This window comes from Stegodyphus dumicola, chromosome 12, assembly GCF_044657685.1.
Source record: "Stegodyphus dumicola isolate Sdum_Otavi_A_Nest chromosome 12, ASM4465768v1".
NCBI classification, from domain to species: Eukaryota; Metazoa; Arthropoda; class Arachnida; order Araneae; family Eresidae; genus Stegodyphus; species Stegodyphus dumicola.
Window position 1 is genome coordinate 31,837,291 of NC_140779.1, and position 144,179 is coordinate 31,981,469.

Sequence of the window (144,179 nt, forward strand, 5' to 3'; positions counted from 1 at the left end):
TTATAAATAAATTCATCTTTTTTTATATTTTGCTGATAATTTTTAATGAAAAATATATTCTAAAAATGTTTAGAAAGAGGAATATCTGTAAATGCATGAGATAACCTCTATTAAAACTCTTTAATTATTTATCAAATTATTTTCTTTCCCGTTTTATTCATTTGATATTCTTTTAGTGAAAATTATATATTGTTTTGCTTCCGTTTATTCTTAAATTGTCGTTAGCATTTTCATGCATTGCGTGCAATCAGTTTTTTTATGTCCATTTATGACGAAAGTTAGTTACATAATATGGCAATATGGGATTTCAAAAACGCATGTGTGCGATGTTATCGTATTACGATGATTTTTAGGTACTTTATTTTTTACGACAATGTTTTTAAACTGCGAAGTATTGGTACCGCTTTATTTTCGACCACGATATTTTGCACCACCATGTTTTAGAACTGCAATGTTTTCTCCCACGATGTTTTGCACCACGACATTTTCGCCTTGCGTTGTTTTCGTCCACGATGTTTTTGGCGCGATGTTTTCGGCTGTAACCCGCTAACCCACTCAGCGCGTATTCTAGAAGTCCAGGTTCGAGTGCCGGCGAAGGCATTGCTCATTTTTCATGTACTCCTGCTTCAAAAATAAGTAATGACTGTACAGTGGCGCCCGAACTAAAATGTAGTGGATGATGATTCTTCACCGCCAGGATTTCGCGATTGGGTCTCCAGTCGCCCTTTAAAAGGGGAAGTATGTAAGGTATTTTCTTCTTCTTTTCTGCATGGTGGTTCTTTTCGTGGTGTAAGGAAAACACACTTGGCGCGTATTTGAGAGGTCAAAGCTCGAGTCCCGGCGAGGACGTTTCTCATTGTTCATGTCTCCTGCTTCAAAATAACATAATGACTCTATTAGTTATAATAATGTTGGAGAAAATGTTTATATTTTTAAACATATTTACGATTCCGAGGTTATAATAGCTGTTTTTCATAGCATAACTATCCCTTCATGATATTCAAGAAACAAAATTTCGGTAATTTTGTTAAATTTAGCACAAAAAATATTTTACCCAAATTATTTGCCTGTTACAATTTGCCCCAGTACTCGGCTACAAACTTAAGGCTAGTGGTAATAGTAAACACGACAAGATTTAAATAGCATTTGGAAATTATTATTACTTGATGAAGAAACAATTAAGTGGTTTATAGTAAACCAAAGATGAAATTAACTAACTTATCAACAACACGGTTAGTCTTCATGAGAATTTCGGTTAACACAAATTACAGATTGTTTTCTCTCATTCATTTAACGTATGTCCCCATTTTGCAAAATAAACAATGCACCCTGTTCATCAGAATTGTTTTAAACATCTTTGTAAAATAAGCAAAAACACTTTTCTGATCCAGAAATCTGTATCTGAGATCAAAATTTTCTTCTTCATTTATTTTATCCCTTCGTTTTCTTTTTGGATTTATTTTGTCTTTAACTTTTCCCTTTCCTTTATTTTTCTCTTCATATTTCGTTCCTTATTAAGTATCTTTTCATAACCTTTTTCCTATGCTTCTTTATCGGGTGTGTCAGATAGGATGGCAGATTTCCTTTTGCATCGGCGTCTGTTGCATTGCTTCCGAGGTGTAGCCATAAGAACTGGTCTAATCTTTAAGGGTATAAAATTGATTTTTATATTTTGGGAAAGAAAATTAAATACAAAAAAGTAATTGGCATGTTAGCATTTAAAGAAGAAAAGCTAATCATAGGAATCAAAATCTCGGGACAAGTTGTAACATGTACACAGCGAAAAAAAAAAAAGAAAAAAAGGGATATCTCCCGTTCTACTGGGTCAATTGACGAAATTCAACCCTCGCTTTTCATGTCTCAAAAGCACGACTTAGAGTATGTATTAGATTTATATACAGCTTTGTTCTAATATAGGTATTTTGACATAAAATCAGACCTTTTCTGAAATGACATGCCAATTGTTTTCCATATTTCGGTTCTACGACTCAAATTACGCCAAACTGCCAAGTTTTGTAAAAATCGCATGAGTAGTTTTAAAAAATTAGCCCACAACATTTTGGTCCTTAATTTTAATTAGTATATATTTATATATGTCTCTTTTTTTATTAAATTTATTTGATTCTTCCTTTCACACTTCGAAATTCGGGTTCATTCCAATTAACATTTGGCCATTTTTTACGATTAATTTTTTAATTTGTATTTTTAAATATTATAAATTTTTCGAAAGACATTTTCGATTATAACGTATAAAATTTTTACAATCACCTTAAAGTAAATGTATTACTAAGCATACCTGCAAAAGATTAAAATTTTTATTCAGAATTTCTGAAGATATTCGTGAATTGGTGCATTTTGAAATTTGGCATATGTGTTGAAAGCAATAATAACATCAAATGGTATTTAGACACTTTGTTAAAATTATTTGAAAGTGGAAACGATGTGACTTTTTTTCCCGCTCATCCACAGTGTAAAAAGGTAGGAATGATATGATGTTTTATCCGCTCCTGCACGAAAGGAAAATAGGTTGCCATACATTAAGAAGTTTGCCAAATGAATTATTTTTGGCGCAAACTGAAAAAAAATGCGCCAAGTTAAATTCTTGAATTTCTTCGTAAATTTCGTCACAAATTTTATAAAATTAAATATTTAGGTATAATTTGCGTCTTAATATAGAAATATGGAAAAATATTGGTATGATTTTTTTCAGAAAAAAAATCCCATTTTGTGTCAAAATACCTATGTTAGAGTAATGCTATATATAAATCTAATATATATCTTAAATTGCTCTTTTGAGACATGAAAACCAGAATTTCGTCAATCGATCCAACAGAGCGGGAAATATAGAACAGTCTTTTTTTGTACCAACTTGCCTTATTATATTTTTATGAATTTTGTATTCCGATAGAAAATTTTAGTAGAATTATAATAAAAATTATTTTATTTATTATATATTATTAATTTTAATTATAATTATAATTATTTTATTTATAATTAAAATTTTTATAATAAATAATTTTATTTTTTATTACTTTATTTATTATTAATTTTATTTTTTGTTTTATTTTATTTATTATTTATTTATTATTAATAAATAATTTTATTTTATTTATTTATATTTATTATTAATAAATAATTTTATTTTATTTATTTATTATACAAATTTTAAGAGAAACCTATGCCGGAAAAGTAAGAATACAGAGGCACGTGCATTTAACATTGGAAAATGGATATCTCGGTAATTTGTATTAAAATTGAACAAATGTAATGGATTACTGTGTTAACTGGAACCGTAATTCCACTCTTATTGCTTTCCAGTAATTTCGAGAAGCAGAAAGTGCTAGAAATATCTCGAGGCCGGTTGAAAAACTATTTAAGGCCGAAAAGAGAGCATCTGCTCTCAGTTGTTTAGTTACTATTTTTGAGAGTTGTTTAGTTCCGCGTGAACTGAGAAATCCGAATTAGTTTTCTCTTTAGATGCGAGTTACATTGCGTTGTATTTAACGTTTTTAGTAGTTTGAAGTGTAACTACTGATTATACTGTGTAGTACTGCAAACACTTGTACGAATATTTCTGTGGGGAATTCCAGGTTCTGAAATATTTCTTTTTATAAAAATTTTTATTAACCCTTTATCGGAATTGTGCATTCAATCTATTACGAACCCGTACCTATGCAATAGTATGTTTTCAGATTTTCTGCTGATTTATAAAAATAACTGCGATATTAAAAGTGTCTTAAAATTTAATGCATAAGTAAAATGACCATTGAAAAGCAAATGATAAATTAACTCAGTTTAAATCAAAATTTACGAAATACTTTTCCACTTTACTTCTTAAGACAGGACACGTCACGCAATCTCTTACCATCCGTTTCGGCGGGGCATTAAGTGCGCTTACGTAATAGGACCCGTCATAAAAATCATGTTTAGTTAAAATTCTGATAAAATATTTTTAAAAAAACCATGGCGTAACGTGCATGTTACTTCAAAAATACTTATCACTAGCCCCTTCTAAATTTGCTATTAAAAAATCTGAATTGTATACCACATGACTTCTTGCACTGAATATTAAATTATAAGCATTTTTTCCTGCATTTCATTTAAACTTATTGAATTGAATGAAATCTACTTTGACGATAGAGCGTAAGCCAGAATAGAATAAATACACTCTTTAAAATTCATTATATTTCTTTAGCGACACTCTGGCGCTAGGTTCACATAACAGCGTTATATCTCATTCATTTTGTAACACAAAATGCTGAAAAATTATATCATCGGAAAGATTATCTAATCTTTTCCACATGTTCTATTCAAATACTATAATAAATCTAAAACGATGTATAAAATAAATAAGACAAATAAAAAAGAAACAGCTGTTGCGAAGCTTAGGTTCTTTACATTGGCAACAAATCCACTGTTCTGCTAAGTTTCAAATGTAAACAAATATCGCTGCTATGGTAAAAAAAATTAGGCTTAGCCGCACTTAAACAACTTTTAAATTGTTGATAATTCTTAAAATATTTGATGCAGATTAACCAAAGGCATAAAAACCTTAACAGGAAGATAAGAACAACATAAATTAATCATTTTTTTAAAGCAAAGAAATGCACAATTTAACATAAGACTAAAAAAATCTGATATGTACACTACATGACTTCCTTGTACAGAATATTAAATTATACGCAATTTTCCTGCATTTCATTTAAACATATTGAATTATCAGTTCACGAATTTTGAATTAAATCTACTTCGTCGATAGCGCATAAACCAGAATAGAATAAATACGCTCTTTAAAGTTCATTATATTTATTTAACACAGCGACACTTCGGCGATAGGTTCACTTAACAGCGTTACATTTCATTCATTTTTTAATTCACACTGCACAAAAATTACATTATCTGAAGAATTACCACAAGTTCTATTCAAATACAATAATAAATCTAACACAATGCATAAAAGAAATTAAACAAATAAAAAAGAAGTAGTTTTCCACAGACGATTCAGCATCGCTTACCTAATGCGCATGCGTTACTGATTAATTCAGTTCTCACTTCGCGGCAAGGCAAAAATACATAAAAATTCAAAATACTTTCATTAAAATTTGAAAGATATAGGAAAACATAAAACACCAAAATACAGATAAAACAATTAAAAAAACAATTTTTGCAATTAAAATTACAGTTTGTACGAGAAAACAAGCTAATAACTTAAATGATAATTCCAGAATGAATGAAGCCTAATTTAATTCGCATTGACATAATAAGACGTTACTTTGTTATTGTGGAGAAAAGCTTCTCTGGATTGGTAACAGATCCATTATTCTGGTAAGTTTCAAATGTAAACAAACATGGCTGCTATCGTAATCAAAAATTAGGCTTAGCAACACTTCAAAAAACTTCTAAAATATTGATAATAACAGAATTATTGCATGCAGGTTAACTAAAAGCATAAAAATCTTAACCGGAAGATAAGAACAACATAATTTAATCATTTTTAAAGCAAAAAATGCGCAATTTACAAACATATAGGAATAAAGAAGCTGAGCTCACTGAGCTGAGTAACAGAGTAGACATATATATACATATAATTTATGAACGTTTGGTGCGCCGATTGCAATTAAAAACAGAGGTACGCAATTACATCCTATAGCTATCCTATATTCAAAATTTCAAGTTCGAAGGCAACTCGTGTTTGAGCTATGCGAGATAATACATACATATGCACGTACGTACGTACGTATAGACGCCACAAAAAAATCTCTTCTGAATCCACTTTAAATCAGACTTATAATTTTCTAGGGGGGAAGTGTCCTTTGTTCTGTCCATACGTACAGATGTCACACAACAACATCGTTAAATTGCATTCGATAGCGGTCAAAATGGATATTTTCGTTGAAACATGGTACCTGTAATTTTCCGTGATTATAACCCTTCCTTTACTTCGTACAATGAAATAAAAACGCTAAAGACTTTGTACGTATATGTGTTTCGTTGTTAAAAGAAATCAGAATTATTTGGAATTTTTTTAAAAAAAATTTCAAAACCCAATCATTCCTTTGAAATGTGTGTTAAACGATTTTAAGACAAATGTAATTTTCTGCTATGTAACTGAATGAAAAAAAAATTTAAATTGTTAGTTTTTCTTCACAAAGACCCAATAAAACTCCCATTTTAATCACACAATTTCATGAAATTATGAAGATTGCTGCAAAATCATAGGATTTTTAAAAACTCAGATTGAAAGGGCTTTGTTAAAGTGAGTAGAAAAAGCAATAAAATTTAAGATTCATTTATATGTCTTAAGCTCTGATGCGTGTACAATTGCTCGGCAGTTAGCTATTAAAGACTCTTGACCAACAGAAAATTTGGACATTAGTCTTAAGCCTAATCTCATGTTACAAATGGGTGGTTTAGCAAGCAAGGTTACTAAATTCACTCGCCGCTTTTGCCTAATATATCTGAGTATTTCGAAGTCGGTTTTATTTTACAGACGACCGCTTTATTTTTAGCTCGCTGCAAGGAAAATAAAGTTTTCTTCCATTTATACTCTGAAAGGGTATACAAGATCTTAATTTTTTATATCAGACTGCGACTTACTTCTGAGGGTAAGTCTATTTATTCTTATTGTCATGCTTTAAATGTTCTTCTAAATTAAATTCGCCTTTTTGACTTCGCATTGATAAGTTAAGGCAGTTAATTTTTGATTTGTTATAAACTTATGTTAATGTATAGTCAGTATTTATGGAAGTTTAATTTGAATTCAAGCTTAATTTAAATTCTCTTTGGGATAATAACTGATTTTGCAACAAATCAGTCATTATCCCAAAGAGCGTTAGCCCAGAAGGGTTATTAATTTCGTTTCAGCATTTTGCGTCGTAAACCTTAAATGTCCGTTTCATTTTGAAATTTTTGCCACCAAATATTATCACCCTATGCTATATTTAAAGAAATTAAATAATGAAGAATCTGCATAAATGTGTGTATGTTTCTCGCATTCCGATAACACAACAGTACCTAGAGCCATGCAATTTTGAATAATGTAAGATTTGGTTTGGTTTATTTAATTACGCCAAAGCACACTAAGACTATCTGCCTAAGGGAAGGGTTACCTTCGTGGAGGACTTTCTAAGGGAAACTATCTCGTATATACGTTACGCATGGGGAAAACTACGAAAACGCCCATGCAGCCAACCCGTTCGGGAGATTCGAAACTCGGACCGAACTACCAGTGTTCAGTGACTTTACCGCTCGACCGATGGTGGGCCTTGAATAACGTAAGTCTCCACCCGAATATGGGCATCTGGATGCCCAAATTTGGAATTTCTTTTATTATCTATTTCTTATTTTATTTGTTTTATTATTATTTTAATAGTATAGTTTGTAAAGCATTTATGAGTTTTTGATTAAGAAACTCAACGATTTCAAAGCGAGTAATGGCAGCATCGTACGGAAGAGGAAAAAAAAACATTTTTATCTCCAGCACGCGAGACTGTGTATCGGAAATTCTTAAAAAAATATGCTCTTTTAAATATTTTCTGATATTGCTTTTGAATTGAATTTTATGTTTTAAGTGCGAAGAACATGATATTAAATAAATAAAGGTAACACACGAAACGTTAAACAAAGCACCTTTTGACGTAAATCTGAAGCTTTCAGAATTTTTTTTATTTATTAAATTGCTTTTTTTTTTCCTAAGTAAAATTAGATATTTATTCAACATACGCCTGATTGCTGAACAAACGTCTGATTTTCAAGGGGACAAATAAAATATTTGTTCAGATTTCATCGACAGAATGAATATAGAGAAATATTATACTGCGACCTTTTTAAAGCCTAAAACTTAATGTACTAGCTTTCTGAATACTATAATATATAAATACATACACGTATGACGTCATCATTTAAATTTAATGTAATATAAAAAGTTTTTCTCAATATCAGTAAATGAATTAACGTGGTAATAACATACTGTGTCAGTTATCCTAACCTGAAACAAAAAACAAAAAAAAAAAAAAAAAAAAAAAAAAAAAAAAAAAAAAATTCCAGCAGCAGCTATTTATTCAAAATGCAGACCTGAACGAAAACTTTTCGACATGCAATGACGTCACATACATTTGCTCATGGACCTTATAAGAGATAGACTAACCCAGTGGGCGAGACGCGCGTCACCGACATGTCGGCAAGAAAGAGTAGGGACGATCTGGTTTACTTTAACACTGACTTTGTATCACAAAGCTCTTTTTAATTATTAAATGTGATACCTTGTATAGTGATGAGATTATGAAATCCACAGTTTATTCCAAATAGGATTTAATATATCTCATTAAAGCACTTTTTACTGCATTTCGCGCATTTTTTTTTCACGCGTAATTCTTGTACAAACATTTTTACTTTGGTAAAACAGTAAAAACTCTAAGCACAAAATTTATGAACTTAATTTTGCGTATAAATAACGTAAAATTAAATAAGATTGATAGTACGTGATGCTTTGAAATAAATAATGTAAAATTAAACAAGATCTGATAATTTTTTTAATTTAATTACCATTTTCAGGCAGTGATTGTCAAAACTATAATAACATTACAAAACATTAAAAATAAAAAAAGATGTAAAAAAATTATATCATTATTAAATCATTAACATTAAAGTGGAATATTTATTTTAGTAATTTATAAAATTCGGAGCATAAATTTTCTGAGTGTAATGAAGGAAAAAAAAAAAGGTAAAATAAAATATAGAAGCACTCAGATTTTATATTACGCCCAAAAGGAACCCTTTTTTAACGTTTTGTGTGTTACCTATATTTATTGAATATCATGTTCTTCGCCCGTAAACCACATACATTTGAAAACAGCATATCTTTAGAATTTCCCCACTGGAGATAAAACTGTTATTTTCCGTACAGTGCTCACTCTGAACTCGTTGAGTTTGTTAATCAAAAATTCGTTAAAGTTTTACGAAATATGAAATAGATTAAAACAAATTCGAAATTCGGCCGTCCAGATGCCCATGCTCGGGTGGAGGTTTACATTATTCAGAATTTGATGGCTCTAGATACTGTCGTTTTTGTCACAGTGAGAGAAACATACATGTATTCATGCAGATTCTTCATTATTTAATTTCTTTAAATATATATAATACAGGGCTATAATATTTGGTAACAACAATTTGCAAGGAGACACGGGCATTTATAGTACAACAGCGTAAAATGCCGCTTCGAAACTGACAGCCTTTCTAGGCTACCTCCCCTTTGGGTTAATAAATTAAATTAACAGTAAATAAAAAAAATCTTGTGCAGAACTAAAAATAAATTTAAAAAAAATCATCACTATAAAACACAAGCAAAATTAATTATTACGGTTAAATACAATTTTAATATTAGAATTAAATGCATAAAAATTTTTAAGGAGTCAAAAGTGTTTATCTCTATGATGCATTATGAAATATAATTGAAATAAATTTCCTTTATAGAAATTGTGCTATAATACTCATCTATAATTTTAAAAAACCAGCACAATTTAGAATTTTAAACAAAACTTTCAAAAATTCGTTTTTAAATATTTTAGTATTTTTTACTTATTTACGCCAATAAAAAGTATAAAAATTGCAAGAGAAAATTGTTTGTTTGAAATTTTCTGTTAGTTCAGATTTAAAATATTATTTTCTAAAAGAAGTAGTTATAAATTTCTTTACAGCATATGAAAAGCTAAAAAAATATTCAGCCCTGAAAGCATGCAATAGCTTTATAATTATTTGGAACGTTAATTATGCTTGATAAATATGTTAAATTTTTAAAAACCAATCTCAATTTCAAAAATAAAAAGATGTAGGAATTCTAATTTGTGAAATGAGGCGCTACAACCAGCTTTATCTTGACAATTATACACGCCGCAATAGGCAACCACTGTTAAATTTCTGCAAGTCGTCCCTACTCCTCCGGATGTGATCAAGGTGACAGCCGGCTACGCCTCAGACGAAGGAGAAAACCCGTTTGGGTTAGTTTATTTCTTATAAGGTCCATGTTCGACATGCAATGACGTCACATGCAATCGCGTGCTTTTTTCAACTTCAGAATATAACCTTATATAATAATAATATATTTAATGTATGGCAATGCTATTTTTATTTCATATTTTGTAAAACTTACAATTTTTTGTTAACAAAGTCTACGATATGAAAACGAGTAGTGGTAATATTTCTCGATATAAAGCAGATTTTTATCTCCAGCGTGTGCGAGACCGTTTCCACTCGGGAAAATGAGCGCGAAAATTAGCGTTTTCAGAGTTTTTAATTAATATCACGATTGATTAAAGTCGGACGAAGATGAGAAGGGTTGAAATGGCTCCTCTCAAATTTTTAGAATCCGGGGGGTACCTCTTTCAAAATTCAACTTCCCGCCATTCCAGATGAGATAATGTCACAAACAAACAAACAGAAGACGCACACTGATTTTAACAGTATAGACTTCTTCTTCTCCTTTTATGAAAGAGATATTTTTCAAGGTATCTTCAGATTGATTGATTATGAGTCTTAAATAGCTATGACTTTCAAGTTTTTAGGTCGATTTTTCATAAATTTTCTTTATTGGATTATTTGCGTGTTTTTAGTCCAAAGGGACTTGAGTCCCGAAGGACTATTGCTTTCGTTTTGGCATTTTGCGTCGGACTCATAAATGTCGGTTCACTCTTCAAACTTTTGCCACAAAATGTTAGAGTCCTGCATTATATTTGAAGAAATTAAATAATGAAAATCCGCGTAAATGTATGTATATTTCTCACATTGTCATAAAATAACGGTACATCGAATTTTGAATAACGTAATCCTCCAACGAATATGAGCATGTGGAAGACCAAATTTGAAATTTGGAATTTGTTTTATGATCGATTTCCTATTTTTTAAAACTTTGACGAATTTTTGATTAACAAACTCAAGGATTTCAAAGCGAGCAATGGCAACGTTGTGCAGAAAAAACATATCTCCAGCGCGTGAGTCTCTGTGTCGGAAATTCTAAAGATATGCTCGTTTTAAAACTATTTTGCGATATTGCTGTTGCACTGGATCTTACGGTTTAAGTGCGAGGAACATGATATTTAATAAAGAAAGGTAACACACAAAATGTTAAAAAACGCCCCTTTGGACGTAATTTAAAATCTGAAACATTTCAGATTTTTTTTTTTTTTTTTTTTTTTTAAGTTTTTTTTCGCACTGCGAATAAATGATAATGTCCATTACAGTTAATTAAATCAATAGTGTCTTTTGCGCTGCAAATTTTATCCAAATGTGCTATTATAATATTACACATAATTAATATCGATATGATAGTGCTCGTTGCCTTTAATTATCGATATAGGTTAAAACTGATTTGAAACAGCCGTTGCTAGGCCTCAGTGCCTTTTCACTTTCACCATTCGCTTTTGTATAAGAATGCGTTTGCAATTTGTCCGAATTTGAATTACTAAATTAATCTTTATTACTAATAGATTTACTAAATTATTTGCGGGCCCAACAGCGGCCGAGTGGTAAGTAGCTGAAAACTGGTAGTTCGGTCGAAGGATCAAATCTCCCGAACGGGTTGGCTTCATTGGCGTTTTCGAGGCTTTTTCCACGTGCAACGAGTATAAGAGGCAGTTTCCCTCGGAAAGCTCCCCACGAAGTCATCCCTTAGGCAGATACCTTAAAGACTTTACCGTATTCACCAAACTTAATCGTAATATGGCATTTAAAATTTTATTCAGTCGAATATCAAAGCTGTCTTCTTATCTGCCTTAGAAATGATACTGTCAGGAAAAACGATTTTTTTAAACGGAAATAGTTTGCATTTACATTACACTTATGGAAAACTTGAAAATGTTTATACAATTCGCTCAGTTTTCTGAGAATGAACCACAGATAAGTAAAACAAGTATTTCTCGCCAGTTGTCCTTTCCTTGGACTGTCTGTATTTCGCACTATTGTAAATCTATTTCTTTCTCAAGATTACCAGATTTTTAAGAATGCAGTCGTATAAAGTCAAGACAGATATAAATTTTCATAATTTTGTCAAAATAAATCCGATTTCCCATTAATCTGAAGCTAAGCCAATTTTTAATATTTTCCCACTTTTTTTTTTGCGCAATGGGCAAATTTTTATTTATACTGAATATACAGGTTATAAGGATTTTAAGTTTTACTAACATTTATTTTATTGTAAACTTTGCTATCCTCTCTTATTTTCCATTTCCGGCCAGAAGAATAAGCGCGAGCAGAATTTTCATGTTAATGAGTTTGCAAACTGTATAGATATTCAAGAAATGGCTTCTAGTCAAGAGAGAGAAGAGCCTTCCTGCTGCCCTGCTACGCGCGTGCTTTTCAGTCAGTTCTGCCTTTAAGTCCAGAACTTTAGTTCCTGTTGGTATATTAGACTTATTGTAGTATTTGCATTTCACTCACTGGATACGTAGTGTCGAAAGGCCAATCTTCGCGTTAATAGTCTTTGTACAGAATTTAAGATTAATTCTTATTTAGTTAGTTAGTTTATTCTTTATTTAATGAATATTTCTTATTTTCAACATTTTAGACCAAAAGTGTTGATCTCTGTATCCCCAAGTGTGGGAAAGCTTATATGTTGTGAGAAATAAAGGGTTAACCTTTTTTACTTGTGTTGTCTATTCCACGCATACACGAACTTAGCTTGAGTAAGCTCCCTGTTCCCATTCAGGATTTCTAGATGTTTCCCAAGGCAATTAGAAGGAATAGCAGTCCTGACAAGGTTATCTTTATTAAAGTTAATTCAAGCATTCTTCTTTAGAAAGAATAAGTTTTTTTAATCCAATGGCCAATGGTGGGCACTCGCTTCTTCAGCATTGACCATTCACAAAGACAGAAGTGGTGGCCATTTTATTGTAGAGGCACCTAATAGGCAGCCAATGATAATATCATTGGACCATTGAAATAAATCAGTTTTTTAATACAGTGGTCCATGGCTCAAATGGTCCAATGCTAGGCTTTTGCCTATTCAGCATTGGCCACTCATAAAGCCAGAAGTGGTGGCCATTTTACTGTAGAGGCACCTAATAGGCAGGGAATGATAATATCATTGGACCATTGAAATAAATATGTTTTTTAATCCAATGGTCCATTGATCAAATGGTCAATTGCTAGGCAGTTGCCTATTCAGCATTGGCCACTCATAAAGCTAGAAGTTGTGGCCATTTTATTGTAGAGGCACCTAATAGGCAGCCAATGATAATATCATTACAGCATTGAAATAAATATGTTTTTTAATCCAATGGTCCATGGATCAAATGATCAATTGCTAGGCAGTTGCCTATTCAGCATTGGCCACTCATAAAGCCAGAAGTGGTGGCCATTTTATTGTAGAGGCACCTAATAGGCAGCCAATGATAATATCATTACAGCATTGAAATAAATATGTTTTTTAATCCAATGATCCATGGATCAAATGATCAATTGCTAGGCAGTTGCCTATTCAGCATTGGCCACTCATAAAGCCAGAAGTGGTGGCCATTTTATTGCAGAGGCACCTAATAGGCAGCCAATGATAATATCATTACAGCATTGAAATAAATATGTTTTTTAATCCAACGGTCCATGGATCAAATGATCAATTGCTAGGCAGTTGCCTATTCAGCATTGGCCACTCATAAAGCCAGAAGTGGTGGCCATTTTATTGTAGAGGCACCTAATAGGTAGCCAATGATAATATCATTGGAGCATTGAAATAAATCAGTTTTTTAATCCAACGGTCCATTGATAAAATGGTCAATTGCTAGGCAGTTGCCTGTTCAGCATTGGCCACTCATAAAACCAGAAATGGTGGCCATTTTATTGTAGAGGCACCTAATAGGCAGCCAATGATAGTATCATTACCGCATTGAAATAAATATGTTTTTTAATCCAATGATCCATGGATCAAATGATCAATTGCTAGGCAGTTGCCTATTCAGCATTGGCCACTCAAAAAGCCAGAAGTGGTGGCCATTTTATTGTAGAGGCACCTAATAGGTAGCCAATGATAATATCATTGGAGCATTGAAATAAATCAGTTTTTTAATCCAACGGTCCATTGATGAAATGGTCAATTGCTAGGCAGTTGCCTCTTCAGCATTGGCCACTCATAAAACCAGAAATGGTGGCCATTTTATTGTAGAGTCACCTAATAGGCAGCCAATGATAATATCATTGGACCATTGAAATAAATCAGTTTTTTAATCCAATGGTCCATGGGTAAAATGGTCCAATGCTATCAATAGGCAGTTGCCTATTCAGCAGTGGCCACTCATAAAGCCAGAAGTGATGGCCATTTTATTATAGAGGCACCTAATAGACGGCCACTGTTGCCCCCTATTAAGTTCCCTAGATACAACCATGCCTTCTCTGGAATTCGAACCCTTTTCCTTCGGTACCGCAGTAGTCTTCCCTAAGGAGAACACCGTCTGGGCGGCTTAAATGAATAAGTGAAATTTCATATACTGAATATGTCTATATGAATATGAAGAATATGAAGTTCATATTCTGAATATGAAGTTTCATTGTCTGCTACTTCTTTTAAACCACTAGTAATTTTTCTACCCTCTACTGTGAAATTTAATTTACGCCTAGTTGGTAATTTCTTACTTTAATTTGGGACTTAAATTATAAAAAGTGTACGTTTACATTCAGTTTACTGACATACCTATAAGGTATTTCTCCCGCCTTCGTGGTGTAGGGGTTCTGCACGCTGGGTCGGTATTCCAGAGGTCTGTGGTTTGATTCCCGGCGAAGGCGGTTGCTTATTTTTCATCTCTCCGTCTTAGAAAAAATCCTAATGTCTCTGCATACCAAGTTGCGTCTTGTTTTATTAGTGTAAACGCACAGTTAAATCTTTAAGCTTTGGATGAAAGTGAATCATTAAATTAAACACTTTCACTTCATGCAAAATTCAAAATGCTTTCTTTTATATGAGGTATTTTCTCAGTTTTTCCAAGATGCCTTCGTGGTGTAACGCTTTGAGCAGTCGGCGCGTATTCGACGGCTCCAAGTTCGAATCCCTGTTCGGGACCCAACGTAGAGTCATTAGGTTTTTTGAAGCAGGAAAAGTGAAAAAAAACGCAATGTCCTCACCAGCACTCGAGCCTGAACCTGTCGAATACGCGCCAAGTGTGCTAACCGCTACACCGCTAATGCATGCTGGAAAAGGGGAGAAAATACCTTACATAGTTCCCCTTTTAAAGGACGACTGGGGTTTAAAAGACCCTGTCGCCAAATCTTGGTGGAGAAGAATCATCATCCACCACATTTTAGTTCAAGAGCCGCTGTAGAGTCATTAGGCTTATTTTTGAAGCATAAGACATGAAAAATAAGCAATGCCATCTGCAGGACTCGAACCTGGACCACTGGAATACGCCCCGAGTGTGCTAACTGTTGCACCAAGAAGGCATGCAGAAAGGAGGGAAAAAATATCTTATAAACTTTTAAAAATTAGTCGATCTGTACCAACTTCAAGATGAAGAAATTTGATCAGGATTGGGATAGTCAGTAGTTGAGAAACTTGTATCTTAAACTAATATACATTCCCCATTATTTAAATGCATTTAAATATAAGTTTGTAGAACAGAAGCAATTTACATTATTTGTAGATAGTTGTTTATCAAGTCTGTTAGTAATAGGCTGAATTTCTGCTAGACGAATATGCGGTTAGGACACAGAGAATAGGATATCCATAATCTAAAACTGACTTCGCGGGCTGATCATTTTCCAGGATTACGGAATGTAACAGCTTTGATCCAAGGATTGTTTTGCATTTGCTTCAATAACTACTAATATTGTTATGTTTTCTCTTCAAAAACCAACTTAAAAAATTTCATGTGGACACCACAGGACTTGTATGGCGTATTACATCAGGTTACAGCCGAAAACATCGCGGCAAAAACATCGCGGACGAAAACGTCGCAGAGAAAACAACGCAAGGCGAAAACGTCGTGCTACAAAACATCGTGGGAGAAAACATAGCAAAGAGAAAACAGCGCAGTCCTAAAACCTCGGTGTACAAAACATCGTCGTCGAAAATAAAGCGGTTCAAAAACTTCGCAGTTTAAATACACCGTCGTCGAAAAGACCGTGGTAAAAAATAAAGTATCTACAAATCATCGCGTGACGATAACATCGCAGACATGCTTTTTTCAGACTTTAATAACTTCAAATGGATATTCCCATAATAATTTGTGAGCGCAAGATAGAAAGAAGGATAATTTTTACTTTCACATTTTTTTATTAACAAATAAATTTTTGCTGAAAAAGTAAGAAGGAAACTTAAGCATAGAAAATTAAATGCAACATATAGATTATACTTTTTATGAAAAATTACCAGTAAAAACTTTATAAAAATGATTTATTAGCGGTCTTTGTTAGTTAACTATGTAGGGTTAAAATTCTATTAAGTGTTATAAGTTGCCTTAATTTTCTATGCTTAAGTTTCCTTCTTATTTTCTCAGCAAAAAATTATTAGTTAATATAAAATATGAAAAACAAATTATCCTCTTTTCTATCTTGTGCTCACAAATTATTATGGGAATATCTATTTGCAGTTATTAAAGTCTGAAAAAAGCATGTCTGCGATGTTATCGTCACGCGATGATTTCTAGATACTTTATTTTTTACCACGATATTTTCGACGACGGTATTTTTAAACTGCGAAGTTTTTGAACCGCTCTTTTTTCGACGACGATGTTTTGTACCACGATGTTTTAGAACTGCGATGTTTTCTCATACGATGTTTTGTAGCACGACGTTTTCGCCTTCGTTGTTTTCTTTGCGACGTTTTCGTCCGCGATGTTATCGGCGGACACCATTAAATCATATACAGTTTTGCCACATTGTTTACAACTTATTCCCTCCAATTATTCTAATTTAAAGAAAAGATCATTCAAGACAAGCTGAAAATAACATCAAAAATTGAAAAATTTGAAATTAAATATCCCGTTCAGATTTTGTCGTACGGGAGTCAAACGTTTTATAATCTTATTTTTTTTTTCATAACCAGTATAAATTTTTCCTAAATATAAGTACAGGAACCTGAGACCGCATTAAAAGTTAAATTTCGTTATTTGTCTAATTTTTTATTTAATTTGACGTTGCGAAAACATTTAAAAGATTTCTTTAATTGGAAGTATATGTGTTGTATTGTGCATTAGCACGTAATGCGTATTAAGTATGCTTCCTGTATTTTGCACAGTTTTAATCAAATAACATAAATCAAAACAACTACGAAATCTTTGTTTAACAAGTATGAAAATTCTGCTTAACGTGAGCACAACACCAATTAAGGTAACATTAAAAATTAAAGTATTGAAAAGAATAACTTACATAGAATCATCATTAGTCCTAAATATCAGGCTTACCTTTTTAGGAAATAAAAAAATAAACATACTTTGACACAGTACCTGAAAGAGAAAGCACTAACTGAATTAGACCTTTGACCCAGGTACTAGTAGCTAAGATGAGAATTGAATGCCCCCGACCTTCGTTTTCTCTCGCCAAGATATATCTTGGCACACGTTCGCTTTCTATGCTTTTGAGTTTCATTATGCAAAAATACCTAAATTTATGCTAACAATATGACTATGAAAATAATATACATATATACATATTAAAATTTATATATATTTTTAATTTTTCACTTAGTTCATTCTTAATTAATTCTCATTCATTTGTACATAAGATTTTGCGTACATTTTATTGCACTGCTTATTAGCCCAAAGGGCGTTAGCTCAGAACGGCTATTAATTTCGAAACGGCATTTTGCGACTATTCACTTTTCAAACTGTTGCCGCCATATATTATCACCATGTATTATATTTAAAGAAACTAAAAAATGAGGAATTTCTGCCTGAATGTATGTATGTTTCTCGCACTGGGAAGAAACGACGTTAGATATAGACATCCAATTTTGAATAACATTGTCCTGTACCTGAATATAAGCACCTGGAAACCCTAATTTGGAACTTCGTGTTTGCATTTTTGTCTATTTCAAATTTTGTATACCTTTAACGAATTTTTGATAAACAAACTCAAGGATTTCAAAGCGAGCAATGGCAACACTGTACGGAAAAAAACATTTTTATCACCAGCGCGGGAGACTGTTTATCGGAAACTCTAAAGATATGCTCATTTAAAAATTATTTTGCGATATTGCTGTTGAAATGAATTTTATGGTTTAAGTGCGAAGAACATGATATTTAATAAATAAAAGTAACACACAAAACGTTAAAAAACGCTCCTTTGGGCTAATATAATATCTGAAAGCTTTCATTTTTTTTTTAATTTTATTTTTATGTTGTCTTTTTCTTGGTTTTATTTTCCTCTTTTTCTACACAATTCTGAATACATCCCACTATCGCGTCGGAGAAATCAGCCATCATTGAACACATATTTAAACTATAAATTATCTTTGTGCTTGTGTTTTTGTGAATGACAAAAGTAATTTATTCCTTTGTATTCAAGGATCGATTGTGATGAAACTCGATAATCCCCAAATTACTGTGCATCTGCTAAAGGAAAATTAGTTCTCCTTGAAAACTTTATTCTCGTTTGGCAAATAAACAATAATTAAACTTGGGTTTTTACGTTTTGTTGTACGTAGATTTTTCGGCGTACAAAACTAAAAGTTTACTTTTGCTCCCACTCGGCATAAACGCATTGAAGGTTCAAAAACTGACTCATTTCACTATTCTACTAAGCTTCAAATGTAAATAAAAGGTAGTTTATTACGGGGACTGATGCACCTTAAAGCCCTTAAGACCTTCGAATATGTTACTGTTGCAAGAATTGGGATAACTTATTTATTTTAAAAGCAATTACCTCCACCTTTTTACAGCTGATTACATAATTTAGCTGCTTTTTGAACTAGTAAGCAGAAAATATGTGCTGCCACAAATATTTTTATAATTTAATCTGCTTTGTGACAAAACTTTTTATGCGTTCATGTCATGTTTCCACCTTGCGCGCACAGTTTAAAACATTCTCTTGCATAATTTAATTACGTATTTAATGTCCAGGTTTTATAACATTTGAAAACTACTGTGAACCAAAACTCCTAAGAATTTTTCGTGTTAAATATTTATTTTATTTGGAGTTGAGTTTATAAAATGTATTTTATTAAAAAAATCCGTAAAATTTTAGTCCATAAAATTGTTTAATATTAAAATACTCATCGGATTTTTGGTGCAGTTAGAAGATAGTACCCACATAAAGAATTCCATCAAATTTCAAGTATGTATCATTAGCTATTTTTAAAATATCATGCACGCAAGGTGGAAACATGACGTGAACGCATAAAATATTCTGTCACAAAGCAGATTAAATTGTAAAATATTTGTGGCAACACAAATTTTCTAGTTACTACTTCCCAAAGCAGCTATATAATGTAGTCAGCTATAAAATGCTAGAAGTAATTGCTTTTAACGTAAATAAAATATCTCAATTCTTGCAGCAGTCGCATATTCGAAGATCTTTAAGTATTTTAAGGCGTGCGAGTCCCCTTAAGCTTAACTTGCAACTTAAACTTTTAAATTGTTGATAATTCTAGAACTATTGCATGCAAGTTAACAAAAGGCATAAAAACCTTAAACGGAACATAAAAACCACATTATTCAATTACTTTTAAAACAAAAAAATGCACTGTTTACCATCATATAAGAATAAAAATCTAAGCTCACCGAGTCAAGCAACAAAGTGGGAATATATATATATATAGAGAGAGAGAGAGAGATATAGATATATATGATATTGTAGATTAGTTCGCAACAATAATTAATCAATTATTTGTTTGCATTAAATTTCATTTAAATTTATTAACTTTAAATTTGCTTTTTACGAATAGAGAATGTTTGTTAAATGTATATATATATATATATATATTTATATCCGATTAGTGCAGCCGATTGCAACAGAGAAAGGAGATACACAACTATATGTTATAGCAGTCCCAAATCTAAAGTTTCAAAGTTCTACGGTTATTCTATCTTGAGTTATGCGAGATACATATGTACGTACATACAGACGTTAAGAAAAAATTCTTTTTTAAATCCATTTTACAATGAGTTTTGGCCACAACAATCCTTTGTTCTGTCCGTACGTTCAGATGTCAAACAAAAACATCGTTCAAATCATTTCGAGAGCGGTGGAAATGGATGTTTTCATTGAAATATGTCACCCGATAGTTTTCGCGATTACAATACAGCCTTTACTTCACACAAAGAAGCAAAAAAAAATTAAAAATATAATATTTTAATATTAGTGACTACTTTTGTTGATGCATATCGGTAATGTAGACCTCATTATGTGTATTTCCGAGGAATATGTGAATATATTATCAGAATATGTGATATAATGCTACAGGAAAGTTGCTTAAGAGACTTCAAATTTCAGAAGTAAAGTATAATTGATATTACACAAATTTTAATACATTCGCTGTCTCGCATTTAAAAGTAAACGATGCGATATTTCTTTAGTCGACAGAATAAAAATCCCCCACTTTTCTTTTCTTTCAGTTGTTTTAATAGTATATTGTTGAAAATTACTGACACAGATGCAGTTATGGCAGCTTGATACAGAACTGAAAGTTTTGAAAATTATTGAAGCATTGATAAAAGATTAAGAATTCGTGTGTTTCGAAATAATTTTTTTTGGAAAAGGTTTGCTCTAGACAATCCTCTTAATGCTACTATAACCGAGTTGAAATTTTCTCCTTTTGAAATTGACATTGGTAGCTTTGAAATACAATTGCTGGATTTAAAAACCAAGGAGATATGGCGCTCTAAATTCGAACGTCTTTGTGTTGAATTGGAAATATTGGAGAAGAAAAAATGTGATCTTAGTTCACAACACAAGTGGTCTGCTTTGAATGACCTGGAGAAGGAAGACATGATCATTTTCAACGCTTGGAATAGTATTCCTGACTGTTACGATCAGCTGAAAAAGCTCGCGTTTGCAGTTCTTTCCGTTTTCGGTTCTACATATATAGGCGAACGATCGTTTTCAAGCATGAACATTATCAAGAGTAAACTGAGAAGTCGTCTTATTGATGAGAACTTGGAATCATGAATAAAATTATAAACAACAATATACAAACCTGACTTACTCAAACTTTCCAAGGAGATGCAAGCACATTGTTCGCATTAATAAATATTTATTAAGTTTAGTTTTATTTTGTGTAATAAAAGTTTGCTAAAGAATCAGATTTGGCTACCAATTTTTTTTTAAATTGTTATAATGTTCATATTTGGCTTTTTGGCTAATACGTTTGCCGACCGCTGCTCTAGAGGAACACATCATTCCTAATTTAGTAAAATTAATTAAGCCTGCGTTATGTCTTCCTCATACATAAGCAGCAACTGAAAAAGTATTTTAAGCAGTTTACGATTAACAAGAAATCCCTTGATAAAAGAATTTCCTCTGGCAAAAAGGTAAAACATTCATCACAAAACACAGGTTTTAGTATTTCTGAATGATAAATGCAGCAAAATCTGTTACAGGTAATGAATACATGTGAAGAAGTTTTATATAATAAAACATCCAATTAAATGTTAAATATTCCATTACCTTAAGCAATAAATGAGGCTTTAACTAAATGCTAAATTAACTCACATTTTATAAGATACCAGAAGTGGGCACAGCCCGACCCACCTAACCAGACAAGTTGGTATTATGATCATAACAGGGTAGGCCCACATGTTATAAGCTATTTCTTCCCTCCTTTCTGCATGCCTTCGTGGTGTAACGGTAGCACACTATCACGCGTATCTAAGAGGTCCAGGTTCGAGTCCCGGTGAGGGCATTGCACATTTTTCGTGTTTCCCACTTCAAAAATAACCTAGTAACTCTACAGTGGCGCCCGAATTACAAAAGCTGGTAGATGATGATTCTTCACATTTTGGCGATTGGGTCCCCTAAACCCCAGCCGTCTTTTAAAAGGGGAAGTATATAAGGTATTTTCTCCCTCTTTTCCTCATGCTTTCGTGGTGTAACGGTAGCACACTCGGCGCGTATTCGAAAGGTCGAGTTTCGAGTCCTGGCGACAAATTCATAGTTAAAATGTCTTCGCGGGAAGTATAAAAATATTTCATGGAGCGGCAGTTTGAGACTACTGACTGCGATAATAACTTTCAGTATTAATCAAGAAAGAGTAATTGGTTGCTGGAAATAACAAATTTGAAACAAATGCCAATGTTTAGGGATACTTCATACTTTCATACGGTCATTTTTGCTCCTAATATAAAACTAAGATGATTAGCATTTTCCTTTCCAATGACAGGCACTAGACATTATAGGCGTTGGGCATTACTAAGGCCAGAAGCAGTGATGACTTTATTGGCCAGAAACGGTGGTCACTTTATCATGAAAGCACCTAATAGGTGAACAGCTGGCCCACTGAATTAGGTGCTTTTCAGCCTGTTGGTCAGACAAGAGGCTGAAAAGCACCTAACCCAGTGGGCCAGCTGTTCCGTCGATGATGAAAAGAAAGAAAAGCCACCGTTGTCCCCTATGAAGGACAGAAAATTTACATCCGTATCTTCTTCGGGACGTTAGTCAGAAGGTGGTTAGTCAGAATTACTAACCACCTTCCCGTCTGGGGGGCTATGATTGTTAATATAATTTTCCCTTTTATTTGTTTAATTTTTGCTTGAAAGAAAGCAAAAAAAAATTAAAGTAAAATAGAACTTTAGAAAAAAATCTGTTAAAGAATTCAGATTTTAAAAGAGTTTATTAAGTTTATTTCGATGCTCTCCCTAACCGCACAGTCTACCATTTTACCGTTGCATTCACTCCTGCTAACCCTTTTTTTTTTTTTTTTTTTTTTCCTCGTCTTTTTAGCTACTTTTTGTTAAACCTCATTTTCTTCTCACTTGCACCATATGCAACTAAAAAGCAAAATAATAAAAATTTTAAACGCTGTGTAGCATCATATGTTTAAAATTCCAGATGCAGTGTTAAGTATATTTTTCTATATTTTTGCACATATTTTTCTAATTTTTTTCTGTTTTTTCTCAGTTTACCATAGCAGTCTTCAGTTTTCTTAGTAAGATGACTAACAAAAATGCTTTTTGTCTTTTTAATATTAAAGTTTTGTGTGTTAAATTTATTAATCAAGTATCATGTTCATAGCACTTATGCCACATAAAATTAAATTCATCAGCAAAAACGCAAAATGTTTTAAAAAATCTACAGTCAAAAGTCGTTAATTCGGACACCGATAATCGGAATGATTTATAATTCGGACCTCAAAGCTACAAACTTTCTGCGCCTGGACGCATGCGCGTAAGACCTTTACGGCTGCGCATATGCGTGTGCGCATGCGCATAATACGTTTATGCATGCGCGTTTAATGTATAACAGACGGTATAAGCTAAAAATATCTAATTATCAATTTCAATTAATGCTGCAGATTGCGTTGCTCCTTAATCTTTGAATTGGATCCGGCTTATTATTTTTTGCAGACTGTTAGAGCAATTTTACAAAAGTAAGCTTGAACTTTCGATTATGTGAAATAGAATTTCCGATGCTGGAGCTCCCAAAGGATCTACAAAGCGAAAGTATGTTTCGATGTCCATCAAACAAAAAGTGGAATTGCTGCAAAAAATGGATAAAGTCATATCCTTTGTTTCTCTAACCATTCCGAAATCTGTTTATCAATTTCACACTGCTCTGCGGCGGGGGGGGTGGGGGTGGAACGCCAAGGCGCACAATGAATTGGAAGTTGATCTGTCAGCACTGTCCTTATCTTCAGGGCACATGTTTTTATTTTATTTGGCTTATAATTCCTTCCTAAATGTACTATTTCATCTCGATATACTCCGTCTTTGATATGATTTAAAACAAATTCCTCGTCATTATAATTCGCTTCCGATAGCGAAGAAAGTGACACAGAGGTTATTGAAAACGAAAAAATTTCGATTGACAAATTAGTCCGTATTCTCGACACAGCAATTATAGGACTTGAACAGCGGAACTTTGTAACTGAACAAGAAATTATGTCTGTTTATAGAATTAAAGAGAAAGTATTATCACATAAAACGAAGCAACTTAAACAACTTACATTGAAAGAATGTTTAATAAAGTAAACAGATAAATATTAAGCTTTTTTTTTTCTTTTTTTTTTTGTAAATTTTGATACCCTTTAGATCATAATTGTTCTTTATTTCATAAATTACGGTTTCATATTTTTAATTTTATAATTTCTGCATACCATCTTACCAGATTTAAACTGATGATCTATAATCCGGAAAAATCGATAATCCGGAATCGCCGAACTCCCGATGAGTCCGGATTAACGACTTTTGACTGTATGTAATTTCCGATCCTCGCGAGCAGGAGATAAAAACGTTTTATTGCCCCTCTGCTCGCTTTCAAACCGTTAAGTTTGTCAATCAGAAATTCATTAAATCTTTTTTAAATATGAAACATAAAATTCGAAATTCAAACTTCGGGCTGCCAGGGGCACATGTTGAGGTGAAGGAAAAATGCGATGACTCTATATACAGTTGTTTTTCCACACTGTGAGGGACATACATACAGATTCTTCATTTTTTAATTTCTTAAAAATAATGCAGGGCGATAATATTCTGTGGCAACGACTGGAAAAGTTATACAGCCGTTTAATAATGTACAACGCAAAATCCCGTTTCGAGACTAATAACCCATTCGGGCTAAGGCCTTTTGGGGCTAATAAATATTACAGAGAACTACCTTGAGTTAAACACTCGAAGAATTAAAAAACAGCTTGTATTTTTTTAAACAGAAGTATTTTCTGCTGGCTTTCCAGAATATAAAAAGAAGTTTTTTAGAAATCGACGAAATGTAAACCGATTTGAATACCTAGATCTTTTTATAGATATGCCAACTGTAGTATTATTGTGGTTAAGTAGATTTATCTAGTCAAACAACTAGCAGTTAAGCAACTCTCTAAACCACTCAAGGTCAACTCAGAGTTAATAGCTCTTTAATCATGTCCTTGATTAAGAGTTTAAAAATAAAATCACATTGAATATATTTACATAAATTTGGAAACTTCGAAATGGTTGAATTAGCGGAAGGAAGATTAGTTTGCATAATGAATGGCAGTTAACAAGAAGACCTTTGATTTTAAATTACGCAATCAGATTTCTAAAGAAGGAAATTTGGAGCAACAGTAGCGTTTAACCTATATATAGAGAGAAGAATGTTTGTGTGATTTTTCGCGATTAACTGAGTCACTATTATAACTGTCGTCCCCAAACTTTCTACGATTCTTTTCTGGGTCCCGGAAAAGGACGGCGTCCACTTTTTTCGAAAAACAAATGGCTAAAATCAGAGATATTAATTAAAAACGCTGAAAACGCTAATTTTCGACCTCATTTTTCCGAGTGGCAACAGTCTTGTACGCTGAAAATAAAAATTTGCTTTATTTCGAGAAGTGTTGCCACTGCTTCCTTTCAAATCATAGAATTTGTTAAAAACTTTCTAAGTTTTACAATGAAATAAAAATACCATTCCCAAACATTAAATATATTATTCCCGATTTTAAAAATTCTTAGGAAGCCATTTCGACTGTTCCAATCTTCGCACGACTTTAATCAGCCGAGATATTAATTAAAAACTCTGAAAACTCTAATTTTCGCATTTATTTATCCGAGTGGCAACAGTCTGGCGCGTTGGAGATAAAAATGCTTTATTTCGGAAAGTGTTGCTACTGCTCACTTTAAAATCGTAGAGTTTGTTAATCAAAAATTTGTAATTTTTACAAAATCTATATATATAAAGAAGAATGCATGTTTGTGTATTTGTTTGTTTGTTCGCGTTATTGATTTCTGATCAATTATGATCAATGTTTTGCCACATTTAATCTACTAAAATTGACTAGAGGTGAAGTATTAGATGGAACTTGAACTTTTACGACCATTTGATTAGAAAGACGAAAATCATTAAAACCTGCGTGACATCGTTGCTGATATAATGACAAAGTATTAATTTATTTTTCTATCGAAATTTTTTATGTGTGTTCCGTATCGCATCTGACTGGAAAATGTATGACTCTGAATCATATTTTTGGCATTGTTTTTAGAGAAGGATTACCAGCAATATCGTTCTCTTTGTTGTTAGGTACATTACTCTAAATCTAACTTAACTGACATTGGTTACTTCCGGTAGTCTCTTTATGAATCCTTCTTGCATCTGATGCTTAAATTTATTCAAATTTTATTTCTTTCTTTGAGATAATTTAATTAAAGTTATCTTCCATGGGTCGCGAAGTCCATCGAGCAGAACTTACACTGAAAATTACTCATACTTCCAATCAGATATGATTCTAGCTTTCAGTTAGAAAGGAATCTCTATGGTTTGGTGTAGTTTACACAGTTATTTTATAAAAGAAGGTTTTCAAAACAAACATAGACGTTATAAACATTTTAAAATTTTGTTTAAAATTATCATAATTTTATTGATAAAGTATCATTAATTACCTCACTAATTATAGAGCTGCATTTAAGAAATCTAATTAAGAGAGGCGTTTTGTTTCAAGCAGATGTAGTATTTATGTATTGCAATAATATCATTATATGTCCAGTGCATTTTCAAATGTATTCAAACAATAACGAAATAAACAGTAAATATATATATAGATCGTTATTTTTAATATAGATGAAATATTGGATGGAATTTGAGCTTTACACAGTTATTTTCATTTGTCAAGTTTGATACAAGTGTCAAAATTATACATGCATCTGAGGAGAGGTGGGTCTTGTTGAAGCTTTTCTGGAAAAAACTGGTCCTATACTCTTCCAAAATTATATATAAATAATTGTATATGTCTGCTGAAAGGTTGGAGCGTAACGAAAGCGGGCATTTGTTATCTCAGTTGTTCGGAAGCGTCATAAATTGTACAACTGTCTTTTTAATAGCTTCATATTTCTTTTGCTTCGTTTCCAAATGGTATATAGGCTCACCAGCGGCCGAGCGGTAAAGACGCTGAACACTGGTAGTTCGGTTCGAGGTTCGAATCCCGCGAACGGGCTGGCTGCATGGGCGTTTTCGTGGTTTTCCCCATGTGTAACGTGTATACGAGCCAGCTTCCCTTAGAAAGTCCTCCACGAAGGCATCCCTCCCTTTAGGCAGATAGCCCTCGTGTGCTTTCCATAATTGAATAACCCATAACCCAAATGGTATATAAAGGTTAAATTAAGTTTATATACACACATACTCCCTCCTGTTCTCTTTACACTTACCTGTCTAAGAAAATAATCATCAAGAAATTATTTTGGATGTAGAATTACCAATTACTGAATAACTTCGAAGTGAAAAACATTAAACCTAAATTTAGATTTCAAATAATGAAAACAAATCATCAAAGTTTTAGTAATTAAATAAACTAATCGTTCTATAATTTCTGGAATGTAAATAAAAGTGTAAGTACTAATACTGTAAAGCGTAAAAAATATCAAGATATTACTAAATTGAGTGCATTTTCAACTCTGTTTGTGTGTGAATGAGTGTGTTTAACCGATGAAGAATGTAATCTGAACAATAAATCTGACATCTTAGAAAACATGAATAAAAATTAGTTAACCATAAAATTCAGCTCAACAACAATATCGCAAAATAATTTTAAAATGAGCCTATCTTTAGAATTTCCGATACACAGTCTCGCTCGTTGGAGATATTTTTTTTTTTTTTTTCCGTACACATTGTTCGCTTTGAAATTGTTGAGTTTGTTAATCAAAAATTTGTTAAGCTGTTAAAAAATATGAATTCGATAATAAAACAAATTCAAAATTCAAAATTAGGGCTTCCAGATGCCCATATTCGGTGAAGGATTACGTTATTCAAAATTTGATGGCTCTAGGTACTGTTGTTTTATCACAATTAAAAAAAAAAAAACATACATATATTCATGCAGATTCTTGATTATTTATTTTCTTTAAATATAATACAGGGCGAAAATATTTGGTGGCGACAATTTAAAATGTGATTCGCCGTTTATGTGTAGTGAATCAACGCAAAATGCTAAAAAGAAATTAATAGCTCTTCTGGACTAACGCTTTTTGAGCTAATAATTATTTATTGAATTAGTAATAAATGGAAATCAATATTATAATTTTTTTGACATTATTTATATTTAAATCATCAAAAGTGTCGAGTTCTAACTGCTATTTGTTAAAAGGAAGGGCTCGGGTTCGAATCTTGGAGAAGGTATGGTTGTAAATTGTCAATCTCTTCACTGAAAACAACGATGGCCCACTTATTAGGTGCCTCCATAATAATGTGACCACCGCTTCCGGCCTTAGTAGAGGCCAAAGCCTATAACAGAAGTGCCTGCATTTAGACATCATCATTACTTATATTTATAAACTACCATAAAATGTCGACCATTTGATGACTCTTCATTGTAAAACATAGTTTCTTTTTGTGTGATTAGATATTCATTAACAGACGTTAACAGACGTATAAATTGAATCAGGATATAATATAAATTCAATGGAAATTCTATCCATCATTTACAAGGAAATTTTTGACAGCGGCCACTCTGTTTCGGTATCAATAGAATTAGTATTAGAATGCCATTTTATCACTTGCAAAGTGAATAAAATCAAATAAGTAATGCTTAAAAGTTATTAATAATAATGGCAATAAATGTTATAAACATTATAGAGTCATTAGGTTTTTTTTTTTTTTTTTTTATCCTGGAGACGCGAAAAATGTGTATTGTCCTCTCCGGGATTCGAACTACGAATCTCCTGAATACGCGTCAAGTGTGCTTCCACTTACACCCCGAAAACATATGGGAATCAAGAAGAAATTACTCCTCCCTTTTAATAGTCGATTGGGAATTCAATTGAAATTCTATCCATCATTTACAAGGAAGATTTTGACAGCGGTCACTCTGTTTCGGTATCAATAGAATTAGTATTAGAATGCCATTTTATCACTTTCAACGCGAATAAAATCAAATAAGTAGTTCTTGAAAGTTATTAACGATAAAGGCAATAAATGTTATAACATTGCAGGGTTTTTTTTTTATCCTCGAGACGCAAAAAATGCCAAATCCTGGTGGTGACGAATTACCGTCTACCACAACCACATTTCAGTTCATGCCCCATTGTAGAGTTATCAGGCATTTTTTTTTTTGTTTGTTTGTTTTTGAAGTAGAGGACGTCACAAATGTGCACATCACCGGGACTCGAACCCTGGACCTCTCGAACGCGCGTCGAGTTATGTTTCCAGTTGCATCTCGAAGGTGTACGGAAAGGAGGGAGAAAATGTAACATTCGAAAATATTTTGCATTATTTACAATAACCCAATGCGCATTATTTCTGCTTAAACTTGTATCACTTAAAATTATATAACGGTCTTTAACGCATCATGCGTAATTACGGTATTAGGCAATAATTTTATAATAATGCATATGTTTACAAATACATCTCAGATGTCAAACGCCCTTCTCACACACGATTTACAACTGAAATAATGCGTCCAAGGTCATTTATCGAAACGGTTTTGCTGTTTTATTTTGATCATTTGTGTACAAAGCTGCACGTGAATATCAAGGTGAGCGTAGCAAAACGGCCTTGTTGCGAGAACGTTCCTCCCAAATCAGAATGTTCTGTTTGAAAAAGTAATTCTCATATTATGATTCTGTACTTGTTAGCATCGTGTATCTATTTATCGCTTTTTTTTAGCTAGAGGAGTTGCATAAATCAAACATGTAAAAATGTAGTAGGATTACTTTATAATCTGAATGTTCATTGAATATGACCTAAGCAACTGATATTAACTTTGCAGTTCTCATAAAATGCAAATAAACTGTAATAAATTCTCTTTATCTAAAAATTCAACTATTCGAGTGAAAGATTAAATTCTTAAAATCTTAATTAAAGAGTAATATAAATAAATACCTTTAATCCTAACTGCTTGCCTTAAAATTTCTTGACCAAATTCTACTTCCCTAGACCAAGTAAAAGGAAGTAATTGTAATCGCGAAAAATTTCGGGTATCGTATTTCAACAAAAATACCCATTTTGATTGCTCTCGATTTCATTTGGACAATGTTTCTGTGTTACATCTGTATATACAGACAGAAGAAAGGACTCTTTTTCCCGAAATGGATTATGATATGGATTTAAAATGGATTCAGAAGAGATTTCTAGTGACGTCTGTACGTACGTATATACTTTGCATAACTCAAAAACGAGTAGCCGCAGAAATTTTATATATGGGACTGGTGAAACATGTAGTTGTGCACCTCCCTTTCTGATTGTAATCGGCCGCATCAAAAGTATATAAAATATATGTAAATATATATATATATATATATATTTATGTATATGTATATCCACGCTGTTTCCAGCTCTCTGAGCCTTTCATTCTTGCATGTTGGTAAATTGTGCATTTTTTGCTTTAAAAGTGATTGAATCATGCTTCGGTTAAGGTTATTATATCTTTATTTAATCTGGATGCAATATTTGTAGAATTATCAACAATTTAAAAGTTGTTTAAGTTCCACTAAGCTAACGACCCCGCTATTTGTTTATGCTTGAAACTTCCTAGCATAGTAAATTCACTTTCTGCACCAACTTCAGTGTCTTTTCGCCTTGTGGGCCAATCATTTTGGGCACCGAAAAATCTCTCTTTCTGCAGAGTTTTAATAAATTGAAATTGTGATTTAAATTGTAAAAATTGTTTTTAACGGTTTTTGATTCTGTTTGGTGTTTTAGGTTTTTCAGTATTTTATTTTACAGTTATTAATGAAGATATTTTTAATTTTACGTACTTTTCCCTTGCCTCGAATTGAGAATTAAACTGATTGAATGAGAAATATATCTCTAATGAAATTTGGGGAAGTATGTTTAAATGAAATGCGGCGAAAAGGTGTATAATTTGATCCGTAGTGTCCACATCAGATTTTTTTTTCCATGTGTGCGTATTTCTGGTTGCTTAAAATATGATTAGTTACTCCTGTTAGTTACTCCTGTTTGCCACTTACTATCATGCTTATAGTAATGTATTTCTTTCGTAAAGTGTTGTCTTTTTTTTTCCATTCCGTTATGGAAGTTTGCCTTAAATTTTCTCAAAGACTTAAATACTTACAGTTAGACAAAATCACTGAATGTTATAAGGTATTTCTCCCGACTTTTTTGCGAGCCTTCGTGGTGTAGTGGTCTGCACACTCAGCGCGTAATTGAGAGGACCGCAGTTCGATTCCCGGCGAAGGCGTTGCTAATTTTTCATCTTTCCTGCTTCCAGAAATACCTAATGTCTCTACAATGTGAAGCATGTTTTTTTTTTTTTTTTTTACAAAAATTTTTTTACGATTATTTGCACAATTACATCTAACGTGCATACTGCAAGCAGACTGGGCCAAGAGAATGTTCTAAAGCACCAAATTTAAATTAAATGTTGGAGGGTAGGTATACTATAACAAACGTGACCATTAGTTTTAATCTCCTCTGCTAACTAAGCCCCCAGCGACCTCGACAGAGGCACCAAGTCATCGATAAATCGATGTTTCAGCAAGCATATTACCTTCTGCAAGACGATACTAAATGTTTACTATGCAATGCGTGCTTTTCATTATGTTGTGGGATTGCAACCTTTTACCTAAAGGCAATTTATTCCAACCTTTTATCTAAGTGTGTAGGAAACTCGTGAACAGGTAAACGAATAATCGCTTCAGCTCAGAAAACAGAAACGTAAAACTCAAGAAGGATTAATTACCCTTTATTTCTCATAATAACAACTTAACAATCGGCTACTTCTCAGAGAGTAAAGCAAAGCCTCCATTAGGGCTTGAACTCAAAGTAATAAGAAATTAAGCTTAACTAATGCTTAACTAAGAGGATATAGCCGAAGCTATGAAGATTTCTAAGTAGTTAGCCCCGCAGATATCAAGTAAACAGGCTGAGCTATCAAGGGCCTAGAATACGGCCGAGCGTAGAAATAGCTTAGAGAGAGAGTAGCCAAAAGGCGAACGCGTGCTGATCAGAAACTCAAATCTCTCTAACGAACTCAGTGGAACTTTGACTTAAATACCGCTGTTACTCATTGCATTAACCGCGATTCTAAAAACGCATTCTGGTAGGAAATTGTAAGCTGAAATTAGGAGGGACAGGAAAGTAACTTTAACTAAAAATAACTACTAAAAACTTAACCTTACAATGCATATCTCTTTATAAAGCAAAAATAGTCTTTGCCTACAGCATCTTTGCTCACTATACGCAGCATGTGTTACATATAACGCTTATTGTTAATCTGTAAAATTATAAGTAATAAAAACTCGAAGGCTTTTACTGAATGTGTAGCATACTTGATAATTGTAAACTTAGATCATTATTAAGGTGGATGTTATTTTATATATATTGTTACAAAACGTACAGGCGCGGTAAGATGGCTTCGCCGCAAAGCAGTTTAAGGGTTGCCATAAAATGGCAAGGGAAGACAGGTTCGCCACATTTTGGCGAGAAATCGCCCATTTGGCGACAGAATTGGCAATATGCCATGGACGGATGGAGAACCTTCTGGAACGAATTTTTACTGGTTAAGCCCAGAATGTTCTCGAACACAAGCCGAAAACTATATAAAACCTGCTGGTCCTCAGTCAGTTAGTGTGTGCCTCGTCTAGACAGCTGATAGTCAGTCATTGAGCGAGTGTCTCGAAGTCTAGTGGTCGTCGAGTGCATCGAGAGAGTCTGTTAGTGCATCGTCGAGTTTTGTCTTAGACTGTGCCGAGTCGAGAGCTATACTCTTGTGTATCGTCGAGTGCATCGCGAGTTGTAGTTTGGAGAGTCTCGAGAGTACGTGGAGTTCCGACAGCGACCAAGCAGAGTCGGGAGCTGTACACCAGTGCTTTGCCGTGAAGCTGTCTCCACAGTGATAGCCTGATAACCTGAAGGCTGTGTCGCTGATTGTTCCAGCGAGTGTACAGTAGATCTTCAACGACTATAAAAACGTGTTTTGGAGCTGTCCTGACAAGACTGGCTAATAAAGTGTGTTTCGATACTTCATCAAGTAGTGTCGTTGTTATTCACTCCAAATGCGCACGAACCCCGTACGAACGCGAAGGAAGAAAATAACGTAACAACTGGTGTCAGGAGAGAAAAACGCAACAATATATATATGTAATTAAATGACTTGATGAAAGTAAGTTGTACGTGATGAACGCTGGTTCTGTACATTATAACTTGAATAGATTTTACTGCATAGTTAGGAAGATGACACTGGAAAACAGACGTGTAATAGAAACATGCTTAGAAGTAATTAACAGCGGGAATTTTGATGGCGTAGAGATGTTGGAACTACAATCCACAATGAATAAGAAATTTGGCAGTCCAGGTATATTTAATTCAATTTTTATTTCAGCAAACATGATGAGGCCACAAGCAAGTTGGCATATGCCTATTTCAAAAGTTTACATTTTTGATAAATTTGGCAGTACGAAAGAAGGGGCAGACAGACTGCAGTCCAGCAAGGCCAAAGCGTAGAAAGCAAGTGTTATGTTCAGGATGAAATCATAATTCATACTTAGTTTTGGTTTACATTGCATTTTGATTGGATAGTTAATACTACTGTAAAATTACTATTGGCTGTTTGAGTTTTAGTTACATATACATCATCAGAATTGTATGTATGAGTCACATTACAAGGATTAATCTCGAAATGAAGCAGTGCAGAGAGGTTACTATTTTTATTACTAAGACACCACTTCGCTCCCTTTGCTTTGTCGTCGTGCTAACTACGCCGTTGTCTAAAATGTGATACTCTGTATAAAGGTGTGATCTGCGCATTACGCCCATGGTCATGCGTTACGAAAAATTTATTTTCGTTAGTTAGTATATGCCCGGCAATAAAAATTATATTCAAATCAACCACGTCGGTCTACATGTCTCTCCATCGAGTGTCAATCTAAAACAAATCAAAATTAAGATAAGAATTCACAGTAGTACAAACTCTAAAAATAAAAATACAAATTCAAAAAGTTAAAATATATGTACAAGATAATAAAAATGTAGACATATAACTTAATCTCCTTTTACTGAATCTCCAATTCAGAACTCGTATATTAATTCAGGAAAGTTACACTGAATTAGTATTTATCCTGAAACTCAGATCATATTCCAAGGGATGAAGTTGCAAGTTTCTGTTTACAAAGTTAGATTCCCGTTATAACGTCTCGCATTTGTAGGTAATATTCTATTATAATGACAGGGGGAAAATTTCCCTACCAATGAGTGTCTTCAATTGATTATTAAACCAAATTTTGTAACAGCGACCACTCGTTTCAGCGTTTTCTTTCTTTTGAAGGCGAGAAGTCATTATATCGACCGTCAACTGTAATACTTTCTGAAATATACTTCAGCAGGGCGGGATTCAATGCATCTGCATATGCGGGGAATTAGATTGGTAATAAATATACCGTAGTGGAAACATTTTAAATAATTATCACTAACGATAAAAGGTAGCTCAAAAAAAGGTTAATTTTTTTCAATATAATAAACGGCAGTCACTACTTTTGTATCCTGTAAACCAGAGTTTCTTAAACTGTGGGTCACGACTCTTGCTGGGGTCATGGGACCTGCAATAGGGGGTCCCAAAACTTTTAGCAATTTTGATATGTCTTTACCTTATTATAATAATTTTACAATTACCAAATATTTTTACATAATATATCTGAAAATAAATAAAGATAAGGCAATACAGACAAAAAAAACGGAAACGATTAGATGCATTTTTACTTCCTTGTACGAAGTAAAAGTAAGTATTGTAATCGCGAAAGTTTTCAGGCAGCATATTTCAACGAAAATATCCATTTTGACCGCTATCGAATACAATTTAACGATGTTTTTGCGTGATATCTGTAAAAAACAATTATAAAACTGCTTTAAAATGAATTCTGAAGAGAATTTTTCGTGGCGTCTGTACGAACGTATGTACGTACGTACGTACGTATCTCGCATAACTATAAAACGAGTAGCCTAAGAACGTTGAAATTTTGCATATAGGACTGCTATAACATGTAGATGTGCACCTCGTATTTTGGTTGCAATCGGCCGCACCAAACGTATATAAATATATTTATATATATATATATATATCCACTCTGTTACCCGTCTCAGTTTCTTTACCCTTATATGTTTGTAAATTGTACATTTTTTGTTTTAAAAATGTTTGAATTATGTTGTTCTTATCTTCCAGTTAAGGATTTTATGCCTTTAGTAATCAACAATTTTAAAGTTGTTTAAGTGCCGCTAAGCCTAATAAATTTTTTCATGGCGGCCATTGCTTGTTTATATTTGAAACAGCAGGATAGTGGATTTGTTGCCAATCTAGACAAACTTAGCTTCGCAACAACAAAGATAACGCCTTCATTTATTACTGCGAATTAAATCATGCTTAATCCTTTCTGGAATTTTTTCGAGGAAATAAGTGTTTAAGATTTACTTCGTAATTTTTAATACAGATATTTTGAGTTTTTATGTATTTTTCCCTTGTCGCGAAGTGAGAACTGAATTAATTGAATGAGAAATACTCAATCGTCTGTGAAAAACTGTTTCTGTTTTGTTTTGTTTGCTTAATTTCTTTTATACATCGTTCTAGCTTTATTATAGTATTTGAATAGAACATGTGGCAACGATTAGATAATTCTATTCTTTAAATGATGTAAATTTTTTGCCTTCTGAGTTATAATATGAACGAAATATAAAACTGTTAAGTGAATCTATGTCATAGCCAGAGTGTCGCTATGGTAAACAAATAGAGTGAGTTTTAAAGAATGCATTTATTCTATTGTGGTTTACGCGCTGTAAGCGAAGTAGATTTAATTGAATCCAATAAGTTTAAATGAAATACAAGAAAAATGCGTATAATTTAATATTCCGTACAAGGAAGTCATGTAGTGTACACATCAGATTTTTTTATAATAGAAACATTCATTTTACTTTAAAAATTTAAAATTAATGACCTAAAACTGCAATAGTATATTACAGTACAAGCGAAAATGCTGACAGTTTCACTCACGCGTGAGTCGGATTTGCGCAATGCTTATAGGATCCCACAAAATTTTCGTAAATATTATGGCGTCCCCAACACCGAAAGGCTTAAGAAACCCTGCTGTAAACTAGAAATATGGAAATCAATCGAATGACGTATTACTCAATACAGAACGATGATATACTCATTTTATAATACATATCTTCAAGCTGCATAAAAATATATTCATCATTGTATTTCATGCTTCTTATAAACACTTCCCTTCTTCCCTTTTTAGGTTTTGATTTTGCTCAAACCTATGAAACGCCAGAAGCATGATCCGCGTAATCATTGATACATTTTCTACTTTGGACAAACAATTGCAAAATGCTAAATCATGTCAATGATATTTCCGTATATGTCATTGCCATATGTTCATTGAAGAACTTATAAATATTAGTTACAGCCTTTAAGATCATAGATTTGCTGATAATATGTTTTTACCTTTACGCTTGACCAGCAAACAAACTTTTTTTTACGCAGTCGAGCGTTACACACTCAGACCTTTAGAGCATAAATTTGACTGACAAGAACTTGAACCTTAGAATATCAGGAATCTCTGCTATTCATGAATGAATTGAAATTGCTACGACTTCGAAAACGGTATATATATATATCCCTACAAGCACAATAGCACTTGATAACTACGCAAAAGCATTTTGCAACAACGTTTATAATCCTCCTTGCATAAACACTTAAGCAAACGCTTTATGCTCAATTTATTCCGAATAAGATTAGTATCAGTTGCTTAAACGTGCTTGGAACATGCTATGAGTATTCATGCTTTAACAAGTACTTTGGTCGGAAATCAGAACATTGGGCATCTCTTTAAGAAAGTCGAAAGTAACAATTTTTGTAAATCAGTATTTTAATTCTTTTATTAACCGGACATACATGTCCCACTAAATGTTTAAAAATTACCGCTGGGTTAAAACGTACTTAGAATCTCCTGAATGTTGGGAATCATCTTCCAATAGTTGGAAAATTAAGCCGCCACTGTACTCGTTGTACAAAAATAAACAAAGAGAAAAGGACAAACATGAGTTGTGCAATGTGTAATGTTGGGTTGTGCAATGTGTTGGTTTGTGCAAAGAATGCTTTACCCTATACTATACGATGCAAAATCTAGTTCATATAATAAAGTTTTCCAGAATAATAGGTCTGCTTATAGTAAGTCGATTATAGTACGTATGGGACATATGTATTTCCCCATTAACTACAGCTGGGACATATGTGTCGCCTTTGATTTGAAAACCGTTTGTCAAAAAATTCCAAAATGCTTTATTTACCTTATTTATGACATATTTTGTTCACTTGGATATACGGGATAAAAGAAAATTTTTTTCGTAGTCAAAGGACCACTGCCAATATTGCACGAGCATATTGTTACGATTTTTGTATTTATTTAGCTATGTTTAGTATAATTAATTAAAATTGTTTTATATCCCCGTGCAATGCAGCACGAGACTTATTTGAAGAGAAAGCTACACCGGGAAAGTTAAAACACGCGCATTTAATAAATAGATATCTCATAATTCTACTCTTTTGCTTTCCAGAAAACTCCAGAAATTACGAGAAGCTTCTCATGACAGATTCAAAAGCTTATAAAAGCTGGAGAAAAACATCTCAATTCAGTTCTTGTTTACTACGTTTTTGTTGTTGATGATTCTAGCGAATTCGCGATGAAATCGGATTAGCTTTCTCAGCTTTGAATTGTGTCCTATTCAACTTTTTAGGAGTTCAAAATATAACTATTGTGAGATATTGCGATATTGTACGAATATCCCTGAGGAAATTTCAGCATTTCGTTTTATTTGTTGCGATAAGAATAAATTTTATTTCCTTTTCATCCGACTTGTGCACTCAATTTATTACGAACCCGTACGCATGCAACAATATTATCTTTTCTCTGGAATCGGTAGAAAAAAGTCAATAAAATTTAAATACATGTGGCATTTTCCCGCTAATCTTGCCTTGACATTCCTAACAAAGGAATGATCGAAGTAAAGACTGCACTGTAATTATTATTTTCAGATCATATTGCCACTTCAGATGAGGCATGTTTCAAATCAATTCAGTGGCCTGAAAGGCAGCATGCATAAAGTTTTATTTCCACTGTGGAACTCAGCAGCTCTTGAAGAACTGGCCTTCCAAGAATAATAAAATATTGAGGTAAAGAAATGAATAACGTCTTTGTTCGATGACCTTTAACCATCAGATAACGAAGATAATCATTTCTTTACCTTGCATATGTTCTACTTTGTACAAGGAAGGTCAGTTAACATGTAAATTCTTTTTCTGGTGTTTTGAGCAAGCAACTGAAGTTCCTTCGATTTTTGATAACAATTGCCAATGAAATAATTATTTAAAAAAAGGAAATTAATTCAGTAAATAAACTTAGGGAAAATCATTTTAATTTTAACTAAGTTAACATTTTTATTTAAACATGTTATTTAACATAAGTTTATTACGATTACCTCAGAAATTTTTTAATTTATGAAAAATAAAAATAAAATAATTTCAAGTACTCTATGCTAAATGAAATGAATAGTTGTTTTATTTGTGTAAGATACGCTTATTACCCTTTTTACTTCCTTGTACAAGTTAAAGGAAGTATTATAATCACGGAAAATTCCTGGTATCATATTTCAACGAAAATGTCCATTTTGACTGCTATCGAATGCAATTTAACAATGCTTTTACATGACATCTGTACGTAAGGACAGAATAAAGGGCACTTTTTTCCCAAACTAATTAAACTGATTTAAATTGGATTCAGAACAGATTTTTTTTTTCGTGGCGTATGTACCATACGTACGTATTGTAATGTATTTTGCAATTTTTATCGAAATAACAGATGAAATTCTTTGACATAATATTTTATTCTTCTTTTACAAATATAGATAATATAAATTCAATCCTATCGGTTACAGCTTCACACTCCAGCTTTCTATTACAGTTTCTTTCTCTATAAAATTTTCATACATATACTAGCTGGTAAAACTTTCAGAATAACAATTTTAAACAATTTTTGACGTTGCTGTGTAACGGTTACGTAATACAAATATGGCGTCGCCACCCCAATATCAAAAGTTAATAAGTATAATTATTTGTTAAATAACAAAATATTACAGTATGTATGTATGTATCTCACATAATGTAAACACGAGTAGCCTCAGAACGTTGAAATTTTGTCTATAGCACTGCTATAGAATGTAGTTGTACACCTCAGTTTTTGGCTGCAATCGTCAGCACCAAAAGTATATATATATATATATAATTTATTTTCTAAAAGTATTGATTAATTGATAATATTATCTCCTAAGTTTAATTAAAGTAGAATTATTTTAAAAGTGTGCATCCATACTGGTAAGTTATATTTTGAAAGAGAATTCCAAGTCCCACCCACTACCATAAATTACTTCACCCAAGTCTTACCGACTGATATTATTCAAAGTCCCTACTGCCGCTAAGAATTTTCGGACACCCTACACTTCTGAGTCAGACACGAAGAGAACACTTTGCCAACTCCCCCACTAGAAAGAATGTAAGTTACTTAATACCTTTCTGGCTTTTATATCTTCATGTACATTCACTGATCTTATTTATATTACTATTATTTTTATATTATTTTTATATTTATATTTTCTTTGATTTGTTTTTACAAAGTTTGCATTATTTATCTTTTTTATAATCTTCTATGTTTATTTCAACTTTACTTTGAATTCGATTTCATAATGACAATTTCCAATGTTTAATTTCTACAAATAATATAATATAGTACTCAAATGCGTAACGATGAAAGTGTCGGGGACGGTTACTCGAGTTTTACAGGATTTCTCTACAGTAATTGATTTTTACTCCAAATTGAATTGACTAAAATGCATCATGAGAATAAGTTCTTTGAGTATCAGCATTGGTTCATAATTCCTACTATTCGCGGAAATATTTGGCCTGACTAGAATTGCCGGTTTGGCTTTAACTCGAGTAAAGACGAAACACTTTCGTATTTACGTATTTTTATCAATTATTGTTCATTGAACGGGAGTTGGTTTGTTCCCCTTGAAAAGTCAACTAATTTCCGATCAATGACAATGATTACATGTTTTAATTTTTCCTTTTACAATTGAAATATTATTCTTCGTGATGATTTAACTCCAGTCCCCGTTAAAACATTATTAACATTTTGCTTTCAAATTACTTCAAAACATCTTTCAAAATATAACTTACCAGTATGGATGCACACTTTTAAAATAATTCTACTTTAATTAAACTTAGGAGATAATATTATCAATTAATCAATACTGTTTAGGAAATAAATTATTATTAACTAACTTTGCAGCAATTGCGCAAGTAATAATAACTTGTATTCGCACTAAATGGATTTAAGATCATACAACATTTGATATATATATATATATATATATATATATATATATATATATATATACCAACTCTCCTACTCAGTGAGCTCAGTTTTTTTTATTCTTACGTGTTGGTAAATTCTGTATTTTTTCTTTAAAAATGATTGAATTATGTTGTTCTTATCTTCCGGTTAAGGTTTTTATTCCTTTAATTAATCTACCTGCAGTAGTTGTAGAATTATCAGCAATTTAAAAGTTGTTTAAGTGCGCTTAGGCCTAATTTTTCTTACCGTAGCAGCCATATTTGTTTACATTTGAAACTTAGCAGATTAGTGAATAAGTTTCTGCACCTTCAGTGTCTTTTTGCAGAGTGGGACTAAAGGTAAACTTTTAGTTTTGTGCACAGAAAAATCTGCCTTCTTGCCGGCTGGCCGATTTGCTTGTATTTGCATAGAAAGTCTCATTTTAAAATGTTTTAACTCTATTTGGTGTTTTATATTTTTCTATATCTTTCAATTGTTAATGAAGATATTTTGAGTTTTTATATAATTTTGTTTTGCCGCAAAGTGAGAACTGAACTAAATGAGAAATATATCTCTAATGAAATTCAAGGAAATAAGTTTAAGAAATGTGGGAGTGAAATGCAGCAAAAATGCATATATATTAATATTCCGTACAAGGAAATCATGTGGTGTACAATCAGATTTCTTACCTAAGGAATACCCCTAACCGATAATAAAAGTTTGCTTTTGCACAGTGATATTTTTCATCTTGTAATAGAGAAATAACGCTTTTGGGTGAGTTAAAAAAAAATAAAGTATTTTCAAAAATTAAGCAAAATGATATTGAAGTGATTTCTATATAAATTTCTGATGTCGTAAACTTTTAGAGCCGTTAATAATAGAAAAAATCTGATGTGTACACCACATGACTTCCTTGTACGGAATATTAAATTATACTCTTTTTTTCTTACATTTCATTTACACTTATTTAATTGAATTAAATCTACTTCGACAACAGCGCATAAACTACAATAGAATAAATACATTCTTAAAAATTCACTCTATTTGTTTACCATAGCTACACTCTGGCGCTATATTCACTTAACAGTATTATATTTCGTTCATAATATAATTCAGAATGCACAAAATTTATATCATTTAAAGAACTATCTAATCGTTGCCACATGTTCTATTCAAATACTCTAATAAAGCTAGAATGTTGTATAAAAGAAATTAAGCAAACAAAACAAATAAGAAACAGTTTCTCAAAGACGATTGAGTATTTCTCATTCAATTAATTCAGTTCTCACTTCCGCGACAAGGCAAAAATACATAAAAAGTCAAAATATTTTCATTAGAAATTCGAATATATAAAAAAAAAAAACATCAAACAGCAAATACTGTTAAAAAAAATTAAATTAAAATTACAGTATATATGTATTAAGAATTACGACGTAAATCTTAAACACTTATTTCCTGGAAAAAATTCCAGAAAGGATTAAGCATGATTTAATTCTCAAGGCGTTTTCTTTGTTGTTGCGAAGCTACGTTTCTCTAGATTGGGAACAAATCCACTAGTCTGCTGTTTCAAATGTAAAAAGCAACGACCGCCATCAAAAAAATTATTAGGCTTAGCGGGGAACTTAAACAGCTTTAAAATTGTTGATAATTCTCTAACTATTGCATACAGATTTACTAAAGGCATAAAACCCTTAACCGGAAGATAAAAGCAACATAATTCAATCATTTTTAAAGCAAAAAATGTACAATTCACAAACATATAAAAGTAAAGAAACTGAGATCACTGAGCCCGGTAACAGAGTGGATATATTTATAAATATATTTATATACGTTTGGCGCGGCCGATTGAAACCAAAATACGAGGTGCACATCTACATGTTATAGCAGTCTTATATACAAAATTTCAACGTTCTGAGGCTACTCGTTTTTGAGTTATGCGAGATACGTACGTACGTTCGTACGCACGCACGTACATACGTTCGTACAGACGCCACGAAAAATTCTCTTCAGAATTCATTTTAAAGCAGTTTTTTAATTTTTTTGGAGGAAAAGAGTCTTTTATTCTGTCCTTACGTACAGATATCAAGCAGAAACATCGTTAAATTGCATTCGAAACGGTCAAAGTGGATATTTTCGTTGAAATATGCTGCCTGAAGCTTTTCGCGATTACAATACTTCCTTTTTACTTCGTACAAGGAAGTAAAAAACATCCGTGTAAATATGTCACTATTGAAAATATTTACGATCACACAGATAATGTCAATGAGGAATTCAAAATAGAGTTGCGCGGGTACGTGTTCGTAATAGATTGAATGCACACAGGTCCGATGATGTGATAGGTTGATTAAGTTCTTTTACCCCCCCCCAAAAAAAAAACTTTAGTGTTCTGGAACTTTCCACAAAAATACTCGTACAGGTGTTCACAGTATCCAGAGTGCAATCAGTAGTCACACTTCAAAAACTACCAAGAACGTTAAACACAAAGCAATGCAAAGTGCATCTAAAGAGGAAGCTAACCCGGAGATATCTCTGTTTTTGAAAGTCACGTTGAACTAAAAACTCAAATCAACAACTCAGGAATTCATGCCCGGTTTTATATAGTTTTTGCCCAGCCGATGAGATATTTCTAGTACTTTAAGCTTCTCAAAATGACTGAAAGACATATGACATATGACATATGAGGAATACAGTTGCACTCAGAGCATCAATCACAGTTATTTAATTACAATATCCATTACAATTACACAGGCACCGAACTTTTGGCAATTTCTGGCAAAATTTGGCGACGAAAATTAGTCGCCAAAATCGTTGGTGATATCTCGCCAATTCAGCGAGATAGCCATTTACTCAATATTAAATAGACTTGCGTGTGTATTCTTATTTGCCGGCAAGCTTTGCTTCTATAAATTTTCATGTTATATTGTACAGAAAAATAGAATTTCACATATAATCACACTAAAATCATCTATCTGTGTACAAAATTCGTAACAATAGCAACATAAAATCAATTTATTTTCATTGTTAATTTAAATTTTAATGTACTTGCCAATTCTAACATTCTTTTGTTTCTTTTGTGTACTTTTAGGTCGAATTATGAATAAATCCTCTGTTACTTTTCATTTATTGTTCATTACTTTGCTCGGGATTTTGCAGAAATGCTACGAAACAGTGTATTCTGCAATACATTTCTTATTAGCTATAGTCTACTGGGGAAGAGGGAAACAGGTTCCGCCGATTGAAAATGAGCTCCTCTTGAAATCTGCCACAAAACTAGCTCAAGAAATAAGAGAAGGGAAGGTAAGTTCACAAAAGTGTTCAATTCTTCTAAATGAAATGTATCAACGAAACTGAAATGAAAGCTGCCCTTAAAAAAACTGCTGTCCGTAATTTCATAATGGACATATTATCACACAGAACTGCTATCGAAAATAGTACGAAGTATTAAAACTGTGCTTTTTATATTAGCATTGGATGACACTTTTGTAGAGTTGTTATTAAGTAATCAGTTATTTATAATTTCAGCTTTATCTATCACTTCCCCTTTCCGTTTCATCGCCAGAATGCAAATCAGTGTAGAAAGTATTTCATGGTTCGGGATTCTAAGTCAGAGCGTGTTTCAACCTGTCGAAAACCACGTTATTCATTTTATCATCTATGATAAGATTATAATTAGTCGGCTTTGCATTATTGCTGCCGACATTTAATTTGTTATGCCGGTTAGAAATTCTGAGCCAACTTCGCGTTAAATCAATTGTGTAGTCTTTTGAATATTAGGCTTAGTTTTAAATTTGAATTTGACTTGTACTTTAGATTACAAATGGTGGTTGTATTTGTAAGCATTATAAAATTTATAGAAGTCTTCAAAAATAATGTGCTTTCAAGCATTAAGCTCTAGTCTGAAATAAATTACCAAGAAATTCTAAATTAAAATGCCTAATAAAGTGAACAGCGTTTGAATTTGCTAATTGAACGAGAGCTCTGCAGACTAGATAAAAGGCAATTATTCCCAACGAAAAGTCAAAGGTTGTATTTCAGATCCGTGGAGATCATTATGTTATTTTAGGTTTCTTTTAACTCTGCCAAAAATTTATTTGTTAGTGTGTTTATAAGAGCAGAAAAAAGCCATATGTAATATAAAAATAAGAAAAAAAAATATTTTTTTAATTTTTAGCCTAAATGGCGTTAGCCCAGAAGGGCTATTAATTTTAAAATGGCATTTTGCGTCGATTCACTTTTCAAACTGTTGCCACCAAACGTTATCGCCATGTATTATATTTAAAAAAACTAAGTAATAAAGAATCTGCATGAATTTCTCGCATTGTGAAGAAACAACGGTACCTAGAGCTACCAAATTTTGAATAAAGTAGTCCTCCAACTGAACATGGGCACTTGGAAGCCCGAATTTTGAATTTCGAATTTCTTTAACTATCCATTTAAAATTCTGTAAAACTTTAACGAATTTTTGATTAAGAAACTCAACTATTTCAAGGCGAGTAATGGCAACACTGTACGCAAAAATAATTTTTATCTCCAGCACGCGAGACTGCGGATTGGAAATTCTAAAGATACATTGTTTTGCTGTTCCTAAATATTTTGTGATATTGCTGTTGAATTTAAATTTATGTGTCTTAAGTGCAAAGAAAGTGATATTTAATCAATGAAGGTAACAAACAAAACATTAAAAAAGGTCCTTTTGGGTGTAATATAAAATCTGAAAGCCTTCAGGTATTCTTTAATATTTATTTTTCCTCTAATGTATCAAGATTTATGTACAAATTTAATTTTGATTACCAGGATCATATTTATTACAAAAACTTTCAAAATAAGATTTTTCTTCTACAACAATTTAAACAACCTATTTCAGTATAAATTATTTTCGCATTTTTATTGTAATTTCGAAAGGAAAACGTACAATTCTTCAGCATTTTGAAACATCTTTGGATATGTAACCCTGAAATGAATCGCGTATATAACCTTTATTCAAAATGAAGAATATTCATAGAATGATAATGTCATAGAATAAACCTTGATGACATTCTTTTAACGCAAATTCTGATTTAGCAAATCGCGGCATAACCACAGCCTTCCACATGAATTTAAATAATACATTAGCTTCTCGGAATATTCAGCGAAGCATCTTTCCTTATTATTGAGACGTGCAGGCGGGCCTTGCAAACGGAAACTTTTAAGAACTTTTGCAATTGTGTGGAGTTCGGTGAAATTGCGGGCAGTTCGGGAATTCAAGGTCATGCGTTTTTCAAGGTCGTGCGTTCAATGCTGCGTTTAAAGATATACATAATCTTTAATTGGCATTGAATGAAACCCAAAAGACTTTAACATCAAATGCTCCTTTTTCACTTTTAAATTTATGTAGGGAAATTCATCATTCATCATTTGACATAAATCAGATCTTCAGCGTTAAGTCAAATGATGAGCGTAAATTCATTGTGATTCAACTCACTCCGCCAAATGAGCTGATGTACCGTCTGGAAGACTCAGCTTTTACTGCTCATTTAGTGGGAAATTTTATCGAAAACATCTTCTATGAGTTGAATATTTTGATGCAGAGTATGATATAGATGTTACGGAGTTACAGAAAATGTTACATGTTACAGTATTTTCTGCAAAAATTCATGGTGACTTTCTTTCTTTCTTTCCACCAACATCGTGGCAGCCGATCCACTGGGGCAGTTAGCATATCGGCCAGGTAGCCTCGCTCACGGATTTAACTTGGTTCACGTAACATACTTCGGTGCGTATTGTGCCATGGATTCCTGTAGGATTCCTGTAGGTGGCCATGATTTTTCTCAAGACGAGTGCTGGGGAGATGGAAACAAATGCTGGGCGAGTCAGTGGTGCAGTGATGGAAGAAGTGTGCATGTGGGTGAGGAAAACAATTTCACTTTCACATTTAACAGAGTTATACATAAATGATTACAACTTAAGTGCTGTCAATAGGCATCCATAACTTAAACAATAAATGGATAGTTAAAATACACGTATAACTGAGCTAAAATCAGCTGAATAGTGCATTAGTTATGAATACTATGAGCAATAACAGTGTGACTGAAAAAAAATTTAAAATAGTATATAAAATAAAAAGTGATAACACATTGGATAAAAAATCAAAAAGAATACATTAAATGAAGCTAAATACATAATTCAAGGCTCACAATTCAAGGGAATAAGTAGAAACAGAAAAAGCTAACTTAAAATAAAATGAATTAACGACAAGTACAGAATATACGGGGGCTGTGCTGGTGACGAGGATGGCAGCTGAATATTACTCCAGCCTGTCTGAGGTGTTACGTGCGACATTAACGCAATCGCGTTTGCGTTTAAAAGAATAGCAAATTTTCGAAGTAGCTTCGGCTCATGCATGATATGGTCCGCTAATGGCTGTCTAAGATGATGCTCTCCATTCTGTCTGCAAACGAACACATAGTGGTCCAGATGACCTGCCATCCCGCACGAGCACTGGTCATTTTCACGTCGTCTGAAGCGATGCAGGTAAGGCATGAAGGCACCATGCCCTGTTAGGAACTGCGTAAAGTGAGGCGAGCCACTTTTTAGAAGACTTTGGGGAAAAATCTGTAGACTCATCTGCCAGTAGTCTCTGTCTCCCGCAGATGTTGCCAACGCTTCAATAATTATCTCTCGAGCTCGGCTTTTACGAACGATCCCGGGAGAGATACATCAAGATTACGTGATTATCACACATTATGTGATTAAATTGCTATATTATTTTCACAGAAATTTCAGCAGTTGCTAATTTTAAAAAAGAGTGTAGGTTCTTACTTTGAAACTCCAAGGCACAAGTGATCACTAATACCTCAAATATTTCACAGTCCATGAATATTCCATTTCGCTAGATTAACAAAAATACATCTGAAAGAAATGGGCGATGATATACAGAGATATAAATTAAAACTCTAGTTTTATTTTTGAAGGAAAACTTTAATTTCAATTGTAGAGTTATTAGGGTTTTTTTTTTTTTTTTTTTAAAGCCAAAGGGGCCTTGTCCCTGAAGGACTGTTGTTTCCGTTTTGCCATGTCCGTTTCACTTTTCAAACTGTTACCACAAATGTTAGAGCCCTGCATTATATTTGAATAGATTAAATAATGAAAAATCTGCATAAATATATGTACATTTTTTGCATTCTGATAAAACAACGGTACATAAAGCGATCGAATTTTGAATGACGTAATCTTACTGCGAATATTGGCATTAGGAAGCCCAAATTTGAAATTTGGAATTTGTTTCAGTTTTGATTTCATATTTTGTAAAACTTGAACGAATTTTTTGATTAACAAACTCAAGGATTTCAAAGATAGCCATGGCAACGTTTTTTATGTCCAGCGCGCGAGACTCTATCTGAAATTCCAAAGATAGGCTCAATTTAAAACTATTTCGCGATATTGCTCTTGAACTGAATTTTATGGTTAAAGTGCAAAGAACATGATATTTAATAATTAAAGGTAACACACAAAATTTTAAAAAAACGGCCCTTTGGTCTTAATTTAAAATCTAAAACCTTTCATATTTTTTTAAACCAAGAGAAGTGAAGAATATGCAATGCATTCGCAGGGATTCGAACTCCGGACCTTCGGAATACGCTTCGAGTATGCTTCCAGTTACACCACGAACGCATCCGGACGTACAAACAAAACAAACACATACATGCAAAACGGTGTACATATTTTAAAAAAAACTTGTGCATCATATTTATCAGACTACGACACGAGAATCGCCAGTTTTTATTGCAAATATGGACAGAATCCGTACAGAGAAGCTGTTCTGTCACTTAAGTGACAAAGTAATTTATTTATTGGACATCAGATGAGCGTCCATGAGAAGTAAAGAAATTTTTGTTAAATATTATGAGCATTTTGTACCTCTTTTAACTAATCTTTATGAGTACTTTAAGAAATAAAAGCACTTTTTAAACTTCATTTATTAGTTTTATGAGTAATGAAAAAAGCATTTTTAGTCTTATATAACAGCCTTATGCACTATTGTGTAACTGAGTGAGGAATAAGAGTGAATGACATACTGCAGACGTTCGATTTCACCTTGAAATCCGGGCGGGGAAAAAAGAAAATATACATAAATGAAGTGATCGAATCAATTGCTTCTTAACCGCAATTACACCAGATCTTGTTTTCGAACTTACTTCTTTATTAGGATTTCTCAAGGAGAGTAAGCAAGTTATTCCGCTTGGAAGAGAATGTTTAACAGATGAGGTTACTTACCAAGGTCTTTTTATTGCGTAAGACTGTTTTCAGCCATGTATTCTGTTCATGTATTCTGCAAATTTTTCTAAAATGCATGGATGTTTGTTTAGAAGATGTAAATAAAATTTAGTAAATAAAGTAACTTTTGAGGTTTATTTTCCCTACATAATTTCACAAAAACATGTTCAGTAGCTGTTCACATCTTTTACGTTTTCATGAAATGCAAGTGTAGAGGAGGAAAATTATTTTAGGATTTAAAACAGATAAATTCTAAAGGTTTAACATTAAATAATTTTGATTAAACTCTCTAAAAATTGATTTTTCTGAATTAAATTCTTAATTAAGTAATTTTTATCCCAGAGAATTAAGAAATCTCAAAAGCGTTTTTTTTTTTTTTTTTTTTTTTTAATGTACGCTGCTAATATACTATGTCGAGAAGACTAACCTTTCTAAAGTTTAGTACTTAGAAAGCTAACAACAGTTTTGTAGAATTTACAAGATTCCGATGGGACAAAATTCGCAAAGATTACACTTTCTTAATCTTATTTAAGATTTGTAGTATTCGAGGATTGGGTAAATCTAGTCCTAGTTACAGTTCATCAGCAAATGGAAAAAGGCCATTTCCACCAAATTTAATTGTGCTAAACTAGAAATTTCATTAGCTAAGAATTGCTACAATTTGTTACTTTTGTTTAGAGTTAAACTAGTAAATTATAAAATCTTTATATATCGTAAATGTAACCTTAAAAAAATGATAATCAAAAAGGTATTAAACAAATTGTTTTATGAATGTATATATGTTTATTCCAGTATATATATATATATGGAGGGGGGGATTTTCGAAATTAAGAACATTTTAAAATTGAAAGACGAATTTTAAGAGTATTTAGGTGAATGCTGAAAATGAGATTAATTCACATTTAATAAATATTCGAGATTTGTGAACAACCATTTAAAGCCGTGAGTTCCTGATTAACATATGCACACTTCCCAAGTTACTTTATCGGTTTATGAATTACCAAATGTTTTTCTTTTCTTTCATGTTTCATTTTTAATGATCCTTCAAAAATTATCTTTTAAAAATGATTGACAAGAAATAATTACAAAAACAGTGATATCTATAGTCTTCTCTAAAAATGTGATTAAAGTAAAGTAGAAGATTCTTAATGGAATGTCCGACTGATCATTATTTTTATGATTGTAAGGCTAATCTTATAACGCAAGTAAAGCAAATCAGCTCTCTTTAAATTAAATTTCTTAAATCATAAGTTTCTGAAAATTAAATGAAATTTATAGCATTCATAATTATGAATGTTATAAATAAAATTTATAATATTAATAATTCTTACTAGCTTATACTTTATATAAAAAAATTCTGATGTGTACACCGCATGACTTCCTTGTAAGGAATGTTAAATTCTATGCATTTTTGCATAGAATTTAACATTCCGTACAAGGAAGTCATGCGGTGTTCTCAGTTCGCAACAAAACAAAAGTTCATAAACCCTCAAAATATATTTATTAAAAATTTTAAAACATAGAAAAATGCAACACACCAAATACAGTTAAAAAAAGTTTTTACAATTAAAATTACAGTTTCTACGCAAAAATAAGCAATTCGACAAGCGAATAAGAAAGCAGATTTTTTTTCCGGCGCACAAAACTCAAAGTTTACCTTTGGTCCCATTCGGCAAAAAGACACTGAAGGTGCAGAAACTTATTTCCTTCATTATTCTGCTAAGTTTCAAATGTAAACAAATATGGTTGCTATGGTAAGAAAAAATAGGCTTAGCCGTACTTAAACAACTTTTAAATTGTTGATTATTCTACACCTATTGCTTGCAGGTTAACTAAAGATATAAAAACCTTAACCGGAAGATAAGAACAACATAATTAAATCATTTTGAAAGCAAACAAATGCGCAGATTACCATCATACATGAATAAAAAACTGAGCTGAGAGACAGAGGGGGTATATATATGAAATTAGAGCAAGGGAAAAGACGGAGCACTGTTGATGCGTACTTAGATCCATATTGAAGAATTCTGATTGCTTAGTATGAAAATGTAATGAGCTCGTAATATCTAAGAAACTTGGCAGTCGACGCAATTTTAATTTTATTTTTATTTGCAACTGACTTTTGTGGCCATAATCTTTTGGCACTCTAATCGTGTATATTCATTGAACATTTACATTTTTGATATTATTGCGATAGCAAGCAAGACAGCGAAATTATATCCTAGCAGGGTAGAGAGCGAAGCTGAAGTTCGTAGTTACGCAAGATGGAAACACACAAGGAGAAAGGTTTTGATTTGAGTTAAAAGTTTCAGTTCCCAATTATTACGTCATCAGCGCTGCGCTGGCCATGCAAACCAGTCCTTTATTCTGTCTCGAAGTACAGATGACACGCAGAAACTTTGTTGAAATGCATTCGATGAAATGCATTCGATAGCGATCAAAATGCATATTTTCATTGAAATATGATACCCGAAAATTTTCGCGATTGCACTACTTCCTTTACTTCGTACAAGGAAGTAAAAATAAGAACATAAGGGAGCATGTTACTTCCTCCCTTAATTTCAAGTCTAAGCTAGGAAATAGTTACAATACAGTGAATATTTCTTCTCCGTTTTCTTCATATTTTGATTCATTCATTTATTACCGGTTTTTCGACTGAAGAAGTTTTATTACTCAAGTCTCTTATCTTAATTAGAGAGACCTCATTACATGCTCAGGAGAGTTAATTTAAGGTATCCGACTACGTTCCAGTCGTCAATTTCCATGAAATGTTTCAAAAGAATTTTATTACTTTGTTTTAATGCTTACATATTAAGCTTTCCGAAGCTACTTTCGTTTTCTCCTTCCGGTTGTTAGAAGCAGAATTATAGCTGTTCTTGTTCTGTGCCGTAAATTTAAAGTTTCACGGCATAGAACTTAAACAGATTTCTGTTTAAGAACTCTGAAATTAAGATCTAAAGGTACAAAGGTCCCTCTAAATAACTTTAAAAGGTAATTTTTCATTTGAATATCTTCGTTGACAATCAGAAGATGATTTTGAACCTTCCCGTTTGTTATTACGTGTATGGGAACGAGATTAGCTTTGCAATTTAATTTTCATGCTTGGCAACATTTTTTTTTTTTTTTGTTCCCTTCTGTTTGTGCTTGCATTACTTTAAACGCTGAAAAAATTGATTCTTTCAACTTTTCTGTTACCAAAAAAACTGAAAATATTACTATGGTAATTTTACGAAACTTTTTACAAATATTCTATGAAATATAGTGAATTAAATTAACTAAAAGTTTAGTTTATATATATATATATATATATGATATTTTAAGAGCGTAGACGAAACTGGTACTTTTAGCAGCTTGTAGTCGTCATGGCTGAGGATAAATATTTTGATGCGCCGCAGCTTGAAGTCTGCGTAGTTAGGTGGATGGATGCATAAACCAACAACTTTCAGACATTTCCGTTTTGAAACACTTTTAATCCCTGACAATTCACATCAGATCATTTTTGTAGACAAGATATTTATTCAATCATAGTTAAATACGATAATTTTTACATACACTGGTTTTAAAAGTACGATACAAGCGTATTAGACAGGAAAGCACAGCAGCATAGAGATGTTAGCAGGGTAGAAGTTTTGAAAAGGAAGGAGTAAAGAGTCAGAATCATCCCTTAAGTAATAGCACTAACTACAAAGAGTTTTATCCATTAGATCAGGTGCGCCTTTGGCATATAACGGAAATAAACGGGTGTATGAGCACCACCGGCCCGCAGGCGAGAAAAAAGGTCGTAGGTAGCTAATCCATGCAGTCGAGCGTGAAACGTCCTCTCAGCATCTGCATAAGTCTTCACTAAAACCAGTCAGCGTTGAATTGCCGAGGCCAGTCAAGTGGGAAGCCACCCTCCCTCGAACTGACCCCGCAAGATGCAGCTTGAAACAGTAGAACTGTGAAAAAATAGAGAATTTTTTTTAAAAAATGAATTTAATTCTTGAGTACCACTATTGAAGAGGGAACTCAATTAATCCTTCGTTTCTGCAAATTTCATGATGCACATGGCTGCTTTAAAATCGACAGATAGCTTCTCCGCAGTGGTTTTGGGGTTTCTGATTTTGTCAATATGCTCGAAAAAAGGAAATATGCCCAGGAAATTTCTAATTTTTTCGTCTTCAAGCCACTTTAAGGCTTCGCTAGCTTCTTTCGGAATGTCTAAACTTTTCTGCTTTACTTTACCACTGTACTAAATTTGCCTATTTGGTGCTTCCTTCTTTTCTGTGCTTACTAGTTCCGGGAAGTCTTCTTTTCTCCTAGTAAATACTTGGGGCTTTTCATGTCCGGCTTCTTCTCGAACTTCTTTCGATACTTTACACAACCACAGTACCTGCTTACATGGCCTTCTTTGCAGAACAGACAGGGGAGTTTTTCATCCTTTTTTAGAGAGCATTCATTGCTTCTATGAGCTTGACCACACTTACAACATCTTTCCAAATTCGTGCACAAGTGCTGGAAGTGTCCCCACTCCTCCCACCTGTAACACTGTATCGGTCGCTTGCGAGGATTGAACTTCTCAATCACAACATTCACACTGAACATATTGTTTAGATTGTGAATCGCTTGGCCCTTCTTGTTTTTTCTAGCTCCAACAGCCAGATCGGCAACTTCTCGAAATTATAGGAAGGAGTAATTGCTCGCGAAACAGTATTTATACTACATAGGTGCATAAGTAAAGCTAAGCTGTGATTGGTTAACTTTAGGTATTAGCTCCATTTTTCAAGCAGCGTTATGTAACATGAAAAGATCTCGACTTTGGAGGAACAGATGAATTGGGGAAGGACACCAAATTTAGAAAAGTCAATTTTGAGGTGGCCAATTATTTGGAGACATAGCTATCGCATTTTGTTATATCTTACATATATTTATATCTAAAATTTTTTCAGACAATTTTTTAAAAAGAGAAATTTCTCGAAAAATACTGGGTGCATGTACTCAAACAGGTGTATTTAACATACATTTTACTTTTAACTAAGAAAGTCAGCACATTTTTAACCCAAAACGTAAGAAAAAAACAAAAAATATACTTTGATAATATGATTATCGCCGTTTTCTCTCATTTTGAATAGCATTCTGCTAAATTATACCAGTGCAGAACAGAAGACTTGAAGACTCGTGAGATATCACTTGACAGACCAATTTAGTAATGCTGAAACAATATGCTATTTTAGCTGCATTGACATGTGATGCTTGCATAAAACATTTGTAACGGAATAAAAATATGACAAGTGATGAATTATAATCAGTTTAAATAATGTTTTCTATTAATTATAAGCAAAATTGGCTGATCGTCAAATGCATGAAACCCGAATGGCTACCAGTTACACACGGCAGTTAGTTCAATATTTGCTAAAAGTACAGGTCATTGCAAATTTCTCTGGTCACATTGAGAACCTCTATGATTCGATATTACACAAGAAACAAGCTATCGAATTATGAGCAGTACCGTTTATTCTTTGTAAATTAATCACAGTTCACCATGGTGCAAGTGTGTGATCACGAGCAGATCATTCATAACGAGCAGATGACCCGTCATGACGAATAGATCATTATATGGAAAAAGACCGGAAAGCAACTATTGACGGAGTTAATTAAAAATTATCTTTTTAATCATTTACTTATCTGTTTACTTTCCAAAGGAACTTATCTTTTGGGTATGTGACATGAAAGCTGCGAGTTGTAACTCCTGAAATATTTTTTTGTTCAGCTAAAAAGCGAAGATGTGATGAAGGCTTATATCGCCAGAATTGTGGAAGTGGATCCTATAATTAATGCTACTGTCGAAAGGAGATTTGTCGACGCTCTACAAGAAGCGAGGGAGGCTGATGCTCTGATTGCTTCAGGTGTATACACAGAACAACAGCTCGCCGAAGAAAAGCCACTCCTAGGAGTTCCCCTCAGCGTTAAAGTGCTCCTCACTGTGAAAGGTAAGCAAAAAATTAAATTTTTACAATTCAAAATATCGTATTTCAAACAATAGGCATGTCTCCCATATTATCTTACAGTATATAGGTTTAGTACATCAATCCGGTAATTCAAAGATCCTAGATAAGAACACAGTTTATTTTCAGAAATTCCTCTCTTTCAAACACCTTTTATCTCCACGACTGGGTACTTTTTTCTACATATTCTTTCTAAAGGCATCTCATCTTCCACATTTTCACAACTGACGTACAAATAAAAGAAAGCGCAATACCAATATTAACTGAATAATGTTTCTGTGAAAAGTTTACCATGTTTTACATTGATGTTCAAAATTAAGAGAGTTTTCACATTTGGTTGGTTATCTTAAGAACTGGCGCACATTTTTAAAACTTCTGCCCAACCGTAGGTTGATATAACACAAAATATTGTTACGAAATGTCTAGGCGCGGTAAGATAGCTTCCCCGCAAAGCAGTTTTAGGGTTGCCTCATTTGGCGAGAAATCGTCTATTTGGCGACGAAATTGGCGATATACCATGGACGGATGGAGAACCTTCTCGCCGACAGCTATATCTGATCCTGCTGATCCGCAGTCAATTAGTGTGTGTGTGCCTCGCATAGAGTGCGAGAGAGTCAGTATCGAGTTGGTGTCTCGTCTAGCGAGTCAATCCCTGCGGAGTCGATCGAGTTGACAGCCGAGAAGCGAGTGCCGAGTGGGTCGTCGAGTTCACCGAAGGAGCCTCATAGTGTATCGCGGTTAGTGCATCGTCGAGAGAGCGTGTTGAGCTCCGGGAACGACTAAACCAAGGAGTCGGGGGCTGTGCTCGTGTGTAGTCGAGTGCATCGCGAGTTGTAGCGTGGAGAGGCTCGAGAGTACGTGGAGTTCCGAGAACGACCAAGCAGAGTCGGGAGCTGTACTCCGGAAAGCAGAGTCGGGTGCTTTGCAGAAAGCTGTCTCCACCGTGATAGCCTGATAACCTGAAGGCTGTGTCGCTGATTGTTCAGCGTGTTTATAGTAGATCTTCGACGACTGTAAAAAGTTTTATTGGAGCTGTCCTAATTAATATTGGCTAAATAAAGTGTGTTTTGATATTTCATCAAGTGTCGTCGTTATTCACTCCAAATCTACAAACGCCGTACGAACGTGAAGGAAGAAAATAACGCAACAACTGGTATCAGAAGTATAGGAAAAACGTAACAATATATACCATAGCCTCGTCAGGGTACGTACTCATGATCGAGCATAAGGCTCATCGGTGAAGAAAGATGTGTAAAAGAGAGGTTCCAAGATCTTACAAAAAACAAAAAGAAGGATAATTGTGTTTGTGATCACATTTAACAATTACACAGCTTTCGCAATGTGACTCCATACTGGAATGAAGGCAGTTTATGAGTTCCTATGGTAAACGTTCCCACTCCTACAGCAGCGCAGTCTTCAAGTGGCGGGCTCTTGAATGAAGAAGGTTGCAGTTGCCCGCCCAAGTCCGTTTCAAACATTTTCTATAGATTTAGGTCTGAAGCTTTGATTGGCTAATCTATCAGGTTAATCCAGAAAATCAGCCCTACGAGATTAGCCCTATGTGGATGTGTTTGTTGTCCATAAAAATTAACTCAGGGCCAACTATAATCCTGAAACGGAGAGCATTTAAAGTTCTAAGATACTCTTTCGTATACTTTGCAGCAGTCACAGAGCCTCTGACAATGGGATAAAGGTCTGTGCTGCTGTCCAACATGATGCTTGTCCAGATTCTCAAGCATTTTAATTCTTCCTAAATGTATGACTTTTTTTGGGGGGGGATTATTTGAATTTAATGTACCTGAATATCTGAATTCATGTTATGTTCGCGAAAACACAAATATTAAGCTTATTCATTTCTTGAAAATGAATCTAAACTACCATTTTCCCTGCACCATCAGATAAACAGATTTCTACACACGAGCATTTTGCTAGATAATCTATATAATGAGATATAAACGGCATTTAGCCGAAAGTGAAAAGATAGCACTGAATAATGAATGTTAAGAACACTGTTGAGCAGGAACTTTTATTCAAAAACACTATGAATGTAGAGCACGCAATGTCTATGGAAACAAATTTAAGCAATAGCAAAAAATAAAGAATTCCACATTTCATTGATATGTTTTATGATGCAACATCCAGATCACAGAGCATTTATGTATTATATCGATGTACTACATTTCATTTTTTACAGCTATTAGTTTCAATGTTGCGCAGAGAAGCGTCGAGTAGTTTATGCAATGTCTTAAAGAGAGGTGGTCTTCTGGAAATTAAAGTTTCTTGTGAACAAACAATTGAATACATTTATCATCATAGATCATACCTGCCGGCAAACGCATACATAGGATTTTAAGTACAAAACACTAATCTATGTGCAATATGTATTGTGAGAGCTTTAAATAACTTTGATTAGGTAGGATCTGTGTTACCTACGCAGTTCTGTTAAACCTTTTTGCAGTGATAAATATTTCTTCATGTTGGATTATTCGCCTATTTATTTTATTATCTTTGTGTTTTATTAGACTCTGTAAACAATATTGATAAATTTAATGGCAAACAACTCCAACTCAAGTTTATCGATGAGATTCATGGAGGTAAAATGAATAATTCTACCTCCATAAGTGAGCTTGTTGCTTTTTATCTGTCTGTACTTGTGCACGAACCAAGTATTTAAGTTTTCTGGTAATTTCGTAATATCTTGAGTTTGACTAAAAATAAATGAGTATTTATCTTACACGTGGTGGATTCTAATCTTTGACATCAATGGTAGGATCATAGCTACTTTAGCTAAATCACTTCCAGCTCAATTACATTTTATCTCAATGGTTCTCGTTAACAATAACTTTCAGTTTTTCATTGTTTTTGTAAATTATACGTTTATTTGTTTTTAGAGATATCTTTGCAGTTATGAATACAGAAAACGTTATTTTATCAACTGCTGTAATTACGCCAAGTGTAATCAGCCTGAGAATTTTTTTGTTTGCTTGTACAATTTTATATTAAATTCCTTAGAGTTATCAGATGATGAGAGATTCTATCTGATAAGTAAGATGGAATCTCTGATCCATCTCATAATTTCGGGACGGTAATAATTATATAACGTATTGTTAGTCACCTTTCCTCAAAAAAAGGGCAAATAGCTTCAGCTCTATAAAGTAATATTGTTCACCTTTTTCCTCCAAAAAAGGGATGATTAGTACACCTAATTACCTTTTCCTTGGCATTGTGTGCTGCTTACAATGGTTAGCTCTAAGTTTTAAATGCTTCATTAGCTTTTCCTCTTAATATTCGTGAAAGATCCTTCATAATACCTAGATGTAAAACTATACTTCGTTTAGGCGCATGAGCAATATACTAAAAACACCACTTTTATTTATATAAAACTGCTCTAACTATATTTTTATTTCTGTATAGTGCTTAAATATTTAAGTGCATTTCAGTGTGTACATTTTAAACTTCAGCAAAGCCAAATAACTGCAACTTACGCTCTTCAAATTCTTGCTTACACGTTGGTTACTAATAATCTGTAAAAAAATATACTTTGATAAGACAAAAAAAAAATCTGTTGTGTGCACCACAACACTTCCTTGTACGGAATATTAAATTATACGCATTTTTTCTTGCATTTCATTTGAACTTACTGGATTGAATTAAATCTACTTCGTCGATAGGGCATAAACCACAATAGAGTAAATGCACTCTTTAAAATTCACTATATTTGTTTACCATAGCAACACTCTGGCGTTAGGTTCACTTACCAGCGTTATATTTCATTCATATTATAACACAGATCACAAATCATCATGCGTGTAAAAGCCTTTAGCAGTCTAAGTTCCTAATGGCACAAAGATGAGCGAAAAAAATCCGCCCAAGCGGAAAGTCTTAAAGCACTGGGTGCGGATTTCATAAGAGAAAAAAGTACGACGCTATCTGTTAACTTCAATAATCTTCAGCAATGACGTATCTTTGGAGTGACGTTCATGTCATATTATAACTCAGAAGGCTCAAAATTTATATCACTTGAATAATTATCTAATCGTTTCCACATGTTCTATTCAAATACTATAATAAATCTAGAACGATGTATAAAAAAAATTAAGCAAACAAAACAAAAAAGAAACAGATTTTCACATACGATTCAGTATTTCTCATTCAATTAATTCAGTTCTCACTTCGCGACGAGGCAAAAATACATAAAAACTCAAAATATCTATATTAAAAATTATGAAGTAAATCTTAAACACTTACTTCCTCGAAAAAATTCTAGAAAGGATTAAGCAAAATTTAATTCGCAATAACAAATGAAGGCGTTATCTTTGTTGTTGCGAAGCTTAGTCTCTCTAGATTGGCAACAAATCTACTATTCTGCTGTTTCAAATGTAAAAAAGCATGTCCGTCATGTTATTTAAAAATTAGGCTTAACCGCACTTAAGCAGCATTTAAATTGTTGATAATTCTACAAATATTGTTTGAAGATTTCCTAAAGGCATAGAAACCTTAACCGGAAGATAAGAAGAACATAATTCAATCATTTTTAAAGCAAAAAAAGCACACTTTACAAACATATAAGAGTAAAGAAACTGAGATCACTGAGCCGGGTAACAAAGTAGATATATATATATATATATATATATATATAATGATTTTAAAAATGCGTAGATGAAAGCAGTGGACCTCCCAACAGCTTACGATACTGCGTAGATGACCGAGAAGACCGTAGTGGCTTGAAAATGGCAGAGTGGAAAGCATGATGACGCAATTTAGCACAACATATCTTAAAAAATCACAATCTTTATTTTTTCCATGCATATCACATAATCATTTTTCAGACAAGATATTTCTTAATAATATTTGAATAGAATAACTCCCATTTTGAAGTACGACGTCATCTTAAGCGAGTAAGCGGCAGCAGCATGGATGAAAAGCGTCCTACCAGCAGGAGAGCTAACGCGGAAAAAGGGCAAGGTTATAGTACTTTCATACGAAGAAGGCTGGGAGTGGGAAAGTTTCAGTTCAGAGTTTTGGTTTAGAATTAATTTGATTGGACAAGAGGTATCTGCATTAAAACGTTACGTAGGATAGAAAACTCTGGAACCTGTGAGAAGAGATGAATTTAGGGGTAGATCATCAAATTTAGAATGTTAATTTTGAGATCATCAATTATATTTTGAAACAGCTATCATATTTTGTTATATCTTACATATCCCCCCTTCAAAAGAAAGGTTGTGTGAGCAGAGTGGAAGAAAAAGCATTAGAGCAGCAAAATGTTAAAAGTTATAATTGTGAAAATACAAAACATATTTACTTTTTTTTAAACAAAAAACTATTGCCATAAAACTTTGACCAATATTTTGACATTTCATTGAAAGTCATAAAATTTTGAATTGAATTATGAATTTTAGCACTGTATTATTTTTAAACAATAGCATATTTTAGAGTTCTGAGGTAAGAATGTCCAATGAAATTTTGTAAATTTCTTGATAGTTCCACACGATAAAAGTTCAAATTGTTTCACAAAGTAAATGTTCAAATAAAAGTCTTTCCAATTTTTGTTGATGAAAATATTTCTATTATATTACAAATTAAGATGCCAATTTTCATATTATTTAATTATGTTTTTCAAGGAAGGCATTTTAAAATATAAAAAATTTGTAAAACATCATTCATAAACACAATTTCAAATTTTTCACTATTATTAAGACATTTAAAATTTACTTATTCTTTACAAAACTTGAAGACTCCACAACTTTATCTAAATACTAGCATTTCCATCATACTGGTTTATCAGTTGAGCAAACTGGTGTTTAATATTCTTCACCAGTGGCCAAAAGATTTGCCAAATTAGCAGTTACTGTAGAAAAGGCCTCCGTTCCTTTTGTAGAGGCAACTGGCCTTTTTCGAACTGCTGTCATTCCATATGAATATTAAAAACACACTCCATTTTATGAAAAAAATAAAAATAGATTTAAAAAAAATGTGTTTTTTCATAAGGTGAGAGCCTTCAACGTTTATCATAATAACATTAAAGAAATTCCTAGAATTTAAAATTTTCAAACAATAACTTCATTCTTAAAATACAGTAAAAATTTTTAAAAAAATTAAAAACAATAGTACAAAAATATTATTCGCATTAGAAACCTTCCCTAAGTAAAACATTCCTAATTTTTACCAAATTCAATAATTTCTTTTTCCCAATTCAGATATACAAAACTACATTTTAAATAAATCATAATATTTTTGAATTATTAACATTGATCTTAAAATGATTTAAGCAAAATATTAGAATTAATAAATCATAAAACAATGCAGTTACTTATAAATGAAAAATTACTTATAACGCAAAGTCATTCAAAAACACAATTTACTCTATATGGAACTTAATACCACTTAACTATCACATTTCATATTTGATGACGTTTAATATAGCATTCTTAGAATATGAAGAATTTTCCGAATAAAGCACTGAACATGCAAAAGAGCACAAAATACTATTTGGCATTTCATATTTCACTGATGATTCACCTTCAAAGCACTTTGGATGTTTAATTTTCTTTCTACGCGATGATCGGAGATGCATAAACATTGTGAATATTCGAAGGGAACAAGAAAAATTAACTATATTTCACTACGTTGGCGAGACTGACCTTTATTCCGAACATTTTCGATTTTGAACTCACAGATACTCGATGATTTTCAAAGCACTTTTTGAATATGCCGTTAAATCACACACCGGAAGCGAATTTGGTGATTCAATAGAAGTTTGAGGCAGCAGAAGTCGAAATCCATTCGGGAAAACTTGCACCAGGTTAATCCTGTCCTGACTTTATATATATATATATATACGTTTAGTGCAGCCAATTGGAACCAAAATACGAGGCGCACATCTACATGTTATAGCAGTCCTATATACAAAATTTCAACGTTCTGAGGCTACTCGTTTTTGAGTTATGCGAGATACATACGTACGTACAGACACCACGAAAAATTCTATTCGGAATTCATTTTAAAGCCCCTTTATAATTTTTTTGGAGGAAAGGAATCTTTTATTCTGTCCTTACGTACAGATGACGTGCAAAAACATCGTTGCATTCGATAGCGGTCAAAATGGATATTTTCTTTGAAATATGCTGACTGAAACTTTTTTCGATTACAATACTTCCTTTTTACTTCGTACAAGGAAGTAAAAACATTAATTCTTTATCATTCTTGTGTATGTTAAAATATTGCATTAGTTTTGCATCCACAGCTGGTATCCAGAATTGTTGTCATTCTCGACTGTTTGAAGAGCTCCGAAAGCTTTTGTAAACATCTTCATTCTCAAATTCTATATAACTTTATGAAAGCCTAGTTTAAAGGTATTTACTTTTCGGCAAATATATTAAAAAATACCATGCTAAGATGAATTAACTTAACCAATTTACTGCCTTCAGGCCATTCTGTCAGTAGAAAATATGTTGCTCATGATATCTGAGAACAGCAGTAATATTTGCTTGCAGTTTGTGAGCTTCAACTTTAACTCATCATGTTTCCCCACTTTCAATCTGTTCTTCTGTTTTCTGGAATTAAAAGTTTTTGACTGTAATGCGAGAAACCAACCCAAATCATAAGCAAATTTCCAGTGAGAAGAAGCAGCATAATTTGCTCTTAGTAGGTTCCGAAGAAAGTCAGTCAGATCAAACATTGTTCTTGAAAAACGGTACAATATTAAATGCTTTAACGTATTACTATGATAATATCGTCTGAAGCGTTTCGTGAAAGCAATGGTGCAGTAGACTTGCGCCTAATTGCCAGATATATACCTCACAATACCGTGAAGTAAAAAGGAATGGACGCAAATCGTAAAGATTATGAGAACAGCTGTTTCCAACGCATCATATTCCAAGTCATACTACCTTCGGCAGTATTGATCGATGATTGCAAGAAACCGCTCAGCAATGCATGATGTTAGTAAAATGTACGAACGCCAGAAATAAAACAGCGAGTCTTGGCGAGAACTGCAATTGCTAATTCCACAACTCCGCGAGCAGTGGCATACAAAATGGGTATTTCTCAGAAGTGATATGGCTTATTTTACACGAGGAACGTATGCACCCCTACTACGTACAAAAGGTTACAAATGTTTACGCCAAGATGATTATCCCTGCCAGGCAGACTTTGTACAAGGGATGCTTGGGATGAGGAACAATGATCCGCGATTTCCTGCATTAGTACTGTTTAGTGATGAGGCTACATTCAGCAGAGAACATATTTTCAACTTGCGCATTCAACACCTTTGGTTTGACAGCAGTCTCCACTGTACTACACCTCTTAAGCACCAGCAGAAATTTTCCGTGAATATCTGGTCAGGTATCTTTGGTGATTACCAGGCAGGCCCTTACATCTTGCCAGACTGTTTGATCGGTGCAACATATTGTTTCTTCTTAGAACAAGTACTTCCCACTTCATTACAGGCTTTTCTGCTCCCCATCCACAGAGATGCACGATGGATCCAGCACCTTTTTCAGCACGATCCGGCACTTCTTGAATGCCACACATTCCGCATGTTGGATCGCACGTGGCCTGGCCTTCTCCTTCACCGGACCTCAAACCACTTCACGTTTTCTTTTGGGGGCACATGTAATCTTTAGTGTACAAGAGGCTGTGGACTCTGCTGAATATGTTGCAGTGAGAATCGTTGCTGCCGCAGACAAAGTTAATAAAACAACAAAAATCTTCGAGAGGGTGCGCCAATCATTCATTCGCTTTAGTGAATTGAGCAACGACGCGGGTGGTTGCCATTTTGAGCACTTGTTAGTTTTTCTCTGATCAGTAAATTAGAAGGTACAACTTTTGTTACCGTTCATTCACTTTAACACACTGTTGTAACTTTAACACTTTAACACAATGCTAACAGATATCTGCGTTAATGATCATGTGATCGAAGTGAATCATTAGTACTTAAGGGGACTCATACACCTTAAAACCCATAAGATGTTCGAATAGGTGACTGTTGCAAGAATTAGGATAACTTATTTATTTTAAAAGCAATTACTACCAACTTTTTACAGCTGATTACATAATATAGCTGCTTTCTGAAATAGTCATCAGAAAGTTTGTGTTGCCACAAATATTTTTATAATTTAATCCGCTTTGTGACAACATTTTTTGTCATGTTTCCAACTTGCGCGCACAGTTTAAAACATTCTGTTTCAGAATTTAATTCCATATTTAATATATAGCTTTTATAACATTTGGAAACTACTGTGAACGTAAAATTCTAAAAATGTCACGTTAAATTTTCAATTTATTAGTCCAAAGGGATTTGAATCCCGAAGGACTATTAGTTTCGTTTTGGCATTTTGCGTCGGACTCATAAATGTCGGTTCACTTTTCAAACTGTTGCCACAAAATGTTAGAGTCCTGCATTATATTTGAAGAAATTAAATAATGAAAAATCTGCATAAATGTATGTATATTTCTCGTATTGTGATAAAACAACGGTACATAGAGTCATCGAATTTTGAATAACGTAATCCTCCAACGAATATGAGCATGTGGAAGACCAAATTTGAAATTTGAAATTTGTTTTATGATCGATTTCCTATTTTTTAAAACTTTGACGAATTTTTGATTAACAAACTCAAGGATTTCAAAGCGAGCAATGGCAACGTTGTGCAGAAAAAACATTTTTATCCCCAGCGCGTGAGTCTCTGTATCGGAAATTCTAAAGATATGCTCGTTTTAAAACTATTTTGCGATATTGCTCTTGCACTGGATTTTATGGTTTAAGTGCAAGGAACATGATATTTAATAAAGAAAGGTAACACACAAAATGTTAAAAAACGTCCCTTTGGACGTAATTTAAAATCTGAAACATTTCAGATTTTTTTTTTTTTTTTTTTTTTTTTTTTGAGTTGCGTTTATAAAAGGCATTTTATTAAAAAAAATTTGTAATCTTTTCGTCCATAAAATTTTTCAGTATTAAAATATTCATCAGATTGTTGGTTCAGTTAGAAAATAGTGCCCATATAAAGAATTCCAATCAATTTCAAGTGTGTACCATTAGCCATTTTTAAAATATGCGCGCAAGGTGGAAACATGGCGAAATATTTTGTCACAAAGAGAATTAAATTACAAAAATATGTGTGGCAACACAAACTTTCTGGTTACTAGTTTCCAAAGCAGCTATATTATGCAGTCAGCTGTAAAAAGTTGGAAGTATTTGCTTTAAAAATAAATAAAATATCCCAATTCTTGCAACAGTCACATATTCGAAGATCATGAGGGGTTTAAGGTGTATGAGTCCCCTTAACCTAGTCTTGAGAATCAATATCAATAACCTGAGGGCCCTTGATTTAAATTATTTCATGTCTTACTTTTTTGTTCTCTGTACAAGACTGAGAGCTATATGTCGACAACTGAGATTAAATTTACATGCTTTCCTTGCAAAATGATGTAATTACCTGACAGGAAATTTGTATTTCTTGCAGAAGGAAGAAAAATGATTGTTTAAATTATTTTATTTACAATTATTATTGCATTACATAGGTTATATTATGTTATTATTAACTTTTATTTTAATAATTTATTCCTGCGACTCATGTCACTCTAATTTTAGAATATATATTTGTTTATTGAAACAAAAATGTAACCAAAAACAACGAGGAGAAAAGAGTTATCAATTGTAATATTTCTGTCAAAGTATTTGTGAGGGACAAAATCTCTTACAACTTGTTTTTCTTGATTCGTTTGGCAAAACTTACCTCACTTTCTGATATTCATTTAGCTACTTAGCAGATTAGAAACTTTGCATCACATATCCACAATACATTTTATTCAGATTAGATAGAATACATGAAACGAAATTAAATTCTTCCTCGGTGGTGAAATAATTCCTCATATAATTAAAATTTAAACAAATTTAAATTTAAATTTTAACAAACACATATAAAATTAAAAAAGCAAATTTAAAGCCAAAATTTTTTTTAAAAAAAGCAAATTTAAAGCCAAAATAACTTTTAAAAAAAAAAATTTTAATATGCAAACATATAAAAGATTTAATTCTCGAACTAATCTACAATATCATTTAAATTCAGAAGCATAAGAAAATCAAGTGCAAAACCAATCCATGAAATAAATTCACTAATTTAGCAAATTAAAATTTATCCAAACAATTTTTTTAAAAATGCATAAGTGAATGACTGTTGAGCAGGCAGGAGACAGACTTATCAAGGGGAAGTTGCCTCCAAACCTAACTCTCCAATCATTCAATTCGTGTTTCGTCATTCATGCAGGCAAGGGTAAAAGTCAAAACCAAAAGTAAAAAGTGAAGAATGTCCAGAAAGAAATAACAATAAAGTGGTACCCTTAGAAATTAGCATTTAAGAATTAAAGTTCTAAAAGGAAAATACTAATGAAGTCTTTTGAGAAACAAGCAAGTAAAGTCAAGTATTAAATTAAACTTTTTTAAAAAAATTAAATTTTTAAAAAAATTAATTTTTTATAAAAATAATCTAGAAACCAATGTATTTTAGAAACCCTTGTCTACAGAAGCCTCCCCGACACGAATATGCATATCAATAAAAAGAAACTAAAAAAGAACTAGACATAATCCATATAAACCAAATAAGAAACAAAAAGAACTAATTCACAATTTTTAAAAAACAAATATATACTTAAAAATATAATTTCATATCTAGAAAATACTTAAATACTACATAAAAAATTTTAAAAAATACTTAAAGCAAGTAAATAGTAAGTTTTAATTCTAATTTACCTACTATATGAGCGTTGGGGTCTGCAAAAGTGTTTTTAAAGAGAAGTAAGTGTGTTCTTCAAATTAATTATATAGATGGCGCTAATGTAGGTAAAGTTGAGTGCCAAGCTTCTATCTTTGTAATATTAAAAATTTTTTGCAAACATTAATATTAAAATATATAAAAATAAATCTAGAAAAAATTAAATTAAAAATTAAAAATTAAAAATCCTAAAGGTATGTAATTCAAGTTTTAATTTCAACGATCAATTATTTAGGGAGTTAAGTAGCTGAGCCAATCAAGAGATGTAAGTTTGCTTATTTATTTAATTAAATTTGTATTTAAATTAAATTTATTTAATTAAATTCAGTTTATAAATTGGTAAAATAGAGTTAAGTGGTATTGTGAATTAATAAATGTAAACTGTTTGTAATGTGAAATGTGTGTTCTGTTGAAAAATTGTGTAAATATTGCAAATAACGTTAAGTGATTTTTTTTTTTGCTTTTGTTTTTTTTTTGTGTGTGTGTGTGTGTGTGAAAATTGCAAATAATTAAAGTAATTAAGTAAAACTGAAAAGTTTAAAAATTTAAGTTTTAAAGTAAAATTTAAAATGTCTAAAAATTTCCAAAATTTTTTGAAACGAAGTCCTTAAAAAACCTCTAAAAAAATTCCCAGAAATTTCCCAAAAATTCCTTAAAGAAGTTAATTAAAAGTTATATTTAATGAAAGAAAATATTGAAAGTTTAATGAACTTTATTTCAACTGGTATATAAAAACTTAACTAAATACTGGCTAAAGTATGGAAAATTAGAAGAAGAAGATTAAAATCTTCACTCAATTCGGGCTATAATTGAGACTTTTGAAAAGAGTTGGCCCTTTATTAGTAAAAGGAAAGAATCCAGTATTGATTAAATATACATAGTTACAAATTTATTTACAATATAAATTTACATAAATACATTGGTTACAGGTTATACAAAATATATAAAATACATTGGTTTCTAGATTATTTTTTATAAAAAATTAATTTTTTTAAAAATTTAATTTTTTTTTAAAGTTTAATTTAATACTTGACTTCACTTGCTTGTTTCTCAAAAGACTTCATTAGTATTTTCCTTTTAGAACTTTAATTCTTAAATGCTAATTTCTAAGGGTACCACTTTATTGGTATTTCTTTTTAGACATTTTTCACTTTTTACTTTTGGTTTTGACTTTTACCCTTGCCTGCATGAATGACGAAACACGAATTGAATGATTGGAGAGTTAGGTTTGGAGACAACTTCCCCTTGATAAGTCTGTCTCCTGCCTGCTCAACAGTCATTCACTTAAGCATTTTTAAAAAAATTGTTTGGATTAATTTTAATTTGCTAAATTAGTGAATTTATTTCATGGATTGGTTTTGCACTTGATTTTCTTATGCTTCTGAATTTAAATGATATTGTAGATTAGTTCGAGAATTAAATCTTTTATATGTTTGCACATTTTTAAAAATTTTTTTAAAATTATTTTGGCTTTAAATTTGCTTTTTTTTTTAATTTTGGCTTTAAATTTGCTTTTTTAATTTTATACGTGTTTGTTAAAATTTAAATTTAAATTTCATTACTTGTAGCAATGGCGCAAAGAATTATTTAATTAAATTTGTATTTAAATTAAATTTATTTAATTAAATTCAGTTTATTTCCTCATATAATTATATGTTTTTCGGCTGATGTATAATTCTTTGCTAAATTATTACTTAGCATTATCCATCTGTGCTATATTGCAGCAATTTTATCCTTTTAAAATTTGTTCAGTTGCTGTACATTACATTGTCAATCTGTATAAACTGAAGAAAATTCCAAAATTTATTTAAACTCATATTTGCTCTATATAATAGACATGCATTTGTTTTCCCATCCCAATCTGTGGTCTATGTTTGAACTACTTACGTTTGCTGAAATTAGAATTTCTAAGGAAACTCTCGTGTTGTAAGTTCCATCTGAGTAAGTTATTCTGTTGTTAGAAAGTTAACAAGTGATATCAACTATTTCATTTATAAACAGGATTTATACTTGTGAGTAACAGATACTGAGAAATAATTCACGAATTATGCTATAGTAAAAATATATCTTTTCTTACATGAAATTTTACGAATAACTCTTCCATATACTGCCATCAGATACGTAAAATAAAAATTTACAAAAAATCTGAAAAACTTGTTTTTTATTAGTTTAACTGATTAGATTAAAGTTAAAGATATTTGCTTGCCTGAAACAATTAGTTATCCAAAGTTTAGAATGCGGTTTGAGGGTAAAAAACGGACACTTGTATACTGCGAAAACAATGAATACGGGACATAGAAACAGTTATATTTGAGAAAAAAAATAGGGAGCATATAAAGTGTCGTATTTGAAGAAATTGGGAAAAGGCATTCGTTTTTGATCACGCAATTATTAAATTTAATATATATTTGCTCATAACTGTAAAGTTCTATTCAGTGGCATAAATTTTAAGGCATTTATGCATGTAGATTTGTAAAGCCTGCTCTTCATGCCAGAATTTAATGTACGCAGAATCATTGATTTGAAATTTCCATTTGCAGGAGTGTTAATACTAGAAGTTTTCTAAGCAGTCAAAATTTAATACTAGAAGTTTTCTAAGCAGTCAAAATTTAATACGACCCCCCTAGAATTATTAATTTTTATACTACCCTAAAGTTGATGTTGTGGCTTTTTTCTTCATTGGACAAAGTAGTCTAAGCAAGACCATTCTGACAATTTTTAGAGCCATTTTTGCCTACTGCATAAAATGTACCACATTATTAAAATATGGCATCTGAAAGTGCAGTTGAAAAAATATCATTTTACACATTTTCTAAACTGTAACCATAAATCTGTGAACAATCCCTTAAAAATTATTTACAAATACCTTCTATGAGTAAAAAATATAGGAACAAAATATAAAATTGCTTATGAAGACGCAATAAAGTCGCAAATAAAACTATTATTAAGTTCTTCATATTGGTTTGAACACCCAACAGCGGCCGAGCGGTAAAATAGCTGAACACTGAGGTAGTTCGGACAGAGGTTCGAATCCCGCGAATGGGCTGGTTGCATGGAGGTTTCTCGTGATTTTCCCAATGTGTGACGTGTATACGATCCAATGTCCTTAGAACGTCCCCGACGAACGTCTCCCCTTAGGCAGACAGCCCTCGTGTGCTTTGTCGTAATCAGCCCATATTGATTCGAAAATGGAGCTCAGGGTTATGAATACATAATCAATTTAATTTGTTGATTTCCAAATAAATTAACTGAAAATTTAAATCATGTTTATTTAAAGTTCTAAATGTTATTTATTGAAATCCATAAATTGCGTGAATACCTATATTGTAAAATTAAAATTTATCTCAGAAAATTCTTCATATGTAGGAAATATTACTTTTATTTTTACTCGTGTTTTATATATATATAGGAGATAATATAATCAATTAATCAATATTGTTTAGGAAATAAATTATTATATATATATATATATATGTGTGTGTGTGTGTGTGTGATGTATCAGCTTTACACGTAGCTTAAATAATCAGACGATAGTTTTTAAAAAAAAAACAGGATCCATTTATTATTATTCAGGAGAACAGTTACAAAAATCAGATATCCGGAGTAAATAAAAAGAATTACTAATAACTTTTTGTATGAAGTTTACTGCATTGTGACATTTAAGAAAAAGCCCCGATATTCCTTTTGCGAGTTCTTTTATAGCCTCTGGAAAGGCGGAGCTTCCAAAAAATGACGTCAGCCTCGTCAGCCAATCCAGTTCGCTTTAAATATCCCGAGAACATTCTATAACTGTACGTATAGAAAAGGCGGGAAAAACAACTTGACTACGGGGCTGTGGATTTAATTCCACGTACTTTCAAATAAGAGAACGTCGGCATTAAAAATGAAAAGAACATACAGTTAGAACTTTAACGTGTATTCTTGACTATGGAATTTTATTATTACACACACACACACATATATATATATAGAGAGAGAGAGAATTTGCTGTTACTCAGTGCTGGAACTCCGTAGCTTATAATACAGAAAAATGTTTAACTTGATCGTCTGTTAAGTGTCATTTGTCGCTTTCTATTTCTTTTCACAGCAGATTTCCTTTAACTTAAAACAGAACAATTGCGCTTTTAAATAATTTGAAAATAATTATTTAATAGAACAATTGTTCTGTTTTAAAATTTATTACTTCCTTGTGCGAAGTAAAGTATTGTAATCGGGAAAGTTTTTACATTTGAAACTCTTAGTAAAACGAACAGGGAATTAAGTCAGTTTGCGCATAAACACCTTCAGTGTCTTTTTGCCGAGGGGAACTAAAAGTAAGCTTTCAGGTTTGAGCACCTAAAAATCTATCTTCCTGCCCGGTGGCCGAATTGCTTCTTTTCGCTTGGAAACTCTAAGTTTAATTGTAAAAATTGCTTATTAACTGCATTTGGTGTTTAATGATTTTTCTCTATTTTATAATTTTTAATGAAAATGTTTTGAGTTTTTATGTATTTTTGCCTTGCTGCGAAGTGGGAACTGAATTAATTGAATGAGAAATATATCTCTAATAAAATTCTAGGAAATACGTTTTAATAAAATGCAGCAAAAAATGTGTATAATTTAATAGATCGCACAAGGAAGTCATGTAGTGACAACAGCAGATATTTTTCTAATAAGTTACATGCTTGTCTTCAAGTAAAATTAGGCAGAATGGCCTCGTAAATTCGCACACGAGAAATGTTTTTTTATAAAGTTCAAATGATTACTAAGAGTTTTTTTTTTTTTTAGAATTTATTCAAGGGAAATACTTGTGCTGAATTCCGGCAACTGCTTTATCTCCTCATAATTTGGAAAGAATAATGAAACAAAGAGATAATCCACACAATAAGTACCTTAGCCTTGAAATTTAAATATCTTTCTTTGATGTTAGTTATCAGCTCATTTTTTTATGTTCTTTGGATATTATTCTTTAAGAAGATGGTTTTCCTTAACTGTGCATCCTTAGATACGGAAAATCATTAAAGATGCACACCAGACATTGCATTTTCCTTGAATACATTTCGTTTTTTCACATGAATATGTAAAGGTCGAATTATATTAGATATTATTGTGTACTTATCGTTTTTATGCATTTCTGAAGAAGCAGGCCTGATGAAAATGATAACTTGAATATTTGTTAGCACTCTTTAACGATAACAGTGTTTGCAAATAATTTTAGAGATTGTTTACTATTTTCAGAATGAACTGACTGAATTCAATTCATGCTTTAGATTTCAATTAAAGCATTTGCTTTAGAAATGTTCTGCATTATGGCCTTTTCTCTGGATAGTTTTTCGAATCTACACCTGATTTCATACATAAAAGATATTTCTAATAACTGGCAGCCCTGTTTTCTTCATCCATCCACCTTATGTTGTCTTAGGTCTGCATTCGAAAAGTTCTTTTTACTTTCTTGCAAAAAGGTAAAGGAAGTGCTGTAATCGCGAAACATTTCGGGTATTATCATATTGCAAAGAAAATAGCTATTTTGACCTCCCTCGAATCCATTAAAACGATTTTTTTTCATAATACGGGACTTGGAGGTATTTTTTCGTAATCATTGTACGTATGTACCTGGCTTAGTCCAAAAACGATTAGCAGTAAAATGCTAAAATTGTTTGTATGGAGCTGCTGTAACATCTAGTTGGGCCCCTCCTCTTTAACCGCATTCGGCCGCAGCAAACATATATATATATATGTATACCCACTCTCTTACTCGACTCGGTGAGCTCGGTATTTTCATTCTCATACATTATATTTTGTGACAAGTTCGCGCAAATCAGGAGATAGCGTAAATAAATTTATTAAGATTCTATTCTAGGCTATATGCCTATATTTTATAAATAATTTATAAAATATTGTTCTCATCGGAAAAGTAAGGGAAAAATAAAATATAAAACACATAAACCAATGATGAACGAAATATTTTTTTTCCCACTTAGAGTTCTGGAGGGTTTAGCTGTTACCGATGCAGGCGAAAATTCTGAAGCGCAGCACCACGCTTTGTGGTTGCCTCTTCTGGCCTGTGGTGACCGTTTCGAGCGTATGCTCTCGAGTTGGGTAGCGGCAAATCCAGCTGTCGTCCAGTGGATCTCTTTGCAGAGAGATGAATGCTCTTGGCAAAGCGAAACTAAATTGCTCTTGACACGACTCAAAAACACGAGAGAACTCTCTCTCTACTGCAGCCAACTCATTAACTAGCTCTCACTCTCTAACTGGAACTGCATTCCCTGTTTTTGTTCAAGTTTCCCTGGGCGTGTCGGGATGATTTCCTTAATCCTCATTAGTCCGTAATTTTTAAGAGCGTCTCTCTATCTCTCGATCTTAACATTTTTTTTATTCATCTTACTTTTCAAACTCGGAACCATTGCAAGAGAATTATGTTACAATCATAAATCCCCTAACAAAATTTTAACATTAACGGACCAGGTTTCTACATTTTTTTCTCCCCGTTGTCGATAATAAATAGACCTCTTCTTGCAGTCATTTAGGTAAACTAATGCTTCATCAAGGTAACAATGTATTTCGATTTATCTCCTGCTAAATAGTTTTCATACAGGATTCTATAAATTGTTTTTGCGTTGTACCTCCTCAAAAACTGGCAAACATCATGTTTTTCATTCTTTTTAAGGTGTAAATATTGGTTCATTTATTGTTGCTTAGTTTGTATTTAAAGACACTGCAACTGATTTCTACGTCAGCGATTTTTTCTTGTTACTAATTATTTAGCTTAGAACATTAGAAACAGTACATACCATTTTCGGATAAAGCAAAATTCTTCGCAAAAAAATGCAATCATCCCTTCTTAGAATTCAGTATTCCCGGCAGTGCAAAATTGCGTTACCAGGAAAATGAACTCGATACACATACTTTCATCATTTTATGCACAGCGCGGAAAACAAAGTGAAAAATTACATATGCTATCTGATCTAGTGGGACTATATCAGCAATAAACAACACCCAATCTTTCTGAACGCGATTATTCTTCTACTATATATAGTACAGTAACGAAGAGTATTCATTTGGAGTTTTCGTCCCATGTAGAAGTAAAGTTTGACGGTTTTTCCCTTTCCTTTTAATAACATTGATTATTTTTGGATTTATTGATTCCGTTTAATAACATAACGTTTTTGGATTGTTTGATAAGAATACTTTCCTTTGGAAAGCGCAAAAATATATCCTTCAATCCACAGCTTGTTTACATGCGACATTTTGAACGAAGAAAAAGTTAAAAGTAGCAGACGATATTTCTCATTACAAATAATAAGCTATTGCTAACATCTTTTATTCCAAAACATTTCGAAATCTTTCTAAACATTAATAAACACAATCTGTAGATTTGGTAAAAGTAAGATATTATAAATGACAGATTTTCTTATGCAAGAGTTTTAATATGTGGACATGCAACGATTGGAAAAATATCAATCTGTTTGGAATCATTGCCAAAAACAGATAAATTATAGCATAAATTCTAAATAAATTTCATTTGGAAAGTTCTTTCTCGACTTTATGTTGGTTGAAAAAACAAAATTCTGCAAGGAAAGGTTCTTTCGTTAAACTGACATTGTATTTTTCATTCCACAGGTTTAAATTCCAATTAGTTAGTTAGCGAAACATTAGCATTAAGAGTTATAAAATAATTAACTCATTTCAAAATTATATTAAACCAAATTTGTTTTTGCATCTGAATTTCAAAGTCCAAGTCTGTGAAGAATTTAGGGGAAAACAAATAATATGACAAAAATAATTATGAAAGGCCTTACATTTTTATCATTTTTTTTTTTTTTTCAAATGTACTTCTAAACACTAATTTTCTGTAGCTGATTTTATCAGTTTTGAGGTATTCATAAACACACTCTAAAAACAGCTTTTTTTCTGTTAACTGAGGAATCAGTATGCGAATCTTACTTACATAACTTCATTTATTTAAAAGCTTCTTTATAAATTCATCAATTTACTGCATAAGTGTGTACCAAAAATACTAATCTGTTTAAATGAAGATACCAAGTAACAGCTGTTCACTAAACAACGAAAGAATAAGCGTACAGTTTAAAAGCAGCATTTCTCTTCGCAGAACATTTTCCATCATATCCCTGCACCTTTTCCTTTGCATTTTAAATAAATTGATATTACCCATAAACATTTCTCTCTACAGGGTTTCGAAGCACTGCAGCATCTCTGCTTTTCAAAGATGTCAAAGCTGCAGAAGACGCTCCTACAGTGGCCATCATGAAGAATGCTGGCGCTATCGTCTTGGCAACGACCAACAGTGCTGAAATGGGCATGAACTTCGAAACTAATAACAAAGCTCATGGTAAGACTAGTCATCCTTATGACACCAGCAGAACCAGTGGTGGAAGCAGCGGTAAGTGTTGCAGAACCTTCTCAGTTTCCTCAAATTTGAAAACGTATTACCATGAGATTATTCAGACAAATTGTTAAAGCCGAATTGGTACTTTTCCGTTTTGCTGGCGCAGGCGATAAAGTCGCCAATAATGGTACAGCTGATGCCAAACGGAATATCCTCGCTGGTAACCTTTTAGCCTCATTTTCAAAACAAATCGCAGCCATTTCTTATCAGATTGATTGTTTCTTTCAATACTGGCATAGAATTACATTCGCGGTAATTAAGTCAATTAAGATGCAATCACACCGCTCACCCGAAGGCGAAAATATAGAAAAGGCAAACTCAAGGGTTAAATTCATCAATTCTAATGAGATTGCACTAGCGAAGTAAAGCACTGCGAGTTTACATAATTTCTGAGTAAGCTATTCGTACGAATTGAAATAATCCTTGCATTCCCAATTAATATTTAACTTGAAATTAATGTAGATAATAACTGAGAAAATTAGAATTTTGTAGCGTAGTTTACGTGCGATGAGATCACTTCGGGTCACGTGACATGAACCGGCGAATCAGGATGTTGAACCGTGAAATCATAGTACATTCTTAAATTAATGTCTTTTTACAAATTTATTATCTTTATTTATTGGTTTCTTACAAAATTGTAAACGATATTAAAATGTTTATTCCTTCAAAATAAAAAATTCTTAGAACTAACATTTGTTAAAATATTTTATGTGTATGTTGTCGCCAATAAAGCCTGCTTGGTGAGATTTTCGCCGGCGAAACGGAAAAGTACCGCCGAATTTAAGTTTTTATACGCTAAGATCCTTTTTGCCTTTCTTCTCATTATATCTTTTATTGGATTATCCTTAATTTATCCGAATAAAATCTCAATTGCACAAGGTTGTTCTGCCAACTTAGAATTCTCATTATTTTCAAAGCGATATATAAGTATTTGTTCATCTAAAAGTAAACAGGGATAAATATTAGCTGCTAAGAAGCAAATAAAAATACATAAGTTATAAAAATATTCAATAAAATGACGCTATTTGGAGATTTTCCATGGTTTGAAAATATTAAGTTCCGAGTTCTCAGATGCTTATCAATGACCGAAAGAATGAGACCGCTGAACATTGCTAGCTAAAACCGGCTTTGCTAGCTAAATTCTTTGAAATCCGGAACAATGCTAGCTAAATTCTTTGAAATCCAGATTGAACCTTTTCATCGATTTCCTCATGTGTAACGGGAGATAATTTGCCTTAGAAACTCATTCACGAATGCATACCATTTTTTTCTTCAGTCCGTCCTTGCCTGCTTCACCTTTCTAAAACTAAACAACCAGCTACATATGTCTCCAGATGATCGATTATTAATTACAATGCCTTCTCCAGAATTCGAACACGGAACCTTCGGCACACAGTAGGCACTCTTAATCACTATACCATTTAGGTGGCTAAATTATCTGCTATAAGCTAAGTTCTATTATTTAGTTAAAAAATTGCTAAAATTTTTAGCTTTCATTTTTTAAAATACATGAAAATTTCAGCTTCGTGCCCCATCAATATCAATACTTGTTCATATTTTCCAACAAATCTCTAGCTTAAACATTGTTGCTGAAAAATATTTTCAGTTTGCCTGAAAAAAAAAAAAAAGGATAATTTTTAAAAAAATGACAAAAAAAGTCTGAAAGCTTTCAGATTTTATATTAATCCAGATGATCGATGTTGATGATAATGTACAAAATGTTGTATCAACGTTTTGTACGTTACTTTTATATATTATATATCATGTTCTTCGCACTTTAATCATAAAATTCAAAAAAGCAGCGATATCACAAAATATTTAAAAAGAGCATATATTTAGAATTTCTGATACACAGTCTCGCGCCCTGGAGACTTTTTTTTTTCGGACATTTCCCGCTTTCAAATCTTTGTGTTTATTAATCAAAAATTAATTAAAATTTTAGAAAATATGAAATAGATAATAAAACAAATTCCAAATTTGGGCTTCCAAATGCTCATATTAGCAGAGCTCTAATATTTGGTGCAACAATTTGAAAAGGGAAACCCCGTTTTATAGTAGAAAACTCAAAAACGCCAGAATGGAATTTAATAGCCCTCTAGACAAATCGCCCCTTTAAGCTAAAAACCTTTTCGAATTATTGATTTTCTACGTTTTCATGTTTGCTATAGTACTTATAAGCTAACTCATTGTTCATTTAATAAAAAAAGACTGCAAATTATTCATTCTTTCACGCTGCATTACCTCTATTTTTAAAACTGTAGACAGATTAATTACCATTTGAAGCTCAGAACTGACATGGATAGCGAGAAAGGCTTAAACATGCATTGGTCATTTTCATTTCTATAATGCCTTTCTAGAAAACATGTGGAAAATCTCACGAATTTAGATTCATATTTAGCTCTTATTTGGGGAAAGAAATAATGAAACGGGAATGTTGTAATGAGCATTATTCGAATTTTTAAATTGTTGCATACTGCAAATTAAAACAAAATATACAGTTCATATCAGACAACCGTAATGGATCCTTCTGAATATAAATAACAGGTGCTTCTAAAAATAACGGTACCCTAAACTTTGTTCAGCTATTAGAGAGGCTTAGTAAAAGTAACATATCTTATACCATAAGATGAAAATAATGCGTACTTTATAAATAAGTATCTCATCTACAAAATTTTTTACAGGAGGAGAAAGTGCCCTCATCTGCGCTGGAGGTTCCGTCATTGGTTTGGGCAATGATATGCTGGGTAGTATTAGGGTCCCTTGCCATTTTACTGGGCTCTTTGGGCATAAACCAACCAGAGGTAAGATTTTTGATTTTTAAATGCATGGTTTGCGGTAAAGCTATTTCGGTTGTACTAGATTTTAGCGCAATCATTAAGGTTTTATATCTTTCCAGAATTTTCGAATTTTTCAGCAATTTAGGCAATAATTCTAGACTTTTACTTTACATTCCGTAATATCTAATGGTTGTAGTCAAAACAAAGGCATTAAGTTGTGATTTTTAATAATGATTTTTATGTTAATTTATGCTAAACTTTCATTAAAAGAAGCTCTTGGGTGTTAAAAATACTTAATAAAGTTTTAACTCTTAAGTTTTTTTGTTAAAAATGGTTAAGTTTGTCTTTTCTATATTAATGGAATTTACTATGCTGCATATACAAGGTGTGCTACAAAAAAAAAAAAAAAAAAAAAAAAAAAAAAAAAAAAAATAAAGAGACTAATTGTGTAGCCTGAAAACAGAGTAGAGTTGGCAACATTTGTTTTGGTGACGTCATGCCACACATCTCCTCTATCCATGCGGCCAGTTTCGACTTAACCAACCACGCCAGTGGCGAATACTGCGTCATTGAGCGAACACGTGCAACTGCATTCCGCCGGAAATATGTCTAATGTAAAAACCAAGCAACAAATCAACAACAAGTTTCTTGTGAAACTTAAATCAGCCACGGAGGAAACACTTCCAAATGTTAACCGAGGCTTATGGAGATGAAACTTTGTTTCATGCATGTGTGTTTGAATGGCATAAGAGGTTTTCAGAGGGAAGGGACAGTGTGGAAGACGAAGAATGTGCTGGGTGCCCAGCACGTTCATCATGATTGAAAGGATTCCCAGTGCTCAGACTGTTAATCAACACTACTACATTAAAGTACCAAAAAGACTTCGTGAAAAAATTAGGGAAAACAAAAAGGTCGCAGCTGTGGAGTCATGGATGGCTGTTTCACAAGGACAAATGACCCTTTCACACTACCCAATCTATCAAGCAGTTTATGAGCAGCAAAAACATTACTGTGATGAGGCATCCTCCTTATTCACCTGATTTGGCTTCATGCGACCTTTGTTTTATTTCCTAAAGTTAAATCTGACTTAAAGGGAATCCGTTTTACCTGAGCTGAAGAGGTTCAGGCAAAGCTCTGCCTGTCTTTCAAGCAGAGCTTCTTGCATTAAAAGCAGCCATCAATTTGGCAAAATATCAATTAAGAATAAAAGTCAACATATACAGCGACTCTGCCTCAAGTTTGGAGTCCATCAGAGGACACAAGACAAGGAGTCCTTTGGCGCAAGATGTTCAGAAAATTCTTCAAGTATCCCACCAGATGACAGATATATCCTGATCTGGATTCCAGCTCATGTGGGTATTACTGGCAGCGAAGCGGCGGACGTGCTTGCGAAATCTGCAACCAATGACTCCAGTAGATTTGAAAACGCAGTAAGTGTTCCGCAGTCCTATTTAAAAAAATCACGCTCAATGTCCTTTTACAAGAATGGCAGAAAAGATGGAAAAGGGAAAGCACAGGGAGGAGAACCGACAAGTTCTTTCCGAAAGTTACATGCGCAGTTAATACAAACTCAATTCTACATTGGCCATGGCCCCTTCCCACATTATCTTAAAAGATTCGGGAAACGAGCATCAGGATTGTGTCAATGTGGTGCGGTAGGTGATGCAGATCACTTCTCTTCAACTGCCCACAAACCGATAAACTGTATTTAAAAATGCCAAGCAGTGAATACTGGCCGCAATAGGCGGAGAATACATGCGGCAACAAGCAGACGAAAACTAAAATAGAGGAGGTAATTAGGCTATGCTCAGCAAGGTACTAAGAAATTCTCCCCTTCCCTTGAGAATTGCATCTTCGCAGCATAATTTTAATAGCAATTCAAAATACTACAACAACTGAAAATCAACACTAGAAAAATAGCTCCCCCGTAGAATAGTAACAGGACTGTAAGAGCAAAATTATTGTAATGTAAGCATATTACTATCCAGTTTGTAGGTAATTGATAAAAAATAATATTGTAAAGCAGTTTAAATGATATCGAAAATTCAGTCAATGTGTAAATGAATTACAAGTTTACTTTGATTATCTCAGTAAAAGTATTGTAAACACAAATTCAGATAATATTTAAATGTGCACATAGCTGTCATGATTTTATGTAACTTGTACAAGACAATGTTTGTAATCAACATATCTACACTTATACACAGGCCTTGTATGCCCATGTAACATTTATATTTATATTTTTACACGGAGGAAATATTCCCTTCTGCCAGGATGACTATTAACACTGTAAGACTTTTACAACAAAGTCAGGTCAGTGGTTATCTCAGGCGGCGCTCAGTCTCCTGAAGGGTCATCCACAAACCTCGTTCCAGAACTGTTATCAGCAATGGCAGCACCGACTGCAGAAATGTGTGAATGCTGAAGGGAACTACTTTGAAGGTGATAATGTCACGTAGAACTGATTCTGTATGTATAATGATTTATTGGACCAGTCCCTTTTTTGTGTGTGTCACACCTTGTATTTTCTATATTTCTTTTTATTGATATGCATATTCGTGTAGGGGAAGTTTCTGTAGACAAAATTTCTAAAATACATTGTTTCTAGATTTTTTTATTATTTTATAAAAAATTAATTTTTAAAAAATTTAATTTTTTAAGAAAAAGTTTAATTCTTGACTTTACTTGCTTGTTTCTCAAAAGACTTAATTAGTATTTTCCTTTTTGAACTTTAATTCTTAAATGTTAATACTTAAATGTTAATTTCTAAGGGTACCACTTTATTGGAATTACTTTTGGTTTTAACTTTTACCCTTGCCTGCATGAATGACAAAACACGAATTGAATGGTTGGAGAGTTAGGTTTGGAGGCAACTTCCTCTTGATAAGTCTGTCTTTTGCCTACTCTATCATCATTCACATATGCATTTTTAAAAAAAAATTGTTTAATTTAATTTTAATTTATTCAATTAGTAGATTTATTTTCATGGATAGATTTTACACTTGATTTGCTTATGCTTCTGAATTTAAATGATATTGTAGATTAGTTCGAGAATTAAATCTTTTACATGTTTGCATGTTTTTAAATTATTTTGGCTTTTTTCCTTTTTTTAGAATTTAAATTTGCTTTTCTACTTTTTTACTTTTATACGTATTAGTTTAGAATTTAAATTTATTTAAATATAAACATATACATATATTTTCAAAGTCGGGCAAATAAAGTCTCTTCTTTTGAAGCAATAAAGACACGGCCTCAAGGGATCGGTTTAAACTCTTCATCTGTGCTTTCCTCGTTCCTAGATATTCCTATATTAAAAAATTTCATGAATTATAGAGTTGTATTTTGCAGTACATTCATTTCACTATTAGCAATGAATAAACTCCAGTGTGCCTGTGTTCCAAATGGAGAATTAAATTAAATTGATCGTAGGCTAATATGACATAATGTTCTTTTGCCATATGATAACTCTGTATGTTTTTACCATCAGGTTATAAGATATTTTCTCCCTCCTTTTTGCATGCCTTCGGGGCACACTCGGCGCGTATTCGTGAGCTCTATGTTCGAGTCCGGCTAAGGCATTGCACATTTTTCATTTCTACTTCAAAATAACCTAATGACTGCAGAGGTGTCTAGTACGTCCGGATATAGAACTGCTTCTTAAAAATCATGTTCGCTTGATTTTTGACAATAGTAGCTCCATATTAATAAAAATATCTGCCACAACCCTCTGCCCTATGCAACATTTTAACACGGGGCATGTTAACAAGTAAAAACAATAAGCCATAAGAACCCATGTACCCCATGTGCCCTTGTAGCAAAATGGTCTTTTTTTCTTTCCCATGTCTACTGTGACATCTCTCTCTCTACCTATACCAACTTACTTTTCTGTCATTCAAATTTTCAAGCATTTTGAATAATTGTTTAGATTTTGTAACCAAAGAAACAAGGTTATTAGCCAATACATTTAAGTTCTTTTGAAAGTATTAAGCTTTTCGTTAGATTTAATTTATACACATTATGTAGATGTGTATAACGAATATCTGATCTTTGGTAGGTTTGGTGTCAGCAGATGGATGTTTTCCTGTTCCTGATCCAAAGATCCACAATTTTATATACACGGGTCCGATGTGCAGATATGCGGAAGATCTGGTGACGACGATGTCAGTTCTTACCTCCCAGAATGAGAAACCTGTCAAATTTGGAAAGCAGGTAGATCTTGTTTCAATTTTTATTAATTTTTCATTATTTTATCCTTCCGCTTTTTATTTATTGTTAGCATTTGTCAGGAAATTTATTAAAAACAAATCTGAAAGATTTCAAATTTTAAATTAAGTCCAAAGGGGCGTTCTTTATAACATTTCGTGTGTTACATTTATTTATTAAATATCACATTCTTCGCACTTAAACCATAAAATTTCAGTTCAACAGTAATATCGCAAAATAGTTTTAAAATGAGCATATCTTTAGAATTTCCGATACAGAGACTCACGCGCTGGAGATAAAAATGTTTTTCCTGCACAACGTTGCCATGCCTCGCTTTGAAATCCTTGAGTTTGTTAATCAAAAATTCGTTAAAGTTTTATAAAATAGGAAATCGATCATAAAACAAATTCCAAACTTCAAATTTGGTCTTCCCCATGCCCATATTCGTAGGAGGATTACGTCATTCAAAATTCGTTAGCTCCGTGTATCCTTGTTTTACCACAATGCGAGAAATATACATTCATTTATGCAGATTTTTCATTATTTAATTTCTTTAAATATAACACAGGGCGATAATACTTTGTGGGGACAATTTTAAAAGTGATTCTCCGTTTGTAGTGAATCAACGCAAAATCGCAAAATGAAAACAATAGTTCTTCAGGGACAAAGCCCCTTTGGACTAAAAACGAAGACCGAAAGAAACGACATATCACCCTTAGAAAAAATATCCACTAACATTTACGCGTTTGTTGCTAAAGAAAAATGAAAAGAAGAAATCAAGTATTGAAACGACAATAAGCTTTAATTCATAAATAAATTTAAATTAATATAATGCAAAAATTTGAAAGCTTTCAGATTTTATATACGCCCAAAGGGGCCTTTTTTTTTTTTTCATCTGCACCCACATACAATTTTCTAGAGCATTTGGACTAACTCCCCTTTGGGCTAAAAATATTTAAAAGCAGCATATCTTTAGAATTGCTGGACAGTCTCAAGCGATGGAGATAAAAAATGTTTTCTTCATTATAATGTTGCACCTTCTCTCTTTGAAATCGTTCAGTTTATTTTTTTAAAAATTTCGTTACAGTTTTACAAAATATGAAATAGATTATAAGTATTTTCTCCATCCTTTCCGCGTGCCTTCGTAGTGCAATTGGAAGCATAATCGTCGTTGAGAAGTCCAGGATTCGAATCCCGGCGAGGGCACTGCATATTTTTCACATCCCCTGTTTCAAAAAACTTAATGGGCGCCTGAAATAAAAGGTGGTGGATAATACTTTGTCACCACCAGGATTTGGCTTTTGCGCCCCCAAATCCCCGTCGCTTTTAAAAAGGGGAGTATATAAGGTATTTTCTCCCTTCTTTACGCATGCCTTCATAGCGTAATTGAAAACATATTCTATGTATAGTCGAAAGGTCCAGAGTTCGAGTCTCGGAGAGGGTATTGCACATTTTTCACGTCTTCTGCTTCAAAAAAAAAAAAAAAAACTCATGACTAAAAGATAATAAAACGAATTCAAAATTCAAAATTTCATTTAAGAAAAGGTCTTTTTCCGTCAAATCTTTACAGTCGGACTTTGTAAAATGCATCCGAAATTCCTTCGGAGTTTGTAAAATGCATCTTCAGATTTGTCCTTAAGAAATTTTACTTGCTCTTTGTCAGTTTATGAATGGATCTTGCGATGAAAGTTGATGGACATTTTTAGGACGTCCTCAGTCTTTAACTGCCGACGCTTTTTCTGGATCCTTAGGCGCAACTTTGGCAGAGATGATATGTCCGAGGTAAGCCGCTTCCTGTCTGACCAATTTAAGACTTAAACTTAGATTGGCTCCCTTCAATTTCTGAAGCACCTTCCAGGTATTATTTTCTAAATGCTCTTCAAAAACTTTACCCGACAATGATGGTGTCATCCATGTATATCAAAGAGATTTCGTAGGAAAGATCTCTCAGTATGGTCTTTCGAATGTTGCCGACGCAGTTTATAATCGAAATGGCATCACCTTGAATTTGTGGAGCTCTTGTGTGGTAATAAATGCCGTCTTTTCTCGGTCTTCTGGGTGTAACTCTTTGCACTCTTTATACCTAATTATCTTTATATTTCTCGGTCTTCTGGGTGTAACTCTTTATATCTGCTCTTTAAATCAAGCATGCTTCCATAAAGATTGTCCAAAATGTCATAAGTTCTAAGAAGAGGAAAGCTGGCTTTATTAGTAAGCTCGTTCAGCCGGCGGTGTTCAACGTCAAATCTAATTTAATCATCCTTCCTTTCTAACGATTGGACGATTCTGGACAATTGAAGTGATCCAAGGACTTGCTGAAGGTTCAATAAGATTGCTTTCTTGCATATCCTTTAGAAGTGTTCCTACCTTTTCCTGTTTAGCAATCGGTAGACGTCCTGGATGTTACTTGATTGGTGGATGATCCCTCATATCAGTTTCATGCTTCGCCATACTTTCTCGACCTACGAAGATGTCCAGGAGAAACTATCTTGAAATTTTTGAATGACACGCTCTACAGCACTACACTCTTCATCGCTTAGTTGTGCGTTTTGTAATAACCTCCCCCTGATGTTAGGGTCTCCGAAGATACAGAGGCTGGAGGACAACTGGTTCGTTTAACGCAGGTCACTGGAGTACATACTATAACCACTTCGCCTTTATTAATTACTCTCACCTTAACAATTACGTTAGCAACTCTGACCATGATGATGGTCTTTGACAGGTCGATGAGTGCTGAAAGGGTAAATAAAACGTATATTAAAAATTTGCATTGCTTACTCTTTTCCCTCTTAAGCAATGATGGTTTTTATACAATATCTGTATAAGTGCGGACACTCTTTAACAGGAAGATATAAGAAGTCTGGAGTGGTAACTAATGTAAAAAAAACCTTTTAGCAAAAATACGGTTTAATATGAAATAAAATACATTTTAATAGTGTACACTGCATTATAAGTTGTGTTATTAAATTATAAAAATATGAAATATTCCGTTATTGTTGTTGTTGTGACTTATCTAACTGACAGTAAGATCAGAAAAAGCTCACGAAATTCATCGGGGCAAGGAGTGTATGATTGCGCCTGCGTTGGCAATAGCCTTGACTACCATACAGGTGACAGTACGACTTTGCTCAGTTCTGCCCCACTTTTGAAGAAGAGCACCCAAGGGGGATGGGTCCGATAGTCTTCCACCCTCTCTTTCCCTACTATAAACTTAACCAAGAGGACTTTTAACTCTCCGCATATTTAGCGTTCCCCCGTGCTGCACAGACACTTTACACTGCGCCAAAAAAATGGGACAGTTCTTTACCTCCCGTTCTACTGGGCCGATTGACGAATTTCAACTTGCGTTTTTCATGTCTCGAAAGCGCGACTTAGGATATGTATTAGATTTATATATAGCATTGTTTTAATATAGGTATTTTGACACAAAATCGGACTTTTTCTGAAATCACATAGCAATTTTTTTCCATATTTCGATACGACTCAAATTACGCCAAACTACTTTTATTAAACTTATTTAATTCTTCCTTTCACATTTCGAAATTTAGGTTCATTCCAAATAAAATTCACCCATTTTGTAGGATTTAGTTTTAAAATTTGTATTTTTAAATAATTTTTATAAATTTTTCAAAAACAAATTTGAATTATAAACTATAACATTTTTACCACCATCTTAAAGTAGACGTATTTATAAACATACATGCAAAAAATTACAGTTTTTTTATTCAAAATTTTCGAAGATGTACATAAATTTATATATTGGTCCGTTTTTGAAATTTGGCATAATTGTTGAAAGCGATAAAACATCAAATGTGGTTTAGACACTTTGCTAAAATTATTTCGAAGTAGAAACGATGTGGCTTTCTTTCCGTTCAAGCACAATGTAAAAAGGTAGGAAGGAGGTGCCTTTAATTCCGCTACGGCATCATGGAAGGGAAAGGAAAATGGGTTGCCACAATATTAAAAAGTTCGCCAGGTGAATTATTCTTGGCGAAAACTGAAAAAATTGTGCCAAGATAAATTTTTGAATTTCTTCGTAAATTTCGCAGCAAATTTTACAAAATTTAATATCTAGGCATAATTTGAGTCGTAGAATCGAAATATGGAAAAACATTGGTATGTTATTTCAGAAAAAGGTCCGATTTTGTGCCAAAATACCTGTGTTAGAACAATGCTATATATAAATCTAATACACGAGACATGAAAAACGCAATTTGAATTTTGTCAATCGGCCCAGTAGAACGGGAGAAACTGTCCCCTTTTTTCTTTCTTTACGCAGTGTTAGATGTACAAATATCCATGCCTTCCCCAGGATTCGAAGCCATACCTTTCAGTAAAACTGTCAGCGTCGCTAATTACTATCTCGGTTGGGGGGGGGCGAAATATTCTGTCTACCGTTTCCTCGTATATTTTGTTTCTTGCATATATAAAAATAACAGATTTTAACTTAACCTCTTAAATGCTACAAAGTAGTGATAAAATGCGGTAATGCGTAGAGTGTAATATTCTCTCTGTTTCAAAGGATAATAATAGGAAAAATCATTCTTTTCCCAATATATGTTGATATGAAAGCAAAAATAAATGACTCGGAAATTGTCTAGCCACTAATAGCTATGGTACCCTTCAGGGTGCTACTTTGGTAGACGGTTGCACGGATTTTGGCGATTTACATTGGCGCAATTGTTGGCGCGGTTTTTACAATCGTCAGCCATCTTGAAAAACGCTGTTCTTACGCATAGTTAAAGTATTCGAAACTTAAAAAAATAATAATAAATATCGTTAAAAGTAATAGATTAATTTTTTGTTGAAAATGTCGTTTTTTAAGATGGCAGGCAAGTGTAAATAAACACATTTACTATGAGTATAAAATACTAAAGTAAGGTTATTATTACTTTCATATAGCAAAGAAAAGAATAAAAACACCGCTATAAAAACATTGTGCCAACGTTTAATTAGATTAAAATATTACTTAAATTGAATATCGAATTAAAAACATTATACCAACATTTAAAAGAATTAAAATATTACTAAATTCAAATACTTTAAAATATGTTATATAGAATATAATTAACATTAAAACATATATGCCAATAATTATCTCAGCAATTTTTGAAAATAGCGTATTAATTTTTTTAACAAAAAATGAAGTATACAATTATAAAGTAAAAGAAAAATATGTACTCATTTAACCTGTCGTTTATTGATAAGTACCACAAAAAAAAATCGAAATCATAATTTAGATACGAATGAAAAAAATTTGAAAAATGTAATATCAAGGGCAGGAATAAAAAAAAATTTTAAAAAACAAAAAAAAATTATAAATAGATAAAGCAATTTAGAGCCAAATTAATGGATCATAAAGATTAAAAATAACCAAAAAAAATTGAAAAAAAATCCAATAATAGGTATTGTTTTTAAGATTTCGAAGATCCTTTAACCGCCCCTTTCTGAAGTACAAAGGACAATTTTTTGATTCCGATACTAATAATTCTTGGTACTTACCAATAACAACATTCATCTTTGAAAGACACATCTTTGAAGGAATTCGAAGATATGAATTAAATTTTAAAATGGCGCGGTAATGCACAAATATTATATAACCAATCAGAAAGCTGATTACATCACGCCTAGAATTAAAATTATTTAAATAATCATACATAATAAAATCATTTTTCAAAAAAATGCAAAATTAAATTGTATTTTAATATTTAACAGCCATAAATAATGTTTAAAACATAAGATTAAATTTATAGATATTAAAACTAATTACTTTTAAAGTAAGGGCACGCCATTGATTACATCATCCACAACATAAAATTTCATAAAATATCATAAACAATAAAATTTTTATTTCAAATAAAAATGCAAAATCAAATTGATTTTTAATATTTAGAAGCCATAAATAATATTTAAAACACGAAATTTATGCATAATAAAAAGCATTATTTTTAAAATAAAATGACAACAAAGTATCGGTTACCATAAATAACTTATCGAGCAATGGGTTTACTATAAGTCGTATTACTCGCCAAAAGAAAAATCGCCCAAATCCGTGCAACCGTCTACCAAAGTAGCACCCCCTTCAGAAATACACTGCAGTATTTACAAATATGTGAGATAAGACGAACATATACTATTTGAAAGGTAACTTGAAACTTGCGAACGTACATTAGGCCAAATCGTACATAATATCTAACTCTTCCTATTTCTTTACATTGGTTTGAAAGACGCACATTATGTCTAGATTAGGACTATTTTGGGAAGTGAGTAATAGGAGGCTTTCAATTCGTATATTTTATTACAGCTTATTTATAGTAATAGAAGTAATAGGAATAATACTGAATAATAGGAGGGTTTCAATTCGTATATATTATTACAACTTTGTATATTTTATTACACTTATTATGTGTTTTCATTCCTGCCTCCTCTCGAGTTATAAAATTCAATTGAAAGCATGGATACCAAAGCAGCAGACATTGAGAAACATTTAAATAGTATTTAAATTAAATACTTTAATACACTGTATTTAAATTAAACGAAGTTCTAGTTCTAGAAGAAAGCATTTTATGAAACTTGCAAAGAAATCTGATTTAAAAGATTGTTAACGAAATATATTTGGATAATTCCTCAGATTGCAGAATAAAATTTAAACTATTTTACAATTAATTTCAGGTAAATTTTTCGAAATTGAAATTATTCTACCTGCTGTCAGAAGATGTTCCTCTTTCTTTCCGTCCTACAGAAGAATATCAGGAAGCTATAAAAAAGGTAACAGAGTTTTAATTTTATCTTGTAACAATTCTTCTGTCTCATTTTTTTTTTTTTGTAGCTACTATGGAATTTTTCTACAGCCAAGCTCAACTGTCTTTCATTTAAAATGTCTTTTACATATATAGGTTCTTCATTTTTAAGACTATTTTAAGAAGAAATCTGAGCTTTCATACAAAAAAGGCCTAGTACATATAAGTTTAAGCTATAAGTTGATAAGTTGAAGGTGGTATGCAAAATTGAATGACAAAATAAAAGTCGACCCTTGATTTAAAAGCTAACGGATGAGAGATAAATTACATTGTTGTAGGAAGCTGGCACCTCTTTTTGCAAGGAAGTCCGCTTGTTCATTGCCCCAAAGACCACAATGGCCAGGCACCCACTGAGAACGATTTGCTTCCCCTTTAAAGTGAGAGTTCTCAGGAATTTTTGACAATGCAAAATTGCAGGTATTAATGGGTATTAAACAGAGCTAGTTGATTGAATGGCTACGTGAGAGTCAGAAAAAACTACTGCCTTTGCAAACTAGTAAGACTTTAGGGCTATACATATGGCTACTAATTCACCATTAAAGGAGGTACCAATGTATTCTGCAGGGGTGTAAGAAAGAAAAAAAGATTCAAAAACACACCAGGCCCAACTTTAAAATGACAATCAATCTGAAAACCATCAGTAAAAATGTACAGTTATTGTTTAGGTGGATATATAGCCGCAATGGTCTCTTTATTTCAAAACATAAACATTTCAAAACACTTGGTGCAACATTTTACTTTCTATGAATGGTTTTTACTAGGTCTAGCCTTACTTCCTCCAAAAGGCTTCTGGATATTAAGAGTAGTTGTATATTAGGTGGAATCTCGAGGTCTTTCTTAATGTCCAGGAGTTTTTGAATAAATTAATGGAATATACAAAGAATAAAATTCTAAACTGTTATTAAGTACATTGAATTTTTTTGAATTTACAAAAAAAAAAAAAAAAAAAAAAAAAAATTGACTTAAAATTACCGGAAGGCATAGATAATGAGTCATTTTTGTGGAAAATAAACCTATCAACCCAGATTACAATAAAAGAATAAAAAACTGATCGAAAAACCTATTCATGGAAGCCCTAGTCTGGGAAACAGTGAAACTACATTGGAATGTGGAAATCCCTTTTCATCACTCAAAGATGACAGCGTGATGCTGGTAACCTGCATCACTCATTCCAAGCCACGTTTCTTTATGAAAGCCCACAGCATTACATTGCAAACTATTTCTTTCACAGACGAGCGTTATGAAGCACTTTTTGAACAAGAATATTAGTCCCTTATTGCAAGACAGCCTAGTGTTCTGTAATGTAACATATCTGCAGGATGGAGAGCCTGCGCACGCGCCCTGCTTAGCACTTGTTGCGTGTGACCTTCGACGATGACCGTGCTCCTCAGATGATCACCCCTGCACGATGGTGCTTAAAGGTCCCCATGCCTCACTTTTTGTAACCTTTGATTACGGCGCTACTTAAGATCATATGTGTACAGTAATCGGGCTGAGGTGTTGTCCATATTGTGAAAAGTTTGCCGTCACGTGATACAGGATTTACAGTTGAACATTCTTCGGTACAGTGCAAAGCATCTGAAGGCAATTATTAGCAATGATGGCATCACACTGAACATCACACTGAAAACCTAGCTACGTTCGGGCTGTGTTGTGCCATTGTAAGAGCTTCTCAACCAAAACACCACCTATCGGTGAAGAATGTAACTATCCTGCAAAAATATCATTCGTTATTAGAAACACCTCTAGCTTTTCTACGCAATTCCGTAACAACCAGATGATGCTATTGTATATGCTTTTTGAATTATTTAATCTTTATTTTTTCTTTTACTTTTGAATGATCAGGCATATATACTTATAATATAATATATGATAATTTATTTACTAAAGAAATATTGACTATACTATCTCCTAATATAAATTTAGCAGAATGTATCAAAAAAGAGGGAACTCATATGTAGGAAGTTTAATTCCGAAAATTGTGTTTTAAAGTAACTTAAATGTAAATCATAAAAAAAAATAAAAAAAGCTTTTAAGGGAGCTTAAATTTAAATCATGAATAAGAAAATTTCAAAATTTGAAAAAAAAATTAAAAATTAAAAAACAAGTAATTATTGCTATTGATTGGAAATTAGTTGACTTTTCAAAAACAAACCAACTCCCGATCAATGAACAATAATTAATAAATCCGAAGGAGTTTCGTCTTTTACTCAAGTAAGAATGATTGTGCCAAACTGGCAAATTAAGTTAAGACAAAATTGTAGTTCCGTGAAGTGATGGGATTTATAACCAAAGTAGAGTACCAAATAACTCATTCTTAATGAAGCATTTTCGCTAATACAAGATTCTTTGGAAATTTTGAGTGAAAAGCCAATTTATGTTGTAAAATTTACAAAATACTTGAGTAAATGTCCTCCGACACCTTCGCTTTTATACATGTTAATTCAAGACCATTTTTATAAAAATAAACATAATAAACAGTAGTAATCTTAATTGGAACTATGAAATAGAACTCAAAATAATTGAAATGAACATGAGAAAAAAAAAAAGGAGAAAAAGAAACATAATAATGCTATCTTTGCAAAAATAAATCAAATAAAAGTTGAAAAATTTAAATATATAAGAAAGTAAAATGTGAAATGTACATGAAGATATAAAGACCAGAAAATGCATTAATTAACTTTCTAGTGGGATGTCGGTAAATTGTTCTCTTCTGTTTCTTACTCAGAAGGGGGGTGTCCAAAATTCGGTTATCGGCAGTGGGGATACTTTGAATTATTACAGGCGGTGAAACGTTTGAGAAGCTATTTTGGGGACGTGGGAGGTACTAGGAATGTTTGAGGGACGTTTGTTGCGGAGTTCTTATGTGAGTGAAAACGTCTGTTAGAATTTTGAATATAATCACTAGTGAAAGGAAATTAATTAATTTCTGGCTAATTGTCGTGTCGGAACGAGGAAGAAAAGAAGAAAGAGAAAAAAGTAATTTTCACTGTCAACGAGCTATTTGACAGACTAAAGAGTATGTAGAAGATCTTGTTTTCGAACTCAGTGAATTTTAGATCATTCAATATAATATATATATATATATATATATATATATATATACGATATTTAGGCAGATAAACGAATAAAAAATTTTTTAAAAAAGCAAAGCAAAGGGCTTTGATAGTATAGTTATTAGATCACTTGTCTTCAATTTCCAAATAACTCACATTCAAATCTCGATATGAGTAGAAATAATGTGAATGTATATTATTATATTAATTTGAATGGTCACATGGTCTTCCGTTTTCTTCGTGAGGATGATACTGATACTTTTACTACTGAATATTAGTTGAGACGCATAAAGAGAATGTCATCTCAAAGAAATATGTATAGGTTAACTAGAGATATGGGGCAATTATTAGCAATGATGCCATCACACTGAACATCACACTGAAAATCTAGCTGCGTTCGGGCTGTGTTGTGCCATTGTAAGAGCTTCTGAACCAAAGTACCACCTATCAGTGAAGAATGTAACTATCCTGCAAAAAATATCATTCGTTATTAGAAACACCTCGAGCTTTTCTATGCATTTCCGTAACAACCAGATGATGCTTATTGTCTACGCTTTTCGAATTATTTAATCCTTATTTTTTCTTTTACTTTTGAATGATCAGGCGTATATACTTATAATATAATATATGATAATTTATTTACTAAAGAAATATTGACTATACTATCTCCTAATATAAATTTAGTAGAATGTATCAAAAAAGAGGGAACTCATATGTAGGATGTTTAATTCCGAAAATTGTGTTTTAAAGTAACTTAAATGTAAATCATAAAAAAAAAAATAAAAACTAAAAAAGTTTTTAAGGGAACTTAATTTTAAATCATGAATAACAAAATTTCAAAATTTGAAAAAGAAATTAAAAATTAAAAAACAAGTAATTATTGCTATTGATCGGAAATTAGTTGACTTTTCTAGAACAAACCAACTCCCGTTCAATGAACAATAATTAATAAATCCGAAGGAGTTTCGTCTTTTACTCAAGTAAGAATGATTGTGCCAAACCGGCAAATTAAGTTAGGCCAAAATTGTAGTTCCATGAAGTGATGGTATTTATAACTAAAGTAGAGTATCAAAGAATTCCTTCTTAATGAAGCATTTTCGCTAATACAAGATTCTTTAGAAATTTTGAGTGAAAAGCCCATTTATGTGGTAAAATTTACAAAACACTTGAGTAAATGTCCTCCGACACCTTCGTTTTCATGCATGTTAATTCAAGATTTTTTTATAAAAATTAACATAATAAACAGTAGTAATCTTAATTGGGATTATGAAATAGAACTCAAAGTAATTGAAATAAACATGAGGAAAAAAAGGAGAAAAAGAAACATAATAATGCTATCTTTGCAAAAATAAGTCAAATAAAAGTCTAAAAATTGAAATATATATAATAAGAAAGTAAAATGTGAAATGTACATGAAGATGTAAAGGCCAGAAAATGTATTAATTAACTTACTTCTTTCTAGTGGGATGTCTACTTTCTAGTGGGATGTCGGTAAAGTGTTTTCTTCTGTGTCTTACTCAGAAGGGGGTTGTAAAAAATTCCCTTATCGGCAGTGGGGATACTTTAAATTATTACAGGCGGTGAAACGTTTGAAAAGCTATTTTGGGGACGTGGGAATGACTAGGAATTTTTGAGGGACGTTTGTTGCGGAGTTCTTATGTGAGTGAAGACGTCTGTTAAAATTTTGAATATACTCACTAGTGAATGGAAATTACTTAATTTCTGGCTAATTGTCGTATCGGAACGAGGAAGAAAAGAAGAAAGAGAAAAAAGTAATTTTCATTGTCAACGAGCTATTTGACAGACTAAAGAGTATGTAGAAAAACTTGTTTTCGAACTCTGTGAATTTTAGATCATTCAATATAATATAATATATATATACGATAATTAGGCAAATAAACGAATAAAAAAATTTTATGTAGAAAGTACTATATGTAGAGTATGTAGAAAAACTTGTTTTCGAACTCTGTGAATTTTAGATCGTTCAATATAATATAATATATATATACGATAATTAGGCAAATAAACGAATAAAAAAATTTTAAATAAAGCAAAGAAAAGGGCTTTGATAGTATAGTTATTAGGTCACTTGTCTTCAATTTTTAAATAACTCACATTCAAATCTCGATATGAGTAGAATTAATGTGAATGTATATTATTATATTAATGTGAATGGTCACATGGTCTTCCGTTTTCTTCTTGAGGATGATACTAATACTTTTACTACTGAATATTAGTTGAGACGCATAAAGAGAATGTCATCTCAAAGAAATATATATAGGTTAACTAGAGATATGGGGATTTTTATTAATTTATGTTTAATAAAACTATTTAGAATAGGTCATAAACACCCTATTTTTTAATATGCTGTTTGAATATTAACGAAATTTAAAGTCTTGCTCAGATTTCTGTACACTTATACACTTACCCCATCATACTGTTACCATATTCGCATAATATCATTTCATTCTAATTCAAGAAACTCAATTTTTCAATACCATAATAAAATTATTTCAGATTATGTTTCCGAAACATTCTGGAATTAATTATGATTTTAATGCATATATAATACCTTTTCTTATTAAAAGAATTTACCTTTTTTATAGGTCATTTCTTATTTTCAAACAACTTATGGGGTGAATGCTAAAGAAGTAAAACTCCCTTTGCTAAGAAGTACAAACATGATTGCACTGCATTCTCTGCTGTCTGGTGTGGATGATGTCGCAAAAGTACTTACAGCTGGTAAAAAAGATATCAACAAGTTCACTGAACTTCTTAAGTTCTTCGTCGGCAATTCCACATTGACGCTTGGACCTGTTGTAGCCATGAGTTTGGGAAAATTTCCCCTCTGGTACAGGGAGAGTAAAGTACCATACTACAAAAAACTTGCTCAAGAACTAGATGAACAATTTGACAAATTACTAGATGAACAATCCGTTTTGATAATGCCTACTTTTCCTTTCTCTGCACCTTACCACCATGAAATACCTGTTTTACTTCCCAGCACATGGTATACGTCTGTCTTCAACGTATTGGGACTGCCGTCTACTCAGTGTCCTTTAGGTCTCAACAAACATGGTTTGCCTCTTGGAATTCAAATTGTCAGTCGCAGAAACAACGATCCTTTAACAATTGCTTGTGCAGTAGAGTTAGAGAAAGTGTATGGTGGCTGGTTACCACCGGGAAGCAAACCTTAACTTAGAACTAAATGTTAGTGAGTATATTTGGAGACAAGCCAAAAGAAATATAAATTGCAAATCAAGATTGCTTTAAATATGCTTCTGATACTATTTGTGTTATTACGAACGTACTCTCCCTAAAACAAATGAACTTTTGCCTTTAGGCATTAAGTTATAGATTGCTATGTTAATTAATTTTTTATTCTTTTTGTATTCAAAACGTTTTATTTCTAGTTACGGCCAACGAATTCTTAGCTAGCCTAAAAATGATCACAATCTAAAATATCTGAACTAAAAAAGAACCCTAACCAAGCATAAATTTATGCTTTAATTAAATGGATAAAAAGAAATAAGAGACTATAGAAATTCACTTCCACTTTCGTGTATACAAAGACTGCATGGATATAAATAAGCAATTTTAGGTATTGTCCCAACTGGCGATCTACCGAATTTGGTTAGTTAGTTAATCATTTTTGCACTAGATGGCGCCATCACCTTTTTCAGACAATATAACTACAAAATCGAGTGTATTTTATCTTACACATTGTCTGTTTCTCTCACTATATACGCGAAATTCTTGTTATAATCTAAATCCATAACATTAAAGTCTCAATTTCAGTTACTGAATTCATTGAAATTTTTAAACCAGCTAATCTAATAAAAAAAAAAAAAAAAAAAAAAAAAAAAAATTCACCCTTTTATTCGAACACTAAAGGTTTCTTATACGCAGTATAAAACACAGCAAAAGAAATAAATATTTCGCGAAACATAAAAAAATTATAATTATTGAATCATAATAAATCTGATCGTGCAAATGTCAATAAAATGGCAGAAGAAAAAAGAAATGTGTAAAAACAGCAATTTTAGTGGCGCCACCTGTCGATTCTTAAAGTAACTACACAGTTAAATAAAGTAGATCGCCTATTGGGAGAATACCCCAACTTTTTATACATATTTAATGATATAATGATACGGACGTTTTTACTACTGAATATCAGGAGGCAGTGCTCTGTCAAATGAAGAACTGTGTACAAGTCTGCCTCAGATATCGAACTCTTATGCATATTTTATATTAAAAAAAGTTTTCTAGAAAAATTTTGCAACATTAATGTAAAAAGAAAGGTTTTCTACTACAGATATATATATAATGTTAAAAGTGCATTTTGTTAATTATATGAATTAATATAGGAATTAATAATACCATCAAAATTTTTAGCTTATTTATTAAATCTCTTTTAAGTTATATGAAACAATTAGCTGTTACAATTTTCAAAATAAATTAAAAATTTTATGCCGGGTGAACTGACAACAGCTCACAAAACCAGAAGTTTCTAGGAAACGAGTGTAAGCTATAGATAGATACGTCTAATACAAAATTCCCAAAGTATTAATAAAACTCAATAATTCTGTTTTAATTTTGTATTCAAATTTTAAATCTAGCTTTTAATCAGAGAAATGCTCTAGAATTTAGGAAATGTGTTAAATGCATGATCATGAATATGGCAATGCAAATACATAAATAACTTTGATTTAAAATAGGGGGTTTTAAAAAAGGTTAATGCATAAGGGACGTATTCCATGTAGATAGTTTAGGAAAAAAAACATGCGTTAAAAATGTAATAAAACGCAATGAGAATACCAAAATTAATATTTTTTCTAAAGGGTTTAACATTATAAATGCATGATAATCGCATTTGCTCATCACCTAAGTACTCTTAAGCAGATTCCCCCACCGTTTTGAAAATATCAATCAAAAATCATTTGGTTTGTTTTCATTTGGTTTGGTTTATTTCAATAATCAAAATAAACCACACCAAACCAAACTTCTTCATCTTAGAGATGCTACTGAATCTTCGGGAGACGAATATGTTTCTTTCTGAATGACAGAAAGAAGAAAGGTATTTTAAATTATTAACAATGGTGTTTTTAAGATACAATAACACGCCAAACAAATATTAATTTAGAAGTCAAACAACAAAAATCAGCGTTATATTTTTTAACTTTCACAGGACTAATTTCGATGGTTTTACCGAACCATCAACCTCAGCTGCAAAAGCGCAAATTTGCCAGGGCCCGCTGGCACAGCAGTCAGCGACGTTAACCACCATACCGGTTGGGCGGTTCGTTACGTTTTATGGCAATTAATGCCGCATTTAAAATTCGCATCTGCCTAACTCTCTGCTGCAATCAGTTTAAACCCATCATTTGAGGTAGTATAAGTTTAAATGAAGCATTTTACTTATAATCCATTTCCTGTTAGAAATTTAAAAAAAACTTAGTTGCTTGTTGATTTGAAAAAAGAAAGAAAACACATTCTCTACCTGAATATAACATTACCGTTACTGGAGCGTTTAGAAGTTAATCATTTAAAGCACTGAGGCTCTGTTACTTCGAAATTTCTTCCTATGTGTTGTTAACTCCATTTTTCTAATTTTTATCACAATACTACCAGCTCGCTATGTAAATTACATAAAATGTTTGTAATGCTTTAAAATATTTCTTTTTCTTTTTACTTCCTTGTACGAAGTAAAAAGGGAGTATTGTAATCGCGAAAAGTTTCAGGCAGCATATTTCAACGAAAATATCCATTTTGACGGCTATCGAATGCAATTTAACGATGTTTTTGCGTGATATCTGTACGTAAGGACAGACTAAAAGACTCTTTTCCTCCAAAAAAATTATAAAACTGATTTAAAATTCATTCCGAAGAGAATTTTTCGTAGCGTCTGTACGAACGTACGCACTACTTTGAATAGCCTCAGAACGTTGAAATTCTGTATATAGGACTGCTATAACATGTAGAAGTGAACCTCGTATTTTGGTTGCACTCGTCCGCACCAAACGTATACAAATATATTTATTATATATCCACTCTGTTACCCGGGTCAGTGATATCAGTTTCTTTACTCTTATATGTTTGTAAATTGTACATTTTTTGTTTTAAAAATTACTGAATTATGTTGTTTTTATCTTCCGGTTAAGGTTTTTATGCCTTTAGTAAATCTGTATGCAATATTTTTAGAATTATCAACAATTTTAAAGTTGTTTAAGTGCCACTAAGCCTTTTTTTTTATGGCGAACATTGAATGTTTACATTTGAAGCAGCAGACTAGTGGATTTGTTGCCAATCTAGAGAAAGTTAGCTTCGCCAACAACAAAGATAACGCCTTCATTTATTATTGCCAATTAAATCATGCTTAATTCTTTCTGGAATTTATTCGAGGAAATAAGTGTTTAAGATTTACTTCGTCATTTTTAATAGAGATATTTTGAGTTTTTATGTATTTTGCCTTCTCGCGAAGTGAGAACTGAATTCATTGAATGAGAAATACTCAATCGTCTGTGAAAAAGTGTTTCTTTTTTGTTTTATTTGCTTAATTTCTTTTATACATCATTCTAGCTTTATTATAGTATTTGAATAGAACATGTGGCAACGATTAGATAATTCTATTCTTTAAATGATATAAATTTTGTGTTATAATATGAACGAAATATAATACTGTTAAGTGAATCTAGCGCCAGTGTCGCTATGGTAAACAAATACTAGAGTGAATTTTAAAGAATGCATTTATTCTATTGTGGTTTATGCGCTGTCGGCGAAGTAGATTTAATTCAATCCAATACGTTTAAATTAAATGCAAGAAAAAATACGTATAATTTAATATTCCGTACAAGGAAGTCATGTTGTGTACACATCAGATTTTTTCTTCTCCAACTAATGGCACGCTTATGTATTGTTATTGCATGCTTATGTATAATAAGAATTATATGATTATAATTATGAATTATTATATTATGCATAATAAGTAATAAACATGCATGTTATTGCGAGCTGACGTGTAATAAGCAATTAATTCAAGATTGTCAAAAAGGTCTACCTTTTAATTCTACATATCTATAAGCCTGAACACTTGAAACAAAGGGATGTACAAAGATTAACGGAGTTCCCTTCAGAAGGACAGATTACCGCACAATGTTGCTAAAATCAACGCAGTGAAATGTGCCAAATTTCGACAGGCTTTTCACTGAACTTGCGAGTGTAATCAGTTATAAGTTTCTTAATGGAGTTTTCTAGTCTTTTTTCTTCTTGTGTATATATGTATGAAAGAGAGGACTTGCAGAAATAATCATGAGATTGTGTTGATACCAGTTCTAAGATGTTCTGGCCGTTCATTAAATTCAATGCTCCGAGTGCATCAGAGACCAGAACTAGCTTTAGAGAGCACCAGATTAACAAAGTTTAAGAGAATATTAAGGTACATGCCACTGTTCTTAAAATTATTCGAACTGGTTCGTTTCCTATACGGACAAAATGTGTTGCTTTACATACACAATGAGTTGAAAATAATGCTGTACTATAAATTCACTGCACTTAGGGTGAATCGAATATAAACGAGCCTTTTGTTAAACAGAATTTATTTAATAGGAAACATGTACATTTCTGAAAATTACTTTTCTAAATAATCTTCCCTTTTATCATGCATTTTCCCCACTGTTTTTGTAATCTTTTTCATTTCGTCCTCATAAAATTAAGTTGAACGGATATCTAACCAGTTGCTCAGGAATGCTTTCATTTGCTCGGTGGTCTCAAATCACTTGTCTCCAAGTGCTTCTTTGAGGGGTCCAACGTGTGAAAATCCCATGGCGATAAAATTGGGCTGTAAAGTTGATGATCAAGCGTTTTACAATGCATTTCCACCAGTTTTTGCTGCGCTAATCTTGCTGTGGGATACCTGGCGTTGTTGTGGGGGATCAAAACCTGGCGCATGGGACAGTCTCATCTTGACACTAAAATCTAACTTGATTCAAGAGACCACAGTAGTAAGTTGTATTGATGGTCTGATGTCTGTGTATGGAATCCACCAGTAGGACCCCTTTTAGTCCCAAAAGACCGTAGCTAACACTTTCCTCGCAGACAATTGAGTTTTGCCTTTCATGAGGTTTCCTTCTCTTTCCCTTCCCTACTCCATGCTTGCAGTTTTTTGTTTGATTGGGGGGGTAATGATACACCCACGTCTCGTCGCAGACAACAATTTTATTCACGAAACCTTCCTTTTTTTCTTCCAAACGAGAGTGAGCAACCGAGAAATGAGAACTCGTGCAGCAGTGTTCATTCAGTAGCTCTGGATCCCAACGAGCTAAGATTTTTCTGAAGACCAACTGCCTTCTGATGACTGATATAGCTGATACCAAGTTCTTCTGAAATTTAAAGCACTGTGCAGTGTCGACTCCTTTTGACAAGCTTACAAACATGTGCAATGTTTTCTTTTGTCACACTGTTGCGAGGACGACGGAGATGAACATCATTGGCTAAACGTTCACGGCGTTGCTTGAATTCGTAGCACAAACCTTCACTGTTAACCATGGAAGAGTATCTTTCTAGAACTGGGCATGCAGTCCGCGGGAAATTTCGGTTAGTTTCATGTTTTCACAGATGAGGAACTTTATAAGTATCCTCAATAGAGACGAGCACACTCTTCTTACTCATCATAAGGGCTACTAAATAAAGTACGGGACAAGCCGGCTTTTGTAGTTCCCTTTCTGTAGACAGACAGAAACAAGTGCAGGGGGTACCAAAGCATCGCCATGGGCAAAAGTGGTATCGCCCCTACTGCAGTAACCATCTATGGAAGCAAACTTTCACTGGGCACACTAGTGCCATGCCCAGGCATTTGTTTACATTGCAGAATTCATAATAGTTACATGTTAATGGTGCATAATTCGTATTACAGAGAAAATTGACATAAGGTATACTTTATACGGGTACTTTGCAGATGCGTGGATAAATACAGTAAGTTATTTACAGGTGTATATACATGTTCCTTTTGTGTTTCTGTTTGGAGCTTTGTTGGTGGAGGGGATTATAATACGTGGTTCATTGTTTTTTTTGTTTTTTTTTTGTTTTTGTTTGTTTGTTTGTTTGTTTGTTTTCTGTTACACGGTGAGCAGTCATAGTATAGTTTACAGTTCATAGTTCAGCACACAGTTTATGAGTTCATTTCATGGTACATAGTGTTGAGTGCGTAGTACTGGTGTATCTGTCACACATTACATAATATGAAGTCAGCTCACAGTTCAACCTCACCTAACGACTTCAACTGTCGAAACACATTACCGACGCTCATACCGACGCTCAGCCAATAAAAGCTCGTTCATATTTGATCGCCCTACGTATAATTCAGCACATTTGGTATGACCGATGAAAGTTTACAATTTGTGTATAAAATTAAAATTTGTGTAAAAAAAAATAAGTAACAATTCCTACAATATTCAATAATTTCTGAAACACAATATTTAATTTTTATACTTTTCATATGAATAAATGATGAGTTTTCAGTTCATATCTTGATGCCAAGAGCAACTAACAGGAAATTAAATTCTTCAGGGACACTACATAATTTTTTCTCACCTAAATTTGGCAGGCTAAGGTTCACTAGCCGGAGAAAGGAATATTCATTTTTCTGTCTCGGAGTGTTTCATTTATTCAATTATAGCAAATCAGTGTTACATGTAGCACAGCGTGTTAACTCTATAGCATGAAATTCTGATAGCATTACCTTATAATCCATGAATATGCACTAACTATGTGGCTCATCTCCATTGTTTGAAAAGAAATAATACCCACTGCTGTAAATATTGATGTACAGGATTCGTTATGATGTTTTGTTATGAATAATTAAATGTATATATGTTTGAATCGTTTTTAGTATACTTTATAAATCGGTTTGCAATGCAAAATTTGATGTATTTGATTCTGACAACACAGAATTCTGAAATATGTATCAAGGGAAATTATTATTGATGTTTGAAATTAAATTCCATGTTCAATTTAGTTGATTATGATATGCTTATGTATTAAATGTTTTATTAATTATATGTAATCCAGCAAGAACTAATTCTATCAAAAGAGTTTACTTTTAAAAAGACATCCTAAGAAAAACAGTTTAAAGTGTATTTTAAACCTTGAGAAATATACAAAATAACATCAAGAAGTCAAAAGATCTGCTGCAGGTTAACCCTGAAATCGAGTCAACAGGATATAAGTTTCGTATAAGTGTTATTCGATCATTTGAATATCATTTTAAAATTTTACTTACAGTTTAATGGTTTAAAAGCTTGTTCTTTGTATAAACCCATGTATTTTATGTTGTGTATTAATAAATGTTTTTTGCATAGAGCTGTTTGATGTCGTATTTGCTAAGAGATATTCAAAATCAAAATGTCATATTTATTCATATTTTCACAGAAATAAAGATTAAACTGTTTTTAGAACACTTTAGGATTTTGTTTATTATATGGAAAAAGGATTTCTAATACAGCGAAAAGTGGTTTTCATATATGAGGTTTTACTAGAACTAAAACTAGTGATTAGTTCAATTGTTCCAACAGACGTAAATCGAATTATCGCTAGGTCTAAAATAACTACGAGTTGTGGAAATGTTTTAATATTATTTATATTAAACATAATTTAGAACATATAAATGCATTTTCTTGTGCTCACATGATCAATCACAACTCGTGGTGACGTAATTAGACGGAACAGTCAAATTAAAAAAAAAAAAAAAAAAGCACAAAATAGTAGTCAAAGACTACACAATTTAAATCTTACTCTAAGCTGGGTCAGTAATCCTCATCGGAGCAACAAAATCAATGTGCCGCAACGATATAATGCAAAAGCCGAATAATTGCAACTATCAGAGCTGGCAGGAACTAAACTTAGCTGGCACGCGCAGGCCAGAATCAAACTTCGTTTTAAAACCCAAAAATCTGAGTTTAAATACTAGTTAACTGATTTATATTTTAATGAGGAAACTGAAAGGACAGATTTATAGTAAAGGCTGAAATTATAAATAACTTGTTTAAATAATCATTTTACGCATGTATTCAAACTTATAAAAATTTAAGGGAATTTTCGCTAACAAAGCCTACAGTATATTAATATTATACCTTATAATTAAATTTTTATAAAATTATTAAATGGAAAATCAAATATTTTACACGATAAAAAATTTACCGTTACACTTTTTACTTTTACTTCCTTATTTTCTATTTTATTTTTATTTTTTAGTTCTTTACCTTTTTTATTTGTATTTATTTACTAGCCCGGATGGGTTATAAATCTCGAAATGAGATTTTACGTCGACCGCTATAAACGCTGAGTCACATTTCAGATTGTTGCCACCAAATATTTCCAAAGAAATTAAGTACTGAAGAATCTTCAGGAATTTATGTATGTTGAAAAAAAGGACGGTACCTAAAGCCATCAAGTGTTGAATAACGTAGTCTTCCACCCGAAAATGTGCGCCTGGAAGACCGAATTTTTAATTTCAAATTTTATACTTCATATTTTTAATGAATTTTTTTGTTAACAAACTCAACGATTTGAAAGCGATCAGTGACACCCCTGTACGGGATAAAACATTTTTATCTCCAGCGCGAGAGACTATACTATATAGGAAAATCTAAAGCTATGCTATTTTTAACTACATTTTGTGATTTCGCTATTGAACAGAATTTCTCGAGACGTAAGTACAAAGAATATGATATTTAATAAATAAAGTTAACATACAAAATGCTAATAATAAAAAGGTTTTGCAAGGCATCTTATTAAGAAAAGTAAACCTTGATATTATGAACTGAGAAAAAACTGCAAAAAATGAAAAACTTCTATGTGAAAACTTAACACTGCATCGGATATTCTAAACATATATTTCTACACTGCTTTCGAAGTTTTTGTAATTTTGGTGTTGAATTGCATATGGCGTAAGTACGATAACGCTTAATAATAAAAGCTAAAGAGACAGAAAGAAATGGATTAGCAGGAATGAGTGCAATAGCAGACTGGTAGATTTCCGAACTCAAGAAGAGCATTAAAAACCTTAATAAGTTCTTTTGAACAATCGTTAAAATCTGAACAGTTTCAGATATTTTAATATTATTAGCTCAAAATGGATTATTAGTCCCTAAACGGGATTTTGTGTTGAATCACTATGAACGGCATATAACTTTTCAAATAGTTGCCACCAAATATTATCGACCTGTATTATTTTTCAAGAAATTAAATAATGAAGAATCTGCATAAATGTACACTGCGCACAAAAAAAAAAAAAAAAAAAAAAAGAAAAAAAAGAAAGAGAGAGAGAGAGAGAGAGGACAGTTCTAAGCGCGACTTAGGATATGTATTAGATTTATATACAGCATTGCTCTAGGTATTTTGAAACAAAATCTGACTTTTTCTGCAATGACATGTCACTTTGTTTCCCTATTTCGATTCTACGACTCAAATTACGAGAAACTGGCAAGTTTTGTAAATATCGCACGAGTAGTTTTTAAAAAATTAACTCTCAAAATTCTATCTCCTCAATAATAATAGAGTTTGGTATATATTTATTAATATCTCTTTTCTTATTAAATTTATTTGATTCTTCCTTTCGCATTTTAGGTTCATTCCAAATAACATTCTCCCATTTTTATGATTTATTTTTAAAATTTGTGTTTTTAAATTATTTTTATAAATTTTTCGAAAACAATTTTGAATTATAATCTATAAAATTTTTACCATCATCTTAAAGTAGACGTATTTCTAAGCATACCTACAAAAAATTACACTTTTTTATTCGCTTTAGTCTGAAGTAATGACAAAGTCATAAGAATGTTAAAATAACCTTTTTATTGAACTCTTTAAATGAACAGAAGGCACTACATGTGCTGCAGAATATAGTTCTGCTCCTTGTGGGTATTTAAAACAAAATAAGACTGAAAATTAAATTCAAGTTAGGTAGTCCGATACTGTACACAAACTACCTTACTTAAGTTCAAAGAATTAACAGCGCGTATTTTAAACATCAGCTAACAAAGTGACTAAAGCCGGAATAACTTTGGCAAAGCTCGAAAGGGTAGGTAACTGAAATGCGAGGCTACTGGAAGGTAAATCCTCGGCTAAACAGAAAACAACTAAGTTGTATTCTGGTGAGATGAACGGAGAGAAGAATTAAAAGTTCAGATTATAATAACTAGTTAATTAACATAAAATACAGAGGCTGTTCACACATTTTTTAGACGATGTATATTGTATTCACAAAACTAAATTACATAAAATTCTTGTGTTTTAAATGTTCTATTTGACATCCCTTATTCTGAACTATCTTTCGACGCCGCAATTTCCAGGATAATAATGCCTTTTGAAGTGGCAGAAGAGATATTCTATCCCATTCCTGTCGAACAGCTTTTCAGAGTCCTGCTAGGGTTTGGGGACAACGTTTGGATAATGCAGTTTTTAAAAGTCCGAAATCACAAAAATCCTTAGGTGACACATCGTGAGATTAAGTAGGGATATAAGTGAAGGGTATGGCCTTGATACCGGTTTTTTGTTCCATTTCTTTTAGGAAATTTACAGTGAATTTTTATGTGTGACTGCTAGCTTTGTCCTGATGGAGTCTCACAGATGGATGGCACTGTGGGTAAAGCACAGCACTGAAAGCGACATTCAGATATTGGCCATAAAATATGTTCCTGATAGCATTTGGAGTTAATCTTAACATTTTTTGCACTCTCTTATTTTTAACTTGCCATTATAAGAAAAACCAGTAACAATCATGAATCCCTTAGAAAAGCTTTCTTTCGATTCTTTCAACCATGTACTTAAATTTTTCTCTCCCCTTTTATGATAATAAATGTGTCTTTTTTTTTTTTTTTTTTTTTTTTTTTTTTTTTTTGTTACAATCATTTAAATACATCCATGCTTCATCTATTGTGACAATTGTTTTCCATTTTTCTTTGGATAATTGTTTCTCATATAGAATGCTGCAGCGTGTCCTGCGTTGAGCGATATGCGTTGGAAGAAGACGATGCACATTGCGTTTTTTCGCTTTCTTAAGATTTAAATCAACGTTTATCATTTTGTTTACAGTGGACACCGAGCATTTTAATGATTTTGCAACTGTCCTTTGACTAGAGGGATTTTCTTTTAACATTAAAGAACTTACCTTTGCAATAGTCGAAGATGTCCGTTTTTTCCTTGGATACTTGTTTGGAATTTTTGTCCCACTTGAAGCTTCAATTTGACTTTTTTTTTTTTTTTTTCCTTTTTTGTTGATGATAGTACCTATCGACGTTTTAGATATCACAAAACCATACCTCTCACATCGTTTTTGGATAACGGAGTATGCATATTTCTCTTCGGAAAGAGCGTAAATGTAGCCTTCGAACCACTGCTTTGTTAAATTCGCCATTTTGAATAAAAACAAAACTTTCAAGCCACAGACGATAATTTTGACTTAAAAATAGTACAATTGCAATTACTTCTTTTGCAGCAAACGATTTTTTATTACCGCTTACTAAAATCGTCTAAGAAATGTGCGAACAACCTCTGTACTACAGTTCTGCTTATAGATTCTGATTTTCATACAGTTTATTTTTCGTGAAAGTTGGGTGGGAGGAAAAAAACTATTCTTATTTTAAAGATTTGCGACTGAGTTTGATAATAATATAATTTTAGTTTCTTTTATAGCTATGTTTTTCGATGACATATTTGACTGGATAACTAAATACCACGAAACACATGAGTGCTATCTGAGTGCTAAGAGGATTGAAGCCTTCGTGGAGGATTTTTCTAACGGAAACCAGATCTTATTTACGCTACGCATGAGAAAAATAGCTTAAATACCCATGCAGACATCTTGGTATTTGGAATCCGACAGATATAAGCCTGCAAAATGTTGTTAGCGATAACTTTAATGAGAAGATGATAAAGTTATGCTTAAAATTACTTGAAGAAATTTTCTCAAGTTATGCGTAATAAAAATAGTTATCGTTCTTGGAAAATTTTTCTAACTATTGAATATTATAATGTACGGTTCCTCCCTCTTTTTCTCTAGGATGAACGTCTAGGAACCTAGTGAACAGTTCAGCCACTTATCGTTGTGTTCAAAGAACTAAAGATGTAGACTCGAAAAGGGTTAAACTACCCTTTATTTCACTCAAATTTTGATAACAGTCGGCCCCTTTCTCGACTTATAACAAAGCCTCTACTTGGGCTTAAACTCATAATAAGAAATAACAACTAAACTATAACTAACTAAGAGAGACTTAGCCGAAGCTAAACACATATGCCTAACATAGTTGGCCCTTAATTTAAACTAGCCGGCGAATATCAAAAGGCACGTAATAATACGGCCTGGCGTAACCGCTTTAAGAAAAACAGCTCGAAGTCAAACACGCTCTATTTAGGATTCCCAGCTCTCTGTCACGAAGTAAGTTGAACCTTCCTTTAATATTTCTTCTAACTCATTCGACGCGATAATCTCATTCTGGTAGGGGGTTGTAAGTTAAAACAAGAAATAATAGGAAAAGGACTTTAAAATTAAAATATCTGCTATAAAATTTAAATATACCTTAAAGTAATAAAAAGAGAAAAATAGGTAACACACTATAAAATAAGCCTTTTAAAAGGCTCTTAACGTAACACACCATGAATGTAAACGAAATTATCTTGTTGTTGCCACTGTTTCAGAATGTAAAATGTACTGTTTCTACCTGCGTGGTTGGAAAAAAATATCTGCGTTTGACGATAACTATAGAACAGGATGAAGAGAATGTTCCCTTTCTCATGGACAGTAATGTTATAACAAATGTGTGTGTGTGTGTGATTATGGCAAAGCCTTGAGAGCTATCTGCCTAAGGGGAGAGATGCCTTCGTGGAGGACTTTCTAAGGGAAACTGGCTCGTATACACGTTATACATGGGGAAAACCACGAAAACGCCCAAGCAGCCAGCCCGCTCGCGGGATTCGAACCTCGGACCAAATTACCAGTGTTCAGCGACTTTACCGCTCGGCCGCTGGTGAGCCGTTATAACAAAATGAACTCCCATGTGATAGGTTAAAAAGCATACTTGAAAGTGCTCTTTAAAATAACGTAACTCGTTAGATCTTTAAAAACATCCAACTCTTCCAAGTATTAAGGAGCACCTCCAAAACTGCGCAGTATTATATCTTTTGCTATAAAGACAGGAAACTTATCTGAAACAGCCTGCGGAATTTTTCATGCGTGACATAAATAATTAGTTAAGTGGCACCCGCCCTTATAGTCTATCCTCAATTCTTCATTATCTTTTATCATGAAAAAGGTGCAGTTGCAATCGCAACTACATAACTGTCAATGGCTTTTACGTTGATCCTCGAACGTTTCACAATATTATCATACCATGCAGAAAGCAATAGCTTGCAACACATAAGTTATCGTCTGCCACTGGCCTATTAAACGTTACCCAAAGCCAATATGAGCCAATATGTGCCTAAAGGACCAATGTAAGACAATGCCGGTGTGTCACAAAATTAAGACTCCTAAAACGACTAAATATCAGCTTATTATTAGAATCTAAAATTTATTAATAATTCGACAATTCGAAAGTCAAACTAATGATAATGTACAAAACAATGTTATGGTACCTGCTGCACACAATTTCTTATGAAGTATAGTCTGGTTGACACAAGATCTCTGAATTAGTTTACAAGAGCAACTAAGTTGTTACTACCACTTACGGGGTTTCCATTTTTAACGACGCGTGAGACTATGAGAAACTTTTCCTAGAATCAAGCTTCTCCTACCATTGAAAGGTTCCTAGCTGAAACTCGTGAAGGACCATGTCCCGCCTGGTTAATCGGATAATTTACGATCGAGATGAAATACCTTGTTACCTCGATACACATGTATTTATGCACCATTTCTACCACGAAGAGCAGTATTTCCCTGAAACCTGGGATACTTCCACAGTGGGCCTCGTGCTAAAAGTAACATGATTAGATCCCAAAATCAGAAGTCAGTGTGTATGAATTATATCCTTTATATCTTTTCCCCAAAGAACTGATTTTCACGCCAGCCAGCCAATCAGATAACCCGAAAGCCAAATTTCCGTGAAATGTTTCTTGTGACGTGCTGCTGACGCTAGCTTCTAGATATGACACCTATTTTACAAGTCTCACAGGAATGGTGCAAACACCACGGTGCCTGTGAGTTAGTAGCAATTCCTTTCGAATGAGAATTTTCGTTGAGAATTTTGTCTGGTCACAAGAAGGTTCATTGGCTAACATTATCTTGTTGTTGTTGCTTATGCTCACGTGTCTGACGTAATCAGCACAAGCCCGCGAAATTCCTGGTGGCAAGGAGCGCTAGAATACGCCTGCCGTTGGCAACAGCCTTGAGCACCATTCAGGTACAGTGCTATTTAGCTCAGTTACCCCCCCCCCCATTTTAACGGAGAGCACCCCGGACGGGACGGGTACGAGGGTCTCCACCCCTCTCCCCTTCCACCAAACCACACGAGAGGACTTTCGGCTCGACGCATATTTAGTGTCGCCATGCCGCATGGACACTATACATTTACAAACATCGATGCCTTCTCCAGGATTCGAATCCGGGCCCTTCAGCACTGCAGTCAGCGACGTTCACCGCGATACCGGTTGAACGGCAATGTTATCTTAAGATACCTAAGCAAATCACAAAAAGCAAATATCTAATTAGTAAAAATATATGTGTAGTAACAGAAAAGTTATTAGAAGGCCAGCAGAAAATTAATACCGCCCATTCAGTTATATTTACGTTCAGAATTGCTCTTGAGCGTTCTACGTTGCTTATGTCATAATTACGTTCATTATTAAGGCCCCGTTCAGACGAGGGCGTAAGGGGCATAAGTGGTTAAAGCCGAGCTCCGTTGCCAAGGCAACCAGTCTCTGCTACGTCACAGAATCTGGTTTAGGGCTCGTGGCATACGAAGCGGCTTTCTTTAGACGATTTCGCTGTCACATCGAATTTTTTTATATGGAACACATCGTATCCGAATGAGTTGTTATCGTATCCGAACGAAATAATGAGTTGTAATCGTATCCGAACGAAATAAGTTGTAATCGTATCCGAACAAAATAAAGAGTTGATCTCGCAAGAAATCTACGATGATGGCATGCATTTTTTAATGAGTTTTTAATGCATTTTTAATGAGTTTCTCAATTTATATTGAAAAATATATGGATGAAACTCGTAAAGCGAAAGTTAAGCTTAGGATTATGCACGCTGTGTATGATCCTGTAGATGATTGATCTCATCCAATATTTTTCATTTTATTGTGAAAATGCTTTAAAAAATGCATGATTGCAAAAATTTTATTTTTTCTGTGTAAATTATTATTATTACTTTCTTTCTGTCTATAATTTTTTTAAAAAAATTATTACTGTAATTATTTAAAAAAATTATTACTAAAGTTATTACTGTAATTTTTTTAAAAATTATTACTATATTTTTTCCTGTTTAATTATTTTTGTATTTAAGAATAAATTTTTTGAAAAAGCTGGAAATATTGTATTGCCATATGCTTCAAATGCTGATTTTCTTTCCAAACAAGCTTCATGAATTAATTTTACTAAAACATCAAATCAATATCAAGAATCTGCTGTTTTTTTTTTTTTTTTTTTTTTTAAACAGTAAAAATATTACTTTAAAGAAAAAAGAAATTTTCACTTATTTAAGAATAGTCACAATAGTCAATTCAATCATTAAATGCACAATGTTAATGCATTCATTATCAATTAACTGCCAATTGTTGTGGCATTGTTTAGCCAGTTTGTAAGAGATGGCACGGCATGAGTACGCCCAGGCAGGAGAGCATAACATACCGTGGGACGTTAGATGGTTTTGTAAATGAATAATTTCTTGCATACATACAGAACGCTATTACGAGTGATTAGAGGGAACAGTGTTGCTTTAAGAGAGAGTTATTTTGACAATCATACATTTAAGAAATTGTAAAGTGCTTCCATCATTTAATTTAAATTTATAAAGGAATTTGTGGATTGTAATGAAATTCCGTAACATCAAAATTCAAAATTACTTATTCTAGATATCATTGATTTCGTATGTACTAGGTGATGATTATAAACTAGCCTAGCTGACTAAAAAATTCACTTAGTTTACTTATAATTATTTGTAAATGACATTTTAAAATTCAATTATATCCCAGCATTTATATATTTTATAATCATTTACATAATTAACGGTTAGAAATTTAAAAATAATTTGAATATAATATGAAAATGATTATATTTAAACATTCTATTAATTTCCAATGCTATAATGTTTAAAAAACGCACGGAACATTAAAGTTCTATAAATTATAAAGTATTTCTTAACCACAATTTGTAAGCAATATTTAAAATATTCAAATAAATTCACACTTCCAGTTGGGTAAGTCCTTTTGCAATTCACTGACTGTTAAATTTAGAAAACAAATAATTGTAACTGTAAGTAATCTTCAAGCGTACTGAAATTTAACAGACTACAACGCGTAGTAACACTTTATTTTTCATAATCTTTTTTATGCGTTAATTCTGTTATATACTTTGGGTCTGGGTCATAATCCCGACAGCCGAAATCCCGACAAGCCAGAATCCCGACTGTCCAAAACCCCGACAGGGCCGAAATCCCGACAACCCAAAGTCCCGACACGGTCGAAATCCCGACAGGCTCAAAATCCCGACAAGCCAGAATCCCGACAGGGTCAGAATCCCGAGTGTCCAGAATCCCGACAGGGTCGAAATCCCGACTGTCCAAAATCCCGACAAGTTAATATCTAAATACAAACACTCAATTTAGCTTAATAAAATACAATTTTTAACTAACTATTACATATTACTAATTAAAAGTTTAAATCAAAAAATCATAAAAATTATGTCATTACTTAAAATAATTTTTAACAAATTGAAATGACCGTTTAAATTTGAAATGAAGATTTATAAAATTATTTTTATTGAGAAAAAGAAAACATCACTTACACATGCAAACGACATATTTACAGTGACACATTGCGAGCGATAGCACGAAGATATTCCATCACAGGTCGATTATCACGATCGTCCACAACAGTCATAATTCTCCTTTCTCTGTCATCATCTACCTTCCTACGTTTTGGTTGTTGTTCTCCGCGAAGAGTGCATTCAACTTGGTATTCCACATGCTGCTGTTCTTTTTGAAATCCTTCTGTGATGTTATAAACGCCAACATGGCCCGTCCAATTAAGGTCTCCCATCTTCTGTGCCAATCCTCGACAGCATTTTGAGTGCGCGGAGCATTTATAGCTGCCTTTTCTAGATCACTAATGATTCTAGATGGCCTCAGTTCAATATTATTTTCTTCAGCGAAATCAATTAAATCTTAGAATAATGTTTTGTAATTTTCTTCAGATTTGCTAGTCATCAAAGCATATACTAGTTGCAGCTGTGTAAGTATGTTAAGGGGTCATTAGGCCTTATTAGGATTTCGCCCGTGTCTGTATTTTGACCTTGTCGGGATATTGGACAATCGGGATTTCGACCCTTTCGGGATTTTGGCTTGTCGGGATTCCGTCTGTCGGGATTCTGGCTTGTCGGGATTTCGGCTGTCGGGATTATGTCCGGATACCATATACTTTATGAGAAAGTATTATAGAAATCTATACATTTCAGAATATAAACTTGATAATTACACACCTTTTCATAAGATATGACATCAACCGTTGCATCTATTTCAAGGGGATCAATAGCATCAGTAGACCATCCATAGAGATGAGAGCATCTTAAACAGTTGTGGCAAGAAATACATCCATCTGCAAAGAAACAAAGGTGGGGGGTGGGACTCAAAATTACATTTATATTCATAGTAGCATACGTGACACACTTTATTTGGATTTCATATAATAGACTGATAGATACTGGATTAAATTAAATTATTCATTATAATAAATCAAATGAGGGATTACAACATAATGTTCATTCCAATTTTGGTACGTCTTCTGTGGAATGAAGGTGAAGTTGTTTTATTAATTAGGCAGGAAGCTTGAAATAACGAATAACAGAAATGCTCAGATATTTTTCAGTCAGAAGATTCCATGTTTTATCTGCAATTTTAATACAGTAAATTGTAGTGATATCCAAACTTTCTAACAAATAATATTAATTGCAATAGCACAAGAGATCAAATGCTTAAAATTTAAAAACGAAAAATTAGAGTATGAAATTCGTAGGAATTACTTTTAAATGAAGATCTTGAATTACAAATTCATAATATTATAATGTTTTCATTTAACTTCAATATTCAAGGCGTTTTCATATTTTCATTACACATGTAACTGTTACTGAGTTTTAATTTAAGGAATTCTAAAGGAATAACTATTGGCATATTGGTTAATACCTGCAAGTATGGCTTGAGTCTTGAATTTCTTTTCAAAGTCAGAGAAACTCTGATGACATCAGGCAAACTATTATTAGAATGGTGATTTTAACTTCCCAAATGAAGTTTTTACGATTACAAGGAATCCAGATAGAGGAGTTTCTCAAAAGCTAAACCTCCAATAGCACCTCATATGTAAAAAAGTTACGCAGAAGATTTTAGAAACATCTCTGAAGGACATAATTCTGCATTTAGAAATACTTTGGCTAATAACCATCTACTAATTATTAAACTATGCAATATTGGATAAAACCTTATTTTAAGGGCAAGATTAGCATATCATTCTCGAAGAAAAGTGTTCAGTAGCAAATGAGGGATTACAACATAATGTTCATTCCAATTTTGATACGCCAGGATTGATACGAGCTCAGGTTACATTGGCTAATTTTATCTCCAAAATCAAGATTATTATTTCATCTCGCTTTTGATGCTGGAAGTTCGTTATATTTCTCAAAGATCATAAAAGGAATTCGTCCGTTTACAGAGAGAAATTTTAGGCCAGTGTTGGTACACAACACTGACTATTTTCATCATGCATTTTAAAGAGTTTTTCTCCAGGATTTTTTTATTTATAGCCACCATTTCGGAAAAGGAATATTTACATGCTTTACTATGAGAGTTTCTAGTGGAAAACACAGTGATAGTTGTGTTATTGTCCATTGTGTGACTCTGAATGTATTAAGAGTAACTTTTCGAAGCTTTAATAATGTCAAGTTTATCCTACCGTCGGATCATCAGTGCAGAAGAGAAATAAGAATCCTACAAAGGAGCAGTAAATGATACCAGAACTGTGGCATCGCGAAGTATCATTACTAGAAACAAAGAAACATAATTCAAAAAAACTACAGACCTACTGAATGCCAGTAAGAAAACTGTTACTGCCATTTCTAGATATACGAAGTACACTGACTACCAATAAGTATTTGGACTCCTATGCAAGTAACGATATCTGCGGTCCTAAGGTACGTCACGGACTCTGCCGGTATATATCGTGTAGAAAACAGCATCGGCTTTAGTCGCATGCAAGATGCCTCGCAGTTCGGAGCTCTCTGATTTCGAGAAAGGTATAATTATCGGGTATCACAAATGTGGCCGATCCTTAAGGGACATATCTAGCGATCTGAAGTAGCCAAAATCGACAGTGGCTTATGTGATTAAGAACTGGAAGGTGAGCGGCGATTGTCGGAATGTGCCCCGAGTCGGCAGGCCAACGAAACTGGGAGATAGAGACCAACGAGTGCTGTCCAGAGAAATTCGGAAGAACCGCACCCAACCGATGGCCCTCATCCGCGAGGAGTTTCAGCAGGTATGTGGGAGTATTGTTTCAATGAATACCATCCGTAAGAAAGCACATTTGCTTGGTTTTCATGGTCGTGCTGCTGCCCATAAGCCTTTGATCACAAAGTCCAACCGCGCTGCTCGGTTAATGTGGTGCAAAGCACATCGAAATTGACCGTAGATCAGTGGAAACGGGTTCTTTGGAGTGACGAATCAAGGTTCACCCTTTTCCGTTCAGATGGCAAGGTCTGGTCTGGCGTCTACCTGGAGATCGTCTCCTGCCAGAATGCATTGTGCCAACAGTCAAGTTCGGCGAAGGTGGAATTGTGGTCTCGGGGTGTTTCTCCTGGTATGGGCTGGGACCCTTGGTCCCCATTCATGGTAAGCTCAACTCCGATGCCTACTGCACTAGTTTAGATGACAATGTGCTTCCTACATTGTGACAGTTTTACGGGTTGGACCCCTGTTACTTTCAGGACGACAGAGCCAGTTGTCATGTTTCGACGTTAACCAAAGCTTGGTATGGTGCCAATGGAGTTCATTAAATGAACTGGCCTGCCCAGAGTCCAAACCTGAACCCTATCGAGAACCTCTGGGACGAGTTGCATCGCCGAATTCAGGGGTGCACTACCCATGCAAAATCGGTGAAGGAACTTCTATGTCTTCTCCAAGCCGAGTGGAAAAAATACCACTAGCTGTCATACAAAGACTTGTGGAAAGTATGCCCCGGAGTGTCCACGCTGCAATTACCTCTCGTGGAGGCTCTACCAACTATTGATTTTGAATAAAGTTAGTTTTTCTTTTCTATCACAGGTGTCCAAATACTTATTGGTAGTCAGTGTAGAAAGCTATGGGAAATGATGATTATTCTGTTAACACTGAATGCTGCCAGTGTTGATTCTAATACTATGGCAAATGTTATGGTCACGGTGAAAATAACTGATTGCTGAAAGTGAAATGCAAGGAAAAGGATTTTCTATTATTTTAATGATGACAATAAAAGAGAAGTCGAGCAAGAGAATAACAAATTAAATAACACATTACTACCACAATTCAGAATAATTTATTCAATTAACTTTAAGAAGCGAAATTTATCAAAATGTAGAATGAAAAATTTATATTCGTCACAGGAAAACCTTTCACTAGTTATGAAATTACTACTGTTAATAAGAGACTGGCTGTATATTTAGAAGTTACAGAGCAGGCATATACAACATTTTGCTTTTAGATCTACTTTAGTTTAAATATTTTCTCATTTTTCCCACCCCACTGCCGTGCTGAACGGAGGCAGATTTTTATTTGTTTATAAAATATCAATTCGAGAAGGTAGCGCTAACAAACATACTCTCTAAGGGAAAAACATCAGACATAATTCAGGGGCTTCCAATGCAGAAAAGACAGTTCTGTGCATTCGCACGGATGCAGACTACTTTGAATATTAATTCCTGGATACGTGAAGACAATCAGACGACTTACCGTTTAGTCTCAAATTTCGAAATAAATTAACTTCAACTCAAAAAGGTTTTATTTAATTTTATGCTAGACGACAACACAACCTGTGTACCAACAGAAAACAGCTTGCAGGAAAAGACAACAAATAGTAAAGTAAAATTCAAATGTTAAATTATAAAGATACGTTCGTATATAAGCTTTGACCCACGCCCTCAAATTCATCCTGGCATGTATGGTTAGGAAAGCTAAAGCCGATTCAAATAATTCAGAATATGGATGATGAAAATAGCAGTGAGACGGTCAGCACTGAGCGAAAATAAAGGCAAAATATTCAGATAACTCATTAATAAACATAAAACTCAACAGTCTGAAGTGTTGTTTAGTGCAAAGTTTTTTAAAGCGTACAAAGCATTCATTTCTGTACTTTTATTCCATTCTTGTAAGCCACCGTAAATCACGGGTGACTGACAAAACGGATGCTGAATCAAAATCATATACACTGAATGAACCAGGAAGTAACCTCGTTCGAATGGCGATATAATTTCGAGAGTGTTTTACTTAGTAGTACTGCTCTGGCAAAGGGAAATAATCATGCGTACGACAGAGGAATGAGATCTGCTGCTGCAAAATTTCCCATCTTTTTCCCTTTGCTGATGGTTCTTTAACACGAATGCCAGGAAATTTGATGATGCCACTTTCATTATAGTATGCTTTAGGAATTTCGCAAGATTAACAACGTAATAACGACCACTAGAAACATTTGACTACATCCAAATAGTAAATAAAATTACTGCTAGTCCAAGAGTAGTTTTCAAATTCCAGTAAGAAATTTCGATTTCACAAATGCCCATCTTTCTGGAAGATTAGAGAAGCTGCATTATATCCTGATGCATTCAGTTACTGAAGCATACCTCAAGCAAACTAAAGTAGAATTAGCTGACCAATTGCACCCAAATCTATAATGATAGAGCATTCATCTGCAGCAGATCGGAATGGTCTGCAGACAAAAGTTTGAGTTCCACAGAGACTCTCAACTAGCAGCATAGTTTAGAATTTCCAGTTTAATACGCTGTGATGTTTGAGCACCCGTGATGGATGAAGAAAAGACGAGATGTCTTTTAAATATTTATTTTTAAACTTGACAAGATTTCAGGATTAAATAAAAGTAAAAAAAAAATTACAGACTTAATAATAAACCGGCCGTTTGATGCGGCTTTTTGTCGCTGTCGCGACTTCACTGAAGTCTCTCTCTGCATAAAATCACACACAAAGCCTCTTTCTTTCTTTTTAAGTTAGCGTCTTTAGGAAACGAAATCATAAAAGGTCTTTAATGACTTCCTTCTTTCGAGTATTTTGGCCATTTAGCGGACACAAGAATGACAGTTTCGCTTTGAAATGGCCCAGGGGATTTCCTTAACGCATTTCCGCAGATAATTTAACTGAAAATTAGTCTCTCCACGAACAGAAAATTCTCTAATTAAACGTATGTTTATCAGAGGGAAAATTTAGTTATAACCCTTCTCCTCACGAGGAGGAGTTTCAGAACTCCAATTCCTCGTACTTAGTTATCACAGCAAGTTCTCAAAAAGTCAACACTAATTAATAAATATTAACACTAATATTTTTTACACAACGCTGGGTTAAATACCAAAGATAAAACAATAGGAACTTATATTGAGGCCAGTAAAACACATAAACAACATAATACTAAGAACTAATCTTAATCATACACATATAATATAGAACTTGCAGTTTTCCTGAAATACGTAGTATTTCTTAAATCTAATATTAATTTATATATTTATCTAGGCTGAAAAGGGAAACCCTGCAGATACTTAATTTTCAGTTTGTAATAATCTCTCAGTGGTGACCCAATACCTGATCCAGAACTATTACACTTGATCTCAAAAGACATTTGACTGGCATTAACATCAGAAAAAAATACTTCATTATAAATTCGATTTACATTATTCATGACGTAACTATATTTACTCCCTTTTGACATTTCAGTATAAGGCACTAACATAATTAAATGACGAACTGGGATTTTTTTTCCCTGGTAAATTTACACTACCCGGTGTCTTGGGCAAATTACTTATGCAATTTTCAGGCATTGGCAAATGTACCGAAACTTTGTCTGGTTGGTACGAAAGAAATCTAACGTATTTGATTACTTCGCACTCGAGGAGGACTTTGAAATTAGACCGTTCGCGGCTCACCTGACCAGGGACTTAACTTTCCTACGTAGAATGTTTGTCTCATAAGTTCTCAACATATCTGCTCCCTTATTATTTGATTGCACATTGTACTTGTACTGTTTACTTAGTTTTTATGTATTCTCGCATATCTTATGTATTTATATGTTTTCTTATTTTGCATTTTTACTTACACTTAAATTTCCCTCAGGGGAAGTTATTGGCTATATTTAGTGCTCGATTGTGGAAAAAAAAATTGAAAAAGTATTGTATTTGTGATAAAAGTTATATTGGAAAGCCAATAAGAAAAACTTCCCAGGAGTTTGGTACCTTGTCGTGGTCTGAGGGCTCCTCCTCCTAAGGGAGGAGGTCGAAATCCAAACTCCAAAGAAATTCAATTGGGGAAACCCCAGGGTCCCAATTGATATAGATCAAAAATGGATAAATATGTACAGACAGTGACTGTTCCTCAAAATGAACTGATAGAAGAAGCTAGATCACTAATTAGTGACATTGAAACTTGTTTGGAAGAGGCAACTAGAGTAACAGTTCCTCTAAGAAAGAAAGTTTTTAAAGCGCAGGAAGCGCTATTTAATTTTATAGTTTCTCAAGCGTTGGAAATTGAAAACTTAAAGTGAAGATTGGATGTAGTTCAGAAACCACAGATAGAGAAGTCATTTGCAGATATTATCAAAGAACAGAAGATGGAGAAAAAAGTTGTATCAAAGAAAGATAAAATTAAGAGGAAAGATGAACATGTGGCTCTTATTTATCCTAAAGTGAAAGGAGTGTCTTCAGAGGAAGTGAAGATGAAAGTTGTCGAAGCTATTGATCCTGCAAAGTTAAAAATAGGGATTAGAAATGTTAGAAAAATAAATAATGGTGGAATTGTTATTGAGTGTTTAAATCATGAAGAAATTGATAAATTAGAAGAGAAAATTAAAACAAATGAATTGTTAAAAGAAGATATTGAAGTTAGAGCTCCGATTAAGAAAAATCCGAAAATTATACTATATAATATTGATTTGGAAGTTGGAAAAGAGGAACTACAGGAAGATGTTATTAAACAAAATCCTATATTTAAAGATGGTGGTTTTATTCCACTTTTCCGGATAAAAGGAAAGAATAATAAGGCTCATTGGGTGGTAGAAATCCAACCTAATAAATTTAGAAATATTATTAATCAAGGAAAGATTAATTTTAACTGGTTTCGCATAAATGTTAAAGAATATTTGAATGTAGTGAGATGCTACAAATGTCAGGAATTTGGGCATTTTCACAAAAGATGTATTAAAGATTCAATATGTGCTAATTGTGCACAAAAAGGACATAATCACTGGGATTGTAAAAGTCCAGTATGTATAAACTGTACTAATGTGAATAACAAATATAAAATGAGGTTAGACGTGCAGCATTCGAGTTTGGATAAAGATTGTTCATGTTTAAAGAGACAATATGATTTATTAATTAGAAGGACAAATTATGGCTTTTAGAAAAGAATAGAAATAAAAAGTTTTTAATACACTGTATAGAAAGTCAGATTTGAATTTGTGCTCGAGAAGTTCACAATCATTGGGATTGTAAAGAAGATCCAGAACGTATTAATAGTAAAGAATATAAACTTAGGTTGGATTCTAGACATTCTAGTCTAGATAAAAAATTGTGAATGTTTAAAAAGACAATATGACTTTTTGATTAGAGGAACTGATTATGGTTAATGGTTTTATTAAATTAAAAAAAATGCAAAGGATTTGTATTTTTGTTTGAAAATGTAATAAGTTATTAATGAGATTAATAGTTTGTTTATTGAATTTGTAAGGAAAGAATTTTTTCAGTCTCTGTTTTAATTATTAAATAATTTTTGTTATTAAAAGAAAATGATCTAATTATTTTATGAAATACAAATTGTATAAATGATTTATTTTATGTATGAAATACAAGTTGTATAAATGTTTGTTTAAAATGTTGTAATCCTAAATAGGATATTTTGTCATGTAAAAAGTTTATATAAATATGTAAATTTTATTATTTGTATTTTTGATTTTGATAAATAAAAGGATATTTGTTGGCGAGGACAATGGATCTTTAGGCCAGTGGAGGGTACAGTATGGTGGATGAATTTATCCTAAATAGAAGTTCCATTAAACCCTGCATATACCAAAAGGTTCGCAGGATAGATTATCGGTCTTACACTTAAATTTGAGTTTTCACTTCAAATTCTCACTGTATCCTCATAGCATATTGCGTCAGCTGCTAGATTCACCATCTTACCTCTCCATTGTTCGCTTTCTATCTTGCTTGGCTCTTAGAGCCTTTGTGATGCATGATCACTCCAAAGAATTTGTATCTCCCTACAAATTCTTTGGGTCCCCCCCTCTTTTCACCATTGACCTTTCTGCCCCTTGTCCGGACTACTCTACGTCATCGGCCTATGGCAAACTTCTTACTGAGCCGGACGCATCACGCTTCGCGCTATATCTCGGCGGTACCAGCACCGAACGAAAAATAAAAGAATTCTAGTATAAAAGAACAAAGAATGGGGTTTGAGAATGCGTCTTTGTTATACGTCATCAACATAGATTTCTTTCACACGAAACGATAGCAGCTAACCAGAAAACTTCTAGAAAATAAGTTCTTGGCGACTACGTCAAAGCTTCAGCTTCAGCGAATAAAAAATCTTAAAGGCCGGTGCACACGATACGCTCGAAACGTAGCTGACGAACGCGCTTTTACGTTATCAGCGTTAAAAGCGTCCAAACGAGTACGCTTGCGAAGAGTGCATTTAACCAATAGAATTATTTTGCGCAAAAATCACGTGACGCTGTAATATAGCGTCAACAGAGCTGTATCTTATTACTTCGCTGTGCTTCTCTATGTTTGCGGCAAGTTGTCCGAATCAGCTGATTTTTTTTATAGCTGAAACTTTACTATTAAGTGCAATTATTAAGCAGAGGCAAAACCGCAACAAATGGCAAGAAATGGTCTGAAAGATTTATTTAGAGCGACCTGTTCAAAGAGATTTTTTTTTTTTTTTTTTTTTTTTTTTTTTTTTTTTTACTGCCTCGTTTGCGTAATGAATATACGGAATTATTAAATTCCTACTATTAGCCCACACTCTCCCTATATCTTGTTCAAATTTTCAGTACATAAAATGCTTTTTTTTCATCCACTCAAGTTCAAATGCAATTTATTAAACTTGTAGTGAATAACACTACAGCTTTTTTAAACTTGTAGTGAATGACACTACAGACTGTTAATACAGCTTTTTAACATAATTAAAATTTTTTAAATTTTAAAAAATTATGTTTGTATTTTTATTTATTTATTTATTTATTTATTTATTTGTATTTTTTTTTAATTTTTCTTTGTGGACCTAAGTAGGAATTGACAATTTTTATTTTTTTATTTTTTTTGTATATTACTTGTTTTTTTTTTAATTACTTCAGGATGAGTATCGACCAGTTTGACAGACTTGCAGGATTAGGATTTATAAAATTGGTTTGGAATACAGTATACAAAGAGAATTTAATTACTTAATTATCTTTATATACACCATCCACCATATAATAAAACCAACTTCATATTTTTTTAACTCCCTTGGTCGTTTGTTTTCCTTTTTATTTATTTTTGAACTTAGAATGAGGTTCAAACTTTGGACAGTTTATGAGAAGTTATGTGCATGATAAAATATGCAATAAAGTAAAAATAAAGAGAGAATTTATAGATGATATATGATAAAGAGATGCAGATATATTATCTATTTGCAATGCACATTTTAAACTAAATTAAAAACAATAATAATAATGAATAAAATAAGAAATTAAAACAATAATAGTAGGTAAAATAAGAATATAATGATTCATGATTAAATATAAGAGAAACACGTATCAAAATGAGAAAAGCTTACTGAATTATATACTGTCTACGGGTGAGGTTCGAACTCGCCATCTTTCCATTTGCAAAGCAGCGTCCTGACTACTCAGCTATCTATGATAGAAGTGCTTCCGAAAAATAATGTAACAAGTAGAAGTTACTGCAAAGGTAATTTAATTAAACTTCAATAAATGATTGCTGTGTGACACAAGTTGTAACTTTCCTCCAAAATTTCGTAATTGTATTTTATTGAATACTCTTTCACAGTCAACTGCTTTATTTTAGAAGTTGTTATATTGCTAAAGTTAGTTTTTGGTGTATTTAATATTGGGGTATTTATAGAGCTTTTTATTACACATGATATAGCCAATATTTATAATAATTAAGGAGAATTTTGTAAGGCAGAAACTTTGATTTCGTAGAAACTGTAATTTATTTAGGTTCCTATTAATATACAGTTTTCCCCTTTAATGAGAATTTTAAATTTATACCAATATATACGGTTTCAGAAATCTGAAGATGGCGTGAACAATGCTGATTATTTTATTGTTGTATACAGTTATGATATTTCTAAGCAAAAACTCATCTCTGTGTGGTTCTGACGCCATATTGAACCGGGTAAGCAAGAAGGTTTTCTGATTATGACACGTGATAAGAACTCGGTCGGCTATTCGCGCGCGTCGCGGGCGAAAAAGCTGAACAGGAGCGAACTCAGTTTTACGTCTTCCGCGTCACGCGAATTTACGACAGCGTCAAAAAAGTTGCGTCAACTACGTCGCGAGCGCCCTCATGTGGACGGGCCTTTCTGCGTCTTCTGCTTCTTCACGCGAATTTACGACAGCGTCAAAAAAGTTGCGTCAACTACGTCGCGAGCGTACTCGTGTGCCTTTCTGCGTCTTCTGCTTCTTCACGCGAATTTATGACAGCGTCAAAAAAGTTGCGTCAACTACGTCGCGAGCGTACTCGTGTGGACGGGCCTTTCTGCGTCTTCTGCTTCTTCACGCGAATTTACGACAGCGTCAAAAAAGTTGCGTCAACTACGTCGCGAGCGTACTCGTGTGGACGGGCCTTTACATTCATTTTCTGTGAACACTTCTTTACGAACGGTGCGTGTTTCGAAATTAATTTTGGGCTTGTAAGGAAAAGGGGAGCGTGGTAAGTCGAATATTTTTCTCTTATTTTATCGTAAAATTCCATTATAGATCTGAGCGGGCATTATATAGTCGCAGAGGTTTTCTTTTTTCAATTCTAATTATTTTAATTAACTATCACAAGCTCGGAAATTTCCCTATTTCAGTTTTAAACACTCAGTTAATTCTGCGTCAGTTCGCAGTCATTCATTTATACAGTGTCTCACAAAAGTGATGGGACACTTGTCCTTTACAAAAGGAAACTGTAATAAAATAAATTAAAAGAACATGTAAACATTTTTTGTGGGTGTGTTTCATACTTAAATTTAGTAACAATTATTACATAACATACATTTTTTTCAAAATATTAAAGTATTAATTTAATAAAAATACAGTTGTTGAAAGCAGAGCAAAAAATGGCTCACATAAGTGATGGGACACCATTAGATACTACTACGTACTACAATAAAAATATTTTTTTGGGTTTTTATTTTTACTCAGAAGCAATTGTCAATAATTTATAAAATCGTTTGCAGTATTTCTCTCCAGTTTGTTTTGGAATTTTTGTGTATTTTAGCTCTGTGCAGCCATGAATGCTAAACAAAAGGAAACTTTGCCTGAAATTCGAAAATTAGTTATTAATTTGCATATTGAACGTGGAAAATCTATTACACAAACTCCTGAAACAGTTAACTTGAATTATCCAACAGTTTACAGTATCATTAAACGATATAAAAAGAATCATATGATTGAGGATAAAAGAAGACCTGGCCGACCATCAAAGCTATCCAATGGAATAAAGCGAATTTTCGTTCAAAATATTAAAAAAAAAATCCAAGAATGAGTGCTCCTAAAGTTGCTGCTTATTTGCAAGCATTATATGGAATAATTGTTAAACCTGAGACTATTAGAAGAGTAATTCGATCTGCTGGATATCACGGTAGAGCAGCCAGGAAAAAATTCTTCGTAAGTGAAAAGAATAGAAAACTCAGACTGGCTTTCGCAAAATCCAACATAAATAAGAATTCTAATTACTGGAATGAAGTTATATTTGCTGATGAGAGTAAATTTAATATATTTGGTTCTGACGGTAGAATCTTGGTGTGGAGAAAACCCAGGGAAGAATTTCGAAAACTGAACTTGATGCCAACAGTAAAACATGGTGGAGGAGGAGTTATGGTATGGGGGTGTATGTCGTCCGCTGGAGTTGGTACTCTTGTTTTTATTGACAGTATAATGAATCAGTACAAATATATTGACATTTTAAATCAAAATTTGAAATCTTCAGCGCGAAAATTAAACCTTCATAGCGATTTTAAATTCTACCAGGACAATGACCCCACGTACACTGCTTTGAACGTTAGACTCTGGCTGCTGTATAACTGTCCTGAAATAATAAAAACACCAGCACAATCTCCAGACTTAAATCCCATAGAGAATATTTGGCAATAATTGGAATCAAGAAATCGCAAACACACCATTTCTTCATAACAACAATTAAAATCGGTGCTTCAAGAAGAATGGGGTAAAATCACTCCAGAAATCACAAAAAAAAGTTAGTCGAATCCATCCCAAGAAGATTAAATGATGTTTTAAGAGTGAAAGGAAATTCAACAAAATATTAAAACCTTTTAAAAAGTAAAATTTTTGGATAAATATTTGATGGAAAATTAAGTGTCCCATCACTTATGTGAGCCATTTTTTCCTCCGTTCTAAACAATTGTATTTTTATTAAATTAATATTTTAAGAAAATGTATGTTATGTAATAATTGTTACTAAATTTAAGTATGAAACACACCCACAAAAAATTTTTACATGTTTTTTTTTAATTTATTTTACTACAGTTTCCTTTTGTAAAGCACAAGTGTCCCATCACTTTTGTGAGACACTGTACACTTATTTTCAGCAGATTTTAAAAATGTGGCCTTAATGTTTGATTCTTGGGAATTCTACCTTATGAAATTTATAAACTAAGCTGTATTTTGGACGCTAAAGTAGAAAAATGCTTCTTAAACCGAATTTAGTAATGCCAAATAGATTTATAAAATGACTTATAAAACTACTGTTAAGGTTTACGACTGTGTTCTAATCATCAGTTTTGATGAAAGTTTTTTAACACTTTTATTATTTTATTTTAGAGCTTATACATTAGTCTTCTCAAATCTACTTTTATTTTCTCTTTGATCGTTAGAAGCTAAATTATGGTTTTTCATGTTCTACGCAGTGAGTGAACCGGAAGTTTCTATTTAAGAACCCAGAAGCTGAAGCCACGAGAAGGTTTAAGACGATAATCTGTCATTTTAATAATTTTGGTGATGTTCGGAAGATAATTTTGAACCTTGCTTTGTGTTATTAAGTGCTCCGGAACGAGATTAGTTCTGCAGTTTAATTTTCATTCTTGGCAACACTATTTTTTTCCTTTTGTTGGTGTTTACAATACATTAAATTTGATTTTTTAAAAGCTTGATTTTTTTCAAAATTTCTGTTACGAAAAAAACTGGTACTTTTCCGTTTTGCCGGCGCAAACGATAAAGTCGCCAACAATGGTACAACTGATGCCAAACAGAATACCTTCGCTGGTAACCTTTTACGCCTCATTTCCAAAACAAGTCGCAACCATTTCTTATCAGATTGATTGTTTCTTTCAATACTGGCATACAATTACATAGAATTTTTACAAGATAGTTAAATTTATGCCCTAAGACCATTCGCGGTAATTAAATCAATTAGAATGCAATTACGCCGCTCACCCGAAAATAAAGAAAAGGCAAAATCAAGGGTTAAATTCATCAATTCTTAATGAGAATGGACTAGCGAAGTAAAGCACTGCGATTTTACATGATTTCTGAGTAAGCGATTCGTACGAATTGAAATAATTCTTGCATTTAAACGTGTATTCCAAATTAAGATTTAACTTGAAATTAATTTGGATAATTACTGAATTAGATTTTTGTAGCGCAGTTTACGTGATATGAGATTACTTGGGGTCATGTGATATGAATCGGCGAATCAGGATGTTGAACTATGAAAGCGTATTAATGCCTTTTTACAAATTTATTGGCTTTTTACAAAATTTTAAACCATATTAAAATGTTTATGCCTTCAAAATAAAAAATTCTTGGAACTAATGTTTGTTAACAGCTTTTATGTGTATACTGTATGTTGTCGCCAACAAAGTCTACTTGGCGAGATTTGCGCCGGCAAAACGGAAAAGTAACAAAAATCTTTAACTTAAAATATTATAACAGTAAATTTCCGAAATTTTCCTCATATATTCTGTGAAGTATTGTGAATTGAATTAGCTAAAGTTTGGGTTTATGTAGGTAACTAAAAGTTTTTCGGACAATTTTGTAAAAGAAAAGAGAGAAATTTCTCGAAAAGTAGCTAGTGCATGTACTCAAACATGTATATTTATTTAACATTTTTACTTTATCACTTAGATTTTAGTCCATTTAATTCCTTAATAAATATAAAATAATAATAACTAAAAATATAAAAGTAACACATTGATAAATATTTTTATGGGAACATATTTAGTAATCTTGATATATAATAGATTTTCCACCCAAAATGTAAAAAAAAAAAAAAAAAAAAAAAAAAAAGGTTTTTTTTCTTCCTTGTACGAAGTGAAAAGGAAGTATTGTAATCGCGAAAAGTTTCAGGCAGCATATTTCAACGAAAACATCCATTTTGACCGCTATCGAATGCAATTTAACGATGTTTTTGCGTGATATCTGTACGTAAGGACAGAATAAAATACTCTTTTCCTTCAAAAAAATTATAAAACTGCTTTAAAATTAATTCTGAAGAAAATTTTTCGTGGCGTCTGTACAAACGTACGTACGTTCGTGCGTACGTACGTATCTCGCATAACTCAAAAACGAGTAGCCTCAGAACGTTGAAATTTTGCATATAGGACTGCTATAACATGTAGATGTGCACCACGTATTTTGGTTGCAATCGGCCGCACCAAACGTATATGAATATATTTATATATATATCCACTCTATTACCCGGCTCAGTGATCTCAGTTTCTTTACTCTTATATGTTTGTAAATTGTACATTTTTTGCGTTAAAAATTATTGAATTATGTTGTTTTTATCTTCTGGTTAAGGTTTTTATGCCTTTCGTTATTCTGGAAGCAATATTTGTACAATTATCAACAATTTAAATGCTGTTTAAGTGCGGTTATGTTTTAAATAACATGGTGAACATATTTGTTTATATTTGAAACAGCAGAATTGTAGATTTGTTGCCAATGTAGAGAGACTAAGCTTCGCAACACAAAAATAACGCCTTCATTTGTTATTGCGAATAAATCATGCTTAATTCTTTCTGGAATTTTTTCGAGGAAATAAGCGTTTGAAATTTACTTCGTAATTTTAATACATATATTTTGAGTTTTTATGTATTTTTGCCTTCTCGCGAAGTGAGAACTGAATTAATTAAATGAGAAATACTCAATCGTCTGTGAAAAACTGTTTCTTTTTTGTTTTGTTTACTTAATTTCTTTTATACATAGTTCTAGCTTTATTATAGTATTTGAATAGAACATGTTGCAACGATTAGATAATTCTTTAAATGATATACATTTTGTGCATTCTGAGTTATAATATGAACAAAATGTAATACTGTTAAGTAAACCTAGCGCCAGAGTGTCGCTATGGTAAACAAAGTGAATTTTAAAGAATGCATTTATTCTATTGTGGTTTATGCGCTGTCGGCGAAGTGGGTTTAATTCAATCGAATAAGTTTAAATAAAATGCAAGAAAAAATGCGTATAATTTAATTTTCCGTACAAGGAAGTCATGTAGTGTACACATCAGATTTTTTTTACTAGTTAAAATGATTAAAAACAAGTGATAAACATATTATCGAAGTATATGGCCATATACTTCGATAATATGTTTATCACTTGTTTTTAAACATTTTAACTAGTATTCTGGTAAATAATACTAAAAATAGATTTATTTGTATCATTTTCTAAAATTTGAGTGGCTAGTATAATCGAATACCTTAAAACAGCAAAAATATAGATCTTGGTCGGTGGGTGAGATAAGCCAAAAAACAATTGGAGAACGCTTGAGAGGGATGTCCAAAAAAAAGGGGGGATGAACAGCAAAACTTAATAAATACATCAAGGTTTAAAAAATTTATAATATGCAAATCTTTTACTTAAATTAAAGTTCTATCCTTATAAGTGTTCAAGCGTCTTTATTCGCGAAAAGAATACATGACATTTTTGTGCATGAAACGGAGACTAACACGCAGTAAGAGGAGAAAAATAGGTAATGTATATAAAAGGGTATATAAGCAGGTGACAGGGTATACAAAAATTACCAAGTGGGAACAAAAAAAGGGTTTTCTTAATGGCTATTAAATTTAAATTATAGATCATACATAATTTCCTCATTAAGAAAATTAGGAAAAGTAAAGAAAAGAATATTTCTGTGAACTACACGTCGGGATGTATTCATGGTTAGAATTATAAACATTGATATATTCGTTCTTTTGTTATTAACCTAGTATTCTACAAACTGTTAGAAAATGATTGCATACTTAAATATTTTTTAAACATTTGATCAAATGCTCATATGTCTAATGTAAGAAGTATATCCAAATAGGTTTCCTAATGCGAAAGGTTTCGTCTTTTCTCTTTTCTTAATGAAGATCACTTTTTGTAAGTATATATAAAATTGTTTACACAGGAGCCATTCAAATATAACAACAAAAATAACTTTATTTTAACAGGATATATATAAAAATAACCAAGCGGGAAAATGTTTTCTATAGCCAGTTACTCAAGCAAAAACATTCATCCTCATATGATCAATATATACAAGCAATTTTCCCTTAAAACGTCCTCCACGAAGGCATCCCTCCCTTTCGGCTGATAGGCCTTAAAACTTTGCATTAATCACATAAACCAAAACCAAACTCTATGATCAAAATTGTTCAAATATAGTTATGGAGATTGTACCCGTACATAAGTATTATTAAGAACACTGGTGCTCCATATTAAGCTACCAACGCAAATTTTTAAAAGATTACCATTTAGGTCAGAAAAAAATTGTTACAGGAGTAACTATTTCAAAGGCTTATATGAAGAAATTTCTAAATTTCTAAAGTAAGGAAATTTAACATTTAAGCTTTAATTTTTTTTTGCTTTATTGCTAGCCAATTAGAAATTTATTTTTTAGAAAGAGGAAAAAACTACAAATATACAAAATCAACTATAATGACTTAACCCGCGAAGCCGCGCGCTACTTTTAGCTACGCGAGGACGCGCGTCGGGCTCCATAGGCCCGAAACGTTATTTCTTAACAAAACAAAAATAAAATTGCTTGTGTAATTGAAGAAAAACATTTACATAATAAAAATAGAGTGTATAAAATGTAAAAATATACTTTTAATTTAATAAGTCTAATAAAATTGTATTTTAAACAATTTTAAGACTGAAATTATTTATCATTAACAACAAAAATTAGAATGATTTCGAGCGTAAATGAAATTTAATACTAATTTATGCAACATTAAATTTTTACAGCAATAATTTCAAAATAAAACTTACATTTCACATTTTTTTTTTTTTTTTTTTTTTTTTTTTTTTTTTGCAAATAGTCGTGCTGTGTTTACCACAAATATTTTTCTCGCATATAGCTCAGCAAATTTGTGATTTTCGGTCCGTTACTGTAAAACAAGCAAGTAAAAAATTACTGAAATTTTTAGCAATTTTCAACTAACTTTTCAAAGGGATATCTTATCGGAGCCATTTTATTTATTTCCCTTCTAGAAGGTCGATCTCTTATGCCATCAAATCTCAAACATCTCATTAGAAATAAAAAAACGTTTGTTAGACACTGTTCGATGAAAAATGTCAAGCACTGTTCCGTCAGTCACCGAAAGATAGAGAACATTTACGTGAGAAGCCTTGTGGAGTCCTCCAAAATAAAGAAGACAGATAAATGCTCTGATTACTGTAATATTTGTGGATCTAGCATCTCTCTATCTTCCAAATTTGACGGCAATGGATTCGATATAAATGTTTGCACAATCAATTAGAATTTTTATTATTATTTTATTCACAAGCAGTTGCCAAGAATTCATAAGGGAGGAACAAATTTTGCTCCACAAACATTTCCGAGCAACAAACCATTTTGTTACGTTATATTTGCCAAAATAACAATTCGCTGACGGACACAAAATTACTTAATTCATTACTAGATTCATCGCTTGAGTCTAATCCTCTTCAGAATTCGATTGGGGATCACTAAACTGTTCTTCTACAGGACCCTTTTTTCTTGCATCGAAGACTTTTTAAAAAATAGTTTTCTTCATCGGACCCGTTACATTTTCTTCTCTGTAATATAGAAATACAGCACAATTGTAATACTAATAATTACATAGAGAGAATTTAAAGCTAACAAGTAAACTAATAATATGAACATTCTCTTGAATGACTAAACTGTTCTATTTCTTCGTCCTCTTTATTAATTGTATCTTTATCGTTCGACACTTCGGCTAATACGTTTCTGTAGTCTTTTCATTTCAACGTCATAACTCAAATAGCAAGACCTATTTGTAACTGCCTGATCTCTTTCACAATGATCTTTTCACAAAATGACAATACGAGCGCGCGCCTCGGGCCTGGGAAGCCCGGTTACTCAGTTTCTGAGATAAGATGACGGGTTAAATTCCGGAAATGCTTATGAATGACAAGTACTGAGACGCAGCTACTGAGAAGGTCGAAAAATTTCACCAAATGGAGAAATTTTTGTATTACGTTTTTGTAACGACCGGGCCTCGCAGGCCCGACGAGCATTCTCGCTGGTTAAATACTAATATAAATTGCGTAAAATTAGAAACAGTTTTTATTTTTAATTTATGCTAATAATGTTACAAGCTTGCAATGTTCCACTGTTATCTAGAACTAGGACCCTTTTTTCTTGCATCGAAGACTTTTTAAAAAATAGTTTTCTTCATCGGACCCGTTACATTTTCTTCTCTGTAATATAGAAATACAGCACAATTGTAATACTAATAATTACATAGAGAGAATTTAAAGCTAACAAGTAAACTAATAATATGAACATTCTCTTGAATGACTTTTGAATATATTAAATAAATTTAGCGTATTTTTTCTCTTATGTTTTTCACATGATTTCTGCTGTCATAACTGGTATAGTTTTACATCATTAAACACTTATTGAACAATTTCCTTAATATTCTTCTGTAACCAATGGGTTATTGATTAAACTGATCAACTGCTGGTGCATATCCCGCAATTCAGCCTTTGATCGTCCCTATCCTCTTTAAAATTTCATCCACCGTCAAGGGGTCAATACCAACCTCATCTAGAGCAGGAATTCTGTAAGGATGAGCATAAGATCTTTTTGTAAAACTTTGTATTGTTCAAACCTTTTCATAAAATATGCTTCATGCTTATTATCAGGAACGCATCTTATTAAACGGGTGTTTCATTTTTAGTACCATACAAATTTCTACATTTCGCTCTGCAATTTTCAGGAGCTTTAAGCAACCTGAAAATATAAAATTGAATACAATTAACTTTTGTTTCAGTGAGTCATACATTTTGTGTCTTGTTTCGTAGAATCAGTATAAGCTTTTACCTTTTACTAAAGATAACTATAGAGTCTGGAAGTACGTTTAAAATTTTAGATTTCTAAGTTTTACGAAACTGACTTTTTAGTTTAAAAATGTTATAACAGGAACATCAGCTTTTTTTTTTTTTTTTTTTTTTTTTGCTTTTTTTTTTTGTGTGTGTGTGTGTGTGTGTGTGTGTGTTAAGTTTTATAATTGTTAAGTAAATGGTATAACCTTCAACGGCTGCGAAAATATTGGCCACATGAGGACTTTTATGGATACGATCTAGATATTCACGTAAATACCTTCCTTAGAACCCATATCTACCAAAATGAGTATTGTGTTTTGTTCCTGTTACGAATTTTTCGTATGATGGAATTTAAAGAAATGTTTGAAAGATCACGTACGTACATTAAGGGTCTCCAACCCTTTAAATACAAAGATGAGTCAAGTCGATACTTCGACATCCATTTCTAAATACTTTTTTAAATATGAATAGTTTAGTAGTAAACTTTGTAATGCACGGCATAGCAGAAAGAACGGTCGAAACTAATACAAGATACGACAAAGATAACTACACTCATGTCCATAAATTAAGGATAATGCAAAATCAGGCAAAGGAAGTGTTAGAAGCAAAACAAATTTGACTTGTAAAGCTTATTCAATCAGACTGGTAAAGCTTATTTATTAAACAAAAGGTGAAGAGCAAAAAAAGATGCCATATGTTTGATATTATTAAACAAATTAGCGGTTTTTTCTCCCTGGAGCAAATTACAAAAAAAAAAAAAAAAAAAAAAAAAAAAAAAAAAAAAAAAAACTGTACAAAAAAACCAATATTACATGGTTGGTATGATTGTTAATATATTGTATGTCTCCCAGACGATGCAAAACAGTCCGGACAATGCCTAGGCATGCTGAGTATCAAATTATCGATCTGATCTTGAGGGATATTAATTACACCACTCAAAAAGCAATGCACTCCGAAGTTCCCGTAGACATGTAGGAGGAGGTTGACGAGCTGCAACTCGTTGGCCAAGTATGTCCCACACGTGCCCTACTGGATTCAAGTCCGGTGAGATTGCTGCCAGTCCATACGGGTGATATCCTCCGATTGAAGGCATTCGCTTACGATGTTTGCACGGTGAGGACGGGCGTTGTCATCCATAAACACAAATTGTGCGCCCATGGCGCCCCGAAACAAACGTACATGTTGTTCCAGAATGACGTCCCGATAGATTTGGCTTGTCATGGTTCCAATTTGAACATGCAGGTCAGTTCTGAAACCCAGAATAATTCCACCCCAAATGAGCACTCCTGCACCACCGTAACGGTGTCGTTCAATGATGTTTTCTTGGTGGTAACGGGTACCTGGAGCTCTCCATATGAACGTCCGGCGAGAATCAGACTGCAAGCTAAACCTGGACTCGTCGGAAAACATCACACAAGCCCACTGTTGCGGTGTCCACAATGCATGCTCTCTACTCCAGGCTAACCCCAGGGGACAGTGAGTTGCAGTAAGTGGAACGCGTCTGACAGGTCTACGAACATATAGACCAATCTGGCCCAAGCGTCTGTACACGGTCTGCCTTGAAATTGTCGTACCAGTGGCTTCAGCCACTGGTACGACAAGAGCTGACGAGACAGGTCGGAGGCTGTGCTCCGCCTGTTTCTTTTGGCAGTAACTGCCAAATACCGGTACTCATTCGGCGTTGTAACTCTGGTGCGACCTGTGCTGTAACGTCTACTCACATTACCATCATCTTGGAATCGTTGCCAAAGCCTGGAGATGACACTCTGGGCAATTCCAAGTTCGTCTGATACTTCCAGTTGGGTACGTCCACATTCCAGACGGCCGATAATTCTACGGCGTAAAAAATCATCCAAATGCGTCCTCTGTGTCATAAGTATTCGGTTATATCACTGAAATGCTTAAAAAGCGCCTGCGAACAATTTTAGTTCTTTGCCTGTATTCTTTATATATCACTCTTTTACACTCTCGTCATTGTGACGTACCATCGGTGTCATCTGGTTACTTCCTGAAATTTGCATATGATTCTTGAAGATGTGTGTAGTGATTTTACAGGTGATATATTTATTTTAGGGTTCGATTTCCGCGTGACTCCGAATTATCCTTAATTTATGGACATGAGTGCATTTGTATAATGCAATTCATAGTGGAATGTGAAAGCTCACATGGGATACGAAAGAGCAAAATAGAAAGGAAAATAATCGTTTTAATTAGGTAAATTTACAGGAAACCTTCGTTGATGTTTTCATGAATTGTTCAAGTTCAGGTTTCCAACAGAAATCTATGTATTATCACTACGAAGGAATTAATTCTCGTAGATTATGAGATAACCAAGGCGCCAGTTACTGCTGTAACAGCGACGCTAATTCTGGGACGAGGCCTACAGAAGACTCAATCAGTTTGCATCTCGTAAATCAGAATATTCAGATGTCTTCCGAAAACGAAATTGAGGCACGAGGAAAGCGCACATTTCGGGAGCCAAACAATGAGTCTGCCATGCCCAGTCGTAACCTTCATGAAAGTTTTCTCTTCACGAAGGCCATGGCCTGATCCATGTATTCGTTTATCATTCCGTAGTCGTTGTGATGTTCCACTTGGGGGCCGTGCATTTAAACAATTCTTGACGTAAAAACGTAACAGTTAAATATTTGCATATTCAGCCATGGGAGAACGTAGCGAGGCATCTCGGGATGCGATTGGAGTCTCTGACTGGGATCGGAACATGCGCGAGCGTCCGCATGTGCAGGAGAGAGCAGAGACTCTTATCAAAAGCGGCGTCCAAATGATGCGGCAGTTCGTATGAGGACAGGATGGCGTTCGCGTTGCAAAATTCGACGACTGAGGAACAGCGAGGTGTTATCTGATTTCTGACAGCGGAAGGTGAGAAACCGGTAGCTATTTATCGCCGGATGGTGGCAGTTTACGGGGAGAAATGTGTCTCTGACAAGTCTGTCAGAAATTGCAGTGCCCGTTTTCGTGCAGGCCGTGAGAGTGTGGCTGATAACCCGAGACCAGGATAAGCGATAAGCAACGGAGGACGTGGGCACTGTCCCTTTACCAAAAGGTTAATCGGTATAGCACCACGTCCACCTATATCTAGAGCCTAAAGAGGAATCACAAGACGCCACGCGCCGGCCGCCCAAACCCAGAGCCAAATTCAACCCGGGGGCAGTCCAACAGACCAAATGCCCACGAAAGACAGTCCCAACAACCGCCCAGGCCCCACATTTATTAAATAAAATAACAAAAGCATGCAGGGCCAAAAAGGGCGAGTTTGGACAATAAGCAAAAATTTTACAAAGGTGTAATACACACAAATATAGAATATACATAAGCTAAAGTACAGTCTGATGTTGGGCAGCCCAATAATATACAATGAATAAAATATAGACAGTAGAATTAGACTTAATGACAATATAACATAAAAATAGAGAACATAGTGAAATAATGAATGTAAATGATTACAGCAATACACAGAGGATATACCAAAAGAAATAAAAATAAAAGAATACAGTGTAACAGAATGCAATAGCGGTACAATACACTTGATCACGTGGTATTTTGGGAAAAATATGCAATAAGGCTAATTATACGATTATGAGGAATAAAAGTAACATATTTAGCCTGCATAAAAGTTAACGAATATAAGATACTATACAATACTATACAATATTACAATACAATACAATACAAAAAAAAATTAACATATTTAACCTGTACTAAAAGCCAACTCATATAAGATACTATACATACTATACAATACCACAATACAATACGATACAGTAGATACAATACCACAATATAATACGATACAGTAGATGCTATACAATACTATACAATGAAAATACAAAATACATTCAGTGTTGGTGACACAAAAATACATTTAAAATTGTCATGACACTAGTGATGAAAATACAAAGTACATTCAGTGTTGGTGACACAAAAATACATTTAAAATTGTCATGATACCAGTGATCCTAATGCAGCAAATAAATTGATGCAGTTACCTGCATAAAAGATAACTTATATAAGATACCATACAATACTATACAATACTATAATACAATACAATACAAAAGCTAATTAAAAGATTATAATGAATAAAAATTAACATATTTAACCTGTATAAAGCCAACTGATATAAGATACTATACAATACAAAACAATACCATAATACGATACGATACAGTAGATACTATACAATACTATACAATAGAAATATAAAATACATTCAGTGTTGGTAACACAAATATACATTTAAAATTATCATGACACTTGTGATCCTTATGCAGCAAATAAATTGATGCAGACAGTTAAATGTGTTACTATACATTTGCAAAGGATGAAATATAGACTTAAGTATGCCACAAATTATGAACATATATTATACCGTGAAAAACACAAAATACATTCAATGTTGGTATAAATACAATGGATATATTTAAAACAATGGATAATGGTTGGATATATTATACAATGAAAATCTCTAGCGACCCCAATACATTTAGTGTTATTATTACACAGAGAATTAAATGTATGATATTACATGGGCAATTGATGAAAAGAAGACAGTAACAGTATAATGTATAACCAAATATGCAAGTATATGGTATACCGATGTTTAACAGCAACTGGCAAACAATGTACCATTAATACGCCCAACTAGATATGCCAAGATATTATATACTATTATACAGTGAAAAACGCAAAATACGTTCAATGTAGATATTATCATAGTGCATTATGAGGGAATACAGACAGTTATATGTTTGATAATACATGGGCAAAAGATAAAAATAAAGACAATAACATTATTATTCATAGGTAAATATGCAGATTTAATATATTCAGATATTTAACAGCACCTGGTAAAAAATGTACATTGATAGCTGCTATGGACAACAAAGAGACTATTAGGACAATACATATGCAACAGATAAATATGCAAATTCAATATATACAGATATTTAACAGCACTTGATAATAAATGTGCATATGCAAAAGATAACATTATTATTCATCGGTAAATAGGCAAATGCAAGATATACAGATACTAAACAGCACCTGGTATTAAATGTACCATAGGTACAAGGACAGCTGTTATAGACAATATTACCTGGTTGCACTTAGAAAAAGATGCTGAGAGAGAATATACAAATATTTGACTGCTGCTATACACAGCGACTTATAACAGATGGATTACAATAGATTACAATGGTTACAAACACTTCAGAGCATAAAAGTAGATGGGTTATAATATATACAAGCAGTTGAAGAAGTTGAATCATATGTCGATATTATAAGGCACAAAGATCAAGTCCCATATTCATCAGTTTGTCAATTAAACGGACTATCTTTTTGACTTGATGCCGTTGCTTAATCAAAAAACGACTAAAGGCAGTCCTATCCGTTGGTGGAAAAGGAATATGGAATTCAGTAGTAAGTGGACAATCGATTAGATAGTGTTCTGGACTGCCCAGTTGTCCACAACTACAGAGTGCTGAGGAAGAGAGTCCATGTCTCTCGAAATATAAGGGAAAAGGCCCGTGGCCCGTAATGTAGAAGATCAGCTGTGGTGGCATGATTAATTGGTCTAAATCTACTTTAGGGACATGGGCAAATGCTCGGCGACCAGTTTCCTCCGAACTCCCTGCATTTTGCCACAAGGAGATGGCTGTGAGAAGTAAGTGACGCTTTAGATTAGATACTGGGCGTGAAACCGTCAAGGTCTGTGTTATCTCGTGATTCTGTGCTGCTTCTTTAGCAAGCCTATCGACAGTTTCATTACCGTAGTTCCCCACATGAGCTTTTGTCCATTCTAAACAAATGTGTAGATTTTTATGTCGAGACAAGCTAGTTTGAATGTCCACAATAATGGGGGATGAATGCAGAGGATTTAAAATGGCATACAATGTGGAGAGACTATCGGTAAGAACATAGGAATGTGAATATCGATGATTAATGATTGTTTGTATTGCTTGTCGAATAGCAATAGCCTCACTCTGGAAGACGCTGTTAAAAGAAGACAGATGGCATTTCCACTGGTGAAGAGTTGTCTGATCTTGCAGTATGGCTATATATGCACAGCCAACCTGATCTTCCAATTTAGAGCCATCAGTATAAAAGACCAGATCAGCATGAGAAACTTGATGACTCGATTTGAGATTAACTTTAACTCCCGTACCATAGAGGGAGGGGTGTTGATCTTCTCTGTTTATTGCTGCTTCATAATCATGGGAGGAGAAAGAGTGATCTCCAAACTGAACTGAACAGCCAAGTTGTCTAATCAACTGATAAGCTGCGTCCTTTTCAACCGCAATAGGTAAAGGCAAGACTCCAGCTGCAACTGCGAGGGCGTTAGTTGGTGATGTGCGGAAGGCACGAGTGATATTTAAGAGAAATGGTCTCTGTATACTATTTAAATGTCGGACTTTGCGTCCTTGCATTGGTGCTGCCCAAATTGCAGCACCATATGAAACAATCTTTTCAGTTACTGTTGCATATAAAACTTTAAGAAGATGTGGATTTAAGCCCCAGTGGATTCCCTTCATAAGTTTAAGGCGTTGAGCAATCACAGCAGTACGCTTCTTGAGATCTAACACATGGGGAATCCAATTGAGTTTGTCGTCGAAAATAATTCCAAGGTATTTAAGTTCACGTTTAATACGAAGACGCTTGCCATTTATGGTTATTCTCGGCTGACGAGTCATAGAACCACCCTTCTTAGGAATGATCAGAATTTGCGATTTCTCTTCAGAGATTTGCAATTTAAAATCTTCACATCTAGTCTGAAACAAAGAACAGGTCTCCTGTGAGTTTGCTTGAAGTTGATCACGAGTCCTACCTCGCACTATGAATGCGGTATCATCGGCATAAGTAACCACAGTTGTATGTTCAGGCCATGGCTGCTTAAGGATAAGATTGTATGTCACATTCCAGAGAAAGGGGCTCGCACATGAACCCTGCGGGCACCCTCGAGTCTGACATCTATGTACCAGGCCTCCATTATAGGAAATGATCAAATGTCGATCGGACAGATAATGTGCAAGAGTATTATATAAATTGCGGGGGCAATTGGCATCTCTTAATGCATATAGAACTGCCGGCCACCACAACGTATCGAAGGCGCTCTTTAAATCCACTGAGATAAACGCTGTGTGGTGGCCGGAGAACTTATTGCGCAGGATGGTATCTTGAACTTCCTTTAAAGCGTGCAGTGTTGATCTTTTGGTGCGAAAACCGTATTGAAAAGGACACAGATAATTTGTTGAGTGCAAATGAAATCTCAATCGTCCCATAAGAAGTTTTTCAAAAGTTTTGCCAAAAGCTGACAACAAACAAATAGGGCGATAAGAATCGGCACGGGCTGGATCACGGTGTTTCTTTAAAAATAAGATCACCTGGCCAATTTTAAAACATTGAGGAAAAGTTCCACTATTGAATAGCTTATTAAACAGGCTTTGGAAGAGACTGAGATTGGTGCTAATAATCAATTTGACAATACGATAGTCAACACCATCTGGACCCGGTGCGCGCTTATTAGGGAGTTGGCGTAAGACTTGCCGAATTTCTTGAGTAGTAAAAATAACATCGTCTGGTGTTTGAAGACTAGAAGTTTGATTTCGAATAGTCTGATGAAAGGAGGAATCAGTTGAATTATCATCTGTAGAAAAAACCGTATCAAGGACTTCTGATAGAGTTGATTCAGTCAGGTGACTATTAGGACTAACTGTAGGTAAAAGATGGAAAGTTGCTGGCTTAAACAGCTTGTCGGTCGCAATCTTATGATGAATACCATAAACAGATGTTGTCTCAGAACAAAATTTGCGCCAGCTAGTTAATTTGGCACGTATAATCATTTGTTTGTAACATGCTCTTTCCTGTCGGTAAAGAAGCAGAGTATTGGAGCTGATATTATTTCGACGCTCTTGCTTTAGCCGACGTCGAAGAGCTCTACATTTTTGTTGTTGAGTACGAAGCTGAGCATTCCACCAATTTAATGTACATAACTTCTTAGTGGTAAGAATAGGCAAAACACTATCACATACTATTCGAATGGTAGCCATAAGATCACTAGTAAAATTTTGTAGATCTTCACTAGAATGCAGAGATTGAAGACGAGAATGATAAGAGGCCAAATTGGCTTGAATGGCTGCAGTAAACTGTCTGACCTTTCGGCCAGGTAAATTATAACGCCGTATGATTGAGGTGGCTGTAGTTCCCGCGAGTGAAAAACGTATATAGTTATGGTCTGATAGACTTAGACCCTCAATTACTCGCCAATCTTGAAGAAGAGAGGCCATAGGCAAAGTAGACAAAGTCAAATCTGGCCAACCATGTGAATATTGACGATCAAAAGTCGGAGGAGCATCATGTGAATTATGTTTCACGAGATTAAAACTGGATATAAAATCTTCCAGAAGTCTACCCTTTACGTCCGTAGTAGCATATCCCCACGAAACATTATGAGCATTAAAATCACCAGATAAGAGCAAATTTGGAATTTGAATTGAGGTCAGTAAATCTTGCATCGCAGAGAGCACAGGTTCGATTTCTGAGGACTGTGGGGAATAAATGGAAACTAGAAGGACTGTCAGATGATGAACTTCCAGAAGAACAGCAACAATATCTCGCTGCGCAGTGACAAGTAAAGGAGACCAGGAAGAATTACAATTGACAATAATTGCACGGGGTGGAAGTAAAGGATCTTCCTTTTGATATAGTGTCCAGTGCAGTGGAAAGCCAACCGCCTTACCATTTAGACAATACGGCTCCTGGATTAAGATGAAGTCAATATGCTCAGAAGTAGCATATTCTACAGTCTGTGCCGTCGCAGCTCGAGCATGTTGAAGGTTTATTTGTAGACATTCCGTCGGTAAAGTTCGTTGCAGAAGAGTGGTATTAAGATCTTTTTGTATACGATCCAATGAAGAATCAGATACTAAGTTACCTGATGCTAGACTATAAGGATTGAAGCTAGTAGTCTGTGTTTGCCCTGATGAGCTGGACGCGACGTTGATACTCTGGACAATCGGGGTGGTAGGCGGGATGGGCGAAGTCATATCTGGTACCGTAACGATTATTGGCTTCGCCACAGTTGATGCATTCAGGTGTTTGAGCTGTGCAATCTTTGAGCCCGTGATCTCCTGCACAGTAGGAGCAGTATTTTCGCTTACACTTGCATTCTGTTTGCACATGGCCATATTGCTGACAGGAGTAACATCTTTTAACTCCAAGAAATTCAGTGGCTCTGTGAGCTTGCCAGCCGACGAAAATTTTTCGCCGACGCATGACCGCAGCAAAACCTGGGGAGTCACATTCAACAATCCATTTAATGTATCCCTTCCGTGGCTCCCTGAGACGGAATCGCATCGTGAATGCTGTTTCTGGCAATCCCGTGGCTCCGCTGAGTTCTGAAAGTACTGTTTGCGGTGTGATTGATTCCGGCAAGTCATGGATAGCAATTCTTGGTTTTCGTCTGATTGGTCTACTGACATCTGCTGGTACATCAGAGCGAGTGAGTTCTTGTTCGAGTATCGCAACATCATCAGGTGTTTGACAGTAGACCTCCAAACCTCCGTTATTTATTTTAGTAATACGATCTATTCCAACTTTAAGTTGTGAGAGCGGAACTTTGGTATTAAGCTGTTCTTTAAGCGTATCACTAGTAGTGTCAGCTTTAGGACGAATAATAAGGCTAGGCTTTTTAGGTCGTCGAACAATATCCGCAAAAGATGGAGCAGGAGCCAAAGCCTGATCAGCTGTAGATGGGAGAACAGGTGACTGGAAAGAATGTTGTCGAACCGCTTCACAGCAAACTATGGTAGATGTATTGACTTCAGCGTCCACCAATTCTGGAATAGGTAAGCCCTCAGGCCCCTGTAAGGCCAAAGTTTGCAAAGTTGTCAGAGATTGTAACAGATGCTCTCGAAGATCCGAAGATAAGAGGATTCTGCCACCTCTGCTGGTGGTAGCTACTTTGCGTATATCAGCACAGAGTAGTGTAATTTTATCCGCATAAGGTAAGTCAGAGTCTAACAAATCGGGTGCGCTAGTAGCCCCCTGTGATGTTTCTCTGGCAGTTGTTAAAACAGATTTACGGGACATTATAAAGTATTAAAGAGCAGTAGTAAAACATAGACTAAAAGTGCAATGTCCAAAAGTCACTAAGAACGATCAGATTAAAATGTCTATGTGACACGTGATAACAGAGAATAATACAAGCAAAATTCCTGTATAACTAATCAATATACACAAAGTAATGTTTAGACAGCAGAATGACTAAAATTTTAACTGACTCAAATACATATCGAGGTATATTATCAGGAGTTATAATAGCAAGACACTAAATATAGGCAGAGATTATAGATTTCAATCTATAAATTTCAAAGCCGTGCGCGTTAGCATGCAAGGTGTTGCTCACCGTCTTTTTCGACTTTCAAGGTCAGCTACTTGTGGAATTCCTCGAATACAGAAAAACTATTAACTCCGATGTGTACTGTGAGACACTCCGACGCCTACGCAGGTCCATCAAGAACAAAAGACCGGGGCTGCTCACGGAGGGTAAGGTTCTGCTCCATGATAACGCGCGTCCACACGACTCCAGAGTCACACACATGGAACTGGCCAAGTTCAAGTGGGAGACGTTGGACCATCCGCCCTACAGTCCGGACATGTCGCCCTGCGATTTCCATGTGTTTGGTCCACTAAAGAAACACCTGAAAGGGAAGCGCTTCAACTCGGACGACGTACTCAAGGACGCTGTGACGGACTGGGTCTCGTCAGGGCCACAGGAATTCTGGGAACAAGGAATCCTGCAGCTTGTTCATCAGTGGGATCGTTGTGCTCAGGCTTATGGTATATATTTTGTATAAAGTCTACATTTGTATCCACTGTATCGTTTCGTACCTTTTCATTTGATCACCCCTTGTACAAAGAATTGTTACATATGCTATGTTCCATCATGCTTTAAAGTCGTGACCATCTTTCGTGTTACACACTGTATATGTTTTAAATAAAACTGTTCACATTTACAGGTGGATTGATTTAACAGATACATTAGCAGAACAATAGAAGAGAGACTATGACGACCCAGTATAATTCGACCAGGTCTCTAACATAGGCAAACGGGTTGGCTGCATGGGTATTTTTCATGGTTTTGTTTCCCTGTGTAACATTAAGAGGCATTCTGCCTTAGAAACTCCTGTACGATGTATCCCTCTCCTCAGGTATATGTCCGCCGAACACATCGCGAAGAAAATAACGCAAGGCGAAAGCATCAGGGCGAAAGCCTAAAAGCTACAAAATTCTTAGCATTATCACTAAATAGCTTCGTATACTTACCTCTTCGAGCAAAAAGTGCTTCAAGGTAGCAATTAATGCTTCAGACGATAGATCTGTTACTATTTCCAAATGAATGGCTTTATTGCCCATTCAGATAAATACACATTATAGACTTCTGATATGTACTCTTTCTCTGGTTTTTATATTTTATTAAAAAGGAACTGCAGAGGTCAACTCCATTACAATTACATGTAATATTAGCAGTAATTCTTACTTGGGTAGATCACCCATGATTTGCTGAGCTACTGTGGGAAACATGTTATACATTGTTTTAATATCCTTCTACAAACATATCTACCATTTACAATGCATAAACTTTGTCTTATATGATATAATAAAGGTTGGGGACTCACATGCAGATTTTTAAAATAATAATAATTAACTATCTTGCTAATTTATAGGCGGAGTAATAGAAAATTTTTCACCCATAAGTTAAATCGCCATTACTTAATCTACCTCCTACTCTAACTTATCCACTATTGTCAATAAAAGGATTAAGATTCTTAATAAAACTATCCTTAGGAATTATACCTGATTTTGTAAGATAGCTCACTTATAAAATACTCATCTTACGCTAATCTTAATAATATTTTTTCAGCTGCTCTTAATTCTCCCAGATCCCACCAGCGGCCGAGCGATAAAATCGCTGAACACTGGTAGTTCGGTCGGAGGTTCGAATCCCGCGAACGGGCTGACTGCATGGGCGTTTTCGTGGTTTCCCCCCCATGTGTAACGTGTATACGAGCCAGTTTCTCTTAGAAAGTCCTCCACGAAGGCATCCCTTCCCTTAGGCAGATAGCTCTCGTGTGCTTTGCCATAATTAAATACACCAACACCTTAATTCTCCCACTTGTAAATTACCTACCTTCTTTGGTATTGGTTTACAATTCTTATAAAACCTAAAACAAAAACTTATAATGCGAATTAACTTTAAATACTTATTGCTACGACTCAACAAATCAAGTCATTCACATTTTTATGCTCTTCTGCGTCTATTTCAATTACTGCTTCAGGTACAGTTCTGTTAGGGTACTCATCCTTCACCAAGAAGTCAGGTTCGTTTCCCCACAGTTGATTTAGTTGCAGATTTTTAACATTCATACCTTTAGATATGAGATCAGATGGGTTTTCTTGAGAAACAATGTAATTCCACTGTTTAATTTCAGTCAGATCCTGTATCTCTGATC

General features: G+C 33.3%; 1 protein-coding gene across 1 annotated transcript; it reads left to right on the plus strand.

The window, feature by feature from the left end:
* The first annotated feature begins 6,485 nt into the window (after window positions 1-6,485).
* On the plus strand, window positions 6,486-102,013 carry LOC118188481 (fatty-acid amide hydrolase 2-A-like). Its single transcript, XM_085827596.1, has 8 exons — window positions 6,486-6,605; window positions 43,504-43,715; window positions 54,421-54,640; window positions 74,606-74,815; window positions 77,503-77,622; window positions 81,653-81,807; window positions 88,474-88,569; window positions 94,264-102,013. The coding sequence occupies exons 2-8, from the start codon at window positions 43,512-43,514 to the stop codon at window positions 94,852-94,854; spliced, it is 1,596 nt and encodes a 531-aa protein (XP_085683722.1). The 5' UTR covers window positions 6,486-6,605; window positions 43,504-43,511; the 3' UTR covers window positions 94,855-102,013.
* The last annotated feature ends 42,166 nt before the right edge of the window (window positions 102,014-144,179 follow it).

Bases quoted from the DNA above. Each gene is read 5' to 3' on its own strand.
- LOC118188481 (XM_085827596.1), top strand. From the start codon at position 43,512: ATGAATAAATCCTCTGTTACTTTTCATTTATTGTTCATTACTTTGCTC. The intron at 54,641-74,605 runs GTAAGCAAAAAA...TTCTCTCTACAG, and splicing joins AGTGCTCCTCACTGTGAAAG to GGTTTCGAAGCACTGCAGCA. The intron at 77,623-81,652 runs GTAAGATTTTTG...GATCTTTGGTAG, and splicing joins TGGGCATAAACCAACCAGAG to GTTTGGTGTCAGCAGATGGA.